Below are 144,179 nucleotides of genomic sequence, written 5' to 3'. Positions count from 1 at the left end.
TAAGATAGGAGCATGCTGTGGTCCCTACTGCACAAAAAATCATAAACAGGGTATAACCTTAAGGATCACTCCTGCTAATATAATTGAATCTATGAACTATTATAAATACTGAAAAGCACAGTAGAATACAACAGAAATCAGTAGAGCTTTTTTTTTTTTTTTATTTTATTAGATTTTACATTATTTATAATATTATATAATAAGATATTATAGTATATTTGTAAAATGTACAAATGTACATTGCATTTAATAACTAGTAATTGACAGATTTTGCATAATTGTCTCTAGATCTTGAATCGCCTCCTGACTTGGGTGGTTAGATAGAATCTTCTGGTGTCTTGATAATCTCCAAGGTTTTTTTTCTATCAGTTGACTGGTCTCACAGATGCCTAAAAAATAAATAATAAAAACAATTAATTAAAAAAAGTGTTTATCGTATATCGAGAACTTTAGGACCAATATTAAAAATTATGAAAAAATCATCATACCGTGCTTATTATCATCTGCTTGAGATGTGTTTACATATATGGCAGCGCAGATCCAAATATCATTCATGGTGTAAAGCATTTTGAAGTCAAGATACTGGAAAGGTCTTCCACGTGCGTTATCGTAGATAATCCAGATGTCCTCAGATAACTTAAAGCACATATATATGTGCTGTTCTTTCCCAACCAGCAAAACCTCCAGCACAAATGTCCTGTGGAGAAAGATGAATGGATCTAAACAGTTGAACTTTAAACCTGGGACTATTAAAGAATGTATGTTTAACAAATCTAATGTATTTTATATTTTTCACATTTTTTTGAAAGTCACAATTTCACTCCTACCATAGTCATTGCTATTTAAAATGTCATTGCCTACTCCTGTTCAGTCATGCTCCTGTCTATAATAATAACTACCCGGCATCAAAGGGAATTCCGGGAGTGTAGCATCATGCTTTTCATGGAGTCATGGCTAACCAAGCTAACACCGGATATGACCGTGACTCTGGATGGATTTGAATTACTGCGCACGGACAGAACGATGGAGAGCGGTAAGAGAGAGGGAGGAGGTCTGCCAGTGTTTGTGAATACTAGATGGTGTAAATCTGGTCACATCACTATTAAAGAGCAGATCTGCTGTAAGGATATTGAGCTGTTAGCCGCTAGCATGAGGCTGTACTATCTGCCCAGGGAATTCTCGCATGTTATCGCGATAGCTGTGTATATTCCCCCCTCTGCTGACGGTGAATCGGCATGCAATGTCCTGCATTCTGTTGTTAACAGACTGTTAACACAGAGTCCAAATGCCCTTCTTATTATCTCTGGAGATTATAATCATGCCCCTCCATCCTCCACTCTGCCCTCATTCACCCAGTATGTTTCATGCCACACCAGAGAAAACACTGGATTTATTCTATGCAAACTCAAAGGAGGCTTATACATCAGCATTTTACATTTACATTTGTGGCATTTAGCAGACGCCCTTATCCAGAGCGACGACCAGCACCCCTCACCCCCTTGGGAAGATCGGATCACAACCTGGTTCATCTTCTACCTGTGTACAAACCCTTAGTATGCAGGCAACCAGCTGCCTCCCGCACAGTGAGGACATGGTCTGATGAGACCAGTGAGGCTCTGAAAGACTGTTTTGACACAACTATGTGGGAGGAATTGTGCAATCCACATGGGGAGGATATTGACAGTCTAACGGACTGTATCACTGACTACATTAACTTCTTTGTGGAGAATACTGTACCCACCAGGACTGTATGGTGTTTTCCCAACAACAAACCATGGATCAACCCTGATATAAAGACTCTCCTTAAAGAGAAGAAGAGGGTTTTTAAATCAGGAAACAAAGAAGAGCTGAAAACTGTCCAGAAAGAACTGAGGAAGAAGATCAGGGAAGGAAAAGCTTGCTACAGGAGGAAGATGGAGGATCAGCTGCAGCAGAACAATGTCAGCGGTGTGTGGAAGGAGCTTAAAACCATCACTGGTCATAAGGAGCCCAGCTCTCAGGCTGAGGTTGACCAGAAGTGGGTGAATGATCTTAATCTATTCTTTAACCGATTTGATCAGCTACCCTCCTTCTCTGCTTCCACAGCAAGCAGCTCCAGCCCCACCTCTCTCTGCACTGCTATCAGCTCACAGTCAACACACAACATATCAGCCATCGTTGGTCTGATCACGGATGATGATGACAGGGAGTACAGAGGACTTATACAGAACTTTGTGGACTGGTGCCAATGGAGCTGCCTCCAGATAAATGCGGGGAAAACCAAAGAACTGGTGGTGGATTTCCGTAGGCACAAACACTATCATTACCTTCAGTGAACATTCAGGGAAAGGACACTGTGAGAGTGGACTCCTACAAATACCTGGGTTTTAACCTAAACAGCAAACTGGATTGGACAGACAACACTGAGGCGATTTATATAAAAGGGCAGAGCAGACACTTTCTTTTGAGGAGACTAAGATATTTTGGAGTGCAGGGAGAGCTACTGAAGACCTTTTTTGACTCTGGTGACCTCAGCCATATTCTATGGTGTGGTCTGCTGGGGCAGCAGCATCTCTACTGCAGACAGGAAGAGACTGGACAAGCTGATCAAGAAAGCCAACTCAGTCCTGGGGATTCCCTTGGACACTGTACAGGAGGTGGGAGAAAGGAGGATGGTAGCTATCATCATTACTGGAGAATGTCTCTCACCCCCAGTATGAAACCGTTTCATTGTTGAGCAGCTCTTCAGTGACAGACTGTTACATCCTAAGTGTCTGAAGGAGCGATACAGAAGGTCTTTTCTCCCTGCTGCTATTAGACTTTACAATCAGAGCTGCTCCCATTAAACCATTCACCATAATACACACTGTTATTACAGTTTACCTGTGTAATAATACTACCTGTGCGCAATATTACCTGTAATACGTGCAATACCACCTGTGTGCAATATTACCTGCAATACCTGCAATACGTACTTTTTTCCTTATTTGTATTTATACATTGTGTTGTGTATATACTGTATACTATAGTATGTGTCTATTATTTTATATATTTGCATATTTTTTTTTCCATGCTGCTGTAACAAAGAAATTTCCCCACTGTGGGACAAATAAAGGTATATCTTATCTTAACTCTTATCTAATAGGGCATTTTTATTTTAATGTAACCAGCAACCTCTAACTCCCAGTTACCCACACAACTTACAGATATGGACAACATGGTCTACAATTCCCCAAAGCAACACACAATCCATCTATGAATGCTTTACAGAACTGTGCTTGAGTTGTGATCATTCTAAAATAGGAAGAAAGCTGATGAGAAGCTGCAGACTCTCAATAATTGTTCCTTGAATGTACACACTATTGCTTATATGGAATATTTTAACAATTTAAAAAAAAAACAAACAAAAAAAAAAACAGGGCAGTTGCTTCATATACCAACTTGGCTGTTGGCTTGGAAAAATATTGTGAAGGGGTATTATTTGGAAGGGGTATTAGGAAAAACAAATAATGCAAGAAATATTGGGAGTAAATAGAATGTGTTCTAATAGTAAATTGAAAACAGAAGGAATGGAAAGGGTGTATCCATGATAATGAATAATGATAGATACAGTAAATGGTGAGCAAGAAAGAAAGAATGTGCTAATGGTAAAATAAAAGAGAGCTGGGCAGAGAGAGAATGTGGGTGGAGTGAGAATGTGGTAATGGATGATTGATAGAGAGATGGGTTAAGAAAGACTGTAGTAATCGTGGATTGACAGAGATGGGGTGTAGAGAGAACATATTAATTGTAGATTGATAGAAACTGGGTGGAAAAACACTGTGCATTATTGATTGATTAAGAGATAGATGAAGAGGGATATTGGTAATGGTAGAATGATAAAGAGGAGGTGGAAAGAGAATTTGTTAATGGTAATCTGCTAAATATGGTTAATAGAATCTGGTAATGGGAGACTGATAGGAAGAGGATGAAAGAGAATGTGGTAATTGTTTATAGAGAGATGGAAAAAGAGAATGTGTTATTGGTAGTTTGATAGAGAGAGGGGTGGAGAAAGATTGTGACATTAGTAGGTTGACAGAGAGGTAGTGGATAGAAAATGTGATGGTGGTAGATTTATAAAGATGGTTATGAGAGAGAACATGGTAAAAGAAGATTGATAGAGAAAGTGTGGGGAGTGAATGAGTGTGGTATATTGCTGAAGAGGTTGGCAGAAAGAGAATGTTAAAATGGTAGTTTGAATGCGGGGTCTGGATGAAGAATTCTGTAATGGTAGATTGATAGAGAGGGGGTGGAGAGAGAGAATGTGATGATGATAGATTGATCAAACTGAGCTGGAAAGAGAATGGGTGGTGTAGATTGCTTGAGATGAAGTGATTGTAGCTTACAGTATTTCTCAGCTGCTTTGGAGCATTTCTTGAATCATTTTTATTATTTGCAAACCAGTAAGTGCATTTCCCAAAACAATATGTACACACAGCACATTGGATTTCTTGCAAAAGCCTGTACTTTTCTCAAAATCCTTATTTAATCTCTCAAAAGTGAGTATTTGTGTTGATGAAAAAAAATCATGTTGTCAGTATGAAGCTGCACAGTATTTCTTGATATAAACTAGGGTTTGGATCACAGTGACTGAAAATGCACAAAAATTTGACTTCCTTCTGTTTGGTATCTATGAATTTTAGCAGCACAAATGTATTTATTTGAATGCATATTCGATTTATATTGATTGTAAGAGACCGAACAGGATTCACACTTTTACTGTAAAAGTGCTAGTTTGTTTTTTTGGTTGTTCATCCATTTACAGAAATTGTAGTTCTATGTTTTGCTCTGTCTGTATTCACTCTCTAATTGAAGGTATACAAGATTCACCTTTGACCTGTTTTAGAGAACTAGTTAATCATTGGTTGATTTAATGACATTCACTTACCTTCATTAGACATTCAAGATTCATCTGCACAATTCATAAAGAAACATTTACCAAAAAAAAGTTTACTTGGAATTTCAGATGACAGATTCCGACAACTGGTTTAACAATTTTGCATTTAATGACATACAATATCGTTTTTCTCAGTTGCCCCAGTCTGTTGGGCCACAGATTTTCATCCACATCACAACAGATATCATCCCTTGCAATACCATTGTGAGGCCATGATTGACAACATGGTCAACAATAGTGGCTCTAATTTCATCTGAAATGTGTCTATGTCTCTGGCCTCTTCTTCCTCTTTCTCTATTTTGCCTCCTTACCTTTCCAGCGTCCATTCTTATTCTTGGCTCTCTACCATGTTCGTTTCCCAGATTTTCATCCACTTTCAACAATTGTAAATCTGTGTATTGCTCTTTTTATATACACTCGCCAATTACAGTTTTTCTCAGTTGCTTTGGAGCATTTCTCGAATCATTCTTAAGATTTGCAAATCAGTAAATGCATTCCCAAAACAATGTGTACAAACAGCACAATACATTGGATTTCTTGCAAAAGCCTGATCTCTGCTCAAAATCCTTAGTACTTCTCTCAATATTAAGTATTTGTGTCAATGATCATTGCCATCAAAATAGCAAATCCTTTTATCATTGTTTACGAACAAGATAGTCAAAATGTTTACCGTAATTTCCGGACTATAAAGCGCACCCACTGAATTTTACAAATATTTTTATTTTTAACATAAATAAGCCGCACCTGTCTACACTAATGTACTTTACACAGGCTTTAATGGAAGACACGTTACACACGGTGTAACGGGTGAAATATGTTGCGCTTCCTTTAGGAGCATAGCGGTATTTTGGGAATAGCATGCCAGAAGCGAGCTCTCCCTTCACAAAGACTAAACAGTAGCTGACCAAGAACGCATTGTTCACTGTCTTCCTCCTTCCTTTCACAACTATTTCTCTCAGGAGTTTATCTTTTGGCATCGTCGTGCGTTTTAAAATCACCCAATGGAAGATTTTTCTCCCGATGCCGTGCAGCTCAGAACACAGATGAGGTGCGTTTTTTTCGTTTCCGTTCGGAAATTTAATTGCTCTAATGTTATAGGGTTCAGTTTTTTGGTTTGAAGTTTGTGAAACCGGGAAAAACCCAGGAAAAATTAAGCCGCGGGGTTCAAAATGTGGGAAAAAAGTAGTGGCTTATAGTCCGAAAAATACGGTAGTAATTATTTCAATATGACAATGCTTTATTTTAGTATTTCCTGATGTAAAGTATGTTTTGGATTACAAGTATTAAAATGCATGAGGCTGAATTGGCAACTATGAATTTCAACAGAACAAATTTACACATTACTGTATGTGGGATATTGATTGTAAGAGACTGGACAGGATTCACACTTTTTTATTTTTTTTATACTAGTGGACTGACTAAAAAATACCAATATAATGTCATTGTGATAGAAAATAAAAAGACACAAATTAAAATTCCAAAAGGTAAACACAGGAAACACTTCTTAGGCAGAACTGCGCATGCCGCCCTATACAGTGCAAACAGTCTCTACCCCCTGACGTCCCAGTCTGTCGGGCCACAGATTTTCATCCACATCACAACAGATATCATCCCTTGCAATACCATTGTGAGGCCATGATTCACAACATGGTCCACAATAGTGGCTCTAATTTCATCTGAAATGTGTCTATGTCTCTGGCCTCTTCTTCCTCATCCTCGCCCCTTCATTTGTGACATTCAAGGTTCATCTGCACAATTCATCAATTTAAGACACATTTACCAAAAAAGTTTAATAGATCTGTGAAGAAGAAGAGCTTGACAAATTTTGACAACTGGTTTAACAATTTTGCATTCATTGACTTATGCAATGAACTGATGCCTAAATGTTTTCGGGGTTGAAACTATTTAGGTGAAACTTTTATAATACATTTTGATCAACATGACATAAACAACTGATAATGTAGGAAAAATAATAATTTAAATCGATTAAATGATGTACCAAAGCATTCGCAATTTGATCAAAGCAACGAGAAATGTTCTTATGATGAGCACAAATGACTAAATGATGTGGAGTTTGAACAAGTAGTTTTGAAAATTTCATTTCTGATGTGAGAAACGCTCCAAAGCAACTGAAAAAAACTGTAAAAAAAAAAAAAGATGGAGGGAAAGAATGAAGTATTGGTAGATTGACAGAGAGGGTGTGAAGAGAAAATGTGGTAGTTGTATTATAATAGAGAGATGGATGAAGAAAGAATGTGCCATTGGTACTGTAGTTTGATAGAGAGGGGGTTGAGCGAGAATGTTGTTGTAGTAGATTGACAGAGAAGAAGTGGAAAGAGATTTTGATAACTGTGGTAGACAAAGATGGATTTAAAAAAGAATGTGATAATTGAATATTTATAGAGAGTGTATGGATAAAATTAGTAGTGCGGTAGATTTTTTGAAAGATGGGTGGAGAGAGAATGTGGTAAATGAATAAAGACAGACTGGTGGTAGGATCAGTAAAGCACCAGTGAGCCATTCTTGTCCTAGCAGTGTACTGTAGAGTTCATTAGGTGACGGTAGATGGGAAACATCTTTCCCTGCACTTGCCAGTTCTGCTGCTGGGGCTGCTGATGTTCCTATATCTTCTTGATGGAATTATTAAAGGCAGAATGTGGTAATGGAAGAGTGATAGAGAGTAGGTAGAGGAAGAATGTGGTAAAGGCAGTTTGAGCGAAAGGGGCTGGATAGAGAATGTGGTAATGGAAGAGTGATAGAGAGTAGGTAGAGGAAGAATGTGGTAAAGGCAGTTTGAGCGAGAGGGGCTGGATAGAGAATGTGGTAATGGTAAATTGCTTGAAAGATAGGAGGAGAAAGAGACTGTGGTAATCATAGATTGAAAGATAAAATGGTGGACAGAGAATGTGGTAATGGTAATTCGACAGAGCTGGGGTGGAAAAAGAATTTGCCATTGTAGTTTGATAGAGACATGGGCAGAAAGATAAAATGCTACTAGGTAGATTCATAGGGGGGGTGCAGAGAGAATGTGCTAATGGTAGATTCATTGGGTGGGGGTGGAGAGGAAACGTGGTAAAGGTAGATAGATAGATTAGTAGAGGTTAATAAGAAAATCTATGCTGTAGTTTGTTAGAGAGATGGGTGGAGAGTAAATATGGTAATGGTAAATTGATAGAAAATAGGGGGAGAGAGAACGGGTAATGTTAGGTTGATAGAGAGGGGCAAAGAGAAAATGTGGTATTGATAGATTGAAACAAGGTGTGGTAAAATGTAAATATAGATAGCTTGAGAGATGTGTTTAGAAAGAATTTGTTAGTGGTAGCTTGATGGAGAGAGGACCAAGAAAGAATGTGCTATTTATACATTGTTATAATGGGGTGGAGAGAAAATGTGGTAATCGTAGATTATATATATAATATTGGCATAGATTGCTTAATAGATGGATGGAAAGAGAATTTGGTAATGTATATTAATTATAGATATAGTATATATATATATATATATATATATATATATATATATATATATATATATATATATATATATATATAATGTATATATTATGGATATAGAATCTGGTAATGATAGATTGATATAAAGAAGGTGAAGAGGAATGTGGTAATGGTAAATTGATATAGAAAAGTGGAGAGAGATTGTGGTAATGTAAATTGATAGTGAGAGGATGAGGAGAGATTGTGGTAATGTAGATTGCTAGAGATGTGTGGAGAGTGAATGTAGTAATAGTAAATTGACAGAATTGGTGGAGAGAGAACAGGAAATGGTAGATTAATAGAGAGGGTGAAAAGAGAATGTGGTATAGATAGATTGAAACAGGGTGGAGATAGAACATACTAATTGTAATGGAAGAGTGATAGAGAGGGGATAGATTGCAAATGTAGATAGAGATTCATTGAGAAAGAGTGTGGTAGTGATGGATGAACAGAAACAGGGTGTAGAGAGATTATATATGGTAAATGGGGGTGTAAAAAGAATTTGTGTGGTAGATTGCTAAAAAGATAAGTGGATAGAGTATGTGGTAATGGTAGATTCATAGAAAGAGGGTAGAGAGAAAATGTGGTAATAGGGAAGAAGCTGGTGAGAGCTGTGTGTACAGTAAGCTGTGTGTATGCAAAAGTAGATTGATGGACAGGTGGGTGAAAAGAATGTATCCTAATTGACAGATAGACAACTTTATTGACATTGCAAGGTACACAGCAACAAAATGCAGTTTAGCATCTACCAAAACTGCAAATATATATGTAGTAAATGTGCAACAAATAAAGGCTCTGGGCAGTGTAAAAAATTTAATTTAAAATTGAACAAGATGTGTGTAATGTACAATATTTGTAGAGAAATGAGATATATAAATGAGATATATATATATATATATATATATATATATATATATATATATATATATATATATATATATATATATATATATATATAAATTTACAATAAGTAAAATGTACATTGTATATACAACTGGACAAAAGTTATACATAGTGTATATCCAGATAACATATACATATGTAGAAGATAATGTAGGATATCCTATGAATTTCTATTTCTATTTATTTATAATTATCCAGAAATGATTCAGGATGTACAGAGTGGAGCAAAACTGCATGATTATTACTGAGAATCAGTAAAGCACCAATAAGCCATGAGTGTCCTGGCAGTGAAGTGTAGAAACAAAACCTGGCCCTGAAACCGCTGGTTCTGCTGCTGATGCTGGGGCTGCTGAAGTTCCTATATATTCTTCTTTATGCAGGAGGTTAAACATGTTTTGACTGGGATGTAAGGAGTCCCTGATGATGTGTGCTTTGAGGAGACATCTGCTGTAGTGAAGGTGTTCAAAGGCTTGCACTTGGGTGCAAGTTGGCAGTTTTGACCACCTTTTACAAAACTTTCTGTTCACACACTGCAGAGCTGCTATACCAACAGTTCCCCTATTTCCCTTATCTCCCTGATTAATCTCAACGCTCTGCCTCTGGATGGAGTTCTCTTCAATTGTAGACCACTCTGTGCAGCTGGGGATATTTCCACATCAACATCCTAACAATCCATTAAGTTAGTGGGCATCTCAATAACTATGAGGATGGTTTTAGACTGTCATTAAGTCTTTCCTTCGAAGCTCATGTAGATAATATTACTAGAATAGAACTTCTAAAATAAAAAAACAATATAATGTAGCGATAATAGTTCATGCTTTTGTTAAATCCAGTTTAGACTATTGTTAACGCTTTACTGTCTGTATGTTCTAGTAAGTGCATAAACAAGCTTCAGATAATCCAAAATGCAAGAGTCCTTACTAGAACCAGAAAATATGACCACATCACCCCGGTCTTATCCACTCTACTGTTCATTGACTACCAATTAAATCTCACATTGTTTATAAAATACTACTACTGATGAATAAAGCACTACATGGACTCGGGCCACAGTACCTGGGTGAACTATTGGTACCTTGAATAGTGAAGATGGTAGATGGGTAGCAGGGATTTTTCTTACAAAAATATCTGTGTCTATCAGTCTAGGCTGAAAAAATTGTCAGTAGATTTTTCTTATAGAAATAAGAGATCATAAATATAGTGTTGAGATGCTGCCATCCCTCCACTCTGACATGTACATAGTGGTGCAGAAGGATGAATTATATCCCAGATGCTCACTCATATCTGTGTTACTTCCTTTTACTAATGCTTCCATAGCTAGTCTTGCCGGAGCCCCTACTTGCACCCTGATCATACTGCACCTTTACTATTATGTACCAATAAGGATATTTGAGGATCAACACAGTCTCACGGCATTTTGCAATATAGTCACAAACTCTAATCTATTGACTCGTGTTTATGGACATCCCCTTTTTTTCGTGTCACTCAGCACGATTGCCTCTGTCTGGCTTTATCTCTATAGCAATAGAGGCATAGGATCATGGGTAATGCTGACAGAAATGCCCAAGGTAATCTTTTTTCCCAATTTTTATCAGAGAATAAGGCAGAAAATATAAGGCTAGTGTAAGGGTTAGCATTATACTGTAATAAATGTGTGTGTCTCTAATTAACACAGTCTCCTTAAAAAACCAGGGAATGAATATATTTATATACAGTGGTACCCCGCTTATCGACCTTAATCCGTTCCTTAAAACCAGTCGAAATACAAAAAGGTCGAAGACGAATGTAATTATCCCATAACAAATAATAGAAAACCAATTAATCTGTTCCCGACCTTCACCGATACCCATTTATGAAACTTTTTGCCCTGTTTTTAGCAGTAATAATACTAAATAATACAGGTACAGAAATAATACTGTATATAATTGTTATGCAGCGTAATGAGCGGAGGCAAAGCCGGAGCACAGTTCGCTTTGGTTTAATGAAAACACGGAGATTTTAACACAAAAACACACACACACACACGGCAGTCCATAGAATCCAGACAAACGAGAGACAGATACCCGTGGTACGCCCTGGAGGTGCGAGGTCCACGGGCAAACGCACGGGAGGAAAAAGGTAATCCGGGGTGCACTTTGTAAAGAAAGCGCAGCCGTGGAGAGTGCGTGAAGTCCGGAAAGGAAGAAACGCATAGGAATACGTGTGACATATATATATATACAGACCAAATGTTTGGACACACCTTCTCATTTAAAGAGTTTTCTTTATTTTCATGACTATGAAAATTGTAGAGTCACACTGAAGGCATCAAGGGCTATTTGACCAAGAAGAAGAGTGATGGGGTGCTGCGCCAGATGACCTGGCCTCCACAGTCACCGGACCTGAACCCAATCGAGATGGTTTAGGGGTGAGCTGGACCGCAGAGTGAAGGCAAAAGGGCCAACAAAAGCTAAGCATCTCTCGGGGAACTCTTTAAAGACTGTTGGAAGACCATTTCAGGTGACTACCTCTTGAAGCTCATCAAGAGAATGCCAAGAGTGTGCAAAGCAGTAATCAAAGCAAAAGGTGGCTACTTTGAAGAACCTACAATATGACATTTTTCAGTTGTTTCACAATTTTTTGTTATGTATATAATTCCATATATAATTCCACATGTGTTAATTCATAGTTTTGATGCCTTCAGTGTGAATCTACAATTTTTATAGTCATGAAAATAAAGAAAACTCTTTGAATGAGAAGGTGTGTCCAAACTTTTGGTCTGTACTATATATATATATATATATTGTCCTCAGTGACCTCAAAAAAGAGGGAAAATCATGTCTGTGAACACAAATCAATAGATTACATTTCGTGACTATATCACGTAATGCCGTGAGACTGGGCTGTAAGGATACATGTTTCTCTCTCCCTCTCTCCACGTTTTTCACCCTGTCTTTAGTTAGCTTACTTGCAAATGGAAAATTGTATCACAAGTGTGAGTGAATATTGCAACTTTAGCTTAATTTATAGCAAACAAGTATACTTTTATCATTCAGACAAAGTAGTTAACATAGAGTTAGCAAGCTTCCTAACAAATTACTAGCTCATTTATACAATTTAGAAATGCCCAAGGTAATCTTTTTTCCCAATTTTTATCAGAGAATAAGGCAGAAAATATAAGGCTAGTGTAAGGGTTAGCATTATACTGTAATAAATGTGTGTGTCTCTAATTAACACAGTCTCCTTAAAAAACCAGGGAATGAATATATTTATATACAGTGGTACCCCGCTTATCGACCTTAATCCGTTCCTTAAAACCAGTCGAAATACAAAAAGGTCGAAGACGAATGTAATTATCCCATAACAAATAATAGAAAACCAATTAATCTGTTCCCGACCTTCACCGATACCCATTTATGAAACTTTTTGCCCTGTTTTTAGCAGTAATAATACTAAATAATACAGGTACAGAAATAATACTGTATATAATTGTTATGCAGCATAATGAGCGGAGGCAAAGCCAGAGCACAGTTCGCTTTGGTTTAATGAAAACACGGAGATTTTAACACAAAACACACACACACACGCCAGTCCATAGAATCCAGACAAACGAGAGACAGATACCCGTGGTACGCCCCACGTTTTTCACCCTGTCTTTAGTTAGCTTACTTGCAAATGGAAAATTGTATCACAAGTGTGAGTGAATATTGCAACTTTAGCTTAATTTATAGCAAACAAGTATACTTTTATCATTCAGACAAAGTAGTTAACATAGAGTTAGCAAGCTTCCTAACAAATTACTAGCTCATTTATACAATTTAGAAATGCCCAAGGTAATCTTTTTTCCCAATTTTTATCAGAGAATAAGGCAGAAAATATAAGGCTAGTGTAAGGGTTAGCATTATACTGTAATAAATGTGTGTGTCTCTAATTAACACAGTCTCCTTAAAAAACCAGGGAATGAATATATTTATATACAGTGGTACCCCGCTTATCGACCTTAATCCGTTCCTTAAAACCAGTCGAAATACAAAAGGTCAAGACGAATGTAATTATCCCATAACAAATAATAGAAAACCAATTAATCTGTTCCCGACCTTCACCGATACCCATTTATGAAACTTTTTGCCCTGTTTTTAGCAGTAATAATACTAAATAATACAGGTACAGAAATAATACTGTATATAATTGTTATGCAGCATAATGAGCGGAGGCAAAGCCAGAGCACAGTTCGCTTTGGTTTAATGAAAACACGGAGATTTTAACACAAAAACACACACACACACACGCCAGTCCATAGAATCCAGACAAACGAGAGACAGATACCCGTGGTACGCCCCACGTTTTTCACCCTGTCTTTAGTTAGCTTACTTGCAAATGGAAAATTGTATCACAAGTGTGAGTGAATATTGCAACTTTAGCTTAATTTATAGCAAACAAGTATACTTTTATCATTCAGACAAAGTAGTTAACATAGAGTTAGCAAGCTTCCTAACAAATTACTAGCTCATTTATACAATTTAGACACAACACTTAGCACTTAACTTAATTACTAGCAAACTTGCATATTTTTTATAAGTTTGTAATAATTCAACACAAATATAGACATAGGTTTATTGTGTGTGTGTGTGTGTGTGTGTGTGTAGAGACTTTATTTCTTAAATTCAGTAGCTCGTGAAACTATACCATTTATGAAATGGTATTATATTTATAATATATATTATAGAATATATATGTGCTTTTTTTGTATAGTTATTGATTAAATGATCTCCAAATAACTCATGACTCTCTGCTCTCCCCTTCAGCCACTGCTCGTAACCTTGGAGTAACTATGGACAATTAACTGTCCTTCTTCTCACATGTCGCTAACGTGGCTCTTTCCTGACGATTTCTTTTCTACAACATCTGAAGGATTCGACCATTTCTGTCCACACAGGCTGCCCAGGTGCTTGTTCAGACATCTCAAGACTCAACTACTGCTCTCTCTGCTGGCAGGTCTCCCCTGAACGCTATTCCTCCACTGCAAATGATCCAAAATGCAGCTGCACGACTTGTGTTCAATCTGCCGAAGTTCTCCCACACCACCCCACTGCTGCTCCTTCACTGGTTTCCAGTAGCGGCACGTATCAGATTCAAAACACTGATGTTTGCCTACAAGGCCAAAAATGGACCAGCGCCATCTTACCTCAGAGACCTCATCACATCTCGCACTGCACCACGCTGTCTGAGATCCTCCAGCACTGCTCGACTGGTACCACCTTCTCTCAGAATGAGAGGAAAGTAAACTTCAAGGCTCTTCTCTGTTCTGTCACCGAGGTGGAGGAACGAACTTACCCTAGATGTCCGTACAGCGGCGTCACTGGCTATCTTCAAGCTTAAATTAGCACTTTCCATGTTTGCTTTGTAGGATTTATATTAAGTTTGTAATCTTGCGTACCGGTGTACATACGTCGCTCTGGATAATGGTGTCTGCTAAATGCCACAAATGTAAATGTATTCATTTGAATGTGCTTGGAGTAATGCTGAACTTTATTGCTCTTCCTGAAAACTGCACATAAACAGTAAATTTAAACAGCAATATCTGATGCTTTTGGTCTAAAATGACAAAAAGTGAATCAGTAGACATGTAGACAAATACAAGACAAAAAATAAACACTTTTTTTTTTTTTTTTATAAAAGATTACATGTACACTTCCTGTTGTGACATGTCTGTGTTAGCTTTCTGTTTCCTCAAGTGTCAGGTGTGTAATCAGTACAATGACAATAAATACATGACTCAGTAAATATAACATATTCAACAATTGCTGTTTTGTACCACATGTAACATTGTCTAGTAAAATAAATCTGTGGAAAAAAAAACTTTACCCAAATAAATGTTAACATTCATTGTATACATTCATATGAAAAGTATTTTCTCTTTTTCTGTCACAATGTTATTATCCAATGATATTTTTACAATTTACAATACCATACAGCTTTGTTAAAAGCCCCCACATTAACAGTATTATATTCTTTTTGATAAATTTGTAAAGATACCTTTTGTTGTCATCTGCAACAGCCACTGGTAGATTATAACGCAGACAAGGATCATAGCGAGGGTTGTGAACATCTCGATGCACCAGAATAATCGATGGATCTTCTTTATCACCCAAAGCTCTCAGGTCACCAAATGGACGAAATTTTCTGTCAAGACCAATAAATCCAATTATATAAAGATAAAAGAGACATAATATTAAATTACATTTTGCTCCATGCATATGAATTAAACTACCAGGTCTAATACACACGCACACATATATATATATATATATATATATATATATATATATATATATATATATATATATATATATATATATATATATATATATATATATAAAACTGAAATATCACATCTACATAAGTATTCAGACCCTTTACTCAGTATTCAGTTGAAGGACCTTTACAATTAGAAGGCAATTACAGCCTAGATTCTTTTTTACACACCTGGATTGGGGGATTGTCTGGCAAACCCACAAAAAATGTGGTCATGTTGGATGGGAATAGCCACTTTTAGATGTTTAATATGGGTCAAGTCAGTGCTTGATTCAACAGACGGGCTACTATAGCTCAAATTGCTGAATAAGTTGAAGCTGTTAATGATCGATGGGTCAGGACCAACACAATATTAGGCAGGTGGTCATAAAGTTATGCCTAATAGCTGTATGATTGCTGTATATACTGTACATGTGATATTGCAGGTTTTATTTAAAGATTTTAAATACATTTTTAGAATTCCGTATTCATTTCGTCATTGTGGGTTGCTGAGTGTACATTATTGGGGGGAAAAAATATAATTTGAACGATTATAATATCAGGCTGCAACATAAGATATTGAAAAAAATAAATGGGGTCTCAATACTTTCTGAATGCACTGTATATACAAAACTTAGGTTTTTTTTTTTTTTTTTTGTTGAGCTGCCTGTTCATACCAAGCCTTTTGCTTCATGTTTACTTTTCTAGTTTCTTGAACTTTTTTCTTGTTCACATTCACATAATTCGCATTCTTGTTTCACCTTGTGTAAGTTGTTTGGTGATTGCCCATTCTCTTGCCCATTTATTGATTATGATTTTAAATTTGGTTATTTAAATTATGTTTGATTAGTAAGGTTGGAGACAAAGAAGAATAAATGTCTCCAGCAGAACCTCCTCCAGGGGTTCCCTGAAAAGCTTAGTCAAGAGGCTCAGCTTTTAGCAGGATTTAGTATTGAGAGATCCACAGATAGTCCAAAAGAGTTGGACTATCTGTGGATGGGTCTAGAAGCGGTCTTGTAGGTATTGCAGGAAGAGTGCCTTGGGGATGACATATTAGAGATAAATATTAGATTAAAGAATAATTTGTGAGTTTTCTCATGCGTCCTAGTAACCAAAGCCCCTGTGATTTGTCAGGGTGTGTATAACCCTTTCTGTCAATTTAATTTTCAAATTTTTGCTTAGTGTTCAGCCGTCTGCTCATACCAAACATTTTGTTGCATGTTTGATTTCCTAGTTTCTTCTTATTTTGTTATTCACCACAACTTTCTTGTTTTTTGGTTCATGTAGGTTGTTTACAGATTTTTCCAACCTCTTTTGGATTTAGATTTGAGTGCTCATTTTATTAATAACTTTCTGCTATCTTCTTTTGCATTCTCATGCTTATATTAAATGACATGCAGCTACTCATCTCTTATACAACCATGTCAAAGTTTTATCCTGTTTTTTTTTAATAGAGGCACTATATTCTCAAAGAGCAAAGAAACCAACTCAAGAGATTGCTGAAATCTGGAAATTGCTGGAATCTTCATTTTTATTGGTCAGATCTTGACTCCAGGATGCGAATGAAAGATTTTATCAGGCTCAAATTGAAAATAAAATAAATGAAAAAGCATAAGGGTGCATTTTCACACATAAACTGGCCATCAGAAAGTCCTGAAATGAACCCTACTAATATTCTTTGGGACTTTTGAATGTTTGTAATGTTCCAGTCCTCAAAACATGATGTTGGCCAAAAAATGTATGCACCTCTGAATGTATATAAATGTTGTGATGGAATGCACTTAAAATGCACACTGTAAACATGCAATGAAATATTAAAGTGACTTAACTTGGCCAGGCTGTGTATTTGTTCTTATTGTAACTACTAAGTTAGTAAATTACTACCGTTATTATTTAAACTATTGTGGAATTATTAAAGTGGTTTTCTGCCACCACATCCATAATATAACTATTATTAGAATACTACATTATTTTGTTTGTTACATGATATCAATGCTGATGTGACTTTTTTTAATAATGTAATGCAATTATTCTTACACTTACCCCAGTGTTTTTTTATATATGGGATGGTCCTCAGGGGTTTCCTGATGATAATCAACTTTAGCACATACCAGTTTATCAATAATTGGGAAATGTTGTTTTATAGTGCTGTAACGATCGCGTTTGTAAGAATCATCCAGCTGTTTAATCCAAAGAGCTCTAGCATAAGTGTACTTTCCCTCATTTAAAGTATCCATTAGAACTTTAAAAAAGTAATTGGATACTAGTAGAGCTCTTATATGTAAATGTTTAATAAAAAGTATATGAAATAAAGCCAGTAATGAATCTGGCACACACGTGTTGATAAACTGGTATAAGCCTGAAGCCTCTTTCATGTAGGAACGATGATGACCGATGATCAACATCAGCAAAGTTGTTGATCCCAAACTAACAAATGCAAAATTACCAGATATTAATAGCATCATGTTATTTTATTTATATATATTTTTTAAATAAATTTATATTTATTTATTTGCATCTACATTTGTTTAATTATTAGTGAAGACCAAAAATGGTCTCCAGTAATATCATAATATTTAAATACTTACTTTGGAGGCTTCTTCCATTTTGTAACTAAATTGGATTTAAAATTGAAAAAAATTGTTAATGGAAAAAAAGAACTGTTAACATTTGTTTGTATTCTGTACATAGTCATTCATCAAAATCATAAAAACATTTATAAAACAAAATAAAGGGTGCTTTACCACAACCGTTCCATGGGCAGCACCTGGAAAATATTTAAAAGCATTGATAAGCATAATGTGATTTATGTATGTTTAACCAAACAATCAAATTAAACAGCGGATGAATAAGATATGAAGAGCATGCTACGATTGAATTAAGACTTTACCTTTTAATTGGCACATCGTTTATGACTGAGGCTAAAGAAAGAGGAAAAAGAAAATGTTAGAAGTATCCACATAAAGCCTCTTTTATTAATAATATATTATTGTATAAGGTTATATTTAAACTGTCCCCTTTGGATATCTTTTAAAATTAATATGTCTGCTTTTGTCCTAAAGACTCTAAAGTATTTAAAGACTCACTGATTTTCTTTGCAGTAAGTACAGTTAATTTACAACTGCAGTTATGCAAGGAAAACACTCACACAGGGTGAGATATAAATAAATTGAACATAACATGAGTGTCCTATAGGACCATTCACCTTAACTGTTGATTTGTGTAAAGCTGCTTTGAGACAATGTCTGTTGTGAAAAGCGCTATACAAATAAACTTGACTTGACTTGACTTGACATATGAACTGAATCTGTATTCAGAAGTATGAATGGAGTGGATTTTTGGAAGTTTTTTAAACTTCATTTATTTGTATAAAAATATTGCCTCTCCACAACTATAAATCATAAATATTATTTTGTATATTTTTGTTTAGCTCTTGAGTTGGTCTTTAGTGGTAGTGAGTCAGAAGAAAAGGAGAGAAAAGTATTTGATACAAGAAGGATTAAACCGGCATAGCAGCCTCAACATGCCATTTTGTGCTAACATGCTAAGACTTGCCTGCTGGCTGCGTTTTTTTAGAAACTTTTCATATGTACCTATAAAACATATTTTGAACAAGATTAGCCCTAAAGGGGTTTATGTCTAGAGGGTATTGTTAGTTTTACTTTACCTTTTCTTTTCATTGTTCTTCTTTTCATTTCTTTTTCTTCCATTTCAGTTGAGAAAGTCACACTAGACATTGCAAAATAGGAACATTTAATATATTTTACAGAAAATTTTACAAGCATCTAAATGTGGGGTACGAAACAATCAATCAGTGTGTGAACAAGCCAACTACAGTTATTTATACATTTCTTTCAAATTAAAATTAAAAGTTTACTTTTACTGCCTAAAATCAAAGTTCAAACTAAAATAGACCTCAGGATGTTGATATTCTAAGAATAGTACAAGTTTTACTGTACCTTTTGTCTTTTTTCACGCTGAAGGCCTTTATCGTTTTTTTCTCCTATTTCGCTCTAAGATGGCGCTTCATTTGCCAACAAGGAAATGGCGGTGCCCACGCAGAAACCACACTAAATAAACTGGTAGGACCACACGTGACACGACAGGAAACGACAGCACACTTTTAAGTGGTGTTTGATGGCGTTTCAATATCACTGAAAGTATAAAACAAGGTGTGGTTTAAGGGTGTTTTTCTAAACCACTTGGATAAAAGTGTCTGCCAAAAACTATGAATTTGAAGGTGATGTAAATATTGAAATTTATATGAAGTAACTAACAGTTAATTTCATCATTAATGAAGTTTTGTTTTGTCCTCATCAACATAATTGAAAAATTTCTATACATACTTTGCAGAGAACTTTTATTAATATCTAAAAAAACAAAATCCCAGATTATATTAAGTAGCAATTTATTTAGTTACATACTGCTCATGCATTTCATATGTTTTTATTTATTGGCAATATTTAAAATTTCGAACAATAAAGTGAGCAGATGAAGCAGCTAGTAGAATTAATCATCGATTGTGACATAATCTTGTTAATATTAATTGGCTGTACTTCTAGTTAGTTATATGTTACAAGGTTTTTTTTTACTAAATACCACATGCAAGGTTTATATTTTCTCATCGACCTTGCATGGCAAACTGTTCTTAACAAACAGAAAAAAACAAAACAAAAACAGTCTCTCATTTTCAATTTTCTGTGTAGTTGGATCCATCGGTGATAGGTTTTTTATTTTCATAATTTTTTCCATAGTAAGTGCATGAGTTAACATTATGTTGGCAGCACACATATATTATATTTTATTCCTGACAAATAAAACAACTAATATTTGCTAATGTGAGTTTTGTTTGTGTGATGCAATGGCAGAGGCAGGAGACAACCAGCAAGGTGACCTGAGGTTTGATTGGGAGATGCATCTTATTCTTCCTAACAACAACCTGCTGCTCCCAAAACCCTGATGCTTCGATGTGCAAAGTAGCCACCAAGGTAAGGTGGACTATGGCAATCCAATGAGGCTCCCCTAATTGTCTGTTGGTTCAAGGAACTGATGATGATGGCAAGGACAGAGGAGGAGCAATGACGGAGAAGTGAAAAGGTGCAACATCTCCAGCCAAGCGGGGGGTGGAGCGACGTCCTCAGCCGAGCAAGGGGTGGAGTGACGTCTTCCGAGGGGCAGAGAGGGTAAAAAAATGTTTCGTAAAGAGGGCGGGTGAAATGAAATAACAACCACACGTCAACAAACCAACAAGAAATTTACCCAAAATGGGAATGTGAATAGACCATGGCTAACAAGATGCAGGTGGAAACATTAGGGGCTGAGAGGAAGCGGTGGCAGGAAATAATTAAGAAAATACAAAATAGCAACATAAATTGGGGAAATAACCTAAAAAACACAGAGAAGAAAAAAACTCACTGAAAACCTTAAACAAGAGCCCCCCAAAGTTGGCAGGCTTTGCTTGGGCATCCTCATAGAAAATCTATTCATTATTAGAGGATCTACTGTATAACACAGTCATAAAACTGCTATAGAGCCATTTACAGTTTCAAATCCTTCTGAATCACTATGGATCTGAGTCTCACAAGTCCCTTGAGTCACTTGAGTCCTTAGAAATCTTTGAATCAGTCGACTCATGAATCCCACTCACAAGTCCCTTGTATCCAGCTGTTTCTCACCCCCCGCTACGAGTCTGACAGATCCGTTGAATCCAACGCTATATTAGCCAGGACATGTATAGAACTCGCAAAACTGGCCATGCTGGAAGTTTCCTGAACAACTCAATAGCTGGATCTGCTGGATGTCCCCTTTATAGGCAAATGCTTTAAAATAAGAAAGATATTGCATTATACATAGAATAGACATCAACACAAATCAATATTACAATATTCTTGCTTCTTACATACTATCATTTATTAAATAGCCTAGATTACTGAAAATAAATTCTCTATCAAATTTTACACATTATTATACACACATATTATATTAATATATATAAATATTAAAATTTGTGATAATATTATTGATAATTGCATTGAAGTTGTTTAGGAAAGGCCACACAATAGGTCAGTCCCCACAGGCATTTAAGTAGTGTTAAGTTTTGTTAAAGTTTTTCTTCTGTAAAAACAGGGCCTAATACTACTGATTGCATTTTTATAAGAGCCTGTAGAACATTGGATGAATTGTATAAGACCTAATGCCAGGCTCACACTGCAATTCTGGCCATGAATTTACTGTCTAAGGCAATCTTAAAAGATTCCTATAATCCTGGGATAAAATCTGTAGTCTTTTATTGCTGATTTGACATGGTTACCAACAGCAGGTTAATAGCCGTTACAATATTTTTTTGTCCTCCAATGAAGTTCTGCCAGTGTCAGACTCTCGTACGGTCTGACAAAATTTAACAAAATATGAATTTCACTTTACTCTTGAGTTTTCACTTTAATAAATCATGCTACTAATCATATGAAAGAAATCATTGCAATAGATTGATTCCTGTTGTCGAATAGGGCTGCGTAGCCTACACAAAATGCTAACTGGTATTACAAATAACTAATTTAAGCTGAATGCTGCTTGTTTTGCACAAAATAACTGATTTGCTGCTTCACCACTTTTTTTATAATTATGTAATGTAATTAATGCAAATAAATGTAGAAATAATGATTATGTAGAAATAGGATTATGTAGAAATGTAGAAATAGGAGTTCTAATACATGAACAACCTTACATCACTACGGCTAGTTTTCATCAATGGAAAAGCAAGATTTATCTCGTCAAGTTGGAGTCTCACCTGTGAGGAAACCCATGGCTGCTGTTTGTTGGGACAAGATTAGAGGAGTCTTGGTATTTACAGTATAAAGCTTTGAAATTTGCACCACCTGGACTTTTCCAACAATGCCTGTGAATAAGCCATGACCCTAACAGGCTAATTAAGATCTGATACCTTGGTAAAAAAAAAAGTTATCTGAGAGCTCAAGTCTCCTGGGGTTCCTATTCTTTTGCAGGGTGCTGCTTTCCTTTTTCACTGTAAAATTATAAAAAAACAAAAACAATACACTAATATTGCTTAAAATATTGCAAAAGAATGTTTTATGTTTAACTATGCCTTTTGGAGATCATTTAATCTTCCACTTGCTTAACTGTTCACATTAACAGAAATTTTGACCAGGGGTACCCAAACATTCACACGAAACTGTAGCATTTAGACCACTATCAGAAATGTATTTTAAATCTAGGTTGCAAATGTCCATTCACACTTATGGGTGGTTCTACCTAATAAAATTGGACAAGTGCATTGGCCCATGCCTGGGTCAGGAGTGAAGGATCATATTTTTCCTAAATTCCCCAAGTGCCTGGCATGGAATCTGCCTCTTGCCTTAATCTAACTTAAACAATGATTCTCAAAAATTGAACACTGTTCCTTTCTGTTTCCTTTGTAGGTGTTGCACTACAAGGTGATGTGTGTGTCTGAAAACCCAGAGTGTGGCAGCATAGTGAGAGTCTGGAGTGGGGAAAGCATTTAAATTTCAATGCTTCACAGATTTTATTCAACAAGAGCTTTTTGAATGTAAAATATATAGCTTGATTATTTCATTTTAATTTCACTGTGTTAATGTACATAACAAAAACTTGTCAATGCAAAATCTGCCAGATACAGTGAGAAAAATAAGTATTTGAAAACCCTGCTATTTTGCAAGTTCTCCCACTTGGAAATCATGGAGGGGTCTAAAATTGTCATCGTAGGTGCATGTCCACTGTGAGAGACATAATCTAAAAAAAAAAAATCCAGAAATCACAATGTATGATTTTTAAACAATTTATTTGTATGATACAGCTGCAAATAAGTATTTGAACACCTGAGAAAGTCAATGTTAATATTTGGTACAGTAGCCTTTGTTTGCAATTACAGAGGTCAAATGTTTCCTGTAGTTTTTCACCAGGTTTGCACACACTGCAGGAGGGATTTTTGCCCACACACAGATCTTCTCTAGATCAGTCAGGTTTCTGGCCTGTCGCTAAGAAACACGGAGTTTGAGCTCCCTCCAAAGATTCTCTATTGGGTTTAGGTCTGGAGACTGGCTAGGCCACACCAGAACCTTGATATTCTTCTTACAGAGCCACTCCTTGGTTATCTTGGCTGTGTGCTTCGGGTCATTGTCATGTTGGAAGACCCAGCCTCGACCCATCTTCAATGCTCTAACTGAGGGAAGGAGGTTGTTCCCCAAAATCTCGCAATACATGGCCCCGGTCATCCTCTCCTTAATACAATGCAGTCGCCCTGTCCTATGTGCAGAAAAACACCCCCAAAGCATGATGCTACCACCCCCATGCTTCACAGTAGGGATGGTGTTCTTGGGATGGTACTCATCATTCTTCTTCCTCCAAACACGTTTAGTGGAATTATGACCCAAAAATTCTATTTTGGTCTCATCTGACCACATGACTTTCTCCCATGACTCCTCTGGATCATCCAAATGGTCATTGGCAAACTTAAGATGTGCCTGGACATGTGCTGGTTTAAGCAGGGGAACCTTCCGTGCCATGCATGATTTCAAACAATGACGTCTTAGTGTATTACCAACAGTAACCTTGGAAACGGTGGTCCCAGCTCTTTTCAGGTCATTGACCAGCTCCTCCCATGTAGTTCTGGGCTGATTTCTCACCTTCCTTAGGATCATTGAGACCCCACGAGGTGAGATCTTGCATGGAGCCCCAGTTCGAGGGAGATTAACAGTCATGTTTAGCTTCTTCCATTTTCTAATGATTGCTCCAACAGTGGACCTTTTTTCACCAAGCTGCTTGGCAATTTCCCCGTAGCCCTTTCCAGCCTTGTGGAGGTGTACAATTTTGTCTCTAGTGTCTTTGGACAGCTCTTTGGTCTTGGCCATGTTAGTAGTTGGATTCTTACTGATTGTATAGGGTGGACAGGTGTCTTTATGCAGCTAACGACCTCAAACAGGTGCATCTAATTTAGGATAATAAAAGTAGTGGAGGTGGACATTTTAAAGGCAGACTAACATGTCTTTGAGGGTCAGAATTCTAGCTGATAGACAGGTGTTCAAATACTTATTTGCAGCTGTATCATACAAATAAATAGTTTAAAAATCATATATTGTGATTTCTGGATTTTTTTTTTAGATTATGTCTCTCACAGTGGACATGCACCTACGATGACGAGACCCCTCCATGATTTCTAAGTGGGAGAACTTGCAAAATAGCAGGGTGTTCAAATACCTATTTTCCTCAATGTACCTATAGACCTGACACTGTATTTCTATTAATCTCTCTAATTCAGGATCATAAACAACTAAACAAAAATAATCAAATGTGTTAAAAAAAAAGAAAAAAAAGAATAAGGACATGCCAAGATGTTAAATATTGAGACAAAACACAGGCCTCCAACTCTAAAAGATATGTGTAAGAAATTAAGCCAGATTAAATGTGTTGATCAGCAACAGTGTTGTGGAATGGTTGTGTGTTCTATTATAGACTCAGTTTACTGTCACTGATACTGTGAAATAATGATCTGTAAAAAGTTATCAGCACTTCCAACAGCAGCACTTCCTGGTTGTGGCCTTCTAGAGACGTGTTCCCTCATGTGTAAAGTTCAGCACATACAGCACTATTATACAGAATCCTCAGAGTGCTGAGTTCAGAAATGACTAAACTCTACACCTTACTGTACACACCACTGAGATACACACCACTGATTCTTACTGTAGGTACAGGTAATTTATATTCACCAGTTTAACAACTGTATTAATAAATTTTCCATGTTTCTTAACTGTGATATTTGGGTCATTATTTTGTTTTCGATACTTTAAAGATTTTATTTCTTTATTTCCTTCTTCAGAGCAGGGAGTTATGCAGATATAACTGGGCCAACAGACAGCGAAATTTTCGGGAAGAAAATGTTGCCTATGGCACGGATCCAATGACAGTAAAGAAAAGACGTTAACAAATAGCTAGTCTCCGTGAGTAGCTCTAATTGAGTTGAACAGTTAACAATTTTATTGCCTTTTTAACAACAGTGCAAAATGAATGGGACAATAACCAATATTTACAACAAAAAAACCAAAAAAACCAATAAGAGCTCTTTACGATAGAAAAAGTATGAAAATTCCTCCTTAATGTTCTGTCTTCTCATGTGTGTATGTGGTATGCAGGTCCAGAGATGGGTTCAGTGGACGTGTGTTTAATAAGAGTTCAGTTTCTTGTCCTCAAGTGCACTTGTTGTAACCTTACTATATGCAAATGATGCCTCATCTCGCACTCCTGAAAAAAATCAAGGTTCCTCTGGTGACAGATTAAAGGCAAGCCACTCCGTTAAAGATTGTCTCCCAGTCCTGCTGGGCTAGGCTAGCCATCTCGGTTCATACAGACTTTCTAGTTATAGTAGTATATGACTACTAGACTAAGAGGTCTCTTTTAATGGAAAATGCCTCTTCCAGCAATACATGCTTATTAAGCCAGGCAAATACGGAATAAAAATCTTGCAGCCTGTAATGCAAAAACCAGCTATGCATAGAATTTACAGATTTACACAGGCAAACCTGCGAGTGGCATCCCTTAGAAAAAACAAGGAAAACGTGTAGTCCTCTATATGACTACTGGACTAAGAGGTTACAATATCACATGTGACAAATTATTATTATTATTTTTTACCAGTTATTTTCTTGGATAATAACTTCTCAGTAGGAAGCTTGTGGGCACAATAAAAAAAAAACCTGAGCTGCCTGCCAGAAATTTTGCAGGTGAAGGAATTATTTTTTTCTCTAAAATTTGCTTTTACAAACACCACCACTGTTGTTTTATATTGTCCAAAAAAAAACAAACAATGAAATGTATACCTCAAATGTCCAAATGTCCACCTGTAATGTCCAAAACCTGAAATGTCCACTTATGTCCACTTTTTACAAAGATGCAGGAGGAGAAGGAGTGGACAACCTGGACAAGCTGACTGCCACCTACACTTGCCAGTGAATGACCAGGAGATGGTCAATGGTTGTGTTTTATAACATCCTAGATGTATCTGCATACAAGACATTTGTGTTCTGGACCCACATCCACCTAGGGTGGAACTCAACCAAAAAAAAACCCAAGATGCTTCTTGAGAAACTAGGAAGTTCCGTAGTCAAGACTCATATTGAACAAAGGGTTTACCTACCACTCCACCCATGCCATCAGTAACAGAAAGAGCATCAGCACCAGCATCCTCCTCAGCCAGCCCTGCCTCAACATCAACCAGCTCAGCCATAGCCACAACCCCACTGAGGCCACCTGATTCTAAAAGAAAGAGGTGTCAGGTCTGCCCTAGCAATAAGGACAGAAAGACAAGAAATATCTCTACAAAAAACACACTAAAAGTGTCACTTTTTGCCACACATGCATTTAAACACACACACATATACACATGTATATTTTTGCACACAAAGACTTGCTTTAAGATAATAAGATAGATAAGATAAGATAAGATAAGATAAGATAAAACTTTATTAATCCCGAAGAAAATTCTTGTGCCAGAGAATGCTGCAAGCAAAAAGAATACAAACTCGTAATAGTATTAACTAGTATTGCACATTATAGTTCTAAAAAATATTGCACATGATATTGTACAATATATAGTTCAATAATATTGCACATAATCCTATAAAAGATATTATACATAATAAGATATTACACATGATATAGTAAAATAATATCGCACATGATCATATACAAAATAATATTCATGATTGTGTAAAGCTATTATACATGATTTAGTTAAATGATACTGACCGTGATAGTGTAAAGATATTGCACATGAAATTGTAAAATTATTAAATTATATTGCAAATTATATTACCAAACAACAACATACAACAACAGAGGTAAAGCTAGTGCATCTATTATTTTTAGACTATGACCACTATGACCGATATGACTAGCCCTCCTCCTCACAAAAGGGGGTGGAGTTATACATTTTGGTGGCCACAGGAAGGAAAAACCTCCTGTGGCATTCTGTAGTATTTCTCGGTGGTCTGAGTCTACTGCTGAATGTGCTCCGGCAGGTCACCAGTGTGGCATACAGTGGGTGGAACGTATTGTTAAGAATCCTGAGAAGTTTCATCAGCATTCTCCTCTCAGACACCTCCACCAGAGACTCTAGCTGCACTCCAATGACAGGGCCAGTTTTTCTAATAAGTTTGTTCAGTTTGTTGGCATCGGCTATCTTTTCTCTGCTACCCCAACACACTACAGCGTAGAAAATATCTCTGCTAACCACTCATAAAACAGTCATAAAACAAAAAAGTTCTTTCATCTTTGCAACATTAAGTTGGAAGTAGTTTTGTCCACACCACTCCACGAGGTTGTCCTCCATGCTTCTATGCTTCTTTGCAGGTGGCAAGACTGTGAGCTGCACCTCAGCTGTAGAGATGAGGGAAATAAGGGGTATGAGTTAGGGCAGGAGCTGGATGGTGTATGGGCAGAAACAGCATCATCAAACCTGTTAAAAACAGGTTAAAAACAACCTCAGCCTTCTGGATGTCTATCTTAATCATCTGGTCAGTGTTCCTTGCATGGCCAGTGATGGTTCCCATCCCAATCCACAACTCTTTTAAGTTGTTTTGGCTGAGTTTTTTCTTAAGCTTTCTCCTGTCAAGTCAAGTCAAGTCAAGTTTATTTGTATAGCGCTTTTCACAACAGACATTGTCTCAAAGCAGCTTTACACAAATCAACAGTGATGGTGAATGGTGTGCATTTGTCCCTGATGAGCAAGCCGTGGCGACTGTGGCAAGGAAAAACTCCCTTAGATGTTATGAGGAAGAAACCTTGAGAGGAACCAGACTCAAAAGGGGAACCCATCCTCATCTGGGTGACATCAAGAGTTTGATCATAAATCTTTCAACAATACAGAACACTGGAGAGTGAGAACTAACATGATTACTGGAGTATAAGATTATAAGTAATGTTCTTTCTGCAGTCTTAAACAGTCTATATGGTTAGTAGCTCCGAGTTTTATAAGCTCAGCATTTGTGATCACCACAGATCCAGCATCAGCTTCTCCATGCCAGAGCCTTTAAACACTCCAGGAGGTCCAATGTCAAAACTCCACACATGTAGCGGGATCCAAATGGCACTGGTACGTCTCTAGATGGTTCAGGATGTTTGTGAGTTCGGCATCTACTTCTTTACAGGTCCGTAATCATCACGAGGTGGGAGGTGACTGAGCTGGAGCAACCTCAGGATGCCTCGGGATGGGGAGAGAAAGAGAAGCAGTGGAGAGGAATTAGCGTAGCTGCTGTTCATGATATTAACAGCACAAGTTGATAATGTGCATGTGATCAGATGTTCTGGAGCACAAGGTTATGATGTGATGTGTGTTATGTGTAGGCTTTGCTAAAAGATACGTTTTAATCTACACTTAAATTGGGTGAGTGTGTCTGAGCCCCGAACACTGTCAGGAAGACTATTCCAGAGTTTAGAGCTAAATGTGAAAATGCTCTACCACCTTTAGTGGACTTTGCTATTCTAGTAACTACTAGAAGCCCAGAGTTTTGAGATCTCAGGGAGCGTGGCGGATTGTGGCGTGTTAAAAGACTGGATAGATACACAGGAGCCAAACCATTTAGTGCTTTATAAGTGAGAAGTAATAGTTTGTAGTCTATTCGAAACTTAACAGGAAGCCAATGTAGGGACGATAAGATCGGGGTTATGTGATCATATTTTTTTGACCTTGTAAGAACTCTGGCTGCTGCATTCTGGACTAACTGAAGCTTGTTTATTAATGAAGCAGGACATCCACCTAGTAACGCATTACAGTAGTCTATTCTGGAGGTCATAAACGCATGGACGAGCTTCTCTGCATCGGATATAGACAACATATTTCTTAGCTTAGAAATATTTCTAAGGTGAAAGAAGGCTGTTTTTGTAACCTGATTGATGTGATAACCCTCTTTACCCTCATTTTTTTTCTCAGCTGTGTCTGTGTCCTTTTTATTTCTTCCTTTTTACTCCTCCTGAATGCAGCCTTTTTCCTGTTCAGTGAGGCCTTGATGTTCTTAGTCCTTAGGTTATTGTTGTCAGCGTACTGTCTTGGTGGGTATTATACTGTCCGTGCAAAAATCAACATAGTCAGTTATACAATCTGTAAGGCCGTCAATATCTTCACCATGAGCATTACAGAAAATATCCCAATCTGTGGCCTCAAAACATCCTGGTAGATTGTCAGTAACTTCTTGTGACCATCTTCATACAGGTTTGGTTGATTACCAGTTGCCACTTAATTCAATTCAATTCAATTCATTTTTATTTGTATAGCGCTTTTAACAATGAACATTGTCTCAAAGCAGCTTTACACAGATAATGTGGTGATTAAACATAAATATGTTCTTTGTAAGTATGTTTGTCCCTGATGAGCAACTGTGGCAAGGAAAAACTCCCCGAGATGGCATAAGGAAGAAACCTTGAGAGGAACCAGACTCAAGAGGGAACCCATCCTCATCTGGGTTGCACCAAATGTCCATTTGAAGCAGATATACAATGTTGTGGGGTACAGTGATGATGATCAGAAGCAAACTGCACTCCCGAGTCAGTGCAGCAGACCGCCGACACCAACTACAGTCCAATCCGTCCTCAAAGCACCCGTTCTACTCCGAATTAAGAGACCGTCCGAGCTGCACAGAAGTGTGAAGATCCAAGGAGGGAGAGGGGCAGGAACAGTGGTCACTGGAGCCTCAGGAGCATGTTTAACTCGACCGAGAGAGAGAGAGAGAGAGAGAGAGAGAGAGAGAGAGAGAGAGGGTGACGGGAAGAGAAGGATATGGATTATTAAGTGTAACTATTGGTGTACGAAAGTTAATGTCACTGTGCAGTTTGGACTCCGGCAAGACTCGCTATGGCAGCATAACTAAAAGGGAGAACCAGAAGGTAACACAGACATGAGGGATCTCTGGGATAAGAGGCGACCCACCACACCACCGTCAACAAACCTGAGTGAGCGTGTGAATGTGAGGGACGACAGCATACAAATATACCAGTTCACCAAACACTCTATATCCATGTTCCTCCAGATCTGTGCCTTTACCTAAGAAATCTACTGATAAAAGGCTTGACTAAATAAATACGTTTTCAACCTCGACTTGAACACTGAGACTGTGTCTGAGTCCCGAACACTGATTGGAAGGCTGTTCCATAACTGTGGGGCTTTATAAGAGAAAGATCTGCCCCCTGCTGTAGTCTTCATTATTTGAGGAACCAACAGATAGCCAGCACCTTTTGATCTAAGTAGGTGTGGAGGATCATACTGGTACAGAAGTTCACTCAGATACTGCGGTGCGAAACCGTTAAGTGCTTTATCGTCAGTAGTAATATTTTATAGTCAATGCGAGATTTGATTGGGAGCCAGTGTAGACTGATTAAAACAGGGGTGATGTGGTCATATTTCCTAGATCTAGTGAGGACCCTTGCTGCTGCATTCTGGACTAACTGAAGCTTATTTATGCACTTACTCGCACACCCAGACAGTAAAGCGTAGTAGTCTAATCTAGAAGTAACAAAAGCATGAACCAGTTTTTCTGCATCCTGTAACGACATCATATTTCTAATCTTAGCAATATTTCTAAGGTGAAAGAAGGCGATTCTGGTGATGTTATTCACGTGAGACTCAAAGGAAAGACTCGGGTCAATAATCACACCAAGGTCTTTGACAGCCGTACATGCTGAAACAGAAACACCATCCAGAGATGCTACGTAATTGGAAAGTTTACTTCTAGCTGCATGTGGTCCTAGTAAAAGTACTTCCGTCTTATCTGAGTTGAGCAGAAGAAAGTTATTAAGCATCCACTGTCTAATGTCCTTTACACACTTCTCAACATTGTTAAGCTGATCTCTCTCATCTGGCTTTGCTGAAATATACAGCTGTGTGTCATCAGCATAGCAATGGAAGCGAATCCCATGTTTATGAATAATTTCACCAAGAGGCAGCATATATAAAGAGAAAAGCAGTGGGCCTAAGACAGATCCTTGAGGAACACCAAACTTTACCTCATAGAGCGTAGAGAACTCACCATTTACATCCACAAACTGATAGCGATCAGTCAAATAAGACCTGAGCCAAGAGAGAGCTGTTCCCTTTATTCCTACAACATTCTCAAGTCTAGCAAGCAGTATAGTGTGATCAATGGTGTCAAAAGCTGCACTAAGGTCGAGCAAAACAAGTAAGGAGACAAAACCCTGATCAGAGGCCAATAACAGGTCATTTACCACCTTAACTAGCGCCGTCTCTGTGCTATGATGAGGCCGAAATCCTGACTGATACATTTCAAAAATGTTATTTATAAGTTATTCCGTCCTTCGGATGAGACGTTAAACCGAGGTCCTGACTCTCTGTGGTCATTAAAAAATCCCAGGATGTCTTTCGAAAACGAGTAGGGGTGTGCCCCGGCATCCTGGCCAAACTTGCCCGCTGGCCTACTAATCATCCCCTCATATTAATTGGCTATATCACTCTATCTCCTCTCCACTAATATGCTGGTGTGTGGTGGGCGTTCTGGCGCAATATGGCTGCCGTCGCATCATCCAGGTGGATGCTGCACATTGGTGGTGGTTGAGGAGAATCCCCCCTTTCATATGTAAAGCGCTTTGAGTGCTGCAGAAAAGCGCTATATAAATGTAACAAATTATTATTATTATTATTATTAGATGTGAGCATAACTGCTGTGCTACAACCTTTTCTAAAATTTTGGATATAAAGGGGAGATTTGATATCTGTTTAAAGGGGAGCTATCTGTTTAAAGAAACTAGTAGGCAAGGGATCGAGAATACAGGTTGATGATTTTGATGAGGAGATTAATGAAATTAAGTCACTCTCATGAATAGTAGTGAAGCTTTGTAATTGATTGTCTGCTATAATGACACTGCTGTCTACAGGGTTACTTGTAAAATAATTTGGATTTATATTAACCGCCTGGATTTCTTGCCTGATGTTTTCAATTTTATTATTAAAAAAGTTCATGAAATCATTACTACCTATTGATGGTGTGCATGTTAGCGCAGTGCTTTTATTCCCTGTTAATTTTGCTACCGTGCTGAATAAAAATCTAGGATTATGCTTGTTATTTTCTATGAGGGTGGAGAAATATGCTGATCTGGCAGCACTTAACTGCAGGTATATATAGGGGCTTGAGGTGGACCAGGTTATGACCTGATTCACCTAAAGCAGAGAGAACATTTTGGAACTAGTACTTGATTTCTATTGGTTTGATTTGCTTGATTAGTCATTGTTTGTTTGACTCTGCAAATCTATATTTTTATTATGTCTTGTTCTGGTTTTCATTTTGTATTTATATTAAAGTTCTATTTTTGCCTTTTTCTTTTTAATTATAAATATATGGGTCAAAATTGACCCGTAACACCATAGATGTTACTATATTTAATCATATATACAAATAATAAAAACAATAATAAAACAAATTTATTTAAGAGATGTATTCTAATACCCATCAGTAATAGTCAGGCAAAATAAACTTTTATTTATTTATATAATTCTTAAAGTTTACTTTACCTTTTTTTTTTTATTGAAAATGAGAGGTATTCTATCAAATGAAAGGCTGAGGGGGCCACACCAAAAATATTAAAACCAATCTTTTCATGGATAAGGAAACCTAACAAGATAACCAAGACGTAAGAAAGAAATGCGATGATAAATAATTGTTTTGAAGGTATTTTATAGCTAATATAAAAGACATGGGTCTACAACGACCCGTTAACATAAGAGATAATAACAGAAAGCTAACATAAGAGGAAGGTTATGTAGAATGTTGGTTCCGGATGTAGATGTGTAGATGTAGGGACGCTACTGATATATTATGTAGCAATTATATCTAATTAAATGTAATTAAATGAGACAGATTTAAACATTTTAAAATTATAACAGCATTCATCATGTTCATACTCATGTTTGTGGTTTTTATCATGAGTTTTAATGTTTGATATTGTTATCTTCTGAATCTTAAGTTCTGAATTATGGACGACTTAGTCTGTGTGGTGTTACAAAAAAGCCAAATATGACTATTAATATCACACCCTTTATTTAATCTTATTAAAACATTTAAAGTATTCTTAATTTTCTATGACAGATGACTCCATGCACATTCCGTAGACCTGTAGATGAAGGTGATGCTACTCTGTCCTGCAACTACAAACAAAAGCTTAATAGTGCCATATACTGTATATGTTGGGTAAAGAGCAGGTGGTAAAAACAGTAAATCTGCTGAAAGAACAAGAATGAATCTCAGAATCACTCCCCCTTTCATACTACATGGCTTTAAGGTGATGTTTATTCTCCTTGGTGAACACAAGATGGCTCGGTCACGTATCTTATTGTGGGAAAAGTACTAGAGCTCCACACAACCCTGCTCACATTCTCTGATGATGAATCCTCATTTTCACAATAAAACCTCTGTGATATAAACTACAGCTGTTCTTCTATCATACACACTGCACTAATATTATCCTCACTCCTGCCCTGATTACTCTTAGTAGCTCAACTCATTTATAGAGACACCATTCTGATAAAACTACACAACTGTCCACTTCACACTAAACTGTCATACATTTTTATTTAAATTATTTAAAGTGATTTTGAAACTAACCCAGCCATTAGGGATGCACAGAGTATATGTGTGTGAATGAGAGGGAGGGCAGTGGAGTGGTGTGGTTGCAGGGAGAAGAGGTGGAGAAGGTGGAGGAGTTTAGATACCTGGGGTCAACAGTGCAAAGTAGTAAAGAGTGTGTTAGAGAAGTAAAGAAAGGAGTGCAGGCAGGGTGGAGTGGGTTGAGAAGAGTGGCAGAAGTGATTTGTGATAGAAGAGTGTCTACAAGAGTGAAAGGGAAAGTTTATAGGACTGTGGTGAGACCTGCGATGTTTTATGGTTTAGAGACAGTGGCATTGACTAAAAGACAGGAGGTGGAGCTGGACGGACAAGGATGGACAAGATTAGAAACAAGTTTATTAGACATGGGGTATATCGGTAGATGAATGCTGAGGATGGAGCCACCAGGGAGGAGGAAAAGGGAAGGCCAAAAAAGAGGTTTATGGATGTGGTGAAGGAAGACTTGCAGGTAGCTGGTTTGAAAGAAGCAGATGTAGAGGACAGAGTAGTATGGAGACGAATGATCTGCTTTGGCAACCCCTAATGGGAGCAGCCAAAAGAAAAATAAGTTGTTTTTAGGAGACAGCTCCATCATTTATTTGTCTTCAGCAATTATTTTATACTGGTTAAAGACCTGGTGTCTTTCTTAGAAACACTAAAACTAAGTAAGCAATGTAATAAAACCAGAGAAAATGCACTGGGATAAAGCAATAACTTAAAAAACACTGCACACACAAAACCCGAGATCAAACGACCTAGAGACCATGTAGCCTGCAACATGATGGTTCCTGCAAAGTAAAAACCGAATAAGAATTTGTCATTTATTAAGTGTGGATATCGTTTTATATTTTTACAAGAACATTTTATGTTAAGCTTTGGTTGTCATTGTGCTAAGATATTTCTTCAGATACTGAGATTATGAATACTCACATGCTAACTCAAATTAGCAAAATGATAGGTTTACCTGCAAAGAGATGTTGAAGTGGCAGCAGTGATCTAAATCCGAATAACATCACCAATGTTTTAGAAAATTTGTAAGTGCCTAGAAAATAGGCATTCTATCTATTCACCTAAGCAAAAAAACGTATTGCTGCCTCACAGTCCTGCTGTCACCCCATTATCGTTCATCATCTACTGCATCAGAAACAATAAATAATACACAAAGATAATATATATATTTTAAAAGAAAACAAATTAATATATCAGTAATTGATTTGTTGTTGAATGCCAGGTTATAGGGAGCTTTAATAATTTTGTTAAGCAGCATGAATTCTTCTTGCCACTTGACTGCATGGAAAAAAACGTTTTGACATATACAGGACACAAAAAACTTAGACTTTAAACCACAGTCAAATATGTTTTTGGCTCACTGGTTCAGGCACAGATAGCTCCCTAGTGCTAGACATAGACACACACAGACACTCATAAAACTAGTTTGTTAGCACTAAGCCATACAATAAGGGAGGCCCAAGCACACATCATTAGTATACATTCAGGTAAGCAGAAACAGTATACAAGCAGATAGAGTTTGCCAAAGGACAAACCTATCTACACATCATCCCTATAAACAAACTCTTAGTTGGCATTACTGAAATGTCTATTTATTTATTTATTTATTTATTTTTTCAAGTCAATAAGCTGTTATTGTCATTTCAGCCATTTATAGCTGATGCAGTACACAATACATTACAGAAAACACAGAGCTAAGGACTAATAAGTGTCCTCGCCACATAAAGTGCATCGTGTGCAACCTGGTGCAAACATTGCAAGACAGACAGTGCAAGACAACAAAAGACAGTGTAGTACAAATACACAAAACACAAAATAGCTCTGCCAGTAAACCTACTGTATATTACACAGTGCACTGTGTAAAAGAGACCTGAGTGCTGGAGTGTACCTTGTAATTAAACAAAATGTAAACTAAAGTGTGTGTGCAAAACAGCAATACCAGCAGTCAAATAGATGTGCAAAAACAGCATGTAAACAGTTTGTAATAATGAAGTGATATAATATGGGTGGTGCTGAAGACATGGATGTGTGAAGTGAGTACAAGTGTGTGTTGACTTCAGGTTGTACAGATCAGTAACACAGTTTAGTCACACAGTTGAGTGTGTGTGCGTGAGTTTTAGTTCAGTTCTGTGTTGAGAAGCCTGACGGCGGTGAGAATCACACAGCTGTGAGAAATCTGTCTAATCAGTGTTCTCTTTTTAATTGAGCAGGGAAAGGGTAAGAGAGACATGAGTGTCTGTGTGTGTGTGTGTGTGTGTGTGTGTGTGTGTGTGTGTGTGTGTGTGTGAGTGTGTGAGTGAAGCACAAAAATAAAAGTAAAAATCCTGGAATACAGTGACCTAAAGCGGGCGATTCTACAAGGTGGGCAGGACCCCAGAACAGCACAGACAGTGCTTCCGCTCCCTTTAGCTCGGTGAGGTTGGCTAGCCATTTGCGTTTACGCAGCAGCTCTGTGACACCTGCCAGAAGTGGCTGCTGGAGGAGGACTAGACGCCGCTGTGGTGCTGGAACAGTTTGTTGCTTAATTTTCTTCAAGAATTGTGTAGTGGGTCCGGTTCCAGAACTTCCAAGTGTCGTTGGATAAGTCGAACCAGCTGGCCGAAGACCATCTGACTGCATACTCGAGCATACTAGAAGCATACTGTCTCTTCCCTTGGAAAGAAGGGCCAATTCGTACATATAATTAGTGGATGGGTGTGAGTAACTTAAGAGTAATGTGTTCCTCTCTTGAGATTCATTGCCAGTCCGTTACTACGGACTTTAGTTGGTGCTCTTTTGTGGGTTTTTCTAACTTTTGTTTTGTCTTTAAAAAGTAAAAGTTATGCTATATTGGATTCACACTGTTGCCAATATAAAAAAACTATCACACTGTCTACTAATACCACTTTCTTACAGATAATCACATGGAGGGCAAAACATGGACATTAACAGAAATTTTACCCATCAACTTCTCAGTAAGCAGAGCACAATAAGCGGACACTTACCCTTTCAGGGTTGATAGAGCCAACCCTGAGGCAAACTGTTCCTGCAGGATCTCCAGCACTGAACCAACTGGGCAGATATCTGGGTCCAAATGTTGGTGCTCACACCACACAGAGAGCAGACTCCATTTAGCGGCATACAATCCACTCATTTGGATTGCAGGATCATCTCCACTACCTTGGTAGAGAGACGAGCTGCTAGGAACTGTCAGAGGCCACAGCCTCCATATCTTGGGGCAGGGGGAACTAAGGTGCCCTCTGTCTGGGAGAGAAGATCCCTCCTGTCCTCACAAACCTCCTGTGAGCTGGAAGGATGGATATGTGGTAGTCATTTAGAACCTGAGCCTCATTAGTGAGCAGTTCAAGGAGCGTAGATCTAGAATCTGACAGAACCCCCATCCTTCGTTGGAACCACAAAGGACCGGCTGTAAAAGCCGGACTCTCTGTGTAAAGAAGGGACCACCTCGATGGCCTCCTTCTTTAAAAGAGTGTGTACTTTTTGTTCCAGGACCAGAGCCTGCTCGGGTCCCACCAAAGTGGGACACACCCCATTAAAGTGGGGAGGAGAGGACCCTAACTGAATTGAGTAGTCCCTCTCTACCGTGCACAGGACCCACTGAGGCTTTCCCAGGTTGCCAGAAATTCTCTTAAGGGAACGAATCTCTCGAGACTGCCTCTGACCTAAACAGAGCGGCTGGAGCAGTGTCCTGCAGCCGTTGGAGCCTCTTGAAAGGCGGCGGGTCTCCTCCATCCACTATGAAACCGGCCGGAGGTGGAAGCCCGCTGGAGGTAGCTGTGCCCTGAAGCACATCTACCTGCTGAGGAGGGACGGGCACCATATAATAAAATGTACATTGACCTCCTAAAACTAAAACCTTTTGGTTCCCTCCTCTGCTTCTACTTGGGAAAGAAACCGCCAAGTGGCATGCTTCCAAAACAGAGAGCGAATGCTGTACCCGGCAGTTGAGGTGGGAGAAAGGGACAAACCCATCTTCATCTGATATCTGATGCTGCCTGCCTCAGCAACAGCGGGGCCAGAGCCCTCGGAAAGCAATCTAATGTGCTCTGCTCCCAAGCATTTGACGCACAGGCTGTGCTTTGTGCACAGTCGGAATGATTGTTTGCTTTTTTGGACATTTACCACTTACCTGAAGGGGACAAACACACAGAGAGCGTTTCCTGAATAAACAGAAGCTTGCGTCAAGTCACAGGCATTCCTTTTAACCTTTGACATCTGCATTTCAATCAAAGGATGAGCACCACGGCTTACACTTTTATTGAAAGTTTGTATACCACAGTGTCATACCCCCACCCCGAAAGACACTAAGCAGGACAAACCCTGACCCCTCCAGCTGACCTCAAAGCAGCATTCAACTGATAACACAAGCCAGTCAATATAGCTTACACAGCACACACTATTTTAACAATACTTTATGTAAATTACCAGCAATTACAATGCTTAATTAAAAAAAATAAAGTACAAGTACAGTAAAGTATGCAGTAGAGCAGCTTGCGGTTGCTCATGAGCCGATCTGAATGAGAGTCGCTGGTCGGAATGAAAGTCGCGAGCATGCGAGGTCACGAGCGCTGAGGCCGCGAGCTCCGAGGTTTCACTGTACACCAGAATATAATGTTGTATTAACATAAGTTATACCTTAAATACTGGTCCCGGTACATTGTACATCTGTTTTAATGCTGTCTTTTCTTTTAAAGCTTGATGTCAAAGTCGACATAAAATTATTTTCTCTTTATTTTCCTAACAAGGGTGCATCTTATATACCTGAATATAACATTGTATTAACAAAGTTATACCTTAAATACTGGTATGTTAATAGTATGTTAAATGTTAACTGGTATGTTATGTACCTCTGTTTTTATGCTGTCCTTGCTTTCCATGTCTAATATCAAAATGATCACCACAATTATCTGTTCCTTATATTGCAAACAATGGCACATTTTATTTGATCATAAAATGTACCATGCTGTCTTAATACACTTTGGATAAAACTTTACGTTCTCCAAAGGGAGTATAACCCGGAAACCATGCCCACAAACGCATGAACGAAGGGAGTTTCTCCCTCCAAAATTTAAAGCCATAGCATTGGCCATTCCCCCAGGAATGGACCTTTAAAACATCTTGAACCCAACTGGTCAGTCAGTCAGCCAGGTCAAGTCAACTTGCTCGCTTGAGGGAAGGGCCCGAGGGCCCGGGGGCCCAAAAGGTCAGACGTTCAGAACAGCTTGGAAACGACTTTCTTTCTTCCTTCAAGATCCTCTGGCAAGCTTTACTTTCAAGAAAAACTGCTGCTCTGATCTTCAGGAGAACTTGGAAGAACATCTGACTTCATCCTAACTGACTCTTCAAAGATCTCTTTGTTGCATCCGGACTCTTGTGCAACAAGCCAATGCAAGTAACCGTTTTACCATCCAATTTAGATGCGTATTTAAGTGTGAGCCCCTTAATTTTAAGATGAATTTGAATCCTTGATGAGTCTTGTTTAGACTGTATTTAAATTGTAAAGTTTAAGCTTGCCATTCCTTTTCATTCTTTCTCTACTTTCTTATTTTCCTTTCTCTTCCTCCTTTTTCTATTTTTAACATTTTGTTTATTTTTATTTTTATTATTTTTATTTCTTTCTGTTTGTTTGTGTAGTTAGTATTATGTTGTGTTTGTCTCATTCATTAAACGCTGTATTTTTCATAAGTGATTGTCTCTGAGTGCCGCTCACATTTTAAGGTTCCTGCAACATTCGATCTGAACTACATGCTGTAGTAATTGTACGATATAAAGTAAAGGGGGGTTGAGTCTTTCTCAGCCGGGGAGATACCTCTTTTATAGAATTAATTAAAGATTAATTCCATTACCATCAATTCAACTCAAATATATCCTTTTCTTTGCGAGCTAAATTCGCTACATATAATGGTGGACAATGTGGGCAAACTGTTGTTTAAACTATATACTCATTTTATTTTTATTAACTGTTTTTCCCTGTTCTCTCCAATTCGCTACAGCGTAACTAACTGTCATCCTTTCAAAATGTTCACCACCATTAAGTCTTCAATAACAGTACAGTCTAAACTGTATTATCATCACTCAGTACTGGATTTAATTAAATACTTTTATTAATGGATTGTTACCCAACCTGATGTCAGAAATGACATGACTGCACATTTATCTACTGAACAACTGAAACTATAACTATCCATCAAATTTCATAAAATGAAAGTAGATCTGGAGATGTTTCCTATATCAGACTCTGCACTGAACTACTGCACCATGAAGCCCACAGTTACAGTCAAAACTGAAGAGTGAGATGGTTTTTTTTCTCAGGAGGTGAAGCTGTTTAGCTGTTTCACTTAAATACTTTTTTAGTTCCCAGACAGGTTCCAGTTTCTATTTGAAAATCAGAAATCATATTTTTACCAGTCACTAAAAATAACCTTTTAAAAGTAGTGTTACATTTTTTATTAAAAGCAATTGTTTATAATCTTGTTTTACCATCTTTCTCCACAAGATGGTGCAGTCACTTATCTTATTGTCAGACATGTACCAGGATCCTGCCACAGCTGCCAGCAATGTTGAGTTCTTTGATTATGAATTATACTTTGCACAACAATACACTTACACACACTCACACAAGTGAATACACACTGCAACCTTCACTGAACCCAGTAAACCTCCCACACTGTGCACTGTGCACACACTGGTATTACAAAGAGCAGCAGCTGGTTTGTTCCTCATCTTATTGAAATACCGAGAAAAAGTTTGGTTATTGTATTTAATAAACATGATTTGTTTTTACAGAATGAATAAATAAATTACTCACATTACTGTAGAGAAAATGTATAATATCCTTTAGTAAAAATAGTAATGACCTTTCAAAATTTTATTTGCAATGACATATTCATTTATACTATGTCCCAATAACCCACCAAGAAAGATTGCTAAAGTGGAAATAAACAAGTGGATCTGATCATCTACTCTGCTGCTGTATCAGACTCTGCTCTATACTACTGCAGTCTGAGGCCCACAGTGACAGGAAATCCAGCTGCATTGAACAAAAACCTTGACTCATATGTCCTGAAGGGTGTTAAACTGTTAAAGTTCAATAATATTTGGTAATATCTTTGAGTTAAAATAAAGAAAAGTTAATTTGAATAAGTTTAGATAATAGTGTAATAAAAATATGTGTGTTCAGAGTTTTATGGTGATGTTTCTTGCCTTAGTATTTAAATTTAAATTTGTTGCATTTAGCAGATGCCCTTGTCCAGAGCGACGTACAAAAGTGCTTTGAGTTTCTAGCAATGAATAAATCTACACTGGTATGCTAGATTACAATCTTAAAATAAATCAGACTACAACTCTTGATTTATCACAAAAAAGACTTGGCAAGTGCCATGCGCATTGTAACATCTGGTGGGTGTCATATAGATTTCAAGTCTCAGGCATTCCTTTTAAGTCAAGTCAAGTCAAGTCAAGTTTATTTGTATAGCGCTTTTCACAACAGACATTGTCTCAAAGCAGCTTTACACAAATCAACAGTTAAGGTGAATGGTGTGAATTTGTCCCTGATGAGCAGCCGTGGCAACTGTGGCAAGGAAAAACTCCCTTAGATGTAATGAGGAAGAAACCTTGAGAGGAACCAGACTCAAAAGGGGAACCCATCCTCATTTGGGTGACATCAAGAGTTTGATCATAAATCTTTCAACAATACAGAACACTTTTAACCTTTGACATGGCTGCATCACCCTTGCCTTCACTGGAAACTCACACCAGGCCACGCAGGCTTCGCTCCATTTTGAGTTCGACCGAGAATCATCCTGAGTAAGTAAATATTTTGTATTTTCTTAAATTATATTTAGTTTGAATCATTATTGCATTGTATGACATATGCAAACAACTTTACCAATGACACAATTAGTGATGTGTGTGTGTGTGTTTCATAAACAGATGTGATCAAGCACCTGCTCCAAAAAGGGCAAGGGCAGCACAGTCCACCATGTCATGGAAGGATCAGACAGATAACGACACAGTTCCACAGACTCTGCGATTCCTGCCCGCACGTGAACCTGAACCTCAACTGAGCCAAGGGACACAAATACAAATAAAGAGATGTAACCGTGAGTGAGATGTATCGCTACATTGGGCTCTTATTTTACAATGGTAAAGTTGCCCTCCATCATAGACTACTGGCGACAGAGCAGAATTTTCACAGTTCCCTTTCCAGCAACAATTATGTCAAGGGACAGATACAGGACAATTTCGTGGAATGTACACATGAGTCACCCAGATGCAGACAAAGAAAATGACAGAAAGAGGGGCACATCTGAACATGACCGTCTGTTCAGAGTGAAACAGCTTATGGACACAATCCGTAAGACATGCAAAGCAATTTATCATCCTAGAAGACATTTAGCCGTGGATGAGAGGATGGTAGCATGCAAAGCTAACACTTGGAGGACACAGTACGTAAAAGCCAAGCCAAGTGGACGTTCAAGTTGTTTGTTCTTGCCGATTCCTCAAATGGATACACCATTATTATTTAATGCATAGTATTGTAGCCCTACAGGCTAGGATTTGAGGATCCCTACTGTAATGTATTGTGTTCGTTTTTGTTGCACTCTTTATTTTTTATACATACTGTACTGTATTGTTTTATTGTTACACAATTCCCTTTTTAATGCTGTCCTTGCTAATGTGTATTTTAAATAAACCACAAAGGAAACACATTCCTTGTTGTAGTATGTACTTCTCACGCAGATCCTGCTCAGTGATCCACAGCTCATTATGTAATCGACAGTTCATTATGCGACCCATTGTCTACGAAGCTGTCAGTCACAGCATGTCGACTCCTCTTCGCATATGGCCTTTCAAAGTAGAAAGTGTCTTAAAATTTTTAAATCAAAGTATTGTTTAATGTGAATGAGCAGGCAGGATGATTTTCACATGATTAAAAAAAAAAAAAACCCTACATTAGAAGCTCTGTTCTCAAAAAGTATTGGGAAAACATGTTTACTATCGGTTTTGTGGCCTCATTACAGTGAGTTTTTATTTTTTGCTTTTTCAAAAACCACGCATAAACCTTATTTTGTCAAAAATACAAACACACACATATAAGCTGTTTACATATTATGGTAGCCCAGTGTAATAAGTCTTTTGTCAATAATATATTTTAAAAGCAACTAAAAAGAACCAAATGTAAGAGCATGTCAAAATCTCTCAAGAAGCCAAAAACACCTCAGACTCCAGAGGGTTAAGTAATTCAGGAAGAGGTAGGTCTTCAACCGTCACTTAACGATAGCCAGGGACTTCGCTGTTCAGACATCTAGGGAAAGTTCGTTCTACCATTTTAGTGCCAGAGCAGAGAAGAGCCTTTAATCTTCTCTGCAGTCTTCATCAGCTGAAAATTCTTCACAGCCAAAAACTGAACTAAAAAGAAAAAAAAGAAAAAGATTTTACTTTGAATTAGAATTAGAATTACTTTGTCTAAGCATTTTTTAATGGTTATGTCGATGAAGTGGCAGAAAAATTAAGCCTTACAGCTGCTACAGGTGTTGTATTGTATACTTGTGAATCTCTGCTGTTAGTTAGTGCACATATGCCTTTTGTTGTTAAATGTAATGCGATGTATGGGAGGCGCGCGGCGTTTGGTAAAAGCGCGGCGCGGAACGTGGGATGAGCAGCATAAGCATAGAATTACCAATGGCAGGATCGGGGGAATCCGCGATGCGCTTTGGGAAGAAAAGCGCAGCCGTTGAGAGAGTGCCGGTGGGAAGACACGTACCGGGATACGCATGAGCGATAACAACGACCGCCGTGAACCAACATATACCAACAATAACGGACGGTGAGAGTGTGGAAGTTTAAATAGGAGCTGGTGATGATGATAAACGAGCACCATATGTGCGCGATTGAAGCCGGGAGCTTCAGAGAAAGCGGCCGAGAAAGCACCTGCCACGCCGAAGGGGGCGCCGAAGGCGTGGCAGGTGGATTCCTGACAGTTACCAAACATGTATGTACATTTTAATAGCATGCCTTCATCAAACAAATCGCGGCAACGCTGTTGTGTAAAAAACCCTCCAAAAACACGTGCATGCACATTCTCATTAATTAACGCACATCATGTACATAAAGAAATTTTAAGCACGTTAATATATTACAGCCTAATTGATTTTTGTTTATCTCGATCATCGGTTATCTCGATGCTTTTTGGCGACCCCCTAGGACATCGACATAACCGGGTTTCACTGTATATATATATATATATATATATATATATATATATATATATATATATATATATATATATATATATATATTAGCTGACAGCTTCAACATGAACATTAAACATCGATGTAGTTAAAAAATGTGTAAAAAATCAATAGCTCATATAGAAATAGGACCTGATTACTTATAGTTTACCGTAACAAAATGAATCAAACACGCTGTCTAAATTTTTCTAAATATCTGTATATCAATTTTCTAAAAACTTGTAAATCACCTTAAATCTTTTAGTTTAAGATTGAAAAGCAGCTTATATTTTGAGTCTCTGAGGTCATTTCCAGTCAGATCCAGTTCTCTCAGATGTGAAGTTTTTGATTTCAGAGCTGATGTCAGAGCTGCACACCCTTCATCTGAGATATGGCAATCACACAACCTGCCAAGAAACAATGGCACATTCTTTACTCTTTCAGTTTAAAACACACAGAATCAGGAGCATCATCACTTTAGTAAAATACTCCATCTGTGAAAATCACTGCCAGTGGTTATCCTGGTGTTACAGCATTTAATATTAAAAGAAGAAATTTTAAAGGTTTTAATACATTTTATGTAATTGTTTACAAAAGGAAAGAATAACTTTTGAAAGTCTTAAAAAATGAGGCGTTAAAGCTGTGCAAGAGTTTATTAGAGCCAACATTTGTACAATATCAGATCGGTATGTATTTGGTACTCTGTGCCTTCATTCCCGTCCTGCACAAACATGAATTTCTTGCACACACATGCCACTTTTGAGTTTATAACATAGAATTAGGGAAGTAGTAAATGATTTATGACAGGGAGTTGGCAAGACTCAAGCATCGCCTTACTTAAAAAAAATTTCCTATGGTGATATTCTTGACTCAAAAAGAATATCTTGTGCTTCTTCTGACAAACTCTTTTTCAGAATTTAGCTTTGGCATTCATCAATTTACACAGGCAAGGGTTTTCTAATCTTATGGAAGACACACAAACTGTGTGTATGTGTGCATTGGAATTAAATGATTTTTCCTCTCATGATCTTCAATGAAAAACCTACACACTTCAGTTTCTCTATTAGATAAGTTTCTTATACTGAAGAGCAGGTTTTGTGACTCTCAGAGAGATGATCTTACCTCAGTGTCTCCAGTTTGCAATGAGGATTCTTCAGTCCCACAGCGAGACACTTTACTCCTGCGTCTCTCAGTTGATTTCTTGACAGATCAAGTTCTCTCAGACATGAGTGGTTTGAGCTCAGAACTGAAGTCAGAACAGCAATGCCTTCATCTGAGATAGCACAATTGCGCAACCTGCAAAGAATCAGCCGTACGTTCTTGAGGACAAACAAATCATTTTAGCAAGAGATTTTTTTCACTAAACCTGTCACTACAGACTTACTGCAGAAATACCTGCTTTCCTGTTATTGGTTTCTGAACAGTGGTTATTACCTTTGTTTAATGTTTTTTTGTGCCTTTTTTCTCGGTTTGCATTTTATTTTATTTGGGACTCTCAACTCAAAATCTTACCCGGTTTGAGTCAGTTTCTCCACTTGGGTATCACTTGAGTTTACTATCTCCTGTAGCTCACTAATAATGTTTAATATTGTTGACCTGAGTTTAAGTCACAGCGCTGAGAGAAAGACCAAGCTGGACATGACTCAGAAGAGACAATCAAAAGCAAGAGATCTATTTAGTACCACAAGATGTTACTTGTTCAGAGATTGCTGGACATTTTGTATTGTTGTCTAATTTTATGTCTTTAGGAGTTCTCCAGATGACTACCTCCCAGTTTCAGCATGGCTTCCAGTGTCCCAGTGTCCCAAAAGTGTCCATGTGCTGGTATTAAAGTGACACTGTTATCAGTGTTATTCAGTCAAGCATCCATTCACTCCACACCACAGTGCTTCTTAGGCTCTAGTCTCGTTTCTTACCTTATTTCATCAGCTGTCAACTTGACTTTAGACAAAGTCATAATTGCTTACAGCATCACCCCCTTTTCAAGGAAAACCATCTTGCTGGCCACAGTTGCTAAGAATCACTTCTGCTCTAACTGTGCTGCCTTTGCAGAGGAGTTGAGCAGGTTTTTGATCAACCCATCAGTGTTTACAAGGTGTTTAGCAACTGCTAACCCTCAAGCAAAGTAACCATATTGTGAAGTACTATGGCCTCCAGTGTCACACAATTGAGACAGGAAGCCATTGAAATGACAAATCTTCCAAGGTGTTCTTTCAAAATGTACTTTATGCCCCTAGGTAATCCAGTGCAATCACTCCTCCTGACTAATCTGCAACACAGGAACCACTCACACCCTCAATTTCTTCAGTGAAAGTTCTGGCAGCCAACCATCAAAGAACATGTCATAACCATTGTGGCAGCCTGTCCCACATTTTTCCAAGAGAAAAAACGAAGAATAAACCAAGGGTGCAGTCTTGGCAGAAAATACACAGAAAAAACAAGCTGAAAACTGAAAAGAATATGCAGATAGTCAAAGAAATCCGAATTGATAAACATTATAATGTCTGACAGTGAACGGCCAGAGTGCATACAGGTACTGCAGGAGAACAGCAGACACATGGGGGAGAGTGAGAAGTTACTCAGACTGCTCAGGTGTTTCAGAAAGAGAGCCAAATGACATGTACATTACTCTATCATACAAATCAAATAGTTTCTAGAACAGAGTAAAGGAAAAATGGATATCTTACTGTGAACTTAAATTAAAGCTTGTCATGCATGAGATTGGACTGTCCCAGTCATTGAAAGACTGGACAAAGACACTTATGCTTGCTGAGCAAATATTAGACACACACTTGGACCTATAAACATGATTTACTGCAAGCTGTATATCTGACCTTAATTTAGTTTGAAAAAATGAGCACAGGTTGCAGGGTTCACTGTTTTAGGTTCAAAATAGGTTGAATAGTGGTCTTTGTAAATGTAAAGATACTTACAGTGCCTTGCGAAAGTATTCGGCCCCCTTGAACTTTGCGACCTTTTGCCACATTTCAGGCTTCAAACATAAAGATATGAAACTGTAAATTTTTGTGAAGAACTAACAACAAGTGGGACACAATCATGAAGTGGAACAAAATTTATTGGATATTTCAAACTTTTTTAACAAATAAAAAACTGAAAAATTGGGCGTGCAAAATTATTCAGCCCCCTTAAGTTAATACTTTGTAGCGCCAACTTTTGCTGCGATTACAGCTGTTAGTCGCTTGGGGTATGTCTCTATCAGTTTTGCACATCGAGAGACTGAAATTTTTGCCCATTCATCCTTGCAAAACAGCTCGAGCTCAGTGAGGTTGGATGGAGAGCATTTGTGAACAGCAGTTTTCAGTTCTTTCCACAGATTCTCGATTGGATTCAGGTCTGGACTTTGACTTGGCCATTCTAACACCTGGATATGTTTATTTGTGAACCATTCCATTGAAGATTTTGCTTTATGTTTTGGATCATTGTCTTGTTGGAAGACAAATCTCCGTCCCAGTCGCAGGTCTTTTGCAGACTCCATCAGGTTTTCTTCCAGGTCCTGTATTTGGCTCCATCCATCTTCCCATCAATTTTAACCATCTTCCCTGTCCCTGCTGAAGAAAAGCAGGCCCAAACCATGATGCTGCCACCACCATGTTTGACAGTGGGGATGGTGTGTTCAGGGTGATAAGCTGTGTTGCTTTTATGCCAAACATAACGTTTTGCATTGTTGCCAAAAAGTTCGATTTTGGTTTCATCTGACCAGAGCACCTTCTTCCACATGTTTGGTGTGTCTCCCAGGTGGCTTGTGTCAAACTTTAAACGACACTTTTTATGGATATCTTTAAGAAATGGCTTTCTTTTTGCCACTCTTCCATAAAGGCTAGATTTGTGCAGTATACGACTGATTGTTGTCCTATGGACAGAGTCTCCCACCTCAGCTGTAGATCTCTGCAGTTCATCCAGAGTGATCATGGGCCTCTTGGCTGCATCTCTGATCCGTCTTCTCCTTGTATGAGCTGAAAGTTTAGAGGGACGGCCAGGTCTTGGTAGATTTGCAGTGGTCTGATACTCCTTCCATTTCAATATTATCGCTTGCACAGTGTTTCTTGGGATGATTAAAGCTTCGGAAATCTTTTTGTATCCAAATCCGGCTTTAAACTTCTCCACAACAGTATCTCGGACCTGCCTGATGTGTTCCTTGTTCTTCATGATGCTCTCTGCGCTTTAAACAGACCTCTGAGACTATCACAGTGCAGTTGCATTTATACGGAGACTTGATTACACACAGGTGGATTCTATTTATCATCATTAGTCATTTAGGTCAACATTGGATCATTCAGAGATCCTCACTGAACTTGTGGAGAGAGTTTGCTGCACTGAAAGTAAAGGGGCTGAATAATTTTGCACGGCCAATTTTTCAGTTTTTTATTTGTTAAAAAAGTTTGAAATATCTAATAAATTTCGTTCCACTTCATGATTGTGTCCCACTTGTTGTTGATTCTTCACAAAAAATTACAGTTTCATATCTTTATGTTTGAAGCCTGAAATGTGGCAAAAGGTCGCAAAGTTCAAGGGGGCCGAATACTTTCGCAAGGCACTGTAAGGCTGATACATTTAAGGCATTTTAAATGTCAAAAATGTCTTTTTTCCCCTCCTACAAAAAGTAAATGGATGTTTTGCGTCATAAATTCTAAAATAATGCACCAAATACTAAATGTATCTTGATGAGAAACAGGTCATAAAAGAGAAGCTATCTTACTTCAGGGTTTCCAGCTTACAATGAGGATTCCACAGTACAGAAGAGAGATACTCCATTCCAGAGTCTTTGAGTTTATTCCAAGATACATCCAGCTCTTTCAGGTGAGAGGGATTGGATCTTAGAGCTGATGCCAGAGCAGCACAGCCTTCATCCGATATGCCACAACCGCACAAACTGCAGAGAGACAATGACACACTCTTCATACTTTTAGTTCAGGACATGACATGAAACCAAACCAAATCAAATGGGCAGAAGGAGGAATATTCCTGAATTCCTGACATTAATTAAAATTTCCGTTGTTTATAAAGCAAACAGCACAAGGGGAGCTAAACAAAATCAAGAACAAGAAAAAACAAAAATTGCAATGAAAATGAGGAAATCAAAACCTGAAGCAAAGGCTTGTTCTAAAAAAGTGACAAACACTGAACAATACTTAGCGATGTAACAATGGAAACACAGGGGTATTAGAAACACAAATGAATCACAAACCCACCACAAAACATGTGGAGACAATAAAAAAAATTATACATGGTAAATCCATGAGAAATGGAGGCGGATGCAAATGCAAAATTGTATTATAAATCAAAACAAAACAAGAAAAAAACAAGACCCCACTCAAGACACAGTCTGATGTGCCCAAAGTTAGGAGAGCCTGGACCCCTTAAGGCCAGTAGGGGAAGCGACAATGGTGGTGAGGCAAAAGGGGGTGCAAGGACAATGAAGTGAATAGATAGAGCGATGTCCTTAGCCAAGCTGGGGCACGTGCAACGGGAAGAAAGTCATCAAGTTCTGTTACAGTGGAGTGCTTTTGCACTGGCACAATGGTAGCAGACTCAAAGCAGGTGGGAACAGTTGCCTGAGAAGAAAGGTTAATTTCAATTTAATTCAATTGAACTCAATTCATTTTTATTTGTATAGCACTTTATCAATGAACATTGTCTCAAACCACTTTACATAGATAATTTGGTGATAAAGAATGAATAAGATGTTCTTTGTAAGTGTAAGTTTTTCCCCGATGAGCACGCCGGTAGCAAGGAAAAACTCCCAGAAATGGCATAAGTAGGAAACCTTGAAAGGAACCAGACCCAAGAGGGAACCCATCCTCATCTGGGTGGCACTGAATGTCCATTTATTACAGATAAACAATGTTGAGGTGTGCAGTGATGGTGATCAGATGCAAACTGTAGTCCAGAGTCAGTGTAGCAGACTGTTGACATTAACTATAGTCCAAAATCCTCAGTGTTCTATTCTTACTCTGTAATATCATGGATCCCCAGGTCAGGAAGGCCAGAATGTTTAATAAAAGTGCTTAAACATAAATGTGAGATGCATTTAATCACATGTTAAATGCGATTAAATGGATGGAATGGATCTGTGATTGGAGCTGGTTGGGGATCCATCGAGGTAGGTTTTTTAAGGTTTGATCTTCTGTCATGGATTGGTATGTTTTGAAGGTCTGATCTTCTGTCACGGATAGACCAGTCATCAGAAACCAGAAGTAAATCTGAATGTCTTTTATTGGTTTAAACATGCAAACACATCGAGAGCTTGATAAGAGACTGGAGCAATATGGCACACTTAACTGAGGGCTTCCAGTGAAGCGTAGCCAGGAACATAGAAGCATGAAAGCACAGGGAACAAGAGAGGTAGGTAGTTTGTGATGTATGGTCGTAATTAGTAGATCGGACTGTGAGTGAAGGGGAATAGGGACCTTATAAAGTGGACGAGTAAATGAAGGACAGGTGTAGGTGATTAGTAGGAGTAGGACAGGTGTAGGTGATTAGTAGGAGGGAGAGGCTGAGCAAGAGTGTGAGCCTTGGAGGGAGGCGTGGCAGGTGGTTTTCTGACAACAATGCAAAAATAACAACACACTGTATGAATACTGTACAGAATAAGTCTTCTCACATAGAGGACTTTGCACAGAAGAAAGAGTTATTGCTCTTGATCCCACAATGCATGCCTGTCAAATCTGAATAGCTTGTGCAGATTTTTTTAAGTTTTCTTGAATATATTTAGATTTTCTTTGCTAGTTTTCTTTGGTGGCCGTATATATATATATATATATATATATATATATATATATATATATATATATATATATATATATATATATACACACACAGTGAGGAAAATAAGTATTTGAACACCCTGCTATTTTGCAAGTTCTCCAACTTAGAAATCATGGAGGGGTCTGAAATTGTCATCGAGGTGCATGTCCACTGTGAGAGACATAATCTAAAAAAAATCCAGAAATCACAATGTATGATTTTTTAACTATTTATTTGTATGATACAGCTGAAAATAAGTATTTGAACACCTGAGAAAGTCAATGTTAATATTTGGTACAGTAGCCTTTGTTTGCAATTACAGAGGTCAAACGTTTCCTGTAGTTTTTCACCAGGTTTGCACACACTGCAGGAGGGATTTTGGCCCACTGCTCCACGCAGATCTTCTCTAGATCAGTCAGGTTTCTGGCCTGTCGCTGAGAAACACGGAGTTTGAGCTCCCTCCAAAGATTCTTTATTGGGTTTAGGTCTGGAGACTGGCTAGGCCACACCAGAACCTTGATATGCTTCTTACAGAGCCACTCCTTAGTTATCCTGGCTGTGTGCTTCGGGTCATTGTCATGTTGGAAGACCCAGCCTCGACCCATCTTCAATGCTCTAACTGAGGGAAGGAGGTTGTTCCCCAAAATCTCGCAATACATGGCCCCGGTCATCCTCTCCTTAATACAGTGCAGTTGCCCTGTCCCATGTGCAGAAAAACACCCCCAAAGCATGATGCTACCACCCCCATGCGTCACAGTAGGGATGGGATCATTCTTCTTCCTCCAAACACGTTTAGTGGAATTATGACCCAAAAGTTCTATTTTGGTCTCATCTGACCACATGACTTTCTCCCATGAGTCCTCTGGATCATCCAAATGGTCATTGGCAAACTTAAGACATGCCTGGACATGTGCTGGTTTAAGCAGGGGAACCTTCCGTGCCATGCATGATTTCAAACCATGACGTCTTAGTGTATTACCAACAGTAACCTTGGAAACGGTGGTCCCAGCTCTTTTCAGGTCATTGACCAGCTCCTCCCGTGTAGTTCTGGGCTGATTTCTCACCTTCCTTAGGATCACTGAGACCCCACGAGGTGAGATCTTGCATGGAGCCCCAGTCCGAGGGAGATTGACAGTCATGTTTAGCTTCTTCCATTTTCTATTGATTGCTCCAACAGTGGACCTTTTTTCACCAAGCTGTTTGGCAATTTCCCCGTAGCCCTTTCCAGCCTTGTGGAGGTGTACAATTTTGTCTCTAGTGTCTTTGGACAGCTCTTTGGTCTTGGCCATGTTAGTAGTTGGATTCATACTGATTGTATGGGGTGGACAGGTGTCTTTATGCAGCTAACGACCTCAAACAGGTGCATCTAATTTAGGATAATAAATGTAGTGGAGGTGGACATTTTAAAGGCAGACTAACAGGTCTTTGAGGGTCAGAATTCTAGCTGATAGACAGGTGTTCAAATACTTATTTGCAGCTATATCATACAAATAAATAGTTTAAAAATCATATATTGTAATTTCTGGATTTTTTTTATTAGATTATGTCTCTCACAGTGGACATGCAACTACGATGACAATTTCAGCCCCCCTTCATGATTTCTAAGTGGGACAACTTGCAAAATAGCAGGATGTTCAAATACTTATTTTCCTCACTGTGTATATATATACTGTCAGAGGTGGGAAGTAACGAAGTACAAATACTTCGTAGAAGTAATAACTACTTTTTTACTTAAGTACTTTCACTTGTGTAAAAAAGTTTAATCAGTACTTCAACTTTTACCCGAGTATTTTAAAACATGAGTATCTGTACTTCTACTTAAGTAAAGGATGTGTGTACTTTTGCCACCTCTGTATACTGTATATATATATATATATATATATATATATATATATATATATATATATATATATATATATAAACAACTTCAGTTACAAATATTAGAAAATGTGTCTTATTGCAGGTCATGTGACTCAGAGTTGATCTTACCTCAAAGTTTCCAGTTTACAGTCAGGTTTCTTCAGTACAGCAAAGAGCCATTTTAATCCAGAGTCTTTAAATTTATTTCCAGTCAGGTCCAGTTCTCTGAGGTGTAAGGGGTTTGATATCAGTGCTAAAGTCAAATCAGCACATCCATCATCTGAAATACCACAATCACGCAACCTGCAGAAAAACAATGACGCAGTCATGAATCAGTTTAGCACATGCAGAATAATGATCGTCATCAGCACAGTCACAACTGCCGTAAAATAACTGTGTATTACATTTGCGTTGGTCATGTTAATGGCTTTTAATAGTGATAATTTAATGATGGTGGTAAATTCTTGATAATTTATGATATTAACTACCTAAACGTTGTTGCACACCAAGTACACCCTTTATGGCACAGTATTCACTAATGGTATTTGCCTCTTTTAGCAGCATAATGAACTCTGCCATACTGTAAAAATTGTATTCAAGAATCTGTGGGAAAGAAATCAGATGCATGGAGATTCCACCTCAAAGCATACAGGAGTCCATGCCTTAATGGACCAGATCTGCTTTGGCAGCAACTATACCATATTAGTCAGGTGGTTTAAATGTTAAGGCTGATTGTTGTATGTGACAAATACGGGCTTATTTTCTTCCAAATGACTTACACAAGCACTCAGGATTTATTTTCCCAAAAGCCTTTCAGAGGTAACATCATTTTAACTGGGTGAGAGAGTGTTGAAAGTGATGATTGCTCTGCCTTTTTTCAGTGATGTTTATGCTGCTTTATTAAATTTCATATATATTGTGATCAGATTAGGAACATGGGGAAAAACCTCAGTGCAGTCTGAAATAAAATAATTTTTCCTTTACAAGACATCTGTTGCTGATCCTAAAACATCTGTGTGAATGTGTCTTACTGAGGAACAGGTCATGTGACTCTCAGAGAAATATTCTTACCTCAGTGTCTTCAGTTTACAAGCAGGTCTTTTCACCACAGTGCAGAAACATTTCAGTCCTGTGTCTCTGAGTTTATTTTCAGAGAGATCCAGGACTTTTAGATATGAAGGGTTGGATCTCAGAGCTGAAGAGAGAGCAGCACAGCCTTCAAATGAGATAGCACAAGCACACAACCTGCAGAGAGAAAAATACACACTTCAGTCTCTTACTTAAGGACACATTGATCAATTCAGCAAAACATCTTTCAAGAATTACTGCAGTCTTCAACTAATATTGAATGAGAATCTTAAGTATAAATTATAAGAAAGTTTTAATTCAATAGCTTGTATATGTACAATAACAATGTTTTAGATGAAATGACAAAGATAGTTGGATGGAAGACAAATTTTTTTGACATTCGGTGTTTTACAAATAAACCATATTTTCCATAAAGCAACATGTTGATGATCTTCACTGACAAGTTTCGAAGTAATATCTGTAGCAAGAAATCTTAAAATCCAACAAGCTGTAGCTTTATTTAGCTTTGTTAAAAGACCAAGAAACATGCCACGAAATATGCCACAAGGATGTAGTTTGGAATCTAAATATTAATCACAAGAGTGTGCAATGTAACAATTAGAGAATATGATTTACTGTAGAGCAGTTTATGTGACATTCAGAGAAATGATCTTGCCTCAATGTCTCCAGTTTACAGTGAGGATTTCCCAGTCCTGCAGAGAGACACTTCACTTTGGAATCTCTGACCACATTCCTAGACATATCCAGTTCTCTCAAACTGGTGGATTCAGAGCTAAGCACTGAGGCCAAAAGAGCATAACTTCTCTCATTTAGATCACAATGAATAAATCTAAAAGAAAGACCAAATAAATGATGCTTTAATAGTGTAAATTATTAAACAAGTTCTCATATCTTTTTAACATATAAAATGTACAAACATGGTATACATGCTGCATCATTTATTGTGTAATGTGTTTTGTACTGGAAGTAATCTACATTTATAGCACAGAACTCTAGATTCTGGATCCTGAATGGACAAAAGGTGCTTTTATAATGACACCTCTGATAGTAGTACAGCTGGAAATCATCGGTTTAAATCACTTTATTCTACAAAAGCTAAAGCTAAACATACCTGTAATATATTGAGATGCAAATGCAGAAAGTACTTTAACTAAGAAAACAAACCAGGGCAAGGCAAGACTAAAGGCAAGACTAAAGACTAAACAAAAGAATCTTATACATGATAAAATATTTAAACAACAATCAAACAATGACTGTGAAATATTCCCCCACCATCATTTTGTTTCAGCATTGTCTTTGTGAAGTAACCCATAGTTTTACTAACGATTAACCTGGCAGTTATTTTTATGTTTTCACGTTTTTTGTTTTTAAATCTTGTTTCTGTTTTTAACCCTTGGTTTTGCCTACATTTTGTTGTTAGCTAATCGCTCAAACCTTAGACGGGATTACATTCTGCTACTGTTTTAGATTTGTTCACTACTGCTATCGTACATATATGCATAACATAACAGTAACCAAAAAGCATAACCTTAACTTAATGCTTCAGCAGAAAAAGAAAAGAACAATGGAACCTAAATGGTGGTACTAAAAGTAATACCCGACAAAACATGAAAAAGTGGCAAAAGCAAATGAAGTGTGCAAGAGTTTGCAAGTTAGCAACTTTGAGACGCAAGATGTCTATTAAATTCAGCTGGTACATATATATTTTTTCCATGGCTGAGTCATCCTTAGGAATTATTCTACAGATCAAGTGCTGTTGGTTCCAGGTCCTTGCCTATTCAGAACTTCCCTCCTCAGAAAACACTATACGCTTTAAACATGGCCACCCTGGTCTTCATTTTTTATTTACTACAGTGTTGTCAGTCAGCAATCTACAGATTACATACATCAATTACTGACACACCGCTTCCATAGAGAAGAACTTTCATTCACTCAGTTCACTGTGCAGTACATGCTTAATTTCATTCATTGCCTTTCTCATTTCAGCTTTGTTGACCTTTGATATTTTTGTTTCTTGAACACCTTTGCATTTGGACTTTTATTAAAATTATTTATTAAAATTTGTGCATTCAAGATGTGTTCACTTACATCAGTAACTATCATGGAGGTAGTAGGTGAATGGTTGTGTCCTTTGTGGAAGTGGAGTGTCCTTTGCTGCATACATCCAAATCTCAATGCACCACACTGCAACATTTGATATAATGGATCCTTTGATATGACCTGCCTTTGTTCCCATGAAATGTCAACTACACCGACTTTCCAACAGTCAGTAGGAAGCAGTGCGCAGGCATGGAAGTGGTCCATAGTGGGACAAAGCTTGCGATGCTCTGTACATTATTCGACACTTAGATTCCTGGCATTTATGTGTTTGTTACTTTGGCATGTACCACCTACCTAAACACTGTTGCAGACCAATTACATTCCCAAATACCACAGCACACCATCAGAGGTCGTGTTTAGTCTATGCCTTAAAGAATTAGATTTGTTTTTTGGGCAAGATAGTCAGGGATCCAGATCGTTTTTACCTTATAGTGTAACTACAATTCTAATGATGAGTTAGGTTATGAAGTTGTTACATAATTAATACTGTAAGAGTTATATTCATTATTACTTACTCAGCTCGTCTGGATGCTGAAACCACAGGCAGAAGCTTCAGAAGAACTTCATCCGATGTACAATGTTTATTGGTATATTTATTAAGAACAAAATCATTTTCCTGAATTGATGTCAGTAACACAAAAACCACAGCTGACCACTGCGAAGGAGAAAGTTCCCTTTGTTGAAATTGTCCAGATTGTAGGTGGTGTTGGACTTCCTTAACTAGAGAATCATCATCCAGCTCATGCAGACAGTGGAAAAGATTAATTGATTTCTCTGTTAGGGGATTTTCTCTGATCTTCTTCTTGATGTAATGAACTGTTTCCTGCGTACTGTGGGAACTACTTCCTGTTTGTCTCAGAATGGTTTGTAAGAGGCTCTGATTGGACTCCACAGAGAAACCCAGAAGGAATCGTAGGAAAAGATCCAGACTTCCATTTTTACTCTGTAAAGCCTGATCTACAGCACACTTGTGTACATCTGAGATTCTGACTTGTTTTAGCAGCGTCAACATTTTAGACAACAGACCCTGAAGAATATTTCTCTTTTCATTCATGAATGTCAGGTGCACATACAGAGCTGCAAGATGCTCCTGAATGCTCAGATGTACAAAGCAATATGCTCTACATTGGTGAAGTCCAAACTCCTCTCTAAAGATCTGTGTACACACACCTGAATACAGTGATGCTTCTTTTACATCAATGCCAGACTCCATCAGATCTTTTTCATAGAAGATCATGTTGCCTTTAATCAACTGCTTAAATGCCAGTTTACTCAGCTTCAGAACCATATCTGCTTCACTGCTCATTTTGTACTTTTTCTTTATGATGTTTGTCTGAATGATGAGAAAGTGTGTGTACATTTGAGTCAGTGTCTTAGGGATCTCTCCACACTCTGCCTTAACCAACATTCTCTCTAGAACAGTGGCTAAAATCCAGCAGAAGACTGGGATGTGGCACATGATGTAAAGGCTTTTTAATGACTTTAGATGTGCGATGATTCTGTTGCTCAGGCTCAGATCACTGATTCTTTTCTTAAAATATTCCTCCTTCTCTGGGTCATTAAATCCTTGTACCACTGTGATCCGATCAACACAATCAGAAGGGATTTGATCAGCTGCTGCTGGACGTGAAGTGATCCAGATGAGAGCAGAGGGAAGCAGGTTCCCTTTGATCAGGTTTATCAGCAGCACATGCACTGATGCTGATTCATTTACATCACAAATTTGTACTGTGTTCTGGAAATCCATAGGGAAACAACACTCATCCAAACCATCAAAGATAAAGAGTATTTTGCCCAAGCTGGAAATGTTTGTTTCTTGATTTTCTTGAAAAAAGAAATGAAGAAGCTCCATCAGACACAGTTTTTGATCCTTCATCAAATTGAGTTCTCGGAAGGGAAATGGAAATATGAAATTAACATCCTGATTTGTTTTTCCTTCGGCCCAGTCAAGAATGAATTTCTGCACAGAGATCGTTTTCCCAATTCCTGCAACTCCCTTTGTCAGAACACTCCTGATGGATTTGCCTTTTTCAGATAAGGGCTTAAAAATGTCATTGCAATTAATAGGTCTTTCCTCTCTTGCTGTTCTTCTGAATGCTTCCTCGATCTGTCTCACCTCATGTTCTCTATTGACTTTTTCACTTTCTCCTTCAGTGATGCAAAGCTCGGTGTAGATCTCATTGAAAAGTGCGGGGTTTCCGTGTTCTGTAATTACCTCATTCATATGCTGCAACTTCATTATCAGATTTGTTTTGCATGCTCCATGAAGATAAGATTCAGTGGTTACAGAAATACACCTGTAAAATGGTAAGATACATGGGGATATCTAACATTATACACAATTAGATATCAACCACATTACCTCTCTTTAATTGTTCTTGTGTCAAAAGCATATGTGCTTCTTATAAAAACATGTGTAAAAATTCCCAGGACAAAGTGAATAGAGAGATGTTTATATTATCAGCGTAATGATTAAATAATGCAGAGTTTGAATTTACCCTGCATCTGTAATTATATTCTTCCTATTTGTTTTCTCTCTTGCTTGCATCAAGACACTGTGAAGACAATAGGTTTAATTTATCATGCATATGTGCATTTTAATAGACCATTATCATATTCAGCCACTTTATTAGGAACACCTGCACATTTACACATTTAAATACAGGCTAATCATCAAGGCAAAATATTATGCACATAAAGATGAATGTCTGCTCATTTCCAAATTAAACATTAGAATATTTAAAAATGAATGGTCTTTATATTTTCTAATAATTTCTAATATATGATGTGACCATTAACTAACTGTTTTATTCTGCATAAAAATATATGAATCACACTGCTGCCACATAATTGCTGGATGATAAAATTTCAAATATGTACAGGCTTTCCTACTAAAGTAAACAGTAAATGTATCTTTACAATAATATTAAAAATATAAATGACAGTAATGTTAACTAATTCAAGTTACATGCAAAAGTTTGTTACCCATCTCCTGGTGTAGATTCTCTCTTCTCCTTAAATGTTATTTCTAAAGTCATAGATTTATCGCTTTTTAGAGACACAAAGCTGGGTACTGATGAGTCTGATCTATTAATCTGTGTTTCACTGCACACACACACACACACACACACACACACACACACACACACACACACACACACACACTAAATAAAAAAAAAAAACAATAACAACAGCAACACTGCTATTCGTATAATGTGATTCGATTCTTTATTAATTTGTTAACTTTTGCTTTAACTTTTCCTTTTGTTGTTTCTTATGTAATTATTGTACAGTTCTCTTTTTCATCATCTTCTTCTTCTTTTTCTTCTTTTTAAAATATTCAGGTATACATTTTTATGTTAATCCACAAAAGCTCCACATAATGGTTGATAGGTCCATTATAAAACGACTTAAAAAGCGTACTTTTGTTTTTTTCTCCTATTCGTATTATTACATTGTACTGTATATATACTGGTATTGTAGTATATGTATATTATTTTTAGATATTTGCATTTATTTTTATTTCTTTGTTATTATTATTATTATTATTATTATTGTTATTATTATTTATTTTTATTTCTGTTTTTTATTTTTTTGTATATTCTTCTTTTTTATATATATTTGCATCTATTTTTATTTCTTTGTCTTGCTGCTGTAACATAGAAATTTCCCCACTGTGGGACGAATAAAGGTTTATCTTATCTTATCTTATCTTATAAAAATATGAGATATCACATAAATCAATATCAGTATCTTATGACCAGCAGAGCTTTCTTAGTAATCACCTGGGATCATATAGAAGCCTAGTAGCAATGTAGCAACACAGTAGCCACCACATACTGTAAAGTACCATAGCAATAATTTAGCAACTAACAGATAGGAAAAGAGAGGGATCAAGTGCTATGTCACTGGTAAAGAGATAATTGGAAGGGTGTCTTGCAATTATTGTAAATATAAATGCAAACATTATTGGATGGTGTGCCATTTTGGAGGTTCTCCACCTTACAAAACAGAATCTTTTTCAACCATCTCTATGATCCTATAATGATTTAGCAAGACCAAAAGAGCCAGTGACAGGAAGTACAACTCACTGTGTTCTATCATTCTACTCTGGTTCACTATTGGTTCTCTGACCATGACAAGTTTTCAAACATGTTTCTTTTAGCTTACTCTCCATTCCTCAATTCCATAGAAGAGAGTTTTTTCTGTATGTCGATGGAAGGTTAATGAAAACTTTTTTGTGATGTGTTTGACAAAGAATTGGTGTTAGTTATGAAATTGTGTTTATATTTTCGAGAACATTTTGAATTGTTTTATGAATCATGTATAAGTAATCTAAAAAACTGTAATGCTCTAAACTTTTAAGATATTTTAACAATTTCATGTTTTCATAATTGCTTTCCCTTTAAACATTTGATTGACATAAATATTAAAAATGTTAATTAATTATATATAATACAATCCATATTATTATTATAACTAATAGGGTTATACCCTATTGGTCAATGCTTTATGTCCACTGTTTACAGTTCTATCTGATCTATTTTCAACATATTCTTTTTAAAACAAATGCCACTGTAATGGGGCATTAATTTCAACACCCCTGCCCTATGATGTATATTTCTATAATATTATAAAATAATACATGTAGACTTAAAATTAATGTTTGAATATGAATGTTTTTTACAGATGTTTTTTATATTCTCAATACATATTCATGACAAATGAAATTATTGCTTACCACTTTTTGAATTGTGGAGATCCACTGAAGTGGTCAGTCTTAGAGTGATCCATATTACTGTTAATAAAGACAAGTTACTGTTTAAAGAACAGACAGCTCATCAAGCAAATTGTAATATTACCCAAAGACATCCCGAGTAAATACAATATGCAGTTTTTAAATAATGATTTTATTTATTAAGGAAAAGAGCTGTCCAAACCTACATGGCCCGAGGTGAAAAAGTAATTCCTCCTCCACCCCTTGTTACAACTTGAATGATCAGTGATTGCCCACATTTTTTGGAAAGCTGAGTTAAATTTCACTTTGCCACACCAAGGCCTAAACAACTACCAAACATGTTGAATCAAGAAATCACTTAAATAGAACCTGTAAAACATACTACAAGATCTCAAAAAACAATGTATCATGACGCAATCCAAAAAAAATTACAGAACAGATGATAAACTAAATCATTTACGTATCAGTTTGAAAAGGATTCCAAAGCCATTTTTAAGGCTTTGAGATTTCAGCAAACCACAGTGAGTGTCAATATCCACAAATGTAGAAAACTTGGAACAGTGTTGAACCTTCCCAAGAGTGCAACTGCGACTCACAAAAGAACCCAGAGCAAAATATAAAAAACTGCAGGCCTCACTTGTCTTAATTAATAATTCAATGATACGAAAGAGACTGCTGACCAAAAAGAACACAAAGGCTTATCTCACATTTGCCAAAAAAACATCTTGATTATTCCAACTTCAACTACAGACCGATATCAAATCTCCCCTTTATATCCAAAATTTTAGAAAAGGTTGTAGCACAGCAGTTATGCTCACATCTGCTTATGAATAACATTTTTGAAATGTATCAGTCAGGATTTCGGCCTCATCATAGCACAGAGACGGCGCTAGTTAAGGTGGTAAATAACCTGTTATTGGCCTCTGATCAGGGTTTTGTCTCCTTACTTGTTTTGCTCGACCTTAGTGCAGCTTTTGACACCATTGATCACACTATACTGCTTGCTAGACTTGAGAATGTTGTAGGAATAAAAGGAACAGCTCTCTCTTGGCTCAGGTCTTATTTGACTGATCGCTATCAGTTTGTGGATGTAAATGGTGAGTTCTCCACGCTCTATGAGGTAAAGTTTGGTGTTCCTCAAGGATCTGTCTTAGGCCCACTGCTTTTCTCTTTATATATGCTGCCTCTTGGTGAAATTATTCATAAACATGGGATTCGCTTCCATTGCTATGCTGATGACACACAGCTGTATATTTCAGCAAAGCCAGATGAGAGAGATCAGCTTAACAATGTTGAGAAGTGTGTAAAGGACATTAGACAGTGGATGCTTAATAACTTTCTTCTGCTCAACTCAGATAAGACGGAAGTACTTTTACTAGGACCACATGCAGCTAGAAGTAAACTTTCCGATTACGTAGCATCTCTGGATGGTGTTTCTGTTTCAGCATGTACGGCTGTCAAAGACCTTGGTGTGATTATTGACCCGAGTCTTTCCTTTGAGTCTCACGTGAATAATATCACCAGAATCGCCTTCTTTCACCTTAGAAATATTGCTAAGATTAGAAATATGATGTCGTTACAGGATGCAGAAAAACTGGTTCATGCTTTTGTTACTTCTAGATTAGACTACTGTAACGCTTTACTGTCTGGGTGTGCGGTAAGTGCATCAATAAGCTTCAGTTAGTCCAGAATGCAGCAGCAAGGGTCCTCACTAGATCTAGGAAATATGACCACATCACCCCTGTTTTAATCAGTCTACACTGGCTCCCAATCAAATCTCGCATTGATTATAAAATATTACTACTGACGTATAAAGCACTTAACGGTCTCGCACCGCAGTATCTGAGTGAACTTCTGTACCAGTATGATCCTCCACGCCTACTTAGATCAAAAGGTGCTGGCTATCTGTTGGTTCCTCAAATAATGAAGACTACAGCAGGGGGCAGATCTTTCTCTTATAAAGCCCCACAGTTATGGAACAGCCTTCCAATCAGTGTTCGGGACTCAGACACAGTCTCAGTGTTCAAGTCGAGGTTGAAAACGTATTTATTTAGTCAAGCCTTTTATCAGTAGATTTCTCTTAGGTAAAGGCACAGATCTGGAGGGAACATGGATATAGAGTGTTTGGTGAACTGGTATATTTATATGCTGTCGTCCCCTCACATTCACACGTTCACTCAGATTTGTTGACGGTGGTGTGGTGGGTCGTCTCTTATCCCAGAGATCCCTCATGTCTGTGTTACCTTCTGGTTCTCCCTTTTAGTTATGCTGCCATAGCGAGTCTTGCCGGAGTCCAAACTGCACAGTGACATTAACTTTCGTACACCAATAGTTACACTTAATAATCCATATCCTTCTCTTCCCGTCACCCTCTCTCTCTCTCTCTCTCTCTCTCTCTCTCTCTCTCTCTCTCTCTCTTCGGTCGAGTTAAACATGCTCCTGAGGCTCCAGTGACCAGTGTTCCTGCCCTCTCCCTCCTTGGATCTTCACACTTCTGTGCAGCTCGGGACGGTCTCTTAATTCCGGAGTAGAACGGGTGCTTTGAGGACGGATTGGACTGTAGTTGGTGTCGGCGGTCTGCTGCACTGACTCGGGCGTGCAGTTTGCTTCTGATCATCATCACTGTACCCCACAACATTGTATATCTGCTTCAAATGGACATTTGGTGTAACCCAGATGAGGATGGGTTCCCTCTTGAGTCTGGTTCCTCTCAAGGTTTCTTCCTTATGCCATCTCGGGGAGTTTTTCCTTGCCACAGTTGCTCATCAGGGACAAACATACTTACAAAGAACATATTTATGTTTAATCACCACATTATCTGTGTAAAGCTGCTTTGAGACAATGTTCATTGTTAAAAGCGCTATACAAATAAAAATGAATTGAATTGAATTGAATTCCCAAGATTTGATACAGTAGTGTGACAAGCTTTGCGACTTCAGGACCTGGACGACTTGCCATAATTGATGAAACCATGAATTCTAAACTTTGCCAGAAAATCCTGAAGGAGAATGTTTGGCCATCAGTTCATGACCTCAAGCTCAAGCGCACTTGGGTTATGCAGCAGGACAATGATCCAAAAAAAATATATAAGGTTTTGTAGTGGCCTACTCAAAGTCCAGCCTTAAATCAAATTGAAATGCTGTGGCATGACTTCAAACAAAACTTAAATTACATGACAGAATAAAAGCAATTCTGCAAAGAAAAGTCCAAAAAAGGCAATGTGAAAGACTCACTGCCAGTTACAACAAACGCCCAATTGCAGTTTTTGCCACTGAGGGTGTCCCAACCAGTTTTTAGGTTTAGAGGCAATTACTTTTTTACATAGGGCCAGGCAGGTTTAGAGAGCTTTTTACCACTAGTAAATGAAATCATAATTTATGAACTGCAGTTTGTATGTACAAGTACAAGAATGTACAAGTATGTACAAGAAAAGCAATGTAAAAAACTCATTGCCAGTTATAGCAAACGCTCGATTGCAGTTGTTGCCACTTAGAGTGGCCCAACCAGTTTTTAGGTTTAGAGGCAATTGCTTTCTTACATAGGGCCATACAGGTTTAGAGAGCTTTTTACCACTAGTAAATAAAATCATTATCATCTTTGTGCAATATTAAAATGTACTTAATCTGAATCATTAAAAAAACTAACAAACAACAAAAAAATATTTCTTTCACTGTGCTGTGAAAAAAAATGTAATAATATTTATTTATTTATTTATTTATAGAGATCATTTACATGTTCATGCTTAGCAAGTTTTTTGTTGCTTCAAAGGTCAGATGAAACCAAGAAAACATAATGCCAAATTAAACAAGGAATGTGTTTTTTTTTTCTTAATTTTTACACATTGTGTCAGGGTGCGAGTGAAACAGGAGGCGGAAGCCGGAGTACAGCTCGCTCGGGTTTTAATAACGAGAGTGAAGGAGAGAGATACACACAAGCACACACACACACACACACACACACACACACACACACACACACACACACACACACACATGGCAGTCCTTAGGTTGAGAGAGTCCTAGGCCCGCTTGGGGAGAAGCATAGCTGATCCGAGATGCGCGGGGAGGAGAAGCGCAGCCGGTACAGGATAGTGGAGTCCGGACAGAACGGAAAGCAAAGAATCCTGCAAGTGACGTCTGAATGGAACCGAAGGCATATAGTCCTGCATGAAACAAAGAACCCATACATTCAATAACAAACAATGTTGTGAGTGAGAGTGAGGAGCTTATGTAGGAGCGGGGTGGAGCAATGATGAGCCCCAGGTGTGCATAGTTAAGCCTGGAGCTCCAGAGAGAGCGGAGGCATGAGAGACAATGAGCCCCAGGTGTGCATTCTTAAGCCAGGAAGAGCAAAGGGGGTGGCACCTGACGCCCCAAACCCACAGATGCCCGGAGGGCCAGGGCACTCGGGAAGAGAATCCCAGTGTCCGTCCAGGGTCGAAAAGGACCCGTTCAGAATCGCTGCAAAACCAGGGAAGGCCGGGAAGGATTCGAGGCAGAGCGACAACCCCGGCGGAGAGCCGTAACCGGACAATGAGCATTCTGAAGACACGGGACGGAACCACGCCCTCAGTGGAGGTCCAAAACGGCACGCAGCTCATCGCGGAGGCCATAGGAGGAGCTCAGAGGCGAGACGTCGCCATCGGAGGAGCTCAGAGGCGAGACGTCACCATCGGAGGAGCTCAGAGGCTAAACGTCACCATCAAAAGAGCTTGGGGCTGTGGTGTCGCCTTTAGAAGAGTCTGGGACCGCGACATCACTGCTGGATGGTTCTGGAAGTGACCTGGGCCTGTCAGAGGAACTGTGGGTTGCCATGCCACCGTCATAGGCGGTCCGAGGCGATATGACCTCCTTCTTGCGGCCAGGCAATGGTGCGACGTCCCTTTTGCAACCAGGCAGCGGTTCGACGCTCTCAAGGAAACTCTGAAGCGGAGCAGGCACTCCTGGAACGGAGAGGAGCCCCTGGAAACCTTGGAGTAGAGAGGAGCTCACGGGGACTCTCTGGGACAGAGAGGAGCTCACGGGGATGCTCTGGGACAGAGAGGAGCTCCCCTGGGGATTTTGGTGCGGAGCCGGGCTCTCCTGGGGACTCTGGTGTGCAGCCAAGCTCTCCTGGAGGTCCTGGGGCGGAGCCGAGCTCTCCTGAAGGTCCTGGGGCGGAGCCTAGCTCCCCTGGAGGCCCTGGGGTGGAGCTGTGCTCTGTTGGATGTCCTGGAGCAGGGTGAGGATCTCCTGGAGGCCCTGGGGCGAAGCAGAGCCGTCCAGGAGGGCCTGGAGCAGGGCAGAGATCTCCTGGAGGTCCTGGGGCGGAGCAGAGCCATCCTGGAGGGCCTGGAGCAGGGCGGAGATCCCACGGAGGTCCTGGGGCGGAGCGGAGCTCTCCGGGAAACTCTGGTGCAGAACGGAGATTTCCGGGAAACACTGGGGCAGATCCGTGCTCTCAGGAGCGGGAGAGAGATGGTATACAAACTGTTCGACCATCTCTAGTTCCCTTGTGAGAAGCCGGATAATAAGGGCGCACGAGCCGAATTTGCCTCTAGTCACGCTCCACAACTATAATAATAATAATAATAATTTGTTACATTTATATAGCGCTTTTCTGCAGCACTCAAAGCGCTTTACATATGAAAGGGGGATTCTCCTCAACCACCACCAATGTGCAGCATCCACCTGGATGATGCGACGGCAGCCATATTGCGCCAGAACGCCCACCACACACAACTCAAGTTCGTATATTCCTTTTCAGGGGTTTGTTATTCTGTTAGGGTGCGAGTGAAACAGGCGGCGAAAGCCAGAGTACAGCTCGCACGGGTTTTAATAATGAGAGGGAGAGAGATACAAACAAGCACACACACACACATACACACACACGCGCGCACGGAGTTCCAGAGAGAGCGGAGGCATGAGAGACAACGAGCCCCAGGTGGGCGTGGTTAAGCCTGGAGCTCCAGGGAGAGCGGAGGCATGAGAGCCATAAAAGGGGGCGTGGCAGGTGGATCCCTGACACATTGTAAGTGTGGAAAAAGTTACTCAAAAGTAATAAGTGATTGACTTTAGCATAACCAGTCCACCTCCCTGTGTATGTTTTTATACAGTTGAAGAAAAACAGAGAATCGGAAAGGAATATTTCATTAGTATATTAAACTGTTAGAGCAAAAGTTCAGGATCATACCCTGGAACCTGGTGCTGTAGGGTAATACTGCACCTCTGCAAATTCTCTATTAGAACATAATTTGAACAAAGCATGTTATTATAACATGTACATCAAGTATTAATAACAACATTATTTCATCTGTCAAATCTTTCATATCATAATGACATTAAATAGCATCCTGGATCCATTTAAATAGACAGATCTTGTGATTCTGAATGCCATTGTTAAGTATCGAGTGTCTCATAGTGAATTGTGGGTTTATAGGAGTAGAGTTTAGATTTAAAATGTCCCCTTTATTTAAGTATTTATATAATCATGGCTCAAGCTGTGGCTTGTTCATGACCCTTTAGCATGAGAACTACCTAAAACCCTGACCAAGTATTCTTCTGACACTTTTATTACTCATGACAAATCCCCAAAATCGGTAGGTGCAGGAGTTAAGAGCAGGAGCAATGTGCTCACTAATGATTGAAATATGCTGATTTTAAATCACACATTAATCACTTGCTAGGATGTACGGTTTGTAATACAAGATAGACACACATAATGAATGCAAACAGTTGAAGAAAGAAAAAAAAATACAGTTTCTGATATCTAAGGATAAATATTTTGTTCACACAGATATTTCAGTTCACAAAGGAAGAGGAGAAAAACTGAATTGCAGCTGGTGCGGGAAGAAAATTTATATTTTTAATTTAAAGGATTTTAAACATTACCATGTCATACTCATAAATACTTTCACTTGTTGTTTGTTTGTGTAATTGGTTTGAAATGATTGCAGATGCTCAGCTTCTACAACCGGCGCTTTGGCCGTGATGTGCCTAAGAGCCGAGCCTCTGTAAATGTACTTGAAGCTGCATTCAATCTGTTTTCAGAAAGAGCGACCTGAAGAATTCAGACAGAATTAAGCTCAGTGTGAAAGTGGTTCTCTTCTCGATTAAATTTGTATGGAACTTTCATAAAAAAAATAAATGATGAGAGAAACCTTGGAAACCCTGATTTCATTCAAATTTATCATAGCACAACTTTACAACCCAAACTACATAATTGTTTGGAATAGCAGAAATCAATCAATCAATCAATCAATCTATCTATCTATCTATCTATCTATCTATCTATCTATCTATCTATCTATCTATCTATCTATCTATCTATCTATCTATCTATCTATCTATCTATCTATCTATCATGTTATTTATGAATTCATTAATTTTACCTTTTCTGATCAGTTCTGGCTCCGTTCAGAAATATGTGCAGAAAGCCTTTCACTTTTGTAGTACAAGCTGAAGCACATGCAGGCTTAAACAGGCTCAGCAGTTGCACAATTCAGTTTAACTGTGTTTTTTTTTTTTCATCTGATCTGAAAATGAAGTGCACAGATTTAGAATATACATCTGAGATATTTATCTGCTGTTCAAAAAAGGAGAAAAAATTATGATTTTATTTGCAACATACAAGCAAATATATAAATAATATAATGACTGTGATTTTTCAGTCAATGTAAATGTAATGCCCCGATTGTTGTTTCTTCACAATTAAAGAGACCTAAATGGGTTTTGCATGTGACAATGTTTTAAGAGAAAGGTGGTTCCACCAGACCAATAGAGGGTCTGTGGGAATGCCGTGTGTTGCATGGTGTCTGTTGGGCTGCAGGTCATAACCCAGCAAGACCAGAGTTGATCACACACACTGTTTTGTCCTGTCTTTATTCCACCATTCCACAGATTGCTGGGAACGCTTAACTGCCAGCTGATACGGAAGTTACGTACCTGTTACAGTTCTTGGGGGCTCTTCCGGGATTAGCAACACCTGCTGGAGGAGGCGAGCTCATCCAAAAGAATATGAAGATCAGCTTGCCATGGATCTCTGCATGGAATCCTTGCTGTTGTTTGATTGTTGCTAACGGTGATTCGGCGGTCGGTACAATGGCAAAGGAGAGAAGAAATCTGGTGAGGGAGATCAGGAAAGCACTTTGTGAATTGCCTGATGATGAACTCTTCCTCAGTGCTAAAAACATTAAACAAATCAATGAAGGGATAAAGAGGGATGTTTTGATTATATAAGTAGGTTTTTGTGCTGTAAGAGCCTGATGGGAAGGGAAGATGGGGGAATGGCGATGCTGCTAAATCTAAGGAAATTTTTTTTTAACAAATTACTCAGTCTCAGCATGTAGCAACACAAAAGGATAAAACACATGATTTGAGCGCAGGGGAAACTCAGGGTCATTCTGATCACACAACATCTGACAAACACAAATACCAACCATTCCCAAATGTACACAGTAGACACTGAGTACCAGCAGATGTTCAAGATGTATGAAGAACTCGGCCGGAAGATTCATGCTACGGATCCCTACACCATGTCCCCACAATCCAGCTCTCTCCCACTTCCTTTTTAGACTCACCCTCCCCACGCTTTACCGATGACCAAAATGGCAGGAGAGAACCTTCATATCTCTCACTGAGAGAGTTTAAAGTGCATGGAGGCCAGATTGGTGAGTCTACCTCTGAGATTAGCTTCAATTTAGCTTATGCCGACAGATTGGAGAGGGCCTACACGAACATTTGAGTGAGAGTGAAATCATCAGAGGGGTACTGAAAATCACTAAACCAGGTCACTTTAAGGAGATGTAAATGGAGAAAGAGTTGAAAGGGCTGCTACAGTCTTACTTCGGTGATAAGAGTAGCACAGAGCTGTTTCAGAAGTTGATGTTTGCACACCAAGGAGAAAACGAGAATCCACAGCAGTTTCTTTATCATGCAATTGGTCTTAAACAAAAGATTCAGTTTGCTTCCAAACACAGCACTGCAGATATAAGGTATGATGCGAAGACCATACAAGAGGTATTTCTTCACACGGTTTGCCATGGTTTGGGGTCCAAGCACAGTGAACTTAAACAACTAATTGCTGCAGGAGATGTAACGGATGACATGCTTCTCAGACAGCTTGTAAAGGTTACATGTGAGGAGGAAGAGAGACAGCGTCGGCTGCAGTCGCTGCCATGACTTAAAACCACTCACGCTTGTAGCACCCAAGTTGAAGGGGTTTAAGAAATTAAGGCAGCATCTGCAACCACTGAGCAGACTGATAAAGGAGATTCACAAGCTTATCACCCAAGTAACAGCACTGACTAATGTAGTCAATTCACTGCAACAGGCCAAGGAGAAAGAACAGCATTGTCAATGCATGACTAAAGCACCTGAAAAGAGGAGATGGCCGGGTTGTCCTAACTGCATGAAACAGGGGAAAGAGGAGACCTGCAGCCACTGCTTAATTTGTGGCGGGGTTGGTCACCGGGCGGTTGGCTGTCTAAACAGACAAAAAAGGTCAGTACCTAATGTCAGGCCAAAATGTACACCAGAGACAGCAGTCCCTGATGCAGGGTCACCCTACCATAACTATACAGTTATTGCTGGTTCATGGGATCACATCAATAGTACCACCAAAAAACAAAGAAAAGGCAACCTGAGGGCTCAGGAGAAAAGGTCGTCCAGTTTGTTGGAAAAAGTGTATACTGGAAGAAGAAATAGGAGGCCATGATGTAAACATGCTTCTCGACACTGGAGCACAGGTAAGCATCATCGATCAAGACTGGAGGAAAGAGTACCTACCAATACATGATGTTTGCCCCTTATCTGAAATAGTGGGACCCAGTGCTGGTCTGGAGGTGTTCGCTATCAATAGGGAAGTAATTTCATTTAGTTAACCGGTCGAAGCTACAGTAAGCTTATCTGGACATGATGGGACTCACTACTCCATCCAAGTACCCTTTCTGGTCAGTCAGCTACAGTTGGAGAGGCCTTTGTTGGGGTTTAATGTAAACTCAAACTTAATCACAAGACCTAGAGATAAGGCAGGCATTCTTACTACCTTACATTACTGGTGAGTAGCACTGGGGATACCCAAGATGACCTGGTTGAAGTGTCGGCTTCATTCGTGCAGATCAGTTGTGCACTGTTCATTTCGAGCAGGGGTCATCCTGCTCTATTATTTTCTAATAAAATAAAATTCATATCAGGCACATCAGTGTTAGCTCAGTAGAGTTGTTTGGGTTCTACGGCGCCATGGGTCGCTACTACAGTTACTATGCTCACTGTTGCCACGATCAGACGAGCAGTTGTGAGTGCAGTGAAGGCAGCAGAGAGCGATGCGCAAACAGATGAAACTTTCACTGAGTGAAAAACAATGGCATTCTTAAAAATAAGGAAAGTTGATCATGAAAACCGAGTTTTTCGAGATGCTTCTATCTTTAAATTTAACTCAGTTTAGCCTAACCGATGATTTATTTAAATTTTTATTTGAGGTTATTTACATTTTTATGGCCTTAAAGGTACTGAACAAATTAACAGATAAAGGGTTTCTCGCACATTATCATTTTTCCAACACTGCCATTATTTTTGCCTGTTTGTGTTTCTGAATGATATTGCTGATATTTTATCAATGCAACCTGAAGCATAGAAGAGAGCAATGTTAAACATTAGATACATTTAGTTAGGTAGAGCAAATTCATGTGAAGTTAAAATGTGATATGAGTTTTCTGTTTTTTCATTTTTTTGAACCAGTGAGGTATACGTTCATTACTTATGATATGTAATCTCAGTTTAGCAGAAACAAAAGCACGTTTTCTTTTATTGATCTTTTCTTTTTCTTTTTATTTATTCATTCATAATGTGTCCAATAAAAATGTTGTCTACACTCATTTTTTTAGTCTGGCAAAAAGCACCAATACATGTTTTTAGGTATATAATTGTCTGGACCTCAGCTGGCAAGGAGGGTTTATTTACTGGACCCCAAGCAATTTTAGTTGAAGATGCCTGATTTAGAGTATATGATGATTAAGTGCAGACCCTTTTATTTACCAGGAGAGTTTTTAGCCATTGTTGTGACTGCAGTGTTCATTCCGCCGGATGCTAACGAATGCTGGATGCTAATGAATGCTAAACTAGCTATGGAGGAACTGCATGCAGCTATCAGAAAACAACAATCTGCACATCCCAAAAGAGCTATCATTGTTGCTGGAGATTTCAACCACTCTAACCTGAGATCTGTTTTACCAAAAATTCACCATAATGTCTCCTGCTCTACCAGAGGGGACAAAACACTGGACCAGGCATACACAAACATACCTGGGGCATACAAGGCCATTCCCCTCCCCCATTTGGATCAGTCTGATCACCTCTCTTTGTTCATGTTACCCAAATACACACCACTGATCAAACGGGTAAAACCAGCTGTGAGGACAGTAAAGGTATGGCCAGAGGGAGTCATTTCTTCTCTACAGCAACAGTTTCAGGATACTGACTGGAACATGTTTGACTGTGTGAGAGTGACATGACATGAGTCCACACTGGACTCTCACACAGTCATGGACATTTACACATCTTCTGTTTTGGACCATATCAACAGGTGCATTGACAATGTCACTACCGTCAAACACGTAAAATGCTTTCCCAAGCAGAAGCCGTGGATGAACTTTGAAGTCCGTCTCCAATTTAAAGCAAGAGATGCTGCTTTTAAATTTGGCAGCGCAGAGGACTACAACAGAGCCAGGGCCAACCTAAAAAGAGGCATCAGGAGAGCCAAGCTCATATTCAAACTTAACATAGAGGAGCACTTCTACAACTCTGACCCCAGACACATGTGGAAAGGCATCCAGACCATCACAGACTACAAACCTACAGCTCAAACAACCAGCTCTGCCTTCTAACCGGACAAACTCAATCACGTTTTTTGCTCGTTTTGATCAAGGCATAGGACATTTCACCTCAACCACGGACTCTTCTACACTTTTATTCTCAACAACGGACGTCTATTCAGTTTTAGCAGAGTGGATGCATGCAAAGCAGCTGGCCTGGATGGCATACCGGGACTTGTTCTTGGAGCATGCGTTGGCACAGGTTTTCACAGACATTTTCAACCTGTCACTGGTCCAAGCCACGGTTCCTACATACCTGAAGACCACAACCATCATACCTGTGCCTAAGCACTCAGCTGCCGAATGCCTGAATGACTTTTGCCTAGTTGCACTCACCCCTATTGCTATGAAGTGCTTTGAGAAACTGGTCCTGAATCACCTCACTGCGGGCCTTCCACCTACACTGGACTCACACCAGTTTGCCTATCGCCCGAAAAGGTCAACATATGATGCAGTTTCTACAGCTACACACCCGGATAAAAGCAACACCTACATCAGAATGCTGTTTATTGACTTTAGCTCTGCGTACAGTCCTCCCCACTGTACTGATCACTAAGCTTAGTGACCTGGATATCTGCACCTCCACTTGCAGATGGATTCTGGACTTTCTCACGAACAGACCTCAATCTGTTTGGTTGGGCAACCAGGTATCCTCAACCCTCATTCTGAACACTGGCATCTTGCAGTGCTGTGTTCTGAGCCCACTACTCTACTCCCTGTTCACCTCTGCATAACTCCATCTTTATCAAGTATGCAGATGACACCACCGTGGTCAGCCAGATCGACAACAACGACAAATCAGCCTACATGGAAGAGATCGAAGCCTGACAGCATGGTGTGCCACCAACAACCTGACCCTCAACGCCTCGAAAACTATAGAGCTCATCGTGGACTTTTGGAAATCCAACAGCAGGAGACATCTCCCAGTCAACATAACTGAGGTAGAGCGAGTTTTCAGCCTTAAGTTCCTGGGAGTTCACATCTCTGAGGATCTGTGCTGGCACAAGAAACCTTCAGCTCTGGTCAAGAAAGCAAAACAATGCCTGTACTTCTTGAGAAGTGTCAAGAAAGCTCATCTCTCCCCAGGGATTTTAACGAGTTTCTACCGCTGCATCATCGAGAGCATCCTGACCAACTCCATCACTGTATGGTACGGAGTATGGTTCCACTGTGTGTGAATGTAAAGCCCTGCAAAGAGTGGTCAAAACCGCCCAACGCATCACTGGCACCCAGCTACCTGCATTGAACAACTTCACCACAGCACGTCTGCGCACAGCTCACAACATTATCAAGGACTCTTTACATGCCAGACACGAACTGTTTAACTTCTTAGGCTTCTGGGTCGTGTGAGCGCAACTAATAGCCAATTGTTCTCAGGTGTTAATGTTTAGCAATAGATTAAATAAATAGGGAGAAGAGTAACCATGACTAACTATACATCATTCTAAAGCTCTAAGTCTCAAGCAGCAATTTCAGATCACTGTTTTTCAATGGAAAACGTATAATGAATGTATTTGCTGAATTTGTGTGAGCAGTACACAACAACATGCATAAAAAAACCGCACTGCTTACATGAATATTGTAATAACGAGTAACAAACACATCCACTGCTGCTAATCCCGGTTTATTAGGAAAGATAAGGGTCCAGTGAACAACATGCCGTAAAGCATTTCTGCTCCAAACAAACAATAGTGTTGAAATTTAAATGTTTATTCCTTGTTTACGTCACAGAACTTCGGCTGGAGTTTATATATTTCCGAATACTTTCACATAAAAAACATCTTGGTGACAACAAACAAATATGGCTGGTAGAATATAGTGTTACAAAACGGTTGAGACATAAACAGCTGTTTATAGCTCGTGCTAACTGGACTTTGTTTACAAAAAAAAAGAAAACTAGAAAAAAAATGGACAATCAAATAAGTTGTTTTATCGGAGATTTGCAAAAAAAGCAGCGATGTGGAAAATATTTTTGGGGGCGGAGTAACAACAGAGACATGGAGCTCTACATTTGTAAGTTACAATTAATCTCCCTTTATAGCTTTATACGATTTTATTGGTTTTATTGCCTGTTTGTTTTTATAAGAGAAATGCTTGAAAAGTAAGTTTATGTGTGTGTGTGTGTGTGTGTGTGTGTGTGTGTGTGTGTGTGTGTGTGTGTGTGTGTGTGTGTGTGTGTGTTGTTGAGATTGGAATGGCCAGACATCAATATGAATGACCATGACTGTAAAACAATAGCTTGTCTGGCTACCTGGCCATCAATATGAATGCCAAATCAACCTCAGTAGCCCCAAACATGTATAACAAAAGCCTTTAATGGTCAGCCATTCATTAATATGCAGACTGTATGAATAGAGTATGAATGATCACCTGAGTTGAGCAGGTGTCTCTCAAACAGGGGGAGGGAGAAAAGGCTCAGACAGTCTCAGATTAATGTTTGTAGGAATCTCATTTGTTATGACAATCTTCATAAAATTTGAAATATAAACTCATGAGACATGTGGCTTTCAACCCAGTACTTTTCTGGATTGCTCCAGGACTGATTTCATGTATTAATATATAAAGGAAAAAAAATATTTAAGGAATTATTTTTCTACAGTACTTACTCATCTATAACTTATTATTTAAAAAAAATAATATTTAAATTGTGTACGAAGCCCACTTTTATCAGGAACTGTTAACATTTAAAGTTAGGTAGGGCATTTCAGCTGTGAGTCCCAAAATCTGTGTCGAAGGCTAACAGGTTAAGGTGATGTTTTTCTCCTTGGTGAACACAAGATGGCGCAGTCAAAGTTGTAGATGAAGGTGATATTTTTACTCTGTCCTGCAAATACAAAACAAGTGCAACAAACAACTACCTGCACTGGTACAGACAACATCCAAAATCTACACCTGAGTTCCTTCTTTATATTTATGATACAACTGGAGGAAAAAGTGACTCAATTCCACCACGTCTGGATGTTAAAGTTGATAAAAATAATAAACAAGTGGATCTGATCATCTCCTCTGCTGCTGTATCAGACTCTGATCTATACTACTGTGCTCTGGCGCCCACAGTGACAGGAAATCCAGCTGCACTGAAGGCAAATAAACTACTAAAGTTCAATCATTTGCAGCTCTTTAATCCTAATATTACTGGATTTTCTCCTATTAATTAAAGACTAATAAAATGTTGGTTTGATATACATTTATAATTGGTCCCATATTATTATACAAGAGCAGCAACAGTATTAAAACAGTTTTTAATCCTTGTTGGTAAAAATTAATCTATTAATCTATTATTCTATTCATTAGTTAATTTTCAGTAGCCACATACAGTGATTCAGACCTAGTAGCAGTTTAGAGTAGCTTTAGTCCAACTACTGGCATGTGACTGCAGGGAAACATAAAATGTATTATAAAACAACCCTTGTTCAAAAACAAACATTTAAGCATTTAAAATGTAGATATATTTTTCCATTAAAAAAAAAGATATGTTGATATTTTTATGTGAAACTGCTTTGTGACAAGGTCATTGCTTAAAGCTCTTTACAAATGAAAGTGACTTAAATTAAATTGAAAGAAGCTACTGTAAAACACTAAGCAGTGAGAAAACCAAGAATCTGGTGATGTCTTTGGATTCCGGACTTCATGTAGTTATGACTGCAAAGGATTTTAATTCTTATAATAAAAATGCTAATTGAATTTATAATTATTGTAGTTTGACCACACACTTGAATGTGGAGTAAATATTTATTAATAAAGCGTGATTCTGTTACAGTCTTTCTTCTGCGGAAACACAAGATGGCGCTGTCAGTTATCTTATTGTTGCCAAATACTAGAGCTTCATACAACACTGATTACATTCTACAGAGATACTTACATACATACATCTATACAACATCGCCGGTCTCACCACAGTCCTATAAACTTTCCCTTTCACTCTTGCAGACACTCTTCTATCATAAATCACTTCTGTCACTCTTCTCCACCCACTCCACCCTGCCTGCACTCTTTTCTTCACTTATCTAACACAATCTCTATTACTTTGCACTGTTGACACCAGGTACCTGAACTCCTCCACCTTCTCCACCTCTTCTCCCTGCAACTGCACCACTCCACTGCCCTCCCTCTCATTCACACACACACGTACTCTGTCTTACTCCTACTGACTTTCATTCCCCTTCTCCCGGGCACGTACACTGTTACTCTGAAATGTCGGTATAAATAAAGCAGCGAATACATTTTGCTTTACTGGTACAAACAATATCCTAACAAGACACCACAGTTTTTACTGTATAAAGGCTTGAGGGCAAGTTCACTTCTAAAAAGCACTCCAGCGGATCGTCGATTAGAGGCAGGAACAACCAGAGACATCACTATACTCACTATAAGAGGCCTAAAGCTCTCAGATTCTGCTCTTTATCACTGTTCTCTCAGAGACACAGCACAGTAATACAAAGACACTGAAAAGCTGTACAATAACATTACAATGGTGTAGAGGAAGATAAAGATGGTCCCTTCACCAAGCTGTGATCAGGTAGCCACAGAAACATGTGTGGTTTCACACACAGCTTGAGGCTTTGCACAAGATCAGATGTTGAATAGAAGTTATGCTCTGTACATTGCTGTTTTTATGAATTTAACAAGAGATTCCTTATTGCCAGCAGCTCTTTCTCTCTGAGAACTGAGGGATAGTAATTAGACTGAGTAAATAAAAAAACAGAAACCAACCAGAGAAACAAACAAAATCGTGTCTTTCTTCTTTCTCAACAAGATGGTGCTGTGAGCTGACATATTGTGCACCAAGTACTAGTACCCTGCTCACACCCAACTCAGAAATACTGATTTCTTTAATAAAGAACACTACTGTGTACAATAAAATAGACTCAACCTGTTCTGCAGTCATTGATAAATAGTACTTTAATATACTGTATAAATCACTGCATTAAAACAGAGGTGTACCTGATTTGGGATCTCAATATCTCAGTGCAGCCAAATTCTGAATAATCTCTAACATTTCTATATATTTGATCAGGCTGACAGATTTTACTTGAATGAATAAATATGTAACTGCAACATGCCTATAAATCCTTTTTTTCCCCCTTTTGACCTGCAATAAATGTTCAGCTCCAGCATGAACAATTGCAAGCACATGGGTATTAGTCATGGGATAATGTAAATATTTCAAATATGATTCATGAGATCAGATAAACGAATTTTACACATTGTATGTATGTGCTCAGGACTTGTTCCACATGTGATGCTGAATGTAAAACCAGGATGTTTCAGTAAGAATCAGCAATCTGTCAGTAACATTGGTGAGTATGTCATGTGATGCTGTTGGGTGGAGCTTCATGAACCTTTATGATGTTACATATAGAAAGTATAGTAGAAATATTTATTCAGCTAAAACTAATCACCATGTTTACTGTTATATTCATGTCTCTGTGGCTTTTATTAGGTGAGTGATACATGAAGTTTTTGCTATTGCAGAAATATTACTTAGTGATACATTTGTGTAGTGTTTGAAACATCTGGCTTGCTTTTAATTGAAGTTTAAAACCTTATTTTTTTCATCTTTATGACAGGTGAGTCCATGGCAGATTCAATAGAGCCACTTTTCCCTCATAAAGCTGTAGATGAAGGTGAAAATGTTACTCTGTCCTGCAAATACACAAAAAAAACAACTTGTTCTGGTACAGACAACATCCAAAATCTAATCCTAACCTCCTTATTAATATTTTGCAAAGTGGAACTTTAGTGTCTGAACTCCCACCAAGAATGGATGCTAAAGTTGATGATGGTATTAAGAAACAAGTGGATCTGATCATCTCCTCTGCTGCTGTATCAGACTCTGCTCTATACTACTGTGTTCTGAGGCCCACAGTGACAGGAAATCCAGCTGCACTGTACAAAAACCTTCACAGATTATTTTGCTAAACTACTTAATTGCTTTGCAATCCTTATTTTACTGGATGTGTTCAAATGACACTCTATAGATTTGTGTAGAATATGTTTATGAAAATTATCTGCTTCCTTTCATCATAATCATCTTACTATAACTGAAATTATTTATAAAAGCTAGAAAGACTCAGTGACTGTGGATCTCAATTCAGAGCAGAAACAACATTAGATGCTACTGAACTTATTAATAAAGATGACAGATTTCCTTTACCACCTTGATTTAGTTAACCACAGACACAGAACAAAATGTGGTAACATTTCCGACTGAAATAAATAGAAACTAAAAGTAAACAGATTAACATTCAACACAAGAAATTTACAATTAAGCATTTCTGATTATCTAAAATACATTTAAGTTTAAAACAATTTTAGCTATTAATTCAGGTCAGTTACATTAGATAGAAAGCTTTACATATCAAATCTGAAATGAAGGGAAGCAGCAGAAGCTCTATATATTTTTTTTCATCGAGTTGAAAAAAAATATGCTCTGAATTTGTTGATATGATTTGTGAATAAAACCCCTATTTTCTCTGCAGCCTTTTTTTTAATGAAATCTGGAGAATAGTGGATTCTAGATTTTACTTTACACTGATTTAAATTATATATTTGTCTCCAGCATGGACAAGCACATTACTACTGCATGTTCATATTCTCTGGACATGTTGCATCCACAGTTTCATGTTTAGCTCATTAGTTCATAACATCCAGCTTTACATCTACACACTACTTTATACACATTTATTAAACAGAATGATTTTATTACAGTCATGAGTCAGATGGCTCGGCTTGATGGCATCTTTCATGGTATTACCAAGAACTGCAGCTTTTTTCCCTTCAACTCACTGAATATTGTCAGAATAACTAAAAAATTAAAATATTTGTATATTTAATAAACAATATTTATTATTATTATTAATTATTATTATAGTAATGTAGAATTGTTGTTTATGGCTGTAGACCTAAATATAATGACAGACTACAAGTTTTTATAATTACATGATTTTTCTGTCAGTAACATTGGTGACTCTGTGATGTGATGCTGTGGGGTGGAGCTTCATGAACCTTTAGGATGTTAACAGGTTAAAGTACAGAACTTTTCACTGAACTAAGAGGCTTCATCATGTTCACTGTTATATTCATGTGTCTGTGGCTTTCACTAGGTGAGTTATACATTAATTTTATGATTTTAGGAATATTATGTGTTAAATTTGTTATTATTTGGTATGTGTGGTGTTTAGAAACAGTAGAATGTGAGTCTGACTGTATATCTGGATTGACCGTGTTCTCTTCTCTATGACAGGTGACTCCACTGCAGATCCAATAGAACCACTTTTCACTCAGAAAGTTGTAGATGAAGGAGAAAATGTGACTCTGTCCTGCAGTTATTCAAATTTGAGTGATACAGTAAGAAACCTGTACTGGTACAGACATTATCCCAAAGCTTATCCTAAATTCCTTCTTTACATCAATCCATTTGGAGGTAAAACTAAGCCCATGCCACCACGTCTGGATGCTAAAGTTGACAAAACTAAAAAACAAGTGGATCTGATCATCTTCTCTGCTGCTGTATCAGACTCTGCTCTATACTACTGTGCTCAGGAGCCCACAGTGACAGGAAATCCAGCTGCACTGTACAAAAACCTTAACACAGTTTAGTTATTCTGCTAAACTACCTGGTTGCTTTTCAACCATTAATTTACTCAGATGACACTCTATAAATCTGTATTGAATGTGAAATGTTATTAAAACAATGTCTGCCAGCAAATCCAATTAGATTCTTAGTCAGATTATTTGTTGGCTGAATTGACAGCATATTAAAATAATTGAATTTATATTACTAGTGTATTAACTTACTGTCATGATTTGTGAATGACAAAATAACTTCCTTTTCCCAGCAGCCCATCTTTTAGGGTAAACTGGGACAATGTGGCTGAGTGGAAAAAAATTACTTAGTGTAGACAATTATATGAATTTAACCCCCTGCTTTAATCATCATTAAAGATGCAAATGGATGGACAAGTGAACAGTTCACTTAACGTTAACGTTACCTGTTAGTTTGCCATTTACTTCAGTTGATGGCGCGGTCATCTCTTTAAGGATTAAAATTGTGCATTCTGTCATAAACACATTAGTCTCAACCGACATAATAAAACAGTGGGCTAATATTGCTTCTAAGACTGATGAAAATGGATGGACACCTACATGTTCGTTTGAGGTTTATTAGATAATGGCGCGGCGATCTCTTTCGGACACGCTCTAACGCATTTTGTGGATGTTGCCGCCAGGATATGGCGTCACGGCAAATTTCCGCTTCCTTTAAGAGTGTTGTTTATTTTCAAGATGATGATGATTTTCAGTGTGATTGACTTTTTAAAATATTATTTGTATCAGTCCGATTGATTAGGTGTGTAATGTCAGAAGACAGCATCCAATTATAAACGTGCGTCTAGTTTCTTCTTTCTAAATAAAAGTAATTTAAATTAGAAGCTACAGTCCGTGTGAAATTGTATATTTTACGTGCATTCTTTTTCAAAATCTAGAAAGTATACATTAGTAATTTTTTTCTTCAATTTTCTACATTTTTCATGTAGCTTTGCACTTTACAGCAATAAATGTTATTTATTTATATATAACAGTTTGACTGAGCTACTTGACTGAAACATGTACTTTTAAAATGAAAACTTCAAGTTAAGCCAAAGAGTAACAATTTCAAGTCAGTTTAACATAATGCAATCGTGTTAAAAAGAGAAATAGCTGCAATGACTAGCTGAATGAGTGTACATTCACTTCCATGATATTGACTACACCTGTTCTTCTGTCATACACATTGTTTATGTGTTATCCGAACTCCTGCTCTGTTTTTTCTTAGTAACGAGCCTCAGCTGTAATCTACACACTGTCAGCTTGATTTCACAGAAAAAAAATTCTCATTAAATATAATTTTTTACAAAAACAATATACCTTCTGTTTTAAGAAGACTGAGCTCAGAGAAAAGGAAAGGAGAAGAGACACAAAACAGGAAAACAAAATGAGAAATGAATAAATTAAAATCAGAAAGTTTAAAGCTGTGATGGGTTTTACTGGAAACCAGTGCAGAAGTCTGTAGTTTTTTTGTCCAGTAAGTTCCAGAAGTCCAGTGCTTCTGTATGATATTAATTTATGGTTCTGAATATAGAAATTGTGAGATATGCCTCTGTTTTCTGATCACAGTCACATTTATAATTGAGCCAAAATTTTATCCTACACACATAAATAAAAAAATATATAATAAAGTAAATAATAAACAAAAGTGTGCAGAGGATTATGTACAGTATGTTTGTTAAATCATGAGATACAACATATCCAAAAGATGCATTGTGTTGATCAGCAACAGTGGAATAGAACACTCTCACAGAACAACCTCCATGATCCGAACCAGTCTGGGTTCAAAGTCTGGGTATCTTCCTGGACCTTTCAGCAGCATTTGACACAGTCAACCACAAGACACTTTTGTCAACCCTCAAGAGCCTTGGTATCTGCGGAACAGCATGGAAATGGTTTGCTTCCTACCTGGAAGGTCACTCATACCAGGTAACATGGAGGGGATCCACATCTGCCCCGTGCAGACTCACCACTGGTGTCCCACAAGGCTCTGTACTTGGTCCCCTCCTTTTCTCCCTCTATACCCACTTCATTGGTGAAGTCATATCCTCACATGGGTTTTCTTATCACTGCTATGCAGATGACACTCAACTCATTCTCAACTCTTTTCTTTCCCTCCATCAGACTCCACAGCTTCCGCTCGGATCTCAGCATGCTTGTCAGACATATCTTTATGTATGAGTGCTCACCAACTAAAACTCAACCCCAGCAAAACAGAACTGCTGATCATCCCAGGTGATTCATCTCCAGGTCAAGATCTCCAAATAACACTTCATGACTCTCTGCTCTCCCTTTCAGCCACTGCTCGTAACCTTGGGGTAACTATGGACAATGAACTGTCTTTTTTCCCACATGTCGCTAATGTTGCTCGTTCTTGTCGATTTCTTCTCTATAACATCCGAAGGATTCGACAATTTCTGTCCATACAGGCTGCCCAGATGCTTGTTCAGTCTCTTGTGATTTCAAGACTTGACTACTGCATCTCTCTGCTGGCAGGTCTTCCCCTGAACGCTATTTGTACACTGCAAATGATCCAAAACGCAGCTGCATGACTTGTGTTCAATCAGCCCCAGTTTTCCCACACCATCCCACTGCTGCGCTCCCTTTACTGGCTTCCAGTAGCTGCACGTATCAGATTCAAAACACTGATGCTTGCCTACAAGGCCAAAAATGGACCAGCACCATCTTACCTCAGTGACCTCATCACATCTCTCACTGCACCATGCTGTCTGAGATCCTCCAGCACTGCTCGACTGGTACCTCCTTCTCTCAGAATGAGAGGTAAGTACACTTCAAGGCTCTTCTCTGTTCTGGCACCGAGGTGGTGGAATGAACTTCCCCTAGATGTCCGTACAGCAGAGTCCCTGACTATCTTCAAACGACGACTGAAAACCTACCTCTTCCTGAAATACTTAAATTAGCACTTTCCAAGTTTGTAGAATTCGAGTTATATTTATATTAAGTTTGTAATCTTGAGTACCAGTGTAGATTTATTCATTACTAGAGACTCAAAGCACTTTTGTACGTCGCTCTGGATAAGGGCATCTGCTAAATGCCACAAATGTAAATGTAAATAGTTGTGAGTTGTAATGGAGTCTCAATTAACTTTCACTTAAACTGTAAAGTGATGATCTGGTCAAAATGAAGAATGAAGAAATTAAAATCTGAAATGTTATTTTATTTTATGATCACGATGACAGAACTGAAGACAGTATTACAGCTCTGACTTGATATTTGTACATTTATATCATTAAATAAAATATAATAATAATCATACATTTAAAATTTAAATAATTACAGGTTTGTGCTGAGGAAATGTACATTGTAAATACAGTAATTATTAATTTGTAGTTATATTTCTTTGTAAATTGTATAGAACATAATTAATGTATATGATTTGTAAACTTGGACTTTGAGGAACATTTCTGATTATTTCATTAAAACAAACTAACCAATAAAGAAGGGATTCGAACTCACACGTTCAGAGAACAATGGATTAGCAGTCCATCACCTTAACCACTCGGCCACCTCGTTCTTTGCTTTCAGTGGCGCATGTTTTACATGTTGAGTCTAAGGCCATCTACAGACGAAACACTTAGTTGAAGCTGCATAGTGTTTCATTAGTTATCTATTCTTGTGCTAATACCCTATCTAAAAGTTTTGCTTGTCAGATAAAGCAACAATTTTTTATGCTCACTAGATCAAAGTACCACTATATGACTCTCTGGATTAGGACGCCTGCAAAACACAGTAAAATTAATGCAATTAAAAACATCATAGAGTAGTGGCTAATAGAACGGCCTATGGACACAGCATCCCAAACTTGAATTTGCTGTGCTTTTGAATTCTTCTTTGTATCTCATTCAAGCAGCACAGGCTTGGGCCAGTGGCGCAATGGATAACGCATCTGACTACGGATTAGAAGATTCCAGGTTCAACTCCTGGCTGGCTCGGCTCTTTTTGACCTTATGCACGATGCCACAGTTTGACACACTGAGATCAAAGGAATGTGTTTCAATGGAGCCAAAGTTGGTCCTCATCTGACACAGCCCTTTGTGATCAGGTTTGGATGTCCGTTTCCCATATGGTCTAGCGGTTCGGATTCCTGGTTTTCACCCAGGCGGCCCGGGTTCGACTCCCGGTATGGAAAACCTTCTTTTTGCTTCAATAAGGGCGTTGAATTCTGGATCTACTTTGCTTGAGGAGCCACAGCTACCCCAGTTGGTATTAGAGTCATGGCATGGTGCTTTCAACATAGCACGCTAAATCTGACTTTGGCCACGTTTTGCATCACGCTTGTAAGTTGACTTTCACAAAGCTCAACGCAGTACACCATTGAAATAGTTACCAGAAGGAAAGACGAATGAGGTGAACAGCTCCCAGTGTGGCCCATGTCGTCAGTCAGTAGTTTACATTCCAGGGCAAACATCACTTTTGCGCCACCGCAAGCGTTTAACGCCGGTCTCGTATAGTGGTTAGTACTCTGTGTTGTGGCCGCAGCAACCCCGGATCGAGTCCGGGTCACAGCATGACCTTTACCCGCCCTATGTCGGTTGCCATTGGGAAAACCGAATGAACATGTGCTATGTCACCCCAAGATTCCGTGGCTTTTTTAACTATTTATTCTGTGTGTGTGCTGAGATCAGATTAGTTTTGAATGTACAGTTATCATTTATAGTGTTTTTAGATTTTTCTTTTTTCAATTATTATTTAAGTCCTTAGGTCTGTCTTGAAAAATAGGGCTTCGTTAGGATATTGGGCTGCGCCATGTGACGAGGTGGCCGAGTGGTTAAGGTGATGGACTGCTAATCCATTGTGCTCTGCATGCGTGGGTTCGAATCCCATCCTCATCGGATACCGCTGATTAGTAATAATGTTCATTTCATCTTCAATAGAAAGTCTTGATTACTCTTTCTATTACTACAACATTTACTCAATCCAGGACACATTACACACACTGTGCACACTTCACTTCAAGCCCTAATGGCTCACTGACATCTTTATAGCGTCACCAAGAGCAGCAGCTGGTTTGTTTCTCACCTCAGAAAATGTTTGGTATACTGTTTAATATACAGACTTTTTTACATAATTTAACTACATCCTGTTTATATTTATTTTTATAGTGGACTATTGTTAAAATTATTATAATTACATCATTTTCAAGCTTTGTGTTTGTTTATTATGTGCTCAGGACAGATTCCCCGTGTGATTCTGAATGTAAAGTCAGTATGTTTCAGTAAAAACCAACAATCTGACAGTAACAATGGTGACTCTGTCACGTGATGCTGTAGGGTGGAGCTTCATAAACTTGTATGATGTTAACATATTAGAGTAGAGAAAGAGCTCAGAATATTTTTATTCAGGAAAAAACATTCATCATGTTCACTGTTATATTTACGTGTCTGTGGCTTTCACTAGGTGAGTTATATAATAATATTTTTTGTTCTTTCAATATGTTAAGTATTGAATTAGTGATAAATGAGCGTGTGGTGATGAGAAGATTATTATCTATTATTTGTCCACATATTAAAAGTTAAATGCATTATGTTCTCTTCTATAACAGGTGACTCAATGGGAGATTCAATAAACCCAAGTTTCACTCATGAAGTTGTAAATGAAGGTGATGATGTTACTCTGTCCTGCAGCTACAGCACAAGTGCTACATACAGCTACCTGCACTGGTACAGACAACATCCGAAATCTAACCCTGTTTCTTCTTTATATTAATGATTTAAGTGGAGATAAAAGTGTCTCCATTCCACCACGTCTGGATGTTAAAGTGTGCTCTGGCACCCACAGTGATAGGAAATCCAGCTGCACTGTACAAAAACCTTTACACTGTTTGGTTGCCAGCATTACATAACATTGAAGACAGTGGCTTAAAGGTTGGCATGTTTGCCTTGCACCATTGAGACTGATGGATTTGAAATTCAACTCCACTGTATGTGCTGAATTTGTTTTCCAAATCAACTTTATTATGTGATTGTGTGTGTGTGTGTGTGTGTGTGTGTGTGTGTCAAATCAAATAAAATTTTATTTGTCACATACACATACATACAGAGTACGACATGCAGTGAAATGCTTTTTACGATTTGTCCAGCATGAGGGAATAGGATGGGGGGAAACAATAAAACAAGGGAAAAAAGAAGATAAATAAAAACAATAAACTATGTAAAATATATATATATATATATATATATATATATATATATATATATATATATATATATATATATATATATATATATATAATAGGAAAAATAGTATATACAGGATATGCTTATGTGTGGGCTCTACAAAGCAGTTTGTTGTATTTCTAGAAATGTATCTAAAACTGGCTTCTTCATAAGTTCAGTGTTCATCTTCTGAAGGAAAAATATGAATCATTTCTCAAATGTTTTTGTTTTCCCTTCAAAGTTGTTTGAAACATCTAGTTCAATATGTTTTTATTTGTACAGATGTCAGGAAACACAGGTGCTGGGCTAGGTGAGTAGAGTGGATGGGAGGACCCAAATGCAGGATGCAAACAGGAGTCAGGCAAAACAGACTTTAATATAAAAAGGTATGGCAAAGGGGCAAAGGCAAAAACACAATCCAATAACAGTATTGTTTTTGGATTGTCAAGGCACAGGCAAACGGGGCAATGCAGGGAGACAAAACCAAAACCGAAAAAACAGTCCAAAATATCAAGAGCTGGCAAACAGAACAATACGGGGCAGAGCAAAACATAAACCACAAACAGTCCAAAGTCCAAACCAGGTAACCAAGGAGACAGAGAAGAACAGAAAACAGGTTCAGGTTAAGGATCAGGAATAGGAACAGGAACAGGATCCAGAGCAGGCAGGAAGGCAGGAATAATCTCAGGGGCAAGGAAGCCAGTAAAATAATCTGGCTAGGAGCTAAACTCTTGGTTGTCCTTATATACTGGGAGGCGCGGGAAAAACGGCAAGATGGCCGCCGACCCAGAAATGCTCACCGCGAAACCGGAAGTGCGCGCAGTGTGCCCGGGAGATCCTGACAATAGATGTTTTAACAATAAACTTTGTCCCAAAGCAGCTTTACAGAAATAAATTGATTCCAAATATGTATTTAAAATATATATATTTTTAGTTTATCCCTAATTAATAAGTTAGTGGCTGAAGAAACCTTGAGAGAAACCCATCCTCATCTGGGTGACAACAAATATCCATTCATTTTAGTTTTATCTTTGTTGAGGTTTTCAACTGTTTACTGATGGAGACTTGATTCAGCCGATTTAACAGTTCATGGCAATTAAAGCCCAAAATCACTGTAGCAGACTGTTTATATTAATTACAGTCCAAATCCATCTTCATGGTTCCTGAGTTTAATCCTCAATTCTTGAGTATGAACAACCCTAGAATAAAGATCAGTTAAAAACATTTCTCTTGTCTGCACCATGTGACGTTTTCCTGTAGTTCTATTTATCACTAAACTTTTAGAATAAACAGTTTCAATACTCAATAATCTGATTAAATACTAACTACATACTTCTTCTCAACCCAATTCACTACAGAGAACACCTTAGGAAATTGTAATATTTGAGTTGTCTTTGTTAATTTATTATTTATTTATTATAATATCAGATATTCTTCTATACCACATTTTCAGCATTGTCAGAAAATTCAGCACAACATGGACATTAAGAACATTAACACACATCATAAACTCTCTGAACAAATCTCTAAAATAACGCTGTATTTACATTTAATATTTACTTAAATTATTTGATTTAAAAATAAATAAAACTCTTTGTAATTTCACATGAAATGAGGTCAGAATTTACACGACAACAAACTGAGGGATTGATGACAGAATCGTCATGACTACACCTCAGTAAAAGTGGGCGGAGCTTGATGTGGTGAGATACAGTTTAGACAGTTTCACAGAGATACTGACATTTATATCTACTGCAAGACACAACCATCATGTTCCTCTTCTTTCTTTTCATAGTTGTTCAAATCATTGGTAAGTCTTTTATATTCTACACAAACTTTATGTGGATGCTGGAGATTTGTACTGAAACATAAACATGATGATTCAGTTGGTCCTTAAGAAATAACATTAGAAATATTTGTTGTTGTAATGTGTTTACAGCAGGAGCTGTTGGCAGCAGCATTACACCAGAACAAACCATCACATCTTCACCTGAAGGCAGTAACACCACACTGACCTGCACATATGATGACTCAGCTGATTATCTCTACTGGTATCAACAAAAACCTCAATCAAGACAGGGGTTTTTGCTGATGATTAAAATATCATCAGATTATGTCACTAGAGCTGAACAACTTGACCCAAGAATATCCACCAGACTTCGTAAAAAAGAAAATAAAGTAGATCTGGAGATCTTTCCTGCTGCAGTATCAGACTCTGCACTGTACTACTGCGCCATGGAGCCCACAGTGACACAAAACTCATACACACTGTACAAAAAGCTTTTTTTCTCTCCCAGTAGGGGGGGCTGTTCACTTGTTTCACTTAAATACACTTCTCTGTCTCAGTTCCAGGAGTTTGATGTTTATTTGATATGGTTGGACATCAACAATCATCATATTAAACATGGTAATACTGGGTATTGTTTAAACAATCTATTAATTAATTATTATCTATGTATATCTTTAAAGCTGCTTAGGGATAATGTGCATTGTTAAAAGTGCTATATGAATATAAATTTATTCAACTGAAGAAATCAACTGAAAATAAATCTTTAATTAAAAATAATGTTCTCTGCTGGTGATTGTGATGAAATACATACTTCTACTTTTAGAATGCAAGAAAAATCCAAAATAAAGTATTACATTTAAATTATAAACACTAATTATTTGGCATCTTATAAAATAGCACTTGATCCAGCACACTGATGTTACTAACTTTACATACCTCAAAAGAAAGAAAGAAAGAAAGAAAGAAAGAAAGAAAGAAAGAAAGAAAGAAAGAAAGAAAGAAAGAAAAAGACAGCTTCGCACTCCTTAAGTTTTATAGAAGTTTCACTACCAAACATTTATATTTCTGCAAAAGCCTCAAACTTCCAAATACAGGTGAAGTCAGACGCAGTGTGTTAAATATCATTTAACACTGATTCTGTAAAGTCAAGTCAAGTCAAGTCAAGTCAAGTTTATTTGTATAGCGCTTTTCACAACAGACATTGTCTCAAAGCAGCTTTACACAAATCAACAGTGATGGTGAATGGTGTGAATTTGTCCCTGAAAAACTCCCTTAGATGTTATGAGGAAGAAACCTTGAGAGGAACCAGACTCAAAAAGGGAACCCATCCTCATCTACTGTACTACTGTAATGCGTTACTAGGTGGATGTCCTGCATCATTAATAAACAAGCTTCAGTTAGTCCAGAATGCAGCAGCCAGAGTTCTTACAAGGTCAAGAAAATATGATCACATAACCCCGATCTTATCGTCCCTACATTGGCTTCCTGTTAAGTTTCGAATAGACTACAAACTATTACTCCTCACTTATAAAGCACTAAATGGTTTGGCTCCCATATATCTATCCAGTCTTTTAACACGCTACAATCCGCCACGCTCCCTGAGATCTCAAAACTCTTGGCTTCTAGTAGTTCCTAGAATAGCAAAGTCCACTAAAGGTGGTAGAGCATTAAAGTGATGATATGTACAGTGTTATACTACAACAGCAGCATTTCCTGGGTGTGGTCTTCTAGAGACGTGTTCCCTCGTGTGTAAAGTTCAGCACATACAGCACTATTATACAGAATCCTCACAGAGCTGTGTTCAGAAATGACTCAACTCTACACCTTACTGTACATAGTGAGATACACAACACTGATTCTCACTGTAGCTACAGGTAATTCATATTCACCAGTAAATTCATTGTATTAACTAACAGAATTATTATACTTTAAATCACAAGTTGATGTTTTGGGAATTTTTACAAAAATTGCAAAAAATAATTTACAGTATATGTTTTAATTTATTTAAATTTTCTTCTTTACAGCAGGCAGTTTTGCAGATAAAATTGGGCCAAGATATGAAGATGCCAATGTTGTGAGGAAGGAAACAAACACTGTTACTCTTAAATGTTCATATGAGACAAACAGTAACTACATTGTGCTTTACTGGTACAGACAATATTCTAACAGCGCACCACAGTTTTTACTGCTTAAAGGTGCAAAGTCAGCAAGTACTGCAGATCACAATCCCAGTGGATCTCGATTCAGGGCAGAAACAACCTCAGATGCTACTGAACTTATTATTAAAGACCTTCAGATCTCAGATTCTGCTCTCTATCACTGCGCTCTAACAGTAGCGGCACAGTAATACAGAGTCACTGAACGACTGTACAAAAACCTAAAGTTTGAAGAAACCACAGAAGATGACAGATATTTCCTTTACCACCTTGTTATCAGTTAACCACAGACACATAGAAACAAATGTGGTTACATTCACAACTAAAATAAAATTCACAATTCAACATTTGTGATGCTCCAGAACATATTTTAAGAAAAATATCATTGGGTAAAGTGTTACTGGTGCTTAATATATGAAAATGTAATCGTTTCACTTTCTTTTCTTCGTTCATTTATTCCTTCATTCATTTATTAATATGTTAATTATCCAGTATGTATAACTGCATGTTTCATGTTAAGAGGAAACTCTTTGATGAACAGATGTGAGTTTTATTCATACAAATACAAAGAAAAATGTCACTGGAATTTCCTTTTTGTTTTATGACAATTTCTGCAAGTATGATGAAACATAATAATTTGATCATTTGATAGTACTTTTTTACTTTTGAGTTTTGATTTAAGCTTTCAAAATGCATTTATCCAGACTGCTTACACAATAAATTGGCTGTAACTGTGTGTATATTCCTGCTCTATGCTCCATTTTAGTGAGAGAAGCTTCAGATCCACCACAATCCTGGAAGATGAATGATTGAATGTAAGTGTGTATACTGTATATATATTATTCTAAAAGTGTCGTCAAGTCAAGTCAAGTTTATTGCAATAGCACTTTTCACAATGGACATTGTCTTAAAGCAGCTTTACAGAATTTAAGAGTTAAGGTGAATGATGTGTATTTATCCCTGATGAGCAGCCATGGTGACTGTGGCAAGGAAAAACTCCAAGATGTTATGAGGAAGAAACCTTGAGGGGAACCAGACTCAAAAGGGAAACACATCCTCATATGGGTGACATCAAGAGTGTGATTATAGTCTTTAAAACAATACAGAACACTGGAGAGTGAGAACTAACATGAGCACCGGAGTGTAAGATTGTGAGTAATGTCCTTTCTACAGTCTTAAACAGTTATTTGAAGTTATGGAACCAGGAGCTACTGAGCAACACAAAAAATAGTTCAACATTTGCGATCATCAAAGATCCAACACCAGCTTCTTCATGTCAGAGCCTTTAAACACTCAAAAAGTTTCAAACTTCACATGAGGTGGCATCCAAATGGCACTGGTATGTCTCTAGATGGTTTGGGATGTTTGCAGGGTCTGCATCTACTTCTTTAAAGGGCCATAATCTTCATGGGGTAGGAGCTGGTGCAACCTCGGGATGTCTCGGGATGGGTAGTGTCCAGGATAAAGTGGTTACTAAATATGAATGATGGGTAAAAGTGTATAGTAAAGTGGACTAATCAGGAACTAATAATGTGCCAACCTTAAACTAAAGCTGGACTGATGATGATTCGTGTGTTAATAACATGTATTAAACATAATGATTTTATTACAATAATGAGTCAGATGGCTCGGTTTGATGGCATCTTTCCTGGGATCACAAAGAAGAACAGCTTTTTTTTTTTGTCTGAACTCAGATAAATAACTGAGGAAATATTATAGTCAGTAACATTGGTGACTCTGTGATGTGATGCTGTGGGGTGGAGCTTCATAAAACCTTTGTTAACAGGTTAAGGTACAGAACATTTCACTGTACTAAGAGCCTTCATCATGTTCACTGTTATATTCATGTATCTGTGGCTTTCACTAGGTGAGTTATACATTAATTTTATGATTTTAGAAATATTAAGTGTTGAATTAGTGATTAATTGTGATAAGAAACTGTATAAAGTATTTCTGGATTGACCGTGTTCTCTATGACAGGTGACTCCACTGCAGATCCAATAGAACCACTTTCTCATAAAGTTGTAGATGAAGGAGAAAATGTAACTCTGTCCTGTAGCTATAAAAGGTTTAGTGGTACAGTAAACAACCTGCAATGGTACATACAATCTTTAACATCTAAACCTGAGTACCTTTTACTGGAAACCAGTGCAGAAGTCTGTAGTTTTTTTTGTCCAGTAAGTTCCAGAAGTCCAGTGCTTCTGTCTGATATTAATTTATGGTTCTGAATATATAAATTGCGAGATGTGTTCTATCCTACACACATAAATAAATAAATATAAAATAAGGTAAATAAATAACAAAAGTGTGCAGAGGTTTATGTACAGTATGTTTGTTAAATCATGAGATACAACATATCCAAAAGATGCATTGTGTTGATCAGCAACAGTGGAATAGTTGTGAGTTGTAATGGAGTCTCAATTAACTTTCACTTTTACTGTAAAGTGATGATCTGTTCAAAATGAGGAATGAAGAAATTAAAATCTGAAATGTAATTTTATTATTATGATTACAATGATGACAGAACTGAAGACAGTATTACAGGTCTGACTTGATATTTGTACATTTATATGATTAAATAAAATATAATAATAATCATACATTTAAAATTTAAATAATTACAGGTTTGTGCTGAGGAAATGTACATTGTAAATACAGTAATTATTTATTTGTAGTTATATTTTTTTGTAAATTGTATAGAACATATTGAATGTATATGATTTGTGATCTTGGACTTTGAGTAACATTTCTGATTATTTCATTAAAACAAACTAACCGATAAAGATGGGATTTAAACCCACACGTTCAGAGAACAATGGATTAGCAGTCCATCGCCTTAACCACTCGGCCACCTCGTCCTTTGGTTTTATTAGCGCGTTTTACGTGTTGAGTCTAACGCCATCTACAGACGAAACGCTTAGTTGAAGCTGCATAGTGTTTCATTAGTTATCTATTCTTGTGCTAATACCCTGTCTAAAAGTTTTGCTTGTTAGATTGAGCAAAAATGTTTATGCTCACTAGATCAAAGTACCACTATATGACTCTCTGGATTAGGACGCCTGCAAAACACAGTAAAATAAATGCAAATAAAAACATCATAGAGTAGTGGCTAATATACCGGCCTATGGACACAGCATCCCAAACTTGAATTCAGGTGAATTTTTTTGCTGTGCTTCTGAATTCTTGGTTTGGTCGTGGCTTGTGTGCAGTGGCGCATTTTCAAGAAGGGCATCAAAATGAGTGAGTATCTCATTCAAGCAGCTCAGGCTTGGGCCAGTGGCGCAATGTATAACGCATCTGATTCCGGATTAGTAGATTCCAGGTTCGATTCCTGGCTGGCTCGGCTCTTTTTGACCTTATGCACGATGCCACAGTTTGACACAATGAGATTAAAGGAATGCGTTTCAATGGATCCAAAGTTGGTCCTCATCTGACACAGCCCTTTGTGATCAGGTTTAGACGACTGTTTCCCATATGGTCTAGCGGTTAGGATTCTTGGTTTTCACCCAGGCGGCCCGGGTTCGACTCCTGGACTATGGCCTCGTTCTGCATCACGCTTGTAAGTTGACTTTCACAAAGCTCAACGCTGTACACCATTAAAATGTTTACCAGAAGGAAAGACGAATGAGGTGAACAGCTCCCAGTGTGGCCCATGTCGTCAGCCAGTAGTTTACATTCCAGGGCAAACATCACTTTTGCGCCACCGCAAGCGTTTAACGCCGGGATCGTATAGTGGTTAGTTCTCTGTGTTGTGGCCGCAGCAACCCCGGTCCGAATCGGGGTCACGGCATGACCTTTACCCACCCTGTGTCGGTTGCCTTTGGGAAAAGCAAATGAACATGTGCTATGTCACCCCAAGATTCTGTGGCTTTTTTAACTATTTATTCTGTGTGTGTGTGCTGAGATCAGATTAGTTTTGAATTTACAGTTATCATTTATAGTGTTTTTAGATTTTTTTTTTTTCAATGATTATTTAAGTCCTTAGGTCTGTCTTGAAAAATAGGGCTTCATCAGGATATTTCCTGTTTTTTTTTTTTTTTTTTTTTTTAGAGAATTACAGTAAAATTGTGTCTGTGAATTTGTCTGAAGATATTACTATTACTAATATTTAGGGACCAGATGAGAAAATTTTACCACTGAATGATTAGAAATCTAAAAGTGTTTCCACCAGACACCAATTTCTGAGATTCATGCTAAGAAACAGGTCAATTTTACTATGTGCAGTGGAGTTTGTTCACCTTCAGGGAAAAAAGTGTAAGCAAGACGTAATTTTAAAGGAAACTAACCAACAAAGATGGGATTCAAACCCAGACATTTAGAGCACAATGGATTAGCAGTCCATCGCCTTAACCACTCGGCTACCTCATTCTTTGCGTTCAAATGCGTGTGTTTTACGTGTTGAGTCTAACGCCATCTACAGACGAAACGCTTAGTTGAAGCTGCATAGTGTTTCATTAGTTATCTATTCCTGTGCTAATACCCTATCTAAAAGTTTTGCTTGTCAGATAAAGCAACAACAAGTCTTGCTGATGTTCAGGAGAAGGTTGTTCTCCTGGCACCATCTCTCCAGGTTTTTAACCTCCTGAAGGTAAGCCGTCTCATCGTTGTTGGAGATCAGGCCCACCACAACAGTGTCGTCAGCAAACTTGATGATGGTGGTGGAGTTGGAAGTGGCCACACAGTCGTATGTGTACAGTGAGTACAGCAGGGGGCTCAGAACACAACCCTGGGGGGCTCCTGTGCTGAGGGTGAGGGTGTATGAAGTGTGTTTTCCCACCCGGATGGCTTGTGGTCTGTCTGTCAGGAAGTTAGAGATCCATTGACACAGGACCCAGGACCTCCAACTTAGAGGTGAGTGTGGATCTTCTAATGATCAAGTTATATATATTACTCTTATATATATTATTGGTTCTGTTTTTAATGTTTTTAATGCTATGAAGAAAATAAATATATCCCTATATATCAATACAATACATACAGATGACAACATTTCTTATTTCTCTGTGCAGTATGAGATGAAGTAGAGTTGTGATAAATATGAATAAATATGAGTGGGCGGAGCTTCATGTGAAAACACCTGAGACCATCTCACTTACACAACCGTGACATTTATTTCTAAAGCTGGAGGTCTGAAATAAACACTCAGGATCACAATGTTATTCCTCTGCTTGCTTTTCTTCACTATTGCTGATATTGGAAAGTTTTATTCTGTACATTACATGTAAAAACTAATCAGTCTTCTAATGATCAATAAAAAGCACAATTTACAGTTGTATTTGTGAATTAATAAATGGTAATAATGTCATAATAATGTCTTAATAGCAGAGGCTGCTGATATCAGCATTAAAATAATAGAAACCACTTTGCCTGTAACTGAAGGCAGCAACACCACACTGTCCTGCACATATACTGGATCAGGTAACAGAATTTACTGGTATCAACAAAAACCTAAACATGATTCATGCTTTTCTTACAAGATGGAACTGTTTACATGTTTACATTCACTTTTTCCATCATCATTGTTAGGAAGATTTTCCCCTCAGGTCCTTATGCTCTCTCTTTGCCACACTGTAGAGGCGCCTCGGAACAATGAAAGAACAACCCACACGAATCAAATCACGTCTGGTTTATTCAAGATCACTGTTCCAAAAAAAATGTATCAGAACAAAGTATTTATACACACAGCTTTGCAACAAAGGTGCCACGGAGGCAGGGTTATTGCGCAATGGGAGGGAGTCAACGTCCCTTCTCGCGAGATGAGCATCTGACTAGGTAGTAAACACAGGTAGTGAACACAGATGTTCGTTGTAAGAAAACAGAACATAATCTTCTCCTATGTGCTTTTCGTGCTGTACCCAGGCTCAGCATTAATCAACATTGTTATTTTAAAGCCAACTAAGACATAGGTATGTGTAAGGAGGAACAGAATATACACGTAGAAAAACAGGAACATGTTCGGTGACCTTCAACTACTCCTGCCTAATCAAGCTGTGGAGTAACATTTCAGCAACAAAAATCTTGGTACAATGAGTTCATTCTCAGGCACATGCAAGCGCATATAAAATACATTCTCACAATCCCCTCTTTTATACTTAATAATAAATGATTTAAGTATAATCAGGTTCCTAAACTTGTTGTCATGTGGATGTGCTTGACGGGTAACCCTGTCCCAAGCATGGACAGTAGTATTAGTAAGGGCGGCCATACTGGTCACTGGCCGTGTCTTTGTCCAGCAGAGGTTGTTGTTCCCCACCTAGCTTCTTCCGACACGTCCAGCAGTGTGGTTTGTGTCCTATAAGCCTGCACCAGAGTGTCTGCGGTTCGACGTTGGTGTCCAGGGCGAGATTTTACCCTCAGTCTGTGGAGGAACAAGGTCTACGGATGGTTTCTAATAGTTACTAGGGCATACAAAAGAACATAGTCAAATACAAATTGTTACAACTTCATTTTAATTGGGAGCGTGCTTCACTCGTCCAGCGTGGATCCACTGTGGAAAAAGTTCAGTTAGCACAGCCGTGCGTGTTACAGCAATTATGTCTGCAGGGGCACTGTAGGGGGTTTCACCCAGTGGTGTCCCCATTTTGTCCAATTTCTTTACCAAAACCCGATCCCCTACCTTAAAGGGATCAGTGTTTTCTGTCGGAATTTGTGTTTTTTTCTCACTTACCCGTGTCCAATAGTCATCCAATGTTTGTAGCAACCCTGCAGCGTATTTGCTGAGATGCACATCTAGATCCCCTGTACCCAAAGCCTGTTTTCCTCGACGCCATGGAAGGGGAAAAGGTCGTCCCAACACTAATTCATACGGTGACAAATGGTCGAGAGCCACTTGAGTTGTCATGCATATCTGCTAAAACCAGCGGAAGGGCATGAAGCCAATTCTTCGAGCCTGATGCGTGCATGGCTTTTCAAATTTTGTCCTTGATTGTGCGGTTGGCTCGTTCTACAATACCTGATGATTGCGGGTGGTATGGAATATGGAAATGCCAATTGATTTTTAACTCTTCACACAAAAGCTGGGTGACCTTGAGGTAAATGGGGTTCCTTGTCAGAATCAATTCCTACAGGGATACCATATCTTGGAATTATTTCCGTAGTTAACTTCTGAACCACTATTCTAGCGTTCTCTTTGCTGCAGGGGAAAGCTTCGACCCACCGGGAAAATTTGTCCACCATTACCAAAAGGTATCTGAAAGGGCCTTGTCTGGGCACGTGTGTGAAATCAATCTGCCATTCCTGAAACGTTGTTTCAGGGGTGGGAAGATGTTGATGTATGGCACCTGGTTTGGAGATGTTGTTTTGCGTGCATGTTAAGCATCTGTTTAGTATGTTGTTTACATCTGTGTATAAGTGATCTATACAGAAATTTTCAGTTAGGTCATGTAATACCCCTCTTCGTCCGCGATGAGTGGGACCATGAAATTCGCGGACGAGAAAAGGCGTACAATGATGTGGAAGGCAAAGACGACCCTGACCATCGACCAAAATTGTGGAACCGGTACAACTCTGATTTGCCCAGAAGGCGCGATCAGCGTCAGTAGCTGAAGCCTGTAGGGAAGGTAAATCCATGTCAGGTAAAACAGCACTGATCATGGTATTAACAGACACCATTGCTGGAGATAAGTCTGGCGGCAGCGGACGTGAGGCTGCAGCTTGTTTGGCCATGCGATCGGCGAGGCTGTTACCTCTGACCTCGTCCGTGTCACCAGAACAGTGAGCCCTGGTTTTAACAATAGCCAAAGAACGTGGCAGGTGACAGGCAGTTATTAGATCCTGTACCAGTGACGCATGGGAAATGGGCTTACCATCGGCGGCAGTGAAGCCACGAGATTGCCAAATCCTACCGAAATCATGAGCAACCCCAAAAGCATAGCGTGAGTCTGTGTAGATAGTGACATCAGTGTCAGCAGACAGGACACAGGCGCATGTAAAGGCGTATAGCTCAGCAGCCTGCGCAGAAGAAAAGGGAAGAGAGAAAGATTCCAGAACATTGTTAGGCAATTGGCAGACAGAGTAACCACATAGATATACACCATCACTAGGTTTGGAACAGGAACCATCAACAAACAAAGCTTGTCCTGTCTGTAGGGGAACAGAGGAGAGATCTGGTCTGATACTGGTGTCATTAACAATGGCAGTCAGACAATCGTGGTCAGGTTGCCCCGCGCAGTCATCCTGTGAATTCAATAAACGCTGTAAGGCATGAGCTACAGTGTCATGAGAAGAGGTAGGGCGAATGGACAGGTTTTCAGTAGCTAATAGAACAGTTTCATACCCTGAACGACGCTGTGAAGACATGTGTTGTGTATTGAGATTGCGTAATATCTGTGTTACCTGATGTGAGGTGTGCAGAATCAGGGGATGGGACAAAACGATCTTCTCAGCATCAGTTACCATCAGCGCACAGGAGGCAACGGCACGAAGACAGGCAGGCAATCCCTGAGCCACAGAGTCTAGAGATTTGGAAAGAAACGCACAAGGTCGCATGCCCCCCCCATGCTTCTGAGCCAGAACACCGGACGCTGTTCCGGGTTAAGTTGCCACATACAGGTGAAATGGGAGGCTGTAATTGGGCAGTCCCAGCGTCGGAGCTGTGCACAGGGCACGTTCAGGGCCCCAGCAGTCAGCATTTCTGAAGTCCATGTCAACGGTGTAGTAGAAGGATCAGAATGTCTCACAGCAGTTCGCAGACACTTATCGTACAGAGAGCAGTCTGGAATCCACTGACGGCAGTAGTTGATGAGGCCTAGGAAAGCCTGTAATGCCTGTTTAGTCTCAGGCTGTGTAGTGTCCATGATGACTTTGATTCGCTCAACAGTCAATTTTCTTGAGCCTTGTGACAGTTCATAGCCCAAATCTCGGACAGTGTTCTGACAGAACTGCAGTTTTGTCTTGGAAACTTTGAAACCCTTTGTAGCAAGATGTTCCAGAAGAGCTATGGTGGCAGCCTTACAGGTGTCATAGTCAGTGCCGGTTACCAGGAGATCGTCAGCGTATTGTAGGACAACAGAATCAGGGGTAGACAGAGGCTTGACAAGGCGTTCTTGACCGTGGTCGCGAAGACCGCGGAGAATCAATGTATCCCTGTGGCAACCTGGTCCATGTGTACTGCCGCCCCCTGTGCGTGAAGGCAAAGAGTGGCTGAGTCTCTTTTCCTACTGGAACACTAAAGAAAGCAGAACAAAGGTCAATCACAGAGAACACAGTGTGTGTGCACGGTATTGAGGCTATGATGGAAGAAACATCAGGGACTATTGGTGCAACTGGAATGATTAACTCATTGATTTTTCGCAAATCCTGTGTGAATCTCCAAGAACCGTCTGGTTTTGGCACTGGATTAACCGGTGTGTTGTAAGGACTGACGCACGGGGTGACCACTCCCTGTTGTAAAAAAGAATTCAAAATAGAGTCAATGCCGTTAGTTTTTTCAGGAAATAAAGGATACTGTTTAACAAACACAGGTGTCAAATGTTTTACCCTGGCCTCGTATGGAGGACAGGAGACAAGACCCACCTCATCCTTGTGCTCAGCCCACAGAGAGGAATCAATAGATAACAAAGCGGGAGGAAGGACGCTAGTAGTACTCGCAGCTGCAAGGTCATGGGGAAGAATCGACTGGGAGAGAGCATATATTTCAGGTGCACATTGTTCTGCAGTTTGAACGGTCATGTTAGAACCATTAAAAACAATAGAAAGCCCCAGGAGACCCATCAAATCTCGGCCTAAAAGGTTAAAAGGACAGTCAGGCATATACACGAAAGAATGTGTGAAAGACAGAGAAGGATCAGAAGGACAGGAAACCGCTAAAGGTGTGGTGAAAGAGGAAGTGAAAGGGACCCCATCAATTCCCACAGAGTTAGCTGACCGTGTTGATAAAGTCCCTTCATAGTTCCTCCCCACAGAGGACAATGTGGCTCCTGTGCCTAACAGAAAAAGATATGAGATTTCTGCTACTGTTAAAGTTACCACAGGTAGTTCTCCATTGTTCGGGGAGGTGAAGGAGAGATGCAACATAGAAACGACCGGGGTCTCATGACTCTGTAGGCAGCCCTATTGTGGTCCAGGCTGCATGGGCTGATCAGTCAGGGGGGGCAACTGCACTCCCCTGTTTTGCTCATCCCACTGCTTCTTTCTACACTCCCTTCTCCAATGTCCTTCCTTTCCACAATAATGACACTTCCCTGTTTTACGATCATTCATCCCTCTCCCTCTACCTCTTCCTCCCCCACCTCTGGGGGGGTAGGCCGCTGCAACTGACAAACATGCTTGGTTCTTCTTAACGTCCAATAAACCATCCCCTTCTAAAGTTCTAACCTTTTCTCCAGCAGCCCGGACAGTCAAGTTGTTTCTATAACTCCAATGATGTTTCAGAGCGTCCTGTATTTCAGGGCGACAGTTGGACAAAAAAGTGGACAGAAATAAAGGGTTTTTCATGTCATACCACCGTCCATAGGACTCTTCCATGTAAGAGTTTTCCCATTGAGGATCACCAATACCGTCATAAATCATGCGATAAGCGGAGGCTAAATAACCAGGATCAAATGTACCTTCACGAGGGTACGGTGGAATCTGAGGAGTTACCTCAGTCCATCCAGCTAAATTGTCAAGATAAGGAGTAACATAGTATGTTAAACCACAACGTTGCATCCAAAACGAAGGCGTTTCTTCGGGCTCAGGCTTAGGGTAAGAGTTTCCCATCTTAAAATTACTCTATAATCAGTGGGCAAGCAGAGAGCACAAGAACCACAACTCGTAACTTTATGTCAGCGCGCTTCTGCTCAGTCCCTAATGACTGAGGTTTTCCTTCCCAAGGGGGCTATACAAGAATCTCCAATTCTTATAACTGCTCAACACTACAAAGCGTTAAGGTTTACCTTCCCCTGGGAGATAACAAGTTCAGATACTATCAACCAGGTAGTCAACCAGACATGTCTTACCTGATCGAGAGTATCACGTCGGGGTCACCAGATTGTTAGGAAGATTTTCCCCTCAGGTCCTTATGCTCTCTCTTTGCCACACTGTAGAGGCACCTCGGAACAATGAAAGAACAACCCACACGAATCAAATCACATCTGGTTTATTCAAGATCACTGTTCCAAAAAAAATGTATCAGAACAAAGTATTTATACACACAGCTTTGCAACAAAGGTGCCACGGAGGCGGGGTTATTGCGCAATGGGAGGGAGTCAACGTCCCTTCTTGCGAGATGAGCATCTGACTAGGTAGTAAACACAGGTAGTGAACACAGATGTTCGTTGTAAGAAAACAGAACATAATCTTCTCCTATGTGCTTTTCGTGCTGTACCCAGGCTCAGCATTAATCAACATTGTTATTTTAAAGCCAACTAAGACATAGGTATGTGTAAGGAGGAACAGAATATACACGTAGAAAAACAGGAACATGTTCGGTGACCTTCAACTACTCCTGCCTAATCAAGCTGTGGAGTAACATTTCAGCAACAAAAATCTTGGTACAATGAGTTCATTCTCAGGCACATGCAAGCGCATATAAAATACATTCTCACAATCGATCTGTAGGATATTAATGTTTATGAGGATCAGCCACCATCTTTCTACTAAAAATTTGTTTTTAATACAGACTCCTAATTACACTATAAACCATTCATTACACTATAAAATTAATCTTTATTTATAAATGTATGTTTTGCTTCAATATTGTGGATTTGCTTTAACACATTAAAAGAAAAGTTATTACATTTCAAAAGTTGGAGTCATTTCTTATTTATGTTAAATTAGCAGCATGTTATTACAGTGGGTTCTAGTGAGCATCAAGTCATTTCTATCACTTAATATTATTACAGTGTGTCCCAATTGCTAAGTTATAGGTTTAAGTTCACACTACAGTGACAATTGGGAGTGAAGGATGTTTTCCTGAACAATCTGACAATAACTGAGGAACAGCTTTCAGTGGGAACTCAATGTAAGTATATACAATAAAGACAGTTATGGAGGATCAAAATCATATGGAAATGTAATCATTTTTCAAACTTACCTGCACCTGTTTATTTATTGAAATCACATATAATTTAGGATGTATAGAGTTTATTGGTTACAAACTGAAAGCGAATAAAAAGAAAAGTTCAATCATTTATGTTATCTTCAATCTGAACTTTACTGAATTTCATCTCTATATAGTATACTATATAGAGATGAAATTCAGTAAAGTAAATTAAGAAATTTAAGTAAAATTGAATAAAGTCAACAATTAACTAATGTACACTGTTGGCTTTATTCAATTTTGTCTTGGTGCCTTTCAAATTATACAACAGCAGCAATAACTAAATAAATAAATTAACAAAATACAATTACAAAGTGATGTATTTATTTTTTAATTAGTAGAAATTTACATTAGCTATAGTTTATATTGCTAATTTTTACATGGATAGATGCAAAATGTATAAAAAAAAAAACAACCTTAAAAAACAGATTATTTAGTATCAGATAATATACATTTAGGGATTACTGAAAATATCACAGCTATTGTGTCAAGTGTTACTGATGCACACTATGTAGAACTGATTCGTCTTTTACTGGTCAGTTTTTTCCTCATGATTCAATGTAATTAATTTTCTCTCCTTCCTTCATTAATTTTGATAAATAATTCTCTCATTCATGTGTTTAGGATTTCTGTATATACAAATGCATGTTACTCTGCTGGTTGTAAGTTTGTGAACAGATGGAAAGTTGATTTTGAATTTGAACATCACTACAAAATGGCCGACACTCTAAATAGTGCACTATGTAGGGGATAAGGTGCAGTTTCAGACACAGCATGTGTCACCTTTAATCACCAGCACTCTGATGACCTGCACCTGTACTCAATCACAGTTAAAGTATTTGACTATTTGATCACCACCACATCACATTTGTCTTTATTGCATTTTGAGACCAAACCTTACAAGCATAATTCGTTCTTAAAAAATTGCTCGTGTGTCCATTTGCTCGTATGTTCGAACTAATTTTCCCCATAGGAATGAATGTAAAAGTGATTTAATCCATTCCAAGATCTCATCCGAGCGCTTATTTTTGCACTTAAAAAGTATTTGTAGCTTATTTTTAAAAACAAATACACCGCAAATTACCGTAATATAAACATAATTTAACACTTACTCATGTGATAGTGGTTGATTGCGAGTGTGAGACGCACCACGCTCGTAACCTTCTCGGTTTCCATGGTAATTCTATTTACTTTCGTTTTCACAGCACCATCACTGATTTTCTTGGGAGACATTTTTCAAGATTTCTAGTGAAGTAAAAATATAAAACAAAAAAAAGTTACTGTGGGAGAGCGTATGAATACGGGAGCCACTTTAATTTGGGTTTTTTTTGTGTCGGTCTGCTTAGTGCCCCACGCAGCACGTCTCTGGCACACGCACACGCGCACACACACGTGCTCTCCTCCTTGAATGCACCCTCCGATCACCTGAAAAGAGAGAACAATCATTAGGTCACATTAACTTCAGGTAAAGCAATCCCCTGCCTATCTGCTCCCGGACCCGCCCTCCATTCACAATCCGCCGCTCGGCCACGCCACAGTTACGTTTTTGCTGCACTGAACAATGAGAGCGACTGAGTGATACGTCATCAACTAAGTGACTGATGCGACCCTCCGCCGAAAACGGGGAACTGGCAGCGTGGGTTTGCTCGTGCCTTCGAAATTTGCTCGTGAAACAGGGTAAAATTTGCCAGCGAGTTTGCTCGTATCTCCGTTTGCTCGTACTATAGGTTGCTCGTACAAAGGGGTTTCACTGTACTTTTATTTTTCTTGTCAATTTTATGTTTTGCAATTTCCTGAGCACTGATTGTTTATTAATCCAGATTTTTGCTGAATATATTTCTATCTTGTGTCTGTTCCTTTAGCCTAGAAAGGATTTTATGGGTCTGTGCTGTTTTCTGGTGATTGCTCAGTCTTTAGCTCTCAGCTGTTATATATAGTTGAAGTCACATATCTGAAAAAATGGGACCAATGAAGAGCATGAACCTGACCAGGGGATGCAGAGACTGATGATTAAAAGTGAACATTGCTAATTTTGCTGTAATGCTAGCTCACTTGGTTTGAAAACAGGTAAGAATGTGTGCACCTATAGATTCCACCACATAGGTCTCATCACTGTTTAGACACCCTGAGTGAAAGAGTAGGTACCACCCCTTGTATTTTTAATAGGGTAGTCAACCTAATTGTTGTTTGTTAGGTTAGCTTTCAAAATACAGCCTAAAGCAGTCCTTTTTTTTTTTTTCTTTTTTCTAAATTAATTTATTTGGCACCATCAATGTTCTCTTGCCTGTGTGAGTCTAGTCTTCTTTTCACCCTTGAACTTTGTGCCTTTCTGTTTAACCACCTTTACAATTGACCATTTAAAGCAATAACCACTTTAACCTCTGGTTCTACTGCTTTTATCCAAACAACCTACAACAACAAAATAATTGTTCCTGCACTTGTTCCGGCTTAGCCACAGTGTGAACTTAACCAGCATCATCACTCTTCAAGGTAAGTTTTCTCATATGAGGGAGGATACAAATGAAATGCTCTGACCATGATCAATAACTAAAATGCCACCTATCTCTCCAACCAAATTACAGGAAAAGACGTGTAACTAAACTCTTTCATTGTTCTAAATAACCATTCCATACGTTTTAAATGTGTTTATTTATTTTTCTTTTTTACCAGGAACATGATCAGGCCAGGATGGCAAGCAGTGTGATCATTTTTAATATATAATTAACTATAAATATACAATTCCTATTAAATTTTTCCAGTAAGTAGGTGAAGCAAGATTATGATTAACCACTACATAGACTATACTACTACTTTTACACTGCTCTGTACAAAACCTTAGGCCTGATTTGTCAAATTCAGCATAATGGTTCAGTCCACTGTTCCAGACTTTACTCAGTCTGATTGTTGGAAAGCTGTAGATATTTGATTGGGTTTTTCCCATTACCTTAATTTCTATAACAAATAAATCAACACATTCTGCTAAGTCACTACATATCCATAAAGACTTATGATCTGTAAAGCTGGGGTTTGTACCATATTGAATAATAATTATTTGCTGTCTGCATCATGCAGGCCATGTTGGCATCCTGGTGAAGAGCAAATGGTACTGAACAAAGACCAGGAAGATGGTGTAGGATCTCAGCTATATGGACAATGGGAGGCTTCTCACTGTCTTAAGCAGGAAAGTGCTTCTGCTCCCTGAAGTCCAGCAGGAAGTATAAAGTAGAGCTGCTTCTTGGAAACCAGTTGGGTCCTCACCCAGTAGAGTACTTGGATCTTTTAATACATAGACATAAACAAAGACATTGGAGCGGTTTGCACAAGTTCACACCCAAACATTGCTGTTTATATACACAGAATATACAGACTCTACTCACTTTACAAACATTTGCGAATAGGAACAAACCTGGAACAAAGTAAAATTTGTTCGGAGTGGAAAAAAATTCAAAACAAAGTAGAGACTAGCGCTAGCTAGTTGTCGACCATACCGAGTTTACATGATGCCCACTGGACTAGGGTGAATGAATTGTTTTTTTTATTAATTTGTATTCTTTTTTTTTTATTACTTATACTAAATATTGTATACAGTGTTTTGATTTGTTTTTGTATATTTTATTGTTTTTGATAGTGTTTACAGCTCTAACATCATATACAGTGAGGAAAATAAGTATTTGAACACCCTGCTATTTTGCAAGTTCTCCCACTTAGAAATCATGGAGGGGTCTGAAATTGTCATCGTAGGTGCATGTCCACTGTGAGAGACATAATCTAAAAAAAAAAATCCAGAAATCACAATGTATGATTTTTTAACTATTTATTTGTATGATACAGCTGCAAATAAGTATTTGAACACCTGAGAAAGTCAATGTTAATATTTGGTACAGTAGCCTTTGTTTGCAATTACAGAGGTCAAACGTTTCCTGTAGTTTTTCACCAGGTTTGCACACACTGCAGGAGGGATTAGATATTTCCTTTATCAACTTGTTATCAGTTAACCACAGACACAAGCAACATTTCTGGTAACAGATGCAAATGAAAGAAACAGAAAAGAAAAATGGAAAAAGGATTAACACACACACACACACACACACACACAGTAATAATGAGAGTTTGTATGTATTTATATAATATGATGTAGTCTTATTAATGTGCCAGTTAAACTGAAAAAATAACCATATGTGGCGTACAATTACTAAACCCAGCTAGTAGGGAGACACAAGCCAGTGCACTCTTAGTGCCGGTCCCAAGCCCGGATAAATGGGGAGGATTGCGTTAGGAAGGGCATCCAGCGTAAAACATCCCAAATCAAATATGCGGCTCACAAACCAGAACTTCATACCGGATCGGTCGAGGCCCGGGTTACCAACGGCCGCCACAGGTATCGTTAGCCAACAGGGTAGTGGGGAAAATTGGGTTACAGTTGGCCAGAAAACAGAAAGCCAGAAAACAGAAGGCCAAAGAAGAGGTTTATGGAAGTGGTGAGGGAAGACATGCAGGTAGTTGTTTTAAAGGAGGCAGATGAAGAGGAAAAGGTGATATGGAGACGGATGATCCACTGTGGCGACCCCTAATGGGAGAAACCAAAAGAAGAAGTGGAGTAGACTAAGCAGAATAAATACAATAAATACAATAAAGGATGTAGAGAAAGTAGATTAGCTATTTTAGGATAGTTTCTATACTAGTTTGGACACCTTCTTTCGGCTGCTCCCATTAGGGGTCACCACAGCGGATCATCCGTCTCCAAATCACCCTGTCCTCTACATCTGCCTCTTTCACACCAACTACCTGCATGTCTTCCCTCACCACATCCATAAACCTCCTCCTTGGCCTTCCTCTTTTCCTCCTACCTGGTGGCTCCATCCTCAGCATTCTTCTACCAATATAATTCATGTCCCTCCTCTGCACATGTCCAAACCATCTCAATCTCGCCTCCCTAACCTTGTCCCCAAAACATCCTACATGCGCTGTCCCTCTAATAAACTAATTTCTAATCTTGTTAATCCTCGTCACTCCCAACGAAAACCTTAACATCTTCAGCTCTGCTACCTCCAGCTCCGCCTCCTGTCTTCTACTCAATGCCACTGTCTCTAATCCATACAACATCGCAGGTCTCACCACAGTCCTATAAACTTTCCCTTTCATTCTTGCAGATACTCTTCTATCACAAATCACTCCTGTCACTCTTCTCCACCCATTTTACCCTGCCTGCACTCTTTTCTTTACTTTTCTAACACACTCTCCATTACTTTGCACTGTTGACCCCCTGTAGTCCAACACTCACCCTGAACCAGTCTGTCGTTCCCACTGCACACTTCACTGCTGTCACACTGTCCTCATACATGTCCTGCACCACCCTCACATACTTCTCTGACACACCTGACTTCCTCATACAATACCACAACTCCTCTCTCGGCACCCTGTCGTACGCTTTCTCTAAATCCACAAATACACAATGCAATTCCTTCTGTCCTTCTCTATACTTCTCCATCAACATCCTCAAAGCAAATAAGGCATCTGTGGTGCTCTTCCTCGGCATGAAACAATACTGTTGCTCACAGATGGTCACCTCTTCTCTCAGCCTGGCTTCCACTACTCTTTCCCATAACTTCATGGTGTGACTGATCAACTTAATTCCCCTGTAGTTCCTGCAGGTCTGCACATCTCCCTTATGCTTAAAGATCGGTACCAGCACACTCCTTCTCCATTTCTCAGGCATCCTCCCACCTTCCAGAATCTTGTTAAACAATCTGGTTAAAAACTCCACTGCCATCTCCCCTAAACATCTCCATGCTTCTACAGGTATGTCATCTGGGCCAACTGACTTTCCACTCTTCATCATCTTAATCGCTGCTCTCACTTCCTCTTACTAATCCTATCTACATCCTGCTTTACCAACTCCACATCATCCAACCTTCTCTCTCTCTGATTTTCCTCATTCATCAGCTGCTCAAAATACTCCCTCCACCTTCTCAACACACTCTCCTCACTAGTCAACACATTTCCATCTCCATCCTTTATTGCTTTAATTTGCAGCACATCCTTCCCAGCTCGGTCCCTCTGCCTGGCCAATCGGTATAAATCCTTTTCTCCTTCCTTAGTGTCCAACCTCTCATACAGCTCCTCATATGCCTTTTCCTTGGCTTTCACCACATCCCTCTTTACCTGCTGCCGCATCTCCTTGTACTCCTGCCAACTTTTCTCATCACTCTGTCTATCCCACTTCTGTTTTGCCAACCTTTTACTCCTTACGCTCTCCTGCACTTCCTCATTCCACCACCACGTCTCCTTGTCTTGCTTTCTATTTCCAGACGTCATGCCAAGTACTTTTCTGACTGCCTCCTTCATCACTCCTGCAGTAGTTGCCCAATCATCCAGCACCTCTTCACCACCACCAAGCCCCTGTCTGACCTCTTCCCTGAACCTCACACTACACTCTTCCTCCTTAAGTTTCCACCATCTTATTCTTCTTTCAGTCCTCACTCTCCTCCTCTTCTTCTTCTCCTCCAAAACCATCCTACAGACCACCATCCGATGCTGTCTAGCTACACTGTCCCCTGCCAACACCTTACAGTCTCCAATCTCCTTCAGGTTGCATCTCCCCCACTCTTATACGTCACCCTATGATCCTCCTTCTTCTTAAAATAATTGTTCACCACTGCCATTTTCATCCTTTTAGCAAAATCTACCATAATCTGCCCTTCCACATTCCACTCCTTAAAACCATACCTACCCATCACCTCCTCATCACCTCTGTTCCCTTCACCTACATGCCCATTAAAGTCTGCCCCAATCACCAATCGTTCTTCCCTAGGTACACCGTCTACCACTTCATCTAATTCACTCCAGAATCTTTCCTTCTCCTCCATCTCACAGCCAACTTGTGGAGCATAGGCACTGATGACATTTATCATCATCCCTTCAACTTCCACCTTCATGATCATCACCCTTTTAGAAACTCTCTTCACCTCCACTACACTCTTACTGTACTCTTCCTTCAGAATCACCCCTACACCATTTCTCTTTCCATCCACACCATTAAAGAACAGTTTAAACCCACCTCCAATGTTCCTGGCCTTACTCCCTTTCCACTTGGTCTTCTGAACACACAACATATCTACCTTTCTCCTCTCCATCATATCAGCTACCTCTCTCCCTTTACCAGTCATAGTACCAACATTTAAAGTACCAACCCGAACCTCTACTCTCCTACACTGCTCCTTTTCCTGCTGTCTCTGTAGACGTCTTCCTCCTCTCCTTCTCCTCCTTCGACCAACAGTAGCCCAATTTCCACCGGTACCCTGTCGGCTAACGATACCTGTGGCGGTCGTTGTTAACCCGTGCCTCGACCGATCCAATATGAAATTTTCATTTGGGATCCGCATATTTGATTTGGCACATGTTTTACGCTGGATGCCCTTCCTAACGCAACCCTCCCCATTTACCCGGGCTTGGGACCGGCACTAAGAGTGCACTGGCTTGTGCATCCATAATGGCTGGGTTCATCCATAATGGCTGGGTTAAGTACTAGTTTGGACACAAATAACAAATATATACATTACATATGTACATATATACATACAGGCATTTGCTGTTATTTCATTTTAATGCAACTTATCTTAACAATGAAGCACGCTCATTTTATTTTTTTATTTTATTTTTATTATTATTTATTTTTATTTTTATTTTAATAAACATTTTTTTTTAAGTTGTCTATATTTTTAAGGGTTAAACCATACATTGCCCTTCCGGGATACAGTACTTAGTACCCCCTGGTGACAAATCCACTCATGAACTATGTGAGCTGCAGGAAGGTGGAGCTCCACAGGCTCCTACAGTAAACTGCACTTATTCCCCATTTATCTTTCAGCAGCTCCATCTCCATCATGCTGCACTCTATACTGTTTCTACTACTGCTTCTTCTAGGTACGTTCATCTTAATATAATTTTTAAATAAGTTTAAAAGAGATGCATTAAGTACTAAAAGTTACTTCACAGAAATCTGGTCTTTATAATAACCTTTGTTTTACAGAAGAGAGAGGGGAAGTTCTGTTTGTTTTGTTTTTGTTTTTTCGTAACTTTTACATTTATCCCGTGTATCTTTTTTTAAGGCTTTATGAGTTTGAAACTGTTAAGAAATGTTAAAGTATAAGAACCAAAACTGTTTTAGATTATAAGAATGTATGTAAACAATGTATATAATTATAATTTTCTGAAATGAATGTCCTCTTCAGGTGAGAGCACACAGGACAGCATTACTCCCACATCTTCTGCTGTCTATGCTAAAGAGGAGCAAGCAGTAACACTCTCCTGTGTTTATGAATACACTCTTACTATGAACAATATACAGTGGCATCGACAATATTTCAACGCTGCACCAGATTTCCTCGTTCTCCTGATGGAATCAGGAGCAAATCAGACAGCTTATACTCCTCATCCTCATATGTCTGCTAAAATTCATAAGAGCGTGAAGCGTGTGGATTTGGAGATCTTCTCTGCTTCAGTATCAGACTCTGCATTGTACTACTGCATCCTGCAGCCCACAGTGACAGGAAACTCAAATACACTGAACAAAAACTACTTCATACGAGAAAAAGAGAATTGTTTTACTTTTTCCCAGTAGGGGGAGCTGTCTGACTTTTTATTCCAACTACATTTTCCTTTTTCAATTTCCACTCTTTGGTGTTGCTTTGAATGTTTATGATGTTTGTGCTTGAATATATTGTATGTGTAAACTTTACCTTCCAATCTAAAAGACTACGTCAACTCTGTGTATAAATAACAGAGATTTTATTTATTTCTTTTATCTGAGATTCAATAAAAGTGGTATACAAACCGAACACTCTTATATAGTGTATTATTTTGTTTGAAATGTTAAATGTGTGCTGAAAACTACACAAAACAAGAAATTATTATTATATACCACTATTTGTATTATACAGCTGTACAATTTAAGCAATTTTTGACACATTAATATAAATATGTTGAAATTCCAAAAATAAAAAATCTATTTATAACATGAATAAATAAAATGTCTATATGTCCATGGCCTCTTAGAACTGTATTAATGGGGAAAATATATTTTTAGATGTTTTTGTTTTTCAAAAAAGAAAATTACAAATTAAAATAAAAATAAATATGTACAACCTTTACAGTAAAAATGAAGCAAAGTTTAGATGTTTATTAATAAATATGAGTGGGCAGAGCTACATGTGGAGACATCAGAGACAATCTCACATACACAACCCTGACATTTATTTCTAAAGCTGGAGGTCTGAACTAAACATTTAGAATCACAATGTTACTCATCTTCTTACTTTTCTTCACTATTGCTGATATTGGTAAGTTTTATTTTACATGTGAAATTATGAATTTTTTTATGAACACAAACCACTTAAATGTATTATTTAAAAAATGGTCATGATATCATTGTATTTATTTTTTAATAGTAGAAGCTGCTGATCTCAGCATTAAACCAGAAGAAACCACTTTATCTGTAACTGAAGGCAGCAACATCACACTGTCCTGCACATATACTGGATCAGGTAACAGTCTTCACTGGTATCAACAAAAACCTGGATCAAGACCAAAGTTTCTGCTGCTGATTCAAGAAACCAGTGAACATGTCACAGAAGCTAACCACCAAATCCACAGTTGTCAATAAAACTAGAAAAAATTAGAAAGAAAGTGGATCTCATCATCTCCTATGCTGCTGTATCAGACTCTGCTCTATACTACTGTGCTCTGGTGCCCACATCGACAGGAAATCCAGCTGCACTGTACAAAAACCCTGACACAGTTTTGTTATATTGAAGGCAGTTCTCTATTTATCTCTTTCAGTATAAAGAGTTGATATCATTGGCACATTTTGCATCATTAAAGGAGAGCATTAATCATTTTTGTAATTATTTTTCACTGGTCAGAATCATGGTGACTTTAAAGCCTGTACTGAGATCTGCTTAGTGTGAGGTGAGAATACACTCAGAATTGGATGTCAGTCTTCTGCAACACCCTGCACAGACCCTTTCACACACTCATTCACACTGAGGGACATTTAATCCCAGCAAATGTCCTACTGTCAAGTTTTTTTTGGAAACACACAAATACACAGGGTGGAAAAGCTGCACACAAACTGACAGTAACTTGAACTCAGCAGCAAACTAGGAACCCTGGAACTGTGATGCAGCAACACTACTCACTGTGTCACTGTGCTGCTACTAAACACATCACATTCTAAGATATTTTTTATAGATAAATAAAGAATAAATAATTTTCTTTAATGTGGTGTTACATTATACTTATACATTTTTGTAACCTTATGCTACAATTCCATGTAGGCAGAAAACTAAAGACAAGACTCACCTCAATCCTCATAGCAGAATTTCACAGTGAACTGAAGAGTTATTTTCTTTCAAATCTTGTCTAGACTGTGTGTCTGCAGTGTAAACTGTATGATGGATAAAGAGCAGGTGATAAAAACAGTAACTCTGTTGGAAGGTTTCTGAATTCCCCCCGCCCCCCCCGCCACCCCGTTCATACTACATGACTTTAGGGTTATGGTTTTTCTCCTTGGTGAACACAAGATGGCGCTGTCACTTATCTTATTGTGGGAAAAGTACTAGAGCTCCAAACAACCCTGCTCACATTCTCTGAGGATGAATCCTCATTTTCACAATAAAACCTCTGTGATATAAACTACAGCTGTTCTTCTATCATACACACTGCACTAATATTATCCTCACTCCTGCCCTGATTACTCTTAGTAGCTCAACTCATTTATAGAGACACCATTTTGATAAAACTACACAACTGTCCACTTCACACTAAACTGTCATAAGAATAAATACTCATTAATACTCATAACTCATACTTTTATTAGAGCTGAGCATCAAGAGGTTTAACAGTCATTAAGAAGCAAATACAAAATATTAATCTCTATTAATTTCAATTTTTCTCAATAAACCTTTTTATTTTTTAATTCTAACATATGGTAATACAGTATATATGTTATAGCTGAAGCCTCACATTTGGGGACAGCCTAAAATACACAACTAAAATATCTAGTAATGTAATTGTTCATTTAGATTTTTATTGTATTTACATAATTACACCTGCCTACACTTTGTGTTTGCTGTCAGTAATATTGGTGTCATGTGATGCTGTGGGGTGGATCTTTGTGAACCTTTATGATGTTCACATATTAGAGTACAGAAAGAATATTTTCATTCAGCTAAAATCATTCATCATGTTCACTGTTATATTCATTTGTCTGTGGCTTTCACTAGGTGAGTTATACACTGACTTTTTGCTAATAAGAAACATTAATAGTGATTTATCAGTGACTGCAAGTCAGACTTAAGTAGTTTTTGGCTTGATTATGTAAAAACTTAAAACTTATTGTGTTATTTTCTCTATGACAGGTGACTCCATGGCAGATTCATTAGAGCCACTATTGACTCATAAAGCTGTAGATGATGGTCATAATGTGACTCTGTCCTGCAACTACAAATCAAGTTATACAGACAACTACCTGCACTGGTACAGACAACATCCAAAATCTAAACCTGAGTTCCTTCTTTTTATTTATGATACAACTGGACTTAAAAGTGACTCAATTTCACCACTTTTGGATGTTAAAGTTGATAAAAAAAATAATAAAAGAGTGGATCTGATCATCTCCTCTGCTGCTGTATCAGACTCTGCGCTATACTACTGTGCTCTGGCACCCACAGTGACAGGAAATCCAGCTGCACTGTACAAAAACCCTGACATCTTTATGTTATACTGAAATCCGCCAACAGGGGGAGACAGTAGCTTAGTGATTGGTATGTCTGTTTTGGACTTTTGAGATTGAGGGTTCTGAATCTCACCTCCAATGTGTGTGCTGAATTTGTTTCCACTGTGCCTCAGATGTTTCCTTCACCAACCCAAAGACATGCCTTGTTGGCTAATTGTTGTCCAAATTATTCAATTCAATTAATTTTTATTTGTATAGCGCTTTTAACAATGAACATTGTCTCAAAGCAGCTTTACACAGATAATGTGGTGATTAAATGTAAATATGTTCTTTGTAAGTATGTTTGTCCCCGATGAGCAACTGTGGCAAGGAAAAACTCCCCGAGATGGCAAAGGAAGAAACCTTGAGAGGAACCAGACTCAAGAGGGAACCCATCCTCATCTGGGTTGCACCAAATGTCCATTTGAAGCATATATGCAAAGTTGCGGGGTACAGTGATGATGATCAGAAGCAAACTGCACTCCCGAGTCAGTGCAGCAGACTGCTGACACCAACTACAGTCCAATCCGTCCTCAAAAGCACCCGTTCTACTCCGGAATTACATGGAACCACCCAAGGTGTTGATGAGAGACCGTCCCAAGCTGCACAGAAGTGTGAAGATCCACGGAGGGGAGAGGGGCAGGAACAGTGGTCACTGGAGCCTCAGGAGCATGTTTAACTCGACCGAAAGAGAGAGAGAGAGAGAGAGAGAGAGAGAGAGAGAGAGGGTGACGGGAAGAGAAGGATATGGATTATTAAGTGTAACTATTGGTGTATGAAAGTTAATGTCACTGTGCAGTTTGGACTCCGGCAAGACTCGCTATGGCAGCATAACTAAAAGAGAGAACCAGAAGGTAACACAGACATGAGGGATCTCTGGGATAAGAGACGACCCACCACACCACCGTTCAACAAACCTGAGTGAACGTGTGAATGTGAGGGGACGACAGCATACAAATATACCAGTTCACCAAACACTCTATATCCATGCGCCCTCCAGATCTGTGCCTTTACCTAAGAAAGATCTACTGATAAAAGGCTTGACTAAATAAATAAGTTTTCAACCTCGACTTGAACACTGAGACTGTGTCCGAGTCCCGAACACTGATTGGAAGGCTATTCCATAACTGTGGGGCTTTATAAGAGAAAGATCTGCCCCCTGCTGTAGTCTTCATTGTTTGAGGAACCAACAGATAGCCAGCACCTTTTGATCTAAGTAGGCGTGGAGGATCATACTGGTACAGAAGTTCACTCAGATACTGCGGTGCGAGACCGTTAAGTGCTTTATACGTCAGTAGTAATATTTTATAATCAATGCGAGATTTGATTGGGAGCCAGTGTAGACTAATTAAAACAGGGGTGATGTGGTCATATTTCCTAGATCTAGTGAGGACCCTTGCTGCTGCATTCTGGACTAACTGAAGCTTATTTATGCACTTATTCGCACACCCAGACAGTAAAGCGTTACAGTAGTCTAATCTAGAAGTAACAAAAGCATGAACTAGTTTTTCTGCATCCTGCAACGACATCATATTTCTAATCTTAGCAATATTTCTAAGGTGAAAGAAGGCGATTCTGGTGATATTATTCACGTGAGACTCAAAGGAAAGACTCGGGTCAATAATCACACCAAGGTCTTTGACAGCCGTACATGCTGAAACAGAAACACCATCCAGAGATGCTACATAATCGGAAAGTTTATTTCTAGCTGCATGTGGTCCTAGTAAAAGTACTTCTGTCTTGTCTGAGTTGAGCAGAAGAAAGTTATTAAGCATCCACTGTCTAATGTCCTTTACACACTTCTCAACATTGTTGAGCTGATCTAGCTCATCTGGCTTTGCTGAAATATACAGCTGTGTGTCATCAGCATAGCAATGGAAGCGAATCCCATGTTTATGAATGATTTCACCAAGAGGCAGCATATATAAAGAGAAAAGCAGTGGGCCCAAGACAGATCCTTGAGGAACACCAAACTTTACCTCATAAAGTGTGGAGAACTCACCATTTACATCCACAAACTGATAGCGATCAGTCAAATAAGACCTGAGCCAAGAGAGAGCTGTTCCCTTTATTCCTACAACGTTCTCAAGTCTAGCAAGCAGTATAGTGTGATCAATGGTGTCAAAAGCTGCACTAAGGTCGAGCAAAACAAGTAAGGAGACAAAACCCTGATCAGAGGCCAATAACAGGTCATTTACCACCTTAACTAGCGCCGTCTCTGTGCTATGATGAGGCCGAAATCCTGACTGATACATTTCAAAAACGTTATTCATAAGCAGATGTGAGCATAACTGCTGTGCTACAACCTTTTCTAAAATTTTGGATATAAAGGGGAGATTTGATATCGGTCTGTAGTTGGACAACTGACATGGGTCAAGGTCAGGTTTCTTAATAAGGGGGTGGATAACTGCCAGTTTGAAGGATTTAGGTACATAACCAGTGCTAATGGAAGAGTTAATTATTTTTAAAACAGGTTTGATTACCTCTGGAGCTATCAGTTTAAAGAAACTTGTAGGCAAGGGATCGAGAAGGCAGGTTGATGGTTTTGATGAGGAGACTAATGAAATTAAGTCACTCTCATGAATAGGAGTGAAGCTTTGTAGTTGATTGTCCGTTATAATGACACTGCTGTCTACTGTCTGCTGTCTGTATTATGTGAATGTGAATGTGTGAGTGTGTATGTTTGTGCCCAGTGGGCTCTACAGAGCAGTTTTTACAGTGCAGTTCTGCTCTTTTGCACAGTGTTCAGTGTGAGAAAGTTTGAAAGGAAAAATGTAAATAATTTCTCAAAAGTGTGTTGGATTAAAACATTCAGTTCAATTAAATTCTATTTGTATATCAGTTTTAACACTAAACATTCTCCCAAAGTAATTTTAAAGAAATAAATAGATTACAAAAATATAGTTTTTATTTATAGATAATAGTAATAAATACTCTATTAAATTATCTAATGAATGAGCCAGTGGCTCAAGGAAACCTTAAGAGGAACCCCATCCTCATCTTGGTGACAACTAATATTCATTCATTACAGTTCCAGCTTTGTTGAGGTTTTCAACTGTTCACTGATGGAGACTTGATTCAGCTCATTCAACTGTTCATGAGAATCGCAACCCAAAATCACTGTAGCAGACTGTTTACATTAATTACAGTCCAAATTCATCTTCATTAATCCTGAGTTTAAATTCTCAGTTCTCGAGTGTAAACAACCCTAGAATAAAGATCAGATAAAAACATGTCACCTGTCTGCACCATGTGACTTAATAATCTGATTAAATTCTAACTACAGTGAGGAAAATAAGTATTTGAACACCCTGCTATTTTGCAAGTTCTCCCACTTAGAAATTATGGAGGGGTCTGAAATTGTCATCGTAGGTGCATGTCCACTGTGAGAGACATAATCTAAAAAAAAAAAAAAATCCAGAAATCACAATATATGATTTTTAAACTATTTATTTGTATGATACAGCTACAAATAAGTATTTGAACACCTGTCTATCAGCTAGAATTCTGATACTCAAAGACCTGTTATTCTGCCTTTAAAATTTCCACCTCCACTACATTTATTATCCTAAATTAGATGCACCTGTTTGAGGTCGTTAGCTGCATAAAGACACCTGTCCACCCCATACAATCAGTAAGAATCCAACTACTAACATGGCCAAGACCAAAGAGCTGTCCAAAGACACTAGAGACAAAATTGTACACCTCCACAAGGCTGGAAAGGGAAATTGCCAAGCAGCTTGGTGAAAAAAGGTCCACTGTTGAAGCAATCATTAGAAAATGAAAGAAGCTAAACATGACTGTCAATCTTCCTCGGACTGGGGCTCCATGCAAGATCTCACCTCGTGGGGTCTCAATGATCCTAAGGAAGGTGAGAAATCAGCCCAGAACTACACGGGAGGAGCTGGTCAATGACCTGAAAAGAGCTGGGACCACCGTTTCCAAGGTTACTGTTGGTAAAACACTAAGACGTCATGGTTTGAAATCATGCATGGCACGGAAGGTTCCCCTGCTTAAACCAGCACATGTTCAGGCACGTCTTAAGTTTGCCAATGACCATTTGGATGATCCAGAGGAGTCATGGGAGAAAGTCATGTGGTCAGATGAGACCAAAATAGAACTTTTGGGTCATAATTTCACTAAACGTGTTTGGAGGAAGAAGAATGATGAGTACCATCCCAAGAACACCATCCCTACTGTGAAGCATGGGGGTGGTAGCATCAAGCTTTAGGGGTGTTTTTCTGCACATGGGACAGGGCGACTGCACTGTATTAAGGAGAGGATGACCAGGGCCATGTATTGCGAGATTTTGGGGAGCAACCTTCTTCCCTCAGTTAGAGCATTGAAGATAGGTCGAGGCTGGGTCTTCCAACATGACAATGACCCGAAGCACACAGCCAGGATAACCAAGGAGTGGCTCTGTAAGAAGCATATCAAGGTTCTGGTGTGGCCTAGCCAGTCTCCAGACATAAACCCAATAGAGAATCTTTGGAGGGAGCTCAAACTCCGTGTTTCTCAGCGACAGGCCAGAAACCTGACTGATCTAGAGAAGACCTGTGTGGAGGAGTGGGCCAAAATCCCTCCTGCAGTGTGTGCAAACTGGGTGAAAAACTACAGGAAACGTTTGACCTCTGTAATTGCAAACAAAGGCTACTGTACCAAATATTGACATTGACTTTCTCAGGTGTTCAAATATTTATTTGCAGCTGTATCATACAAATAAATAGTTAAAAAAATCATACATTGTGATTTCTGGATTTTTTTTTTTAGATTATGTCTCTCACAGTGGACATGCACCTACGATGACAATTTCAGACCCCTTGTCAGGGAGTTCCCTGCTCCGTCTCCCGTGCGTGCCCTGCCCGCACAGAGCTCTTCACCCGACTACTGATTTGGATCACCTGCGGCTCATTCAACCACTGATCACCTGCCTATATCTACCCCTCACCTTCTCACACTCACCGTCCTTTATTGATCGTACATGTGTTTGGTTTCCCTGCTGTGGTTTCGTTTACGCTTCTCGTTGCGCTCTGCTCTGCGCTTCCCTTCGCGCACCTTGGGGATTTATATTCACGAGCTGCCTTGCTTTGCGGTTCGGGACTCTGTGGGCCATGCTCCATGTAAGCGCACCACTGGATATCCTTTTGCATGTGTTCTGTGATTCGCATTGCCTATACTTTGACATTAAACATTGCTTTGCGTCACTTCGGCTTCCGTCTCAGCTTCTCGCATTACAGAATAACGGACCTAATACAAAACGAAACTAGGAGCGTTTTTCTCCGCGCTTACCTGGAAATGGAAGCCCGACCCAGCACCGCTTCTGACCCGGTTAAGGACCTCATCGCCGCTCTCCGAGCAGCGTTTCCATCCGCCCCTGCTTGTCCCATGCCCCCCGTGGTTTCCGGCAGTCCTATGGCTCTCCCAGCGGCATTTTCAGGTGAGGCATCTGAATGCAGTGGTTTTTTGCTGCAGGTGAATCTATACATCAAGATGCAGCCGCAACGTTTTACCACCGAACGAGCCAAGGTAGCGTTTTTTATTTCTCTCCTTTCCGCTGGCTTGGGCACAATCGCTGTGGGAAGCCGCCATCCCCGTGATGGGCACGTACGCCGCGTTTACCACGCACTTCCTGGAAGTCTTTAGCGCCGCCTCCGGGGTTCTCTCTACTGCTGACCAGCTGCTTCACATACGTCAGGGCAAGGATGACATCACTCGATACAGCCTCTGTTTCTGCACCCTGCCGGCATCTAGTGGTTGGAGCGAGAATGCGCTCCTCAGTGTGTATCGGCTGGGTTTAGCTCCAGACATCAGACAGGCTATGGCCGTGCATGATGACAACGTGGGTTTGGAGCTATTCATTTGAAAGTCAATTGGGCTCTCTCAGCGTCTGGCTGCATATCATTCTCTCCCGCATGTGAGTACTCAACCCGGTACTGCGGCGGAACCCGACACTGAACCGATGCAATTGGGAGTACAACGGCTATCCCGCAGGGAGTGTAACAACCGCCTAGCCACCGGGAAGTGTCTGTACTGTGGCACTTCCGGCCACACAATCGCCAGGTGTCCCACGCGTCCGGATCGCGCAGCGGTGAGTGCAGTGGATTTCCCGTCTGATATTTCACCGTTATCCAAACTCATCATAATGCTTCTAACCCCCTCTCTCTCTCTCTCTGTACACGCCCTGGTCGACTCTGGCTCGGCAGGCAACTTCATCCCCCAAGCCTGCCTTGACCGCCTACAGCTCCCCCGAGAGAGGGGCTCCCAGGACTTAGCAGTTCAGACCATCCAGGGGCGTCCACTGGGGAAGGCTGGGTGAAGTTTTGTGCCCCGGTGATCACCCTACAGGTGGGACTGTTCCATCGGGAGAAGATCCGGTTCATGGTTCTCGACAGTTCCACCGTTAGTGTGATCCTAGGGAGACCCTGGCTGCAACAACACTCCCCAAGATGCTCCTGGGACCCCTGCGACATCCTGCAATGGAGTCCGCACTGCCACGCCACATGCCTTACCCAGCTTCCGAAACGGGTCCCCCAGGTCACTATAGGAGCAACCAGGGTAGAGGAGGCAACAACAACGACAACAATTGACTTCGTCACAGACCTACCCCAGTCCGGAGGCAACACATGCGTTCTGGTGGTGGTGGGCCGCTTCTCGAAAGCCTGCCGCTTCATTCCCCTGAAAGGGTTACCCACGGCCCTCGAAACGGCCGAAGCCCTGTTTTACCAGGTTTTCAGGTGCTTTGGTTTACCGGAGGAGATCGTCTCGGACCGTGGCCCTCAGTTTACGTCGTGGGTTTGGAAGGCCTTCTTCCAGCTCTTGGGGGTGTCCGTAAACCTGACGTCTGGTTACCACTCGCAGTCGAATGGCCAGGCGGAAAGGAAGATACAGGAACTGAGCAGGTACCTCTGCACCTACTGCAGCCAGGATCAGGGAAATTGGAGCCGGTTCCTACCATGGGCAGAGTATGCCCAGAACTCCCTCCGCCAGGACTGCACGGGTCTTACTCCATTCCAGTGTGTGCTGGGGCATCAGCCGCCCCTGTTCCCGTGAACAGACGTACCCGTCGACGTACCTGCGGTGGACGCCTGATTTCGGGAGAGCAGTCGGGTCTGGGAGTCCGCACACACGCAGTTGTGTAGGGCCCTCTGTAACACCTGGAGACACGCCGATGCTCGGCGCTTGGAAGCCCCTAGCTTTATTCCAGGAGATCGGGTGTGGCTGTCAACGAGGGACCTGAGATTGAGGCTCCCCTGCCGTAAGCTAAGCCCTCTGTACATCGGGCCTTTCAGGGTCGTCGGGTGGGTAGGCGACGTGGCTTACCGGCTGGAACTGCCAACGAGGTACCGCATACACCCTACGTTTCACGTGTCTCTGCTCAAACCCTGTGTGTCCTCTGTCTCTCGTCCTCCAGGTGGCCCCTCGGCGCCCGCTCAGCCGGAGGTAGTGGATCAGCCCGGGGTATACACGGTGCGGGAGGTGCTGGATTTCCGGAGGTGCGGGGGTCACCTCAAGTACTTGGTAGACTGGGAGGGTTACGGTCCGGAGGAGCGGTCTTGGGTGCTCAGGCGGGACGAGCTGGATCCCTCGCTGCTGGCTGAGTTTCACGCCTCACATCCGCTTCGCCCGGCGCCCCAGGCTCAAAAACAATTCACTAATACAGAGAACACTTTAGGAAATGTGATGCAGTTCATCAGTTTCCTTTACAATAGAATATGTTTCTTAAAATCAAAGCAAATTAATGTGTTCCATTTATGTAGTTAATTATGTTTCACAGCTGATCACCTCAGAGAAAATGTAAATACAATGGAATAAAGTGTTTTAATGAAGTAAAAACATACAAAATTTTTTATATATTAATGGACTGCTCATAGTATAAAGCATGTGCAGCATTTATGAGTCTATAGTGCTGCATTTCCATAAACAAAATACTATCACACTGTGCTGATATCACATGAACCACAAAAAGTGAAACCAAAAGGAGGCATAATTATAATTTTAGCAGAATTGTTAATATTTCTGACTTGTTATTGTTTATTTATTTGTTTGTTATAATAGCAGATATTCATCGATACCACCTTTTCAGCATTATCAGAAATTTCATTACGACATAGAGTTTAAGAAAATGAACACATTATAACTCAGTATTTTCTACATTTTATATTAACTTCAGTTATTTGATTTAAAAATAAATAAAAATCCTCCATCTTTGTAATTTCACATGAAATGAGGGCAGAATTCACACGACTACAAACTGAGGGATCGTCATGAATACACCTCAGTAAGAGTGGGCGGAGCTCGATGTGGTGAGATACAGTTTAGACAGTTTCACAGAGATACTGACATTTATATCTACTGCAAGACACAACCATCATGTTCCTCTTCTTTCTTTTCATAGTTGTTCAAATCATTGGTAAGTCTTTTATATTCTACACAAACTTTATGTGGGTGCTGGAGATTTGTTTTGAAACTTAAACATCATGATGAAAAAATATGTTCTTAAGCAATTAAATGAGAAATATTTGTTGTTGTAATGTGTTTACAGCAGGAGCTGTTGGCAGCAGCATTACACCAGAACAAACCATCATATCTTCACCTGAAGGCAGTAACACCACACTGACCTGCACATATGACGACTCAGCTTTTAATCTTCACTGGTATCAACAAAAACCTCAATCAGGACCAGAGTTTCTTCTGCTTGTAATTAAATCTTCAAATGATGTCATGAAAGCTAAACAACTTGACCCAAGAATATCCATCAGACTTCATAAAGACAAAAAGAAAGTAGATCTGGAGATCTTTCCTGCTGCAGTATCAGACTCTGCACTGTACTACTGCGCCATGGAGCCCACAGTGACACAAAACTCATACACACTGTACAAAAAGTGAAGTTTGTGTTTTTCTCATTTAACAGGGGGCGCTGTTCACCTGTTTCACTTAAATCCACTTTTCTTTCTTATGATTTTATGCTTATTTGTTTTGGATATCAACAATCATCTTAATTTTTGGAATGGGTATTGATTGAACAGTCAATAAACGCATTATAGTGAATAAACTTATAGTGACTTATTTATGACTTTATATTTATAATAAATGTATTTCTTTAAAACTTCTTTGGCAATGTCCACTTTTACAAGTGGTATGTCAATAAAATTTAATTAAATTCAAAGTAATTAACTAAAAATAAATCCAAAGCAAAAATAATTATCTCTGCTGGTGATTGTGATGAAATAAAGGTCTAACAAAGGTCTAAACTTTAATAACCTCAGCATGAATCTCTGCTAATAATTAATCAATATGATTTCATTATTAGCAGTAGTTATTTGACACCTTATAATATAGCATTTTACAAGGATGTGCAGCCTTCATGATATATGTCTTTCAAATATAAAATAGGATTTTGTATTTAAGAGGGTTGATGAAAATGGCTATATATTTCGTATCAAAATACTTTAGTATTTTGTATTTCTGTAGTTTTAAAATGCTGTACAATACTTCATAAAAATGCAAGTTCTGATTAGCGCTTACTCAGTAGTTTTCCCACACTTGTTAACATTAGAACAGAAAATTGATCCACATAGAGGAAGATGATGGAGGTAAGTAACCTGCAGGCTGCCAGCTTTCAAATAGGTGTCTAATGATTGATAAATAAATATTTTGATAGCCGAAGATTTTAACCTCATTGTAGTAGCTGTTTAGTAGGATCATGATTTCGCATCCCATTGCATGAATGACTTCCTGACACATAACATATTATTATATTTATGATCAACAATCAAATGATGAATTATTTACAAACTAGTTACTATGACTCCTTTAAATACAAAAATGAAGTAGTTTATTTTGATACACTAAAAGGTATTTGGTATTTTATTTTAAAATACATTTTGATGTATCTTTTCCCATCCCTGGCACTTGATACAGCACACTGATGTTACAAACTTCACATACCTGCCAGTGACTTTACATACTTAGAAAGATGCCGTGTTTTGGTTATAATTTTACACTGATACCATAAAGTGATGATCTGTACAGTGTTACACTACAACAGCAGCACTTCCTGGGTGTGGTCTTCTAAAGACGTGTTCCCTCATGTGTAAAGTTCAGCACATACAGCACTATTATACAGAATCCTCACAGAGCTGTGTTCAGAAATGACTCAACTCTACACCTTACTGTACATAGTGAGATACCCAACACTGATTCTCACTGTATATACACGTAATTTACTTTCACCAGTAACTTTAGTGTAAATTATATTGTGGCTTTAGGGTATTTATTTTTTAAGATACTGTTTTAGTGTGCTTACAAAGTTACCTCATATACTGTATTATTTCTGTATAATTTTCTTTACAGCAGGCAGTTTTGCAGATAAATTTGGACCAATAGATGAAGATGCTAATGGGAAGGAAACTCTGTTACTCTGAAATGTTCATATGAAACCCGCAGTGAACGAATGTTTTTGTGGTACAAACAATATCCTAATGGTGCACCACAGTTTTTACTGCTTAAAGGTGCAAGATCATATAGTTCTGTAGAGCGCAAACCCACTGACACTCGATTAGAGTCCAAAATTACCAGCGACTCTACTGAACTTACTATCAGAGGTCTAAAGCTCTCAGATTCTGCTCTCTATCACTGCGCTCTTAAAGACGCTACACAGTAATACAGAGTCAGTGAAAGACTGTACAAAAACACATCAAAGATATTTCCTTTACCTACTGTTTATTAGTAAACCACAAACACATTTGTGGTAACTGATGCAGCTGAATGAATAGGAAAAGAAGAAATAAAGATTGATTACACATTACTATACATTAACCACATTACATTTACTATATACATGTGGAATTGCAGTTTTCTTTCTGATTGTAATCAATCATTCTGCCTTTTTTATTTATGTGCATGTGTATTAAAAAAAAACAATGTAGGTGAAAATTGTTATAAATGAGCAGAGCTTGAAAGCAGCATTTGCAGTTTTTGGTGGAGTCCATTAGTTAAAATTTAATTAGCATCATTTTTGTTTTATTTCAAATCATTTGTGGTGGTGTACAGAGGCAAAATTCCAAACATTACCACTGTCCAAAATTTATTGTCCACTGGTATGAATTCATGGCCTTTAAGTAAATGAATTCTGTAACAGAATAATCTGTCAGGCCGCTTTTACAGTATGAGATGAAGCTGATCTGAGTTGTGATGAATATGAATAAATATGAGTGGGCGGAGCTACATGTGGAGACATCAGAGACAATCTCACATCCACAACCCTGACAATTATTTCTAAAGCTGGACGTCTGAACTAAACACTCAGGATCACAATGTTATTCCTTTTCTTGCTTTTCTTCACTATTGCTGATATTGGTAAGTTTTATATTACACATGGAATTATTCATTTTAATGGACAGACCCATAAATTTATTATTGAAAAAATGGTCATGATATTATTGTCATTTATTATATAGTAGAAGCTGCTGATATCAGCATTAAACCAGAAGAAACCATTTTATCTGTAACTGAAGGCAGCAACACCACACTGGATCAGCTTACAGACTTCACTGGTATCAACAAAAACCTGGATCAAGACCAGAGTTTCTGCTGCAGATTGATGAAAGAAATGAACATATCACAGAAGCTCAACCACCTCATCCACGATTGTCCATAAAACCTGATAAAACTAATAAGAAAGTGGATCTGCACATCTCCTCTGCTGCTGTATCAGACTCTGCACTGTACTACTGCGCTCTGACGCCCACAGTGACAGGAAACCCAACTCCACTGTACAAAAAGCACTACACATGACTGCAGCAGATTCATGCTTTTCTCACTAGATGGAGCTGTTTACATGTTTACATTCACTTCCATGATATCGACTACACCTGTTCTTCTGTCATACACAATGTTTATGTGTTATCCGAAATCCTGCTCTGGTTTTACTTAGTAACGAGCCTCAGCTGTTATCTACACACTGTCAGCTTGATTTCACAGAACTAAAATTCTCATTAAATATCATTGCTTTATAAAAGCAATATACCTTCCGTACAGAGGTGGGAAGTAACGAAGTACAAATACTTCGTTACTGTACTTAAGTAGATTTTTCTGGTATCAGTATTTTACTTGACTATTTATTTTTCAGACAACTTTTTACTTTTACTCATTACATTTTTACACAAATATCTGTACTTTTTACTTCTTACATTTTCAAAACAGGCTCGTTACTTTAGTTTTGATCCACTGATTTGGTGAAATATCAAATATTTCTTTTCACTGCGCGCAGATTTCAGCCGAACAAACGATTTCCCGTTACTGCGCGTCTTTTTTAATCCGCTGGTGTATAAAGTCCTGACTCTCACTCTTTACGAAGATAAGAATCAGCAGGCAGAAGGCAGTAAGAAGTTTGGGGTAAACGTGGATGAGACAGAAGGAGTCAGTGATGTAAACATGACTGAGATCAGAAACATTCCTGATCATCATCATCATTTCTCTGCTTGTGTTCTATATGTGGATCTTCAGTCTGGACACATTCATTAGGTAACAACATTTTTTATTCGTTTTGTATTCACACACACACACACACATATATATATATATATATATATATACACCAAATCCGCCATGTTTTACACAATTAACCCTCCGGGTGGCGTTTTGTGGGTTTTTTCCCTCATAATGGCGAAACGAACTTAAATGACTGTGTTTATTGATCATACAGATAAAAACAATACATCATTCGAATCTGTAAAATGTCTATGATTATATATATATAAAAGCTTCTTGACTTGAAGATGTGCACTTCTTATCGGTATCACCTCATTAACTGTCCGTGTGGAAACATAGCAAAGGCTCTTAATGATGTCCACATGTCTCTGAACAGTTATAGCCTTTATATTTAATCACTGTACATGATACATGTTTATCTGCACGATTTGCACGATTGCTACTTTTTGCACTTCTGGTAGATGCCAAACTGCATTTCATTGCTGCGTACCTGTACTGTGCAATGACAATAAAGATCTATCTATCTATCTATCTATCTATCTATCTATCTATCTATCTATCTATCTATCTATCTATCTATCTATCTATCTATCTATCTATCTATCTATCATCTATCTGTCTGTCTGTCTGTCTGTCTGTCTGTCTGTCTGTCTGTCTGTCTGTCTGTCTATCTATCATCTATCTATCTATCTATCTATCTATCTATCTATCTATCTATCTATCTATCTATCTATCTATCTATCTATCTATCTATCTATCTATCTATCTAATACCAATATGATGTGAGGTCCAGTTAACAGCTAAAACGGGTAGAAGTAATAACTACTTTTTACTTAAGTGCATGTCAGAGCCAAGACTTCTTTACTTTCACTTAAGTAAAAAGGTATAATCAGTACTTCAACTTTTACCCGAGTATTTCAAAACATGAGTATCTGTACTTCTACTTAAGTAAATGATGTGTGTGCTTTTGCATCATTCACACGTTGTTCCTTCTCACCCTTAATTAACAGGTACAGTATATTTAGGCTCAAGTCACAGTTTGTCTCAGTATCTTACATGTTCTCACACAAGCCTTTAATAAATTCTCCAGCACTGCATTACTGTTTATATATTTCTGCAATGTTTATGGGCATGTTATATAGTCACTATGTAGGTTTCTTTCAAACCATGTTACCTTTTTGAAAGCATTATAATTGAAAAATATGTCACTAGTGATTATGATTGTTGTGTGGTTGTGTGAGCAGACAAAAAATACAACTAATTAATGTGATAGGATTGGCGAGTCCCTTCCTGCTTCCGGATTAGTCGGTCGATGTGCTCATTGTATGTCCTATCATTGGGCAAGGGGGATGTATAAATTTGGCTGGGGAGCATGTTGTTGTCACGGGTGCTACGCCCCTGTCTGCGTCATCACGAGTCGCCAGTCAGAGCTGTCTGTTTGGGTAAACCTTGCGGCTGGTGTTGGGTTGGCGTGGTTCCTCGCGGCAGCGTATAGTCCGAGGTGAGCCGGTTTTAATAATACCGACAGTGCCTGCCTTTACACGTTGTACCATGGTGTGGTAGATCTATTAAATCGAGTAAGCCTACGGGTGCACAGAAGTGCTGTGTACGCGATTTCTGGGAAAGACCCCACACACGATCTACAGAACGAGCCTGCAGCTTTCGGGCTTACCCTTATAGTAACCTGTGTTTCCGGATCACTCATCCCAATGGAGCCGAGTGCTGAAGGCGGGGCGGATTGTGGTGGTGGTATTGCTTCACGAGTGCTGTGCTGTGTGCCGTGGTGTGTGTGAGTGTCTACACAGGTGCAACCAAAAGTTGTGTGGTGCTGTGGAGGCCGATTAGTGCCCTTGATCCCCGTTGTTACGCCTTGGCTCCTGCATCCACATCTATAAAGGTGTCTGATTATTGAAGTTATCTGTGTTATGGTTGAGTAATTCCTGTTTTTGGTTTTCCATTAGGTGCATCAGATACTTTTATCATTAATAAAAATCCATACTAATTTTACCCACGTCTTCCGCTGATTCTTTATATATGAACCTGTGTTGCCTAAGTGCAAGTTATTTTCCCTGGCCAAGTGTCAGGGTGGCGTAGTCGCTACATTTCCTTGCGTCAGTCCTCGGTGTGTCATGCCACATTTACATAAGCAGCAGTTTATAGTGCAGAAATGTCTAGTTGTTGAGATTCCAGAGAAAAATGATCAGACTGACTGGAGCTGAAAGAAAAGCTTTAATAACTAAATCAAGAATCTCAATGCACAACACATAGAATATTGAGATGTTTACCAAGAACTAGAATCTGAGGCTAGACTGGACACTTTCACAAGATTCTGTGCTGAACACATACATTATGAATAATGAAATAATATAAAGAAAGTTTACTGGTTGATAAATAAATAGTGTTACTTATAAATAGTGTTTTTGTTTAATTTGGAGACACAACAAACACCTTTTATTCCAGATATGTGTAAAAGGTGAAGTCAGATGCAGTGTGTTAATCAGCAATAGTAGAATAGTTGTGTGTTGTATTTGGAGACTCAGTTCACTGTCACTGATGCTGTAAAGTGATGATATGTACAGTGTTATACTACAATAGAAGCACTTCCTGGGTGTGGTCTTCTAGAGACGTGTTCCCTCGTGTAAAGTTCAGCACATACAGCACTATTATACAGAATCCTCACAGAGCTGTGTTCAGAAATGACTCAACTCTACACCTTACTGTACATAGTGAGATACAAACCACTGATTCTCACTGCAGTTACAGGTAATCAACACTCATTTCTTAATTAGTTGTATTATTGAACACCAAATGTATATTTTAAACATTAATTTATTGGTTGTTTTGGTTATGTTTACAAAAGAGATTGATTTTATGCCACATTTATTAATTCACATTTTCTTCTTTACAGCAGGCAGTTTTGCAGATAAAATTGGAGCGACAGATGAAGATGCCAATATTATAGGAAAAGAAACAGATGCTGTTACTCTGAATGTTCATATAAGTCAGGCAGTGAAAGCATTCGTCTTTACTGGTACAAACAAGATCCTAACAGCACACCACAGTTTTTATTGTATAAAGGCGCAAGGTCACTAAGTTCTGCAAGCACTCCTACTGACACTCGATTACAGACACAAACATTCAGAGACTCTACTGAACTTACTATCAGAGGTCTGGAGCTCTCAGATTCTGCTCTCTATCACTGCGCTCTTAGAGACATAGCACAGCAATACAGAGTCACTGAAAGCCTTTACAAAAACCTAACAATGGAATATATGAAGCTTCTTAAACCACAACATATTAAAGGTGTTCATTTTATTAAATTGTCACTTAACCACAGACACAAACAACATTTGTAGCAACAGATGCAGCTGGAAGAAAGATAAAAGAATAATAAAGAATTAACACTAACATTTTCATCACAGCAGTCTGCAAATATATCTACATTTTAAATGCTCCAAAATATATTCAATGACATTTCCAGATCTATTGTGTCCCGTCTACTCTCTGTAATTAAATTCAGGAATGTTTTCCTTTTTTTCCTGTAATAAACTGTAATTAATTGCCATCCATTCATTGTTAATTGGTTCATGTGTTTATTATGTACTTGTATAAACAGTACCAGGTAAAGGTTTGGACACACATTCTCTGTGGGAGTCATGCAGTTTAAATGTGCCCTCAGTGTTGATTAAATCACCAACAGTGTCACAGCAAAGCAGCTCCACACCATCACACACCCTCCTTCATGCTTCACAGTGGAAACCACACATTCAGGAACTGTCAATTTACCCACTGTATGTGTAGCAAAGAGATGATGGTTAGAACCAAAAATATATTTTCTAAAACATAAATAAAATGAAAACATTTCTAAATTTCTGCAAAAATAAATATATAAATGAATAAATGTTAAAGGAAATGCTAAAAAAAAAAAATGTAATTCTGTATTTATTTTCCCTCAGTGCAACATGTTAATAAGAGGATGTAAAACAAGCATCAGTATGTGGAGTTTATGACACCAGTGTCTGATTGTTGTAAAAGTGTGGTGTTTAACAGTTTGCATTAAATTAGAATAGAAGGATGAAGTCAGACTAGTAATTATTCCAGCACTGCTCGACTGGTCCCATCATCTCTCAGGGTAAGAAGTAGATATACATCAAGACTCTTTTCTGTTCTGGCACCGAGGTTGTGGAATGAACTTCCCTAGATGTCCGAACAGCTGAGTCACTGTGTGTCTTCAAATGACAGGTGAAGACCTACAGTACCTCTTCAGTGACAGGAAATCCAGCTGCACTGTACAAAAACCCTGACACAGTTTTGTTAAGGTTTTTGAAGAAAGTTCTGACAAATACTTTGAGAGGTTTAAATACCCTTCTCACTCATGTTTATAAAGTGAATATATTGTGGGTACATGCTGCATATTAAGAAACAACATTTTTTTTTTTTGGTAAATACTCTACACTGGTCATTTCTGTGGTGGATATGAAGCCTGTCCCAGGATCTCCAGAGTGTGAGGTGTGAATACACCCTGAATGAGATATCAGTCCTTTGCAGAACCTTATGCACAAACCATTTCACACACTCATTCACACTTCAATTTATTCTAGCAAATTTCCTATAGTCATGTTTTTTAGAAACCACACAGACACACACATTGTTGCATTTGTGGTGAGTTGAAGGAAAATTATCAATATTAGACTGTGGTTTTAAGCTGCTCCTAGTAGATGGATTTCTAAATTTAAATTGCTCCTGGGTTTGAATACGTTAGCAATGTGTTTATGACTTGTATGTGGGAGTAAATATTTATTATTGCGTTAAGGTTTATCTCCTTGGTGAACACAAGATGGCGCAGTCACTTATCTTACTGTGGGAAAAGTACTAGAGCTCCACACAACCCTGCTCACATTCTCTGATGATGAATCATCGTTTTCACAATAAAACCTCTGTGATATAAACTACAGCTGTTCTTCTATCATACACACCGCACTAATATTATCCTCACTCCTGCCCTGATTAACACTCACAGATACGGACTTTCAACGGACTTTGAACTCCCTTGGGAAATTGCCCGAACACCGCGGACCGCTGATTCAGCTCGGCCGACAGCGAGACCACAGTGCCGGCGGCGAGACCGTAAACAAAGGAGGGGGAAGCGTGGCGGCATCAGGGCTAAGCTAAGGCTAAACCCGCATCAACCATCGATTCCCAGCATCTTCCTTGCCAATGTACGGTCTCTTGCTAACAAAATGGATGAGTTGCTGCTACGGATATCATCACACAAACGGATTAAGGAATGTAATGTCATGATTTTTACGGAAACATGGCTCAACAACAACATTCCCAGCAGCGCCATTGAGCTCGGGGGTCGCAGTGTTTATCGGGCGGACAGGACGGCAGAGGACTCTGGTAAGCGCAGAGGTGGAGGTCTGTGCATTTATGTTAACAACTCATGGTGCACGGACTCTACTGTTACTGAAAGTCATTGCTCTGTTCATTTAGAGTATTTGATGATTAAGTGCAGACCCTTTTATTTACCAAGAGAATTCTCAGCCATTGTTGTGACTGCAGTGTACATTCCGTCGGATGCTAATGCTAAGCTAGCTATGGAAGAACTGCATGCAGCTATCAGCAAACAGCAGTCTACACATCCGGAAGGAGCCATCATTGTCGCTGGAGATTTCAACCACTCCAACCTGAAATCTGTTCTACCAAAATTTCACCGCAATGTCTCCTGCTCTACTAGAGGGGACAAAACACTGGACCAGGTATACACAAACATACCTGGGGCATACACGGCCATTCCCCTCCCCCACTTGGGTCAGTCTGATCACCTCTCTTTGTTCATGCTACCCAAATACACACTACTGATCAAACGTGTGAAACCAGCTGTGAGGACAGTAAAGGTATGGCCAGAGGGGGCCATTTCATCTCTACAACAACAGTTTCAGGATACTGACTGGAACATGTTCGCTTCACAGGCCACACTGGACTCTCACACAGACATGGACAGTTACACATCATCTGTTTTGGACCATATTAACACGTGCATTGACAATGTCACTACCTTCAAACACGTGAAATGCTTTCCTAACCATAAGCCGTGGATGAACTCTGAAGTCCGTCTCCTGTTGAAAGCAAGAGATGCTGCCTTTAAATCTGGCAGTGCAGAGGACTACAACAGAGCCAGGTCCAACCTGAAAAGGGGCATCAGGAAAGCAAAGCTCACATTTAAACGCCACATAGAAGAGCACTTCCACAACTCTGACCCCAGACGCATGTGGAAAGGCATCCAGTCAATCACGGACTACAAACCCACAGCTCAACCAACCAGCAGTGGCTTCCAACTGAACGAACTTAATCTCTTTTTTGCTCGTTTTGACCAAAGCACAGGACACTTTACACCAACCACGGACTCTGCTACTGTCTATTCAGTGTTCAGCAGAGTGGATGCACGAAAGGCAGCTGGCCCGGATGGCATACCGGGACGTGTTCTCAGAGCATGCGCTGGACAACTGGCACAGGTTTTTACTGACATTTTCAACCTGTCACTGGCCCAAGCCACGGTACCAACATGCCTGAAGACCACAACCATCATACCTGTGCCTAAGCACTCAGCTGCTAAATGCCTGAATGACTTTCGCCCGGTTGCACTCACCCCCATTGCTATGAAGTGCTTTGAGAAACTGGTCCTGAATCACCTCACTGCGGGCCTACCACCTACACTGGACCCACACCAGTATGCCTATCGCCCGAACAGGTCAACAGAGGATGCAGTTTCCACAGCTCTTCATTCTGCTCTCACCCACCTGGATAAAAGCAACACGTACATCAGAATGCTGTTCATTGACTTTAGCTCTGCATTCAATACAGTCTTCCCCACTGTACTGATCACTAAGCTCAGTGAACTGGGTATCTGCACCTCCACTTGCAGATGGATTCTGGACTTTCTCACCAACAGACCTCAATCTGTCAGGTTGGGAAACCAGGTATCCTCAACCCTAATTCTGAACACTGGCATACCACAGGGCTGTGTTCTGAGCCCACTGCTCTACTCCCTGTTCACCCATGATTGTGCTCCTCTGTATAACTCTAACATCTTCATCAAGTATGCAGATGACACCACCGTGGTCGGCCAGATCGACAACAACGACGAATCGGCCTACAGGGAAGAGATCCGTAATCTGGCAGCATGGTGTGCCACCAACAACCTGACCCTCAACGCCACAAAGACCAAAGAGCTCATTGTGGACTTCCGGAAATCCAACAGCGGGAGACATCTACCAGTCAACATCAATGGAACCGAGGTAGAGCGAGTCTCCAGCTTTAAGTTCCTGGGAGTTCACATCTCTGAGGATCTGTCCTGGCAGCAGAACACGTCAGCTCTGGTAAAAAAAGCACAACAACGCCTGTACTTCTTGAGAAGTCTCAAGAAATCTCATCTGTCCCCGGGGATTTTAACGAGCTTCTACCGCTGCATCATTGAGAGCATCCTGACCAACTCCATCACTGTATGGTACGGAGGCTCGACTGTGTGTGAACGTAAAGCACTGCAAAGGGTGATCAAAACCGCCCAACGCATCACTGGCACCCAACTACCTGCCATTGAACAACTTCACCACAGCAGATGTCTGCGCAGAGCTCACAGCATCATCAAGGACTCTTCACATCCCAGTCATAAACTGTTTAACCTCCTTCCATCACGAAGGAGATACAGGAACTTACGCACCAGAACCAGCAGGTTCAGGGACAGCTTTTTTCCATCCACCATCACATTACTGAACTCTACACTACACCGCTAGATCACTACAAAACAAACACAAAAAAGACTGTATATAACCTCTGTACAATACATGTACATATTACATATTATATCTTTTTCACTCCTCAGTACATCTGCACTTTTTACATCTGTATGTATATTTATCATTACTGTATATTCTGCCCAACATTTCACATTCATCTGTGTATATAATGTATGTGTATATATTTATATATATATATATTTTTTTTTTATATATAGTAGACTGTTTATTCAGCTTGCTACTCCTTAATGCCATAATCCTGTGATCCTGTAACCTTTCATTTCTGCACATTTTTCTTAATTACTGTACGCCTCCATATTTATACTTCTGAATGTCCACACATCTCTGCACTGAAATAACCTTTATATTTATTCACTGTATATACTTCATATATATACCACTGCTGTAAATATGCCAGATAGTTATCTGCACTGTAAATATGCTAGATATTTATCTGCACTTTTGCACGACTGCTACATTTTGCACTTCTGGTAGATGATCTATCTATCTACTACTCTTAGTAGCTCAACTCATTTATAGAGACACCATTCTGATAAAACTACACAACTGTCCACTTCACACTAAACTGTCATAAGAATAAATACTCATTAATACTCATAACTCATACTTTTATTAGAGCTGAGCATCAAGAGGTTTAACAGTCATTAAGAAGCAAATAAAAAATATAAATCTCTTTTCATTTCCCTTTTTCTCAATAAACCTTATTTATTTCTAATTCTAACATTAGGTAATACAGTATATCTGTTATAGCTGAAGCCCCACATTTGGAGACACCACTAAAATACACAACTAAAATATATAGTAGTGTAATTGTTAGTTCATATTTTAATTAGCTAAAATGATTGTATTTACATAATTACACCGGCCTACACATGTGATGCTGTGGGGTGGAGCTTCATGACCCTTTATGATGTTCACATATTAGAGTACAGAAAGAATATTTTTATTTAGCTAAAATCATTCATCATGTTCACTGTTATATTCATTTGTCTGTGGCTTTCACTAGGTGAGTTATACACTGACTTTTTGCTAATAAGAAACATTAATAGTGATTTATCAGTGACTGCAAGTCAGACTTAAGTAGTTTTTGGCTTGATTATGTGAAAAATAGTTGTGTTATTTTCTCTATGACAGGTGACTCCATGGCAGATTCAATAGAGCCACTTTTCACTCATAAAGCAGTAGATGAAGGTGATGATGTTACTCTGCCCTGCAACTACAAAACAAGTGATCCAAACAACTACCTGCACTGGTACAGACAACATCCAAAATCTAATCCTGTGTTCCTTCTTTTTATTTATGATACAACTGGACTTAAAAGTGGCTCAATTCCACCACGTCTGGATGTTAGGGTTGATAAAAGTAATAAAAGAGTGGATCTGATCATCTCCTCTGCTGCTGTATCAGACTCTGATCTATACTACTGTGCTCTGGCACCCACAGTGACAGGAAATCCAGCTGCACTGTACAAAAACCCTGACACCTTTATGTTATACTGAAATCTGCCAACAGGGGGAGACAGTGGCTTAGTGATTGGTATGTTTGATTTGGACTTTTGAGACTGAAGGTTCTGAATCTCACCTCCACTGTGTGTGCTGAATTTGTTTCCACTGTGCCTCAGATGTCTCCTCCACCAACCCAAAGACATGCCTTGTTGGCTAATTGTTGACAAAACAATTTTATGTATCTTTAAGCAGGTGACTAAAACTTCATGACAAGTGCAGTTCTGTTCTTTTGCACAGTGTTCAGTGTGAGAAAGTTTGAAGGAAAAATGTGAATAATTTCTCAAAGGTTTGTTGGATTAAAACATTCAGTTCAATTCAATTGTATTTGTATATTAGTTTTAACACTAAATATTCTCCCAAAGTAATTTTACAGAAATAAATAGATAACAAAAATAAATTTCATATTTGTAGATAATAAATGCATACCTAGTGAATAGAAAAAGGAAAGATTTGAGAGAAACTCATCCTCATCTGGGTGACAACAAATATCAGTTCCTTTTACTTCCAGCGTTGTAGAGGTTTTTAACTCTTTACTGATGGAGACCGGATTCATCCCATTTAACTGTTCATGCAAATTGTATCCCAAAACCATTGAAGCAGACTGTTTATATTAATTACAGTAATCCATCTTCATTGTTCCTGAGTTTAATCCTTAGTTCTTGAGTGTAAACAACCTAGAATAAAGATCAGTTAAAAACATGTCTCCTGTCTGCACCATGTGACTTTTTCTGTAGTTTTATGTATCACTTAACTTTCAGAATAAACAGATTCAATACTAAATAATCTGATTAAATACTAACTACATACTTCCTCACAACTCAATTCACTAATACAGAGAACACATTAGGTAATGTGTCAGTTTCCTTTACAATAGAATATGTTTCTTAAAATTAAAGGAAATTAATGTGTTAAATGTTTGTAGTTAATTATGTTTCACAGTTGATCACCTCAGAGAAAATTATATCTAAATACAATAGAATAAAGTGTTTTAATGAAGTAAAAACATACAAGAATGTCTATATATTAATTGATCAGAGTCACAGAGAAAAGAATTGTCATGACTACACCTCAGTAAAAGTGGGCAGAGCTCGATGTGGTGAGATACAGTTTAGACAGTTTCACAGAGATACTGACATTTATATCTACTGCAAGACACAACCATCATGTTCCTCTTCTTTCTTTTCATAGTTGTTCAAATCATTGGTAAGTCTTTTATATTCTACACAAACTTTATGTGGATGCTGGAGATTTGTACTGAAACATAAACATGATGATGAACAAACATGTTAATAAGCAATGAAATTAGAAATATTTGTTGTTGTAATGTGTTTACAGCAGGAGCTGTTGGCAGCAGCATTACACCAGAACAAACCATCATATCTTCACCTGAAGGCAGTAACACCACACTGACCTGCACATATGATGACTCAGCTGATTATCTCTACTGGTATCAACAAAAAACTCAATCAGGACCAGAGTTTCTTCTGCTTGTAATTAAATCTTCAAATTATGTCACAAAAGCTAAACAACTGGACCCAAGAATATCCATCAGACTTCATAAAAATGAACAGAAAGTAGATCTGGAGATCTTTCCTGCTGCAGTATCAGACTCTGCACTGTACTACTGCGCCATGGAGCCCACAGTGACACAAAACTCATACACACTGTACAAAAAGTGAAGCTTGTGTTTTTCTCTTTCAACAGGGGGCGCTGTTCACCTGTGTCACTTAAATACACTTTCATTTCTTAGGCTTTTATGCTTATTTGTTCTGGATATCAACAATCATCTTAATTTTTGGAATGGGTATTGATTGCAGAGTCAATAAACGCATTATAGTGAATAAACTTATAGTGACTTATTTATGAATTTATATTCATAATAAATATATTTCTTTAAAGCTTCTTTGGCAATGTGCACTTTTACAAGTGGTATGTAAATAAAATGTAATTAAATTTAAAGTAATCAACTGAAAATAAATCCAAAGCAAAAATAATTATCTCTGCTGGTGATTGTGATGAAATAGATATCTAACAAAACTTTAATAACCTCAGCATGAATCTCTGCTAATAATTAATCAATATGATTTCATTATTAGCAGTAGTTATTTGACACCTTAAAATATTGCACTTGAAAAGGATGTACAGTCTTTATGATATATGCCTTTCAAATATAAAATAGGATTTTGTATTTAAGAGGGTTGATGAAAATGGCTATATATTTCATATCAAAATACTTTAGTATTTTGTATTTCTGTTGTTTTAAAATGCTGTAAAATACTTTGTAAAATCTACATGATGGTATCCTAAAAATGCAGCTTCTGATTAGCGCTTACTCAGTAGTTTTCCACACTTGTTAACATCAGAACAGAAAATTGATCCATATGGAAGAAGATGATGAAAGTAAGCAACCTGCAGGCTGCCAGCTTTCAAATTGGTGTCTAATGATTGATAAATAAATATTTGATAGCCGAAAATTTTAACTTCATTGAAGTAGCTGTTTAGTAGGATCATGATTTTGCATCCCATTGCATGAATGACTTCCTGAGTCAGTCAACCACAGACAAATACAAATGTAGTGGTAGCATGCAGCTGAAAGAAATTGAAAAAATAAATAAATAAATTACACAAAATGTTTCTTAAATAAAAGTATTATTTAGCCGTTAACAAAGCCATTATGTCAGCTGTTACTGGACTGTGTCATTTTTATTTAGAATAAATCTTTCCTGTTCAGTTTTCTTTACGAATTCTTATAATCATTATGTCTCAGTTAAACAATCAGTCACTAAAGTAATTTATTTATCATGAATACACACACAAATGCATGTTCCTTTACTGGATGTCAGTTAATGCAGTGTGTTTTTGTCAGGATCATGGACATGAAATAACTTTACCCATCAGCCCCTGAAATCACATGACTTGGACACATGTCTCTGATCTCTCACACTTGTTCCTTCTCACCCTTAATTAACATGTACAGTATATTTAGGCTCAAATCACAGTTTGTCTCAGTATCTTACATGTCCTTTAACCTCTTAGCCTTCAGCACAGATTTTGGGACTCACAGCTGAAACCAAATTTAAATCCCAACAGTTCTTGATAAAAGTTGGCTACATACACAATTTAAAAAGAAGACACTTTGTGCTTTACTGTCTATTATTGCTTTCTTTTATTGTAAACAAAGTCCAGTTAGCACGAGCTTTAAAATGCTGTTTGTGTTGACCTGAGAGCTGCATCACTTCCTGGTTCGTCACTACGCACGTGCTGCTTTAACCAGTAAGAGTTTATAAAGAGTAATAAAACTAAGATTCACACACGTGGAGAATAAAATCCTCCCATATATTGTTAGAATCCTGCACTTATTGGCTACATTGTTCATTAATCATTTAGTTTTCATAATGCTACTGGCTGGAAATAAAAGGTTTGAAATGAGAGGTGGCGCATAAAATAAAAACATGAGACACCTGCAGAGAGAGAGAGAGGAGACTCCACCCAAAATTTATACTCTTTTACTTTATTTGTATTTATTTTAGTTTTTTTTGTGGTTTCAAGCGTTTTGTAACACTATATTCTACCGGCCATATTTGTTTTTTTACCAGCAAGATGTCATTTTTTATGTGAAAGTTATTCGGAAATATATACAAACACAGCCTAGGTTCTGTGACGTAAACAAAGGAATAAACATCTAAATTACAACACGATTGTTTGTTTGGAGCAGAAATGCTTTACGGCATGTTGTTCACTGGACCCATATCTTTCCTTATAAACCGGGATTAGCAGCTATGGATGTGTTTGTGACTCATTATTACAATAATAAGTAATAACAATAGTAAGTAGTGCATTTTTTTATGCATGTTGTTGTTGTGTACTCCTCATCTGGGTGACAACAAATATCAGTTCCTTTTACTTCCAGCGTTGTAGAGGTTTTTAACTCTTTACTGATGGAGACCGGATTCATCCCATTTAACTGTTCATGCAAACTGTATCCCAAAACCATTGAAGCAGACTGTTTATATTAATTACAGTAATCCATCTTCATGGTTCCTGAGTTTAATCCTTAGTTCTTGAGTGTAAACAACCCTAGAATAAAGATCAGTTAAAAACATGTCTCCTGTCTGCACCATGTGACTTTTTCTGTAGTTTTATGTATCACTTAACTTTCAGAATAAACAGATTCAATACTAAATAATCTGATTAAATACTAACTACATACTTCCTCACAACTCAATTCACTAATACAGAGAACACATTAGGTAATGTGTCAGTTTCCTTTACAATAGAATATGTTTCTTAAAATTAAAGGAAATTAATGTGTTAAATGTTTGTAGTTAATTATGTTTCACAGTTGATCACCTCAGAGAAAATTATATCTAAATACAATGGAATAAAGTGTTTTAATGAAGTAAAAACATACAAGAATGTCTATATATTAATTGATCAGAGTCACAGAGAACAGAATGGTCATGACTACACCTCAGTAAAAGTGGGCAGAGCTCGATGTGGTGAGATACAGTTTAGACAGTTTCACAGAGATACTGACATTTATATCTACTGCAAGACACAACCATCATGTTCCTCTTCTTTCTTTTCATAGTTGTTCAAATCATTGGTAAGTCTTTTATATTCTACACAAACTTTATGTGGATGCTGGAGATTTAAACAAGTGACAAAAATTGGCTTCTTCAAGTGTAGTGTTCAATATGAGTAAAAAAAAAAAAGATATAAATAATTTCTCAAAAGTGTGTTGGTATAAAATATTCTGTTCAATTACATTTTACTTGTATAACAGATTTAACAATAAACATTTCCCAAAGTACCTTTACAGAAATAAATAGATTACAGAAATGTTAGATATGTTAGATATGAAATGTTACAGAAATTATAGTTCCAGCTTTCTTGAGGTTTTCAACTGTTCACTGATTCAGCTCATTCAACTGTTCATGAGAAATGCACCCCAAAATCACTGTAGCAGACTGTTTATATTAATTACAGTCCAAATCCATCTTCATGGTTACTGAGTTTAATCCTCAGTTCTTGAGTATAAACAACCCTAAAATAAAGATCAGTTATAACCATGGCATTTATGAGTCTATAGTGCTGCATTTTTACAGAAAACAAATCATATCACACTGTGCTGATATCATATGAACCATGAATAGAATTGTCATGACTACACCTCAGTAAAAGTGGGCGGAGCTCGATGTGGTGAGATACAGTTTAGACAGTTTCACAGAGATACTGACATATCTACTGCAAGACACAACCATCATGTTCCTCTTCTTTCTTTTCATAGTTGTTCAAATCATTGGTAAGTCTTTTATATTCTACACAAACTTTATGTGGATGCTGGAGATTTGTACTGAAACATAAACATCATGATTCAGTTGGTAAATAATTTATTAAGCAATGAAATTAGAAATATTTGTTGTTGTAATATGTTTACAGCAGAAGCTGTTGGCAGCAGCATTACACCAGAACAAACCATCATATCTTCACCTGAAGGCAGTAACACCACACTGACCTGCACATATGATGACTCAGCTTTTTATCTCCACTGGTATCGACAGAAACCTCAATCAGGACCAGAGTTTCTTCTGCGTATTATTAAATCCACAGAAAGTGTCACTAGAGCTGAACAACTTGATCCATGAATTTCCATCAGACTTCATAAAGACAAAAAGAAAGTAGATCTGGAGATCTTTCCTGCTGCAGTATCAGACTCTGCACTGTACTACTGCGCCATGGAGCAAAACTCATACACACTGTACAAAAAGTGAAGCTTGATTTATTTTCCCCATCAGAAGGGGGAGCTGTTCACCTGTTTCATTTAAATACAGGTTACTTTCTTAGTTCAAAACTTTTATGTTTAATTGCTCAAAATATCAACAATTATCTTCTTACCTGTGTTGGGTGATGGTATTGTTTGACAAAACAATTAAGAAACCAACAGAAAATGAATCTTTAATTAGAAAGAATAGTTTCTGCTGAGGTTTAAGATGAAAATATGATCCTGATAAAGGATGTCATATTTAAAATAGCTCTTGATCCTGCACACTGGTGTTAGATAGTCAGGTTCTTAGGCAGCAATCTGTTCCTTCTGTTTATTGTTCCTCAGTGCTCTTGCTGCTATGTGGAGTCAAAATACAGAACTGACAGCACAAGATGGTAATGGAATACTTTTAATGTCTTCAAAGTAAAATGTTACTCAGATTTACATTTCAAACACTCTATGAAGGACTATATGAACCTTCCACAACTTTCCTAAAATATCATGAATGTGATGTTTGAAAAAGTCAAGCTTAATTATTTTATGATTTAAAAATTCTATAACAATAATTAAAGACACAATCAGTCATGATAAGTGATTAGGAATAGTTGTGTATTGTATTCGGAGATTCAGTTCACTGTCACTGATACTGTGAAGTGATGATCTGTACAGTGTTATACTACAACAGCAGCACTTCCTGGGTGTGGTCTTCTAGAGACGTGTTCCCTCATGTGTAAAGTTCAGCACATACAGCACTATTATACAGAATCCTCACAGAGCTGTGTTCAGAAATGACTCAACTCTACACCTTACTGTACATAGTGAGATACACACCACTGATTCTCACTGTAGTTACAGGTAATTCATATTCACCAGTTAATTCAGTGTACATTTTCATGTTTTAAGGCTTTAGACTATTTATTTTTTAAGTAAATTCTTTAGTGTGCTTACTTTATCTTCTTTTTTGCAGGCAGTTTTGGAGACAAAATTGGACCGACTGATAAAGATGCCAACATCATAAGTAAAGAAACGGAAACTGTTACTCTAAAATGTTCATATGAGACAAACAGTGAACGCATTTGGCTTTACTGGTACAAACAATATCCAAACAGCACACCACAATTTTTACTGTATAAAGGTGCAAGGTCAGCATCTACAGAGCGCAAACCCACTGACACTCGATTAGAGTCCAAAACTACCAGAGACTCTACTGAACTTACTATCAGAGGTCTAAAGCTCTCAGATTCTGCTCTCTATCACTGCGCTCTTAGAGACGTAGCACAGTAATACAAAGTCATTGAAAAGCTGTACAAAAACCTAACAATGGTTTATATGAAGTGAATAAAACCACAGATTAAAGATAATCCTTTTACCAGTGTATCAGTCAACCACAGATAAGAACAAATGTTGAGGTAACATACAGCTGGAATAAATAAAAAAAAAAAAAATAAATAAAAAAAAGTAAATAAATAAATTACACAAAATTTTTCTTGAATAAAAAGTATTGTTTTGACTTTAACAAAGCCATTATGTCAGCTGTTACTGGACTGTGTCATTTTTAATTAGAATAAATCTTTCCTGTTCAGTTTTCTTTATGAATTCTTATAATCATTATGTCTCAGTTAAACAATCAGTCAATAAAGTAATTTATTCATCATGAATACACACAAATGCATGTTCCTTTACTGGATGTCAGTTAATGCTGTATCTTTTTGTCAGGATCATGGCCATGAAATAACTTTACCCATCATCCCCTGAAATCACATGACTTGGTCACATGTCTCTGATCTCTCACACTTGTTCCTTCTCACCCTTAATTAACATGTACAGTAGATTTAGGCTCAACTCACAGTTTGTCTCAGTATCTTACATGTTCTGACACAAGCCTTTAATAAATTCTCCAGAAATACATTACTTTTTTTATATTGGTACGACAATGATGTGCATGTTATAAAGGCGCCAGATGTTAAAAAAACTGACCTTTTTGAAAGCATTATAATGGAAAAATGCGACAACTATGATTGGTGTGTGTTTGTGTGCCAGACAAAGAACAACAAAATAAAATAAACAACAAATATCTGTACAGAAATGTCTAGTTGTTAAGAGGTGAGAGGAGAATGATCAGACTGACTGGAGGTGACAGAATAAAGCTTTAATATCTGAATCAAGCATCTCATTGCACAACACATACAACAGCAGAAGAACACATTAAGTAAGAATAAGAATCTGAGGCTACACTGCACACT

The 144,179-nt window shown here is 38.6% G+C and overlaps 3 protein-coding genes, 1 long non-coding RNA gene and 4 other non-coding genes across 13 annotated transcripts in view; 3 read left to right on the top strand and 5 right to left on the bottom strand.

Annotated features, from left to right (window-relative positions):
• The window catches only part of LOC124386881, a 1,416-nt gene extending 49 nt beyond the window's left edge, over positions 1-1,367 (bottom strand). The window contains exons 1-3 of the long non-coding RNA XR_006926042.1: positions 828-1,367; positions 489-697; positions 1-389 (exon numbers count right to left, since the gene is read on the bottom strand). The exon at positions 1-389 is cut by the window's left edge and continues 49 nt beyond it. This is a non-coding gene — a long non-coding RNA (uncharacterized LOC124386881). The remainder of the gene's footprint in view (positions 390-488; positions 698-827) is intronic.
• Positions 1,368-14,490: 13,123 nt separating this feature from the next.
• LOC124386876 lies at positions 14,491-19,634 on the bottom strand. Its single transcript, XM_046850910.1, has 7 exons — positions 19,542-19,634; positions 19,250-19,311; positions 18,473-18,503; positions 18,327-18,349; positions 18,171-18,195; positions 17,626-18,009; positions 14,491-15,471 (listed from the first exon to the last, which is right to left on the bottom strand). The coding sequence occupies exons 2-7, from the start codon at positions 19,290-19,292 to the stop codon at positions 15,225-15,227; spliced, it is 753 nt and encodes a 250-aa protein (XP_046706866.1). The 5' UTR covers positions 19,293-19,311; positions 19,542-19,634; the 3' UTR covers positions 14,491-15,224.
• A 23,734-nt stretch (positions 19,635-43,368) lies between these two features.
• Positions 43,369-68,447, bottom strand: LOC124386871 (NACHT, LRR and PYD domains-containing protein 12-like). 6 transcript variants are annotated; one of them, XM_046850900.1, is made up of 13 exons: positions 68,377-68,447; positions 67,179-67,224; positions 61,011-61,067; positions 59,255-59,374; positions 58,768-58,824; positions 56,785-58,566; positions 54,825-54,998; positions 54,152-54,325; positions 53,210-53,383; positions 49,173-49,346; positions 45,578-45,751; positions 44,707-44,862; positions 43,369-43,634 (listed from the first exon to the last, which is right to left on the bottom strand). In XM_046850900.1, exons 3-13 carry the CDS (start codon positions 61,061-61,063, stop codon positions 43,580-43,582), a joined length of 3,093 nt encoding a protein of 1,030 aa, XP_046706856.1. In that variant the 5' UTR covers positions 61,064-61,067; positions 67,179-67,224; positions 68,377-68,447; the 3' UTR covers positions 43,369-43,579. The 6 variants fall into 6 exon arrangements, with proteins under 6 accessions (XP_046706856.1, XP_046706857.1, XP_046706854.1 ...); XM_046850901.1 differs by lacking the exon at positions 67,179-67,224 and having other exon boundaries at positions 68,377-68,442; XM_046850898.1 differs by lacking the exon at positions 68,377-68,447 and having other exon boundaries at positions 67,179-68,335.
• Positions 68,448-84,322: 15,875 nt separating this feature from the next.
• trnar-acg lies at positions 84,323-84,395 on the top strand. The gene has a single exon. It is a non-coding gene; the product is annotated as a tRNA-Arg (tRNA).
• A 125-nt stretch (positions 84,396-84,520) lies between these two features.
• On the top strand, positions 84,521-84,592 carry trnae-uuc. The gene has a single exon. It is a non-coding gene; the product is annotated as a tRNA-Glu (tRNA).
• A 621-nt stretch (positions 84,593-85,213) lies between these two features.
• trnas-gcu lies at positions 85,214-85,295 on the top strand. Its single transcript has one exon. It is a non-coding gene; the product is annotated as a tRNA-Ser (tRNA).
• An 8,044-nt stretch (positions 85,296-93,339) lies between these two features.
• Positions 93,340-93,421, bottom strand: trnas-gcu. Its single transcript has one exon. It is a non-coding gene; the product is annotated as a tRNA-Ser (tRNA).
• Positions 93,422-94,049: 628 nt separating this feature from the next.
• On the bottom strand, positions 94,050-99,132 carry LOC124387066. The gene is made up of 3 exons (XM_046851161.1): positions 98,898-99,132; positions 97,589-98,738; positions 94,050-94,381 (listed from the first exon to the last, which is right to left on the bottom strand). Exons 1-3 carry the CDS (start codon positions 99,048-99,050, stop codon positions 94,050-94,052), a joined length of 1,635 nt encoding a protein of 544 aa, XP_046707117.1. The 5' UTR covers positions 99,051-99,132.
• Between the last annotated feature and the right edge of the window lie 45,047 nt (positions 99,133-144,179).

Source organism: Silurus meridionalis, chromosome 6 (assembly GCF_014805685.1).
Source record: "Silurus meridionalis isolate SWU-2019-XX chromosome 6, ASM1480568v1, whole genome shotgun sequence".
NCBI classification, from domain to species: Eukaryota; Metazoa; Chordata; class Actinopteri; order Siluriformes; family Siluridae; genus Silurus; species Silurus meridionalis.
Note: the sequence above shows the minus strand (reverse complement) of the source record. Positions and strands in the feature narration are given on the sequence as shown.

What these genes read in the sequence shown, in the direction of transcription:
- LOC124386876 (XM_046850910.1), bottom strand. Translation starts at nt 19,292, where the DNA reads ATGGAAGAAAAAGAAATGAAAAGAAGAACAATGAAAAGAAAAG. An exon ending in CTGCCCATGGAACGGTTGTG is followed by an intron (nt 18,196 to 18,326) that starts GTAAAGCACCCT and finishes AATCCAATTTAG; the next exon opens with TTACAAAATGGAAGAAGCCT. An exon ending in AAATGGAAGAAGCCTCCAAA is followed by an intron (nt 18,010 to 18,170) that starts GTAAGTATTTAA and finishes TGCATTTGTTAG; the next exon opens with TTTGGGATCAACAACTTTGC.
- LOC124386871 (XM_046850898.1), bottom strand. Translation starts at nt 67,252, where the DNA reads ATGCTTTGTTCAAATTATGTTCTAATAGAGAATTTGCAGAGGTGCAGT. An exon ending in TCTCCACAATTCAAAAAGTG is followed by an intron (nt 59,375 to 61,010) that starts GTAAGCAATAAT and finishes GTGTGTGTGCAG; the next exon opens with TGAAACACAGATTAATAGAT. An exon ending in TCAGCATCCAGACGAGCTGA is followed by an intron (nt 54,999 to 56,784) that starts GTAAGTAATAAT and finishes TCTTTCTTTTAG; the next exon opens with ATTTATTCATTGTGATCTAA.
- LOC124387066 (XM_046851161.1), bottom strand. Translation starts at nt 99,050, where the DNA reads ATGCGACCTTGTGCGTTTCTTTCCAAATCTCTAGACTCTGTGGCTCAG. An exon ending in TTCTGCACACCTCACATCAG is followed by an intron (nt 98,739 to 98,897) that starts GTAACACAGATA and finishes TTGAATTCACAG; the next exon opens with GATGACTGCGCGGGGCAACC. An exon ending in GGAACCCCATTTACCTCAAG is followed by an intron (nt 94,382 to 97,588) that starts GTCACCCAGCTT and finishes CTTTTCCCAAAG; the next exon opens with GCAACCGACACAGGGTGGGT.